Source organism: Leptonotus elevatus, chromosome 1, assembly GCF_054856555.1.
Source record: "Leptonotus elevatus isolate MCC_2025b chromosome 1, RoL_Lele_1.0, whole genome shotgun sequence".
NCBI classification, from domain to species: domain Eukaryota; kingdom Metazoa; phylum Chordata; class Actinopteri; order Syngnathiformes; family Syngnathidae; genus Leptonotus; species Leptonotus elevatus.
Genome location: NC_141239.1, coordinates 9,897,075 through 10,018,970, shown reverse-complemented (window position 1 = coordinate 10,018,970; position 121,896 = coordinate 9,897,075). Strand labels below are relative to the sequence as shown.

General features: G+C 40.1%; 5 protein-coding genes across 8 annotated transcripts; all 5 read left to right on the top strand.

Moving 5' to 3' along the window:
* The first annotated feature begins 3,904 nt into the window (after positions 1–3,904).
* kcnab1b (potassium voltage-gated channel subfamily A regulatory beta subunit 1b) lies at positions 3,905–64,192 on the top strand. Of its 2 annotated transcripts, none has more exons than XM_086084887.1 (15): positions 3,905–4,145; positions 10,788–11,290; positions 33,119–33,162; positions 35,336–35,373; positions 36,642–36,721; positions 36,986–37,030; positions 38,507–38,551; positions 41,510–41,553; positions 47,343–47,429; positions 57,082–57,167; positions 59,827–59,947; positions 60,022–60,116; positions 60,255–60,375; positions 60,567–60,655; positions 63,299–64,192. In XM_086084887.1, exons 2-15 carry the CDS (start codon positions 11,076–11,078, stop codon positions 63,386–63,388), a joined length of 1,200 nt encoding a protein of 399 aa, XP_085941013.1. In that variant the 5' UTR covers positions 3,905–4,145; positions 10,788–11,075; the 3' UTR covers positions 63,389–64,192. The 2 variants fall into 2 exon arrangements, with proteins under 2 accessions (XP_085941013.1, XP_085941004.1); XM_086084878.1 differs by having other exon boundaries at positions 3,905–4,193.
* Positions 64,193–65,089: 897 nt separating this feature from the next.
* pask (PAS domain containing serine/threonine kinase) lies at positions 65,090–82,131 on the top strand. 3 transcript variants are annotated; one of them, XM_086078164.1, is made up of 21 exons: positions 65,090–65,371; positions 65,470–65,706; positions 65,937–66,139; positions 66,435–66,605; positions 66,748–66,882; positions 68,479–68,613; positions 68,737–68,905; positions 69,262–69,443; positions 69,529–69,640; positions 71,772–71,949; positions 72,620–72,828; positions 72,899–73,019; positions 73,178–73,722; positions 75,770–75,912; positions 76,011–76,175; positions 76,372–76,497; positions 79,471–79,605; positions 79,691–79,890; positions 80,192–80,325; positions 81,486–81,635; positions 81,718–82,131. In XM_086078164.1, the coding sequence occupies exons 2-21, from the start codon at positions 65,502–65,504 to the stop codon at positions 81,894–81,896; spliced, it is 3,597 nt and encodes a 1,198-aa protein (XP_085934290.1). In that variant the 5' UTR covers positions 65,090–65,371; positions 65,470–65,501; the 3' UTR covers positions 81,897–82,131. The 3 variants fall into 3 exon arrangements, with proteins under 3 accessions (XP_085934290.1, XP_085934299.1, XP_085934280.1); XM_086078173.1 differs by having other exon boundaries at positions 76,008–76,175; positions 81,736–82,131; XM_086078154.1 differs by having other exon boundaries at positions 76,008–76,175.
* Positions 82,132–82,947: 816 nt separating this feature from the next.
* mterf4 (mitochondrial transcription termination factor 4) lies at positions 82,948–87,091 on the top strand. Its single transcript, XM_086096827.1, has 4 exons — positions 82,948–82,991; positions 83,208–83,631; positions 83,693–83,877; positions 86,678–87,091. The coding sequence occupies exons 1-4, from the start codon at positions 82,965–82,967 to the stop codon at positions 87,089–87,091; spliced, it is 1,050 nt and encodes a 349-aa protein (XP_085952953.1). The 5' UTR covers positions 82,948–82,964.
* Positions 87,092–90,389: 3,298 nt separating this feature from the next.
* Positions 90,390–91,801, top strand: LOC147180653 (putative G protein-coupled receptor 148). The gene has a single exon (XM_086096839.1). It carries the CDS (start codon positions 90,390–90,392, stop codon positions 91,353–91,355), a length of 966 nt encoding a protein of 321 aa, XP_085952965.1. The 3' UTR covers positions 91,356–91,801.
* Positions 91,802–104,368: 12,567 nt separating this feature from the next.
* On the top strand, positions 104,369–108,258 carry camk2n2a (calcium/calmodulin-dependent protein kinase II inhibitor 2a). The gene is made up of 2 exons (XM_086093055.1): positions 104,369–104,687; positions 105,378–108,258. The coding sequence occupies exons 1-2, from the start codon at positions 104,519–104,521 to the stop codon at positions 105,446–105,448; spliced, it is 240 nt and encodes a 79-aa protein (XP_085949181.1). The 5' UTR covers positions 104,369–104,518; the 3' UTR covers positions 105,449–108,258.
* Positions 108,259–121,896: the final 13,638 nt, after the last annotated feature.

Sequence of the window (121,896 nt, the reverse complement as noted above, 5' to 3'; positions counted from 1 at the left end):
TTGCATAAAACCTATTGGACGTTCCCCAAAAATTTGCCTTTTTTTTTCTTTGTTTTTTGCTTTGTTAGACAGTAAACTTCAACTCGGAATGCAAATAAACATTTGAGTTAAGTTAGCTTCCACCAAACAGCTCTTGTATCTCAAGTTTTTGCAAGTCCAAGCAAAACTATCTGCCAAACACTTTGTATCTTGAAAAATGTGTGCTCATAGTCATACATTTAAAAAAAACTTTTTTTTTTGTGCTTAAGCCAAAACAAGAAAAGTGTCTGATTCAAGTCATTTGAGTAGCTTCAGTACAGTACACCGATTTTTGCTAATTGAGGGGGTTCGAGCCGAGGAAAGTGATGTAACCAAAGTAGAATCGCAAGCAAAGCAGTAAAACTAAGATTAATTTAGTGTTCTATTATTTTTGCGTGCTAACCGTTTAACACTAGCATGACATAATATTTGACTGTCAATGAGTGTAACTTACGAACATCGTTTAAAATAAGCTTAAGCTCTCTGTAAAGTACTTCGGGTTAAACTTGTTATCTAATAATTGGAGACAAACATGGCAGCTCGATCTAAGCTTCACCAGCAGATGCTTCACGCGGCATGAGGCGGGAAGGTCGGGTCAAAGCCACTTTTAATCCGGCCCCGAACGTGCACTGCGGCATTTTATCAACAGAATACTCGGCGTGTTTGCGAGGATTGCGACGGAAAGTGACATAACTTCGATCAGAGGGTCTCACCGGAGCAATTAAAGCAGAGAACCTCGGATGTCTCTTTCCTCTCCGGACAAGAACGCAACGTCACGTTCTGCTTGACGATTCTGAGTGACGCACTTTGAAATGGGACCGACGTTGAGGAGCGCGTTTTGCCTCGGGGGCGCTGGTGACATTAACGATCAGTCGGGTGACTCAAAAGACTTCATCAGAATCAATCGGTTGGCGTGAAAATTAGGGATGGGCGAGTGCCGATATAATACCAGACCTATTTTTTTTGGGGGGGGGGGGGGGGGTATCGAGTACTCATGGAAGCTCCCGATACTAGCTACGATACTTTAAGCGACGCAAACGTAATAATGGCTCTCAAATCTAAACCAAAGGCAGAGGACTAAAATGTCTTGATGCACCTGCCGCAATTTGGCACCCTGAAGGCAATTTCAACATGAATTCCAACAAAGCCGTGATACTTAACTCATTCACTGCCATTGACGGCTATAGACGTCAAAAATTCATTTGAACTATTTCTATTAGTTTATTTCCCACTTTTGTTAACAAGAGTATGAAAACCTAGACATTTTGTTTTATTGTACATTTAGAACAGATATAAAATTTGTGATTAATCGTGAGTTAACTAGTGAAGCCATGCGATTAATTACGATTACAAATTTCAATAGCCCGACGCCCCTAATTTTAATAATCTTTTCTTTTCTTTTTTTTAAATAATAAAAATAACTAGTGAAGTCATGCAATTAATTACAATAAAAAATTGTAATTGGCTGACCCCCCTAATTTTTTATAATCTTTTCTCTTTTTCTTAAAAAAAAAAAAAGAGAAAATATTAAAATAGAAATCAACAAAAGTGGAAAACATTTTAAACTAATCGAAATAGTTGAAATATTTTTTTAAGAGTTAAAACAAAGAAAATCTGCTATCGTGATCTTCATTGATCATTCAAAACCTTTGAAATATTGACCTCTTTGACAATTCAAGTACCGAACTGACCAAATGAAAGCAGCAGTAGAACATACGTTGGTTTTGAAAAACAAACAAATAAATAAACAAACAAACAAACAAAAAAACATTAGTTTCTGACCCAAAAAGTGGATAAAGCAAACTATTTGGTTTTACCAAATAACCGGCCCGTCAGCGGGTCTAATCTGGCCCGTGAGGACAGAACATAAACGGCCTTTTTTTCACTAAAACTATTATGCACTGATGACCACAAAAATTTGGCTGTTACTCAAGATTTGACCAACATTTTCTGCTCACTTTTAAATTTCAGATTAATCTGCATTAAAATAATAAAAACATTGAATATTTTCTGAATGTACTTGTACCAAAAAAATATAAATAAAAAAACAGAAAATATTTTGACCTGATGTTCTTTACAGCTTATTAGGCCATGCACCGTCCGACCCACTTCAGATCAAATTTGGGTGAAAGTGGCCCCAGAATTAAAATGAGTTTGACAACCCTTGGTTAGACGAAAGCAACTGTACATGGATACGCCTTTTGATTAAAGTGCATTGTCCTAAAAAAACAACAACATGGTGGCAGCATGTACTAGTTAGCCCCAAGGACAAAACATGAGTAACGCACGGGTTTGATAGTCAACATTTTTTTGTTTGTCTCTTTATTTTAACTTACCGTGGTGCACATTTCTTTACTCAGTTGCTCCCAAAAACGTATAAATACGTTCTATTTTAAATATTATCAGTGTCCAAAAGACGTATTTAAATGTTTTTTTAATGTTTTCTTATGCTAGAGCATGCAGAAGGCTTTGATGCAGCCCCTCAACTGCAAAGAACGGTTGAAGAAATTGTAGTTATTACACAAACGGCCAGCAGGTGGCGGCAGAGCACAGGAAATGAACCAGGACCATGTTGAAAAAACCCTCAATTACTCAGAATTCGAAATAGATTTGTGAGTAATGATGAAACTTAGCTATATTCTAATTCTAGTTGCTGCAAAACGGAAACAGATGGAAATATACTTTTTTTTCCTGATGAAAGAAGAGACTTTAATCTTTCTTTTGGTAGGTTTCATGTTTTTATAGCAATAGAACACAGTATTCTGTGGACCTTGCAAAACCAGTCAAAATCCAGTAAAACAGCCAGAATTGAAATTTAATATCGGCCCATGCCTAACGGTTGAGCATATAAACTGAAATCTGATTGGACAAATAAATAAATAAATTAATAAATAAAAATTTGAGATATAAATAATTTAATAGAAAAGAGATATAATTTTTTTTTAGAAATAAATAAATGACATCTACATAAATGTGCTGTACATTTTCTTTTATACGACAGATTTGTGTTGTTGTTGCTTCTATTCGATTGTGCGGGTTTACCTAATAAAGTGACCAGGGAGTGACGGCCTCAAGCTTATACACTCCTGTCAACATATATAAATAATAACAGACTCCATTTGGCTGAAGCTCAATATAAAAAGTACCTGACTGCAATCGAGCTGTTTTTTTAAAAATGTTTATTTTTTTATTAGACACAAGTGTTTGCCCTCATCAAACACAACCATGAGGATATAAATATATAAACCCGCATTGGCCTGGAGGTGCACCAGTGTTGAATGAAGCATGAAATCCTGCATTGTCACATTACAGCTCAGTGGGGGGGGGGGGGGGGGGAGTCAAGACGCCTTCCTCAAATGCTCGGTTCATCACGCTTTATTTCCCCGTGCCTTCGCTGCACTCATGTGCTCCCCATCTGCCCGTGCTTAAGTTGGCCTCCTTTGATTGGCACGAGCAATCACCGTTTACGCGGTGGGGCTTGTGTGTCACAGATGGGACGAATCGTAAGGGCTAATGTGGAGAGGTCGTGCGCCTTGATGGCAGATATTGCCGCCAAGGCGTTTGGCTTTGGTTTGTTTAGTGAAGTGTAGCGTTCCTATGGGGTTCGCACTTGTAGGTTATTCCATACGGCACCATAGCATCATGCCAGTGGTGTTCGCCCATAAATAAACATCTATCAACGCTTGTACTTGGAGTACAACTCCTCCTCTTTCCTCTCTCTCTCTCTCTCTCTCTCTCTCTCTCTCTCTCTCTCTCTCTCTCTCTCTCTCTCTCTCTCTCTCTCTCTCTCTCTCTCTCTCTCTCGTGTGTGGCAGCACAGAAAAGACCGCAGTTCTTCCAGTCGGACTCTCTCTCTCTCTCTCTCTCTCTCTCTCTCTCTCTCTCTCTCTCTCTCTCTCTCTCTCTCTCTCTCTCTCTCTCTCTCTCTCGCCCTTTAGGCGAGCTGCTCTTAAGCTACCATGCGTTAGTTTCTCCTCCTCTCCCTCTCTGCTCGTCTCGCACCGTTCCAGGGTCCTTTCATCATCAAGCTCAGCGCTCTCGCTTCCACGCCGGGGTCGTTAAATCCCCTTGCGGAGGACTTCTGGGGCAGGACGCAGCTGGTTGTCCGGTCTGACCAGACCTCAAAGGTGGAAACGCAATTTCGTCCAAGAGCTTTTAATGACAACTCACTGCATGTAAGGACACTTTTATTTGAAGATTTTGGAATTGTGTTATGGGGCAAATGCAATGTTCGGGGTTCGTCTGTGGAAGAATATTTTGAGTTTTCCAGCAGCAGAGCTTTGTTGCTGGCTATGCTGTGTCACTATATTTGTGTTGTGGTTGACAGAAATAGGTGCAGGAGCCCACATTGATTCGAATCGAACTTTTTCGGAAATTAACAAAACAAACAAACAAACTGACAGGTTTGATCCCAAGCTGTGAAAGAAAACTTGCAAAACCTTTGAGGGTGACATCACAAAGTGAGAGCAATCGAGCTCTTCTGAGCTAAGTGAATGTCTACGCGGCATAAAATACTGACCTGGAGCTCTATCAGTGTACCCATCTGGTTATTATACAGGCTGTTTGTTTGTTTGTTTGTTTTTTAAACCAGGAGCAAATCAGGGCCCAAGAGAATGAAAATCCCGCCAGACTGGTGAAATGTTCATTATTTTACATCATTGTGTGAATGCTGAATTCCTTATTTTCATTGTCGCATTTTATTCCATTCACTTTTTTTCGTCCCGTATATACAACAACCAATTCACACCGTTAAAATTTCAACATGATTCAAAAAATAATTTTTCTTATTCCACATACTTTTAGTTTTCATCTAAAATTAATATTTGACATCAAATATTCATTTCAAATGGGAGAGACATTCACAGGTGTCTGATGCTGCCCATTGATGCATTTGGTAAAGTGCATTGGCAAGGAACCAGGAGGTCAAGGGTTCGAATCCCAACTACGACTGTACATTGCAAATGTGTCTTGTTTACACAAGACATTGCATGATATGCATATGTACTAAATTTTATATCATGAATTGTACTACTTAAACACATAAATGGGGATTGAACCCATAAAGTCTGCATTCATCTTCTACGGTATCTTTCAGTATTATTCCACTATAATTACGCAGTGTTTCATGACTTTCAGTTAGCTCAGTGGTTAAACAAATACATAGTACCGGGGGAGAGCATGGTTTAAATCCTTTTTGGAAAATATTTTTACAACACAACAGCTTTCAATATTTAAATATAATATCTTGTTTCTACATTTAGCATGTATTTTTCTTTGCCTTTTTGTTATCGATGTCAATTGGGATATGTTGCCTGAAATAAACACAAAAATGAAATTAAAATGTAATGAAAATATTATTCCACTTTATTCAATATAACTAAGCAGTGTCATGGATTTAAACAGTCTGGTTAGCTCAGTGGTTAATTAAGCACAAGCCTGTAGGACTGGGGAGAACGTGGTCCGTATCCTGGTCGGCGCAGATTTTAGTCCAACTTCAACTTTTTATTGAATAATTATTGACAAAATATTTAACATCCATTATATTCAATGTCATTTCACATTATTATTATAATAAAGCATTCCAGATGCATTCAAATATCAAATATTAGCATTTAGCTTTCAGCATTCACATGCAATTTTTCCAGAAATTGCACATTTCTAGTATTAATGTAATGTTTTCTTGTTAAAAGGGTTGAACAAAATGCGGCTAAAATTTTCCTCAAAACTTTGTGGAGGGATTGGACTAAAGTTTTGTTGTGGATCAATATGAATGTACACAAGCAGTGATTTTGTATTGCGTGTCCTGGGTCGTCCCTGGGGCCTCCCGCCGGTGGGACATGCCCGGAACACCTCTCCAGGAGGCATCCAAAACAGACGCCCGAGCCACCTCAACTGACTCCTCTCCATGCGGAGGAGCAGCAGCTCGACACTGAATGCCTCCCAGATGACCGAGCTTCTCACCCTATCTCTAAGGGAGAGCCCGGACACCCTACGGAGGAAACTCATTTCGGCCGCTTGTATCCTGGATCCTGTTCTTTCAGTCACGACCCTCAGCTCGTCACCATAGGTGAGGGTAGGAATGTACATTGACAGGTGAATCGAGAGCTTCGCCTTTTGGCTCAGCTCCTTCTTCACCCCCACAGACCTCCCGCTCCCTCCTGCCCTCACTCGTGAACAAGACCCCAAGATACTTGAACTCCTCCACTTGGGGCAGGATCTCCTCCCCGACCCGGAGAGAGCACGCCACCCTTTTCCGACTGAGGACCATGGTTTCGGATTTGGAGGTGCTGATCTTCATCCCAACCGCTTCACACTCGGCTGCGAACCGGTCCAGTGCGAGTTGGAGATCACGGCTTGATGAAGCCAACAGCACCACATCATCTGCACAAAGCAGATATCCTATACTATGGCCACCAAACCGGACCCCTCAATGCTTCGGCTGCGCCTACAAATTCTGTCCATAAAAGCTATGAACAGAATCGGTGACAAAGGGCAGCCTTGGCAGAGTCCAACCCTCAATGGGAACGAATCCGACTTACTGCCGGCAATGCGGACCAAATTCTGACATCAGTCATACAGGGACCGAACAGCCCGTATCAGGGGGCTCGGTACCCCGTACTTCCGAAGCACCCCCCCACAGGACTCCTCTAGGGCCCCTTTCCAAATCCACAAAACACATGTAGACTGGTTTTGCGAACTCCCATGCACCCTCAAGGACCCTGCCAAGGGTGTAGAGCTGGTCCACTGTTCCACGGCCCGGACAAAAACCACACTGCTCCTCCTGAATCCGAGATTTGACTTCCCGACGGACCCTCCTCTCCAGCACCCCTAAATAGACCTTACCAGGGAGGCTGAGGAGTGTGATCCCTCTACAGTTGGAGCACTCCCTCCGGTCCCTCTTCTTTAAAAGGGGGACCACCCACCCGGTCTGCCAATCTAGGGGCACTGTCCCCGTTGTCCACGCGATGTTGTAGAGGCGTGTCAACCACGACGGCCCTGCAACATCCAGAGCCTTTAGGAACTCTGGGCGGATCTCATCCACCCCCGGGCCTTGCCACCAAGGAGTTTTCCAACCACCTCAGTGACTTCGTCCCCAGAGATAGGAGAGCCCACCTTGGAGTCCCCAGACTCTGCTTCCTCAAAGGAAGACGTGTCGTTGGAATTGAGGAGGTTTTCGAAGTATTCTCCCCACCGATTCGCAACGTCCCGAGTCGAGGTCAACAGCACCCCATCTCCACTATACACAGTGTTAATGGTGCACTGCTTTCCTCTCCTGAGATGCCGGATGTGGACCATAATTTCCTCTAAGCCGTCCTGAAGTCGTTTTTCATGGCCTCACCAAACTCCTCCCATGTCCGACACACAAGCTGCATTCCGCTTGGCCAGCCGGTACCTGTCAGCTGCCTCCGGAGTCCCACAGGCCTAATAGGACTCTTTCTTCAGCTTGACGGCAGCGGGTTTGAGGATTGTTGCCATGACAAGCACTAACCACCTTACTGCCACAGCTCCGATCGGCCGCCTCAACAATGGAGGCGCGGAACATGGTCCACTCGGACTCAATGTCCCCCACTTCCCCGGGGACAAGAGAGAAGTTCTGCCGGAGGTGGGCGTTGAAACTCTTTCCGACAGGGGATTCTGCCAGACGTTCCCAGCAAACCCTCACAATACGTTTGGGTTTACCAGGTCTGACCAGCATGTTCCCCTGCCATTGGAGCCAACACACCACCAGGTGGTGATCAGTTGACAGCTCTGCCCCTGTCTTCACCCGAGTGTCCAAAACATGCAGCCGCAAATCCGATGACACAACTACAAAGTCGATCATCAAACTGCGGCCAAGGGTGTCCTGGTGCCAAGTGCACATGAACACCCTTATGTTTGAACATGGTGTTTGTTATGGACAATCTGTGACGAGGACAAAAGTCCAATAACAGAACACCACCACTGGGTTCTGATCGGTGGGACCGTTCCTCCCGATCACGCCCCTCCAGGTCTCACTGTCATTGCCCATGTGAGTGTTGAAGTCGCCCAATAGAACTAAGGAGTCCCCAGGGGGAGCGCTCTCCAGCACACCCTCCAAGGAATCCAAAAAGGGTGGGTACTCTAAACTGCTGTTTGGTGCATATGCACAAACAACAGTCAGGACCCGTCACCCCACCCGGAGGCTACCCTCCCGTCTACCGGTGTAAACCCCTACGTACAGGCGCCAAGCCGGGGGGCAATCAGTATGCCCACTCCTGCTGTGCGCCTCTCACTGTGGGCAACTCCAGAGTAGAAGAGAATCCAACCCCTCCCGAGAGGATTGGTACCAGAGCCCAAGCCGTGTGTGGAGGAGAGTCCGACTATATCTAGTCGGAATTTCTCTGCCTCACACACCAGCTCGGGCTCCTTCCCTGCCAGAGAGGTGACATTTCATGTCCCAAGAGCTTCTGTAGCCGGGGATCGGTCTCCGCCCTTGGCTGCCGCCCAGCGCACTATGCACCCGCACCCTTTGGCCCCTCCCACCGGTGGTGAGCCCATGGGAAGGGGGACCCACGTTGCCTCTTCGGGCTGTGCCCGGCCGAGCCCCATGGGTGCAGGCCCGGCCACCAGGCGCTCGCCAACGAGCCCCACCTTACTCCAGAGGGAGGCCCCGGTGACCCACGTCCGGGCAAGGGAAACGTCTGTCCATATATTGTGTTCATCATAAGGGGTCTTTGAGCCGTGCTTTGTCTGGCCCCTCACCTAGGACTTGTTTGACATAAAGCCCCTGACAACATAGCTCCTAGGATCATTGGGACACACAAACTCCTCCACCACGGTAAGGTGCCGGTTCACGGAGGAGGCATAAAGCATTCCAGATGCATTCAAATATCAAATATTAGCATTTAGCCTTCAGGATTCACACGCAATTTCTCCAGAAATCGTACATTTCAGTAAAATGTGCCTAAAATTTTCCTCAAAATTTTGTGGAAGAATTTGACTAAAGTTTTGGTGTCGATCAATATGAATGTACACAAAGAGTGATTTTGTATATATATCTTTTAAAACATTGAATAATAATAAATGACCTCAGCCACCCCTTCCAGTGCGGAGAACCCCCCCATGAGGAAACAGTACGATAAAAAGAGCTAAAAACGACAAGACAGCCGCAGTAAGATGAATAAATTTAAAGAGTAAAAGACATCACTTAAAAGCCAAATTAAAAAGGTGTGTCTTGAGCCTCCTCTTAAAAATATCAACATTTCTCTGACAGACCTCATGTCCTCTGGCAGGCTATTCCGTAATGCAGCCTCACCGTGTGTTTTGGCTCTTACCGTAGAAATAGTTAAAAGGTGAAAATGACACTAACCCTTCTCCAGAATATGTAAATTTGATGTTGTGAAGGGAAAGGATTCTGTGATCATCCGCTTCAGTTGAGTCTTGATGGTGTTGAGCAACACAAACCTATTATGTCATACACTGAAGGTTGTCTCGATGTTGGAGGCTAAATGTGGGCCCAAGCGTGGGGAAGCAATGAGGCAAGACCTGGAAGCAGGAGTGAAACTCAAAAACAAATTTGTATTCCCAAATATTCAGGGCACCACCGTATAAAGACTCGCTACGGACACGTGGAACTGCCAACTGCTGATGTGGAGTAAATATTTTTGCCTGACAAATACGTTTGAATACATTTGCCAAACAAGTTTATATAAATGTACTTGAAAGTACGTTTTAACATATTTGCAAGTATGTTGCAACATGCTTGCAATTACATTCAAACATGCTTGTTGAACAAGTTGAACATTGTTTATTTGTATTTTTTATAATTTATTATTATGTCTGCTGTGCTTTATTTCCGGAAGCCCCCCCCCCCCCCATTGCCAGAGTATTCACTTGCGCATGTGGGGAAAAAAATGCTAATTATGTAGCATTTAGACTACAATTCTGTTCGAACATACTTGCAAATACGTTCAAATGTTTTTAAATGTGTCAAAATTAGTGCGTTAATTTTGAGTTAATTTGAAGTTCTTTTAACTCCACAATTTTTTTTTTTTAATGACCGCCCCTTACTTGGAAAGCCTGTACTGAGGGAATTACAGTCGCTACACAGCAAACACGTCCGCGTCAAAATTTAGCAGTAATAAATTGAATGAAAATGCATATATTTGTGGAGACTGGGGTCAAGTTGTATTTTACAATTTTAAAAATGTGCAAAATTTCATAAATGACTGCATGTTATTAGATTAGATTAGATAGCTCTTAATATGGAGGGGAAAAAATGCACTGAGCTGTCACCATCGTCAACAAATGCAATTATGCCATCTAGTGGCAGAAAAATAACCTCAACACAAATCAATACCACATTCGCGATTTACATTACAGTGCATCTATTTCATTTTAACTGAGTTTTATGAATTATTATGAAATTACTATATCAATGACTAAAAGATGCAGCCATATTTCTATTAGTTTAATATTTCCCCCCACTTTTATGTAGAGTATGAAAACTTAGAAAAAAAATGTATTGTACATTTTAATGTACGTTTAGAACAGATATAAAACTTGCGATTAATCGTGAGTTAATTATTGAAGTCATGCAATTAATTAGGATTTTTTTTTTATTATCCTGACACCCCTAATTTAAATACGTTTACATGTATTTGCTAGTTAAAATGTTGACTACACATTGGCAGTTCCATGCTTCTGTATTTAGCAATCTGAATAAAAAAAATGTTTTTTTTATCCAAATAGACTAATAATAAGATTTTCTTCTTCATTCCTTTCCTCTCCTTCCTTTCTCACATTTTCAGGTGGAATCATTCTTTCGCAGGATCGCACTCTTAAGTCTTCACACGCCAATAAGGACCGCATGGCTGATACATCAGCTTGAGACCCCCCCCCCCCCCCCAAAAAAAAAAAAAAACAAAAACAAAACGACACTCTTGCTTCTTCATCCTTGCCTGTGACCTCCATATGAGATTCCACAACTGCGAGCAAAGCTGGCCCGGACCTTCATCTTCACGTCGCGATAAAAAGGAGCAGCTACCTCAGACTCAGAGCAGCTCCAGTGGCTGCGGCGTTTGTTGGTGCCCGCAGCCATGCAGGTGTCTTTCGCGTGCACGGACCACGGGCTGAAGGCCCCGCGTAACGGCGAGCACAGCAAGCAGAACACCACCAGCCCCAACACCACCAGCCAGGCCCGGGCCCGCTTTCGCACCGTGGCCCTGATCGCTCGCACCCTGGGTTCCTTCACCCATCGCTACCACCACAATCTCAAGGAGTCCACGGCCAAGCTCACCGGCATGAAGTACCGGTAAGTTTCTTTGTTCGCTTTCCTGTCAAATTCTTGCCAAAATATCAGAACTGTGGAGCGAGTTGAACGAGTGAGAGCGCTGTGGGAGAAAATGAGATGAACGCTCGAGGCCTGATTGTAAAAATGAAGATGAGCGGGTAACAGGCGTTCAGTGGGAGGATGATGTGGGTGAGTGCCTGCGTTGTCTGAGGAGCACGAAGAGGAAGATCTTTTTGGCAGATTTGTAGGATTCTTGAACAACTGAATGTGAAGTCGGTGGACTACTTTGTAGGACGGTGATTCCCCAACTACTGTGCGGCGAGAGGCGTGCCGTGGGAAATGATACAATTTGACTTAATTGGTTTGAAAATGCACTTTCTGGTGTTTATTTAATTTAATAACAAAATAAGAACACGAGCAAAGAGCTCCTAGATAACATATAACACTCGGTTCACAACATAAATCCGAATGTGTGAACCTTAAATTGTTAGCATTATGCCCACAAAGGTCCAATGCTAGCAATTAGGCTACGTTCACATTGCAGGCAAATGCGACCCAGATCGAATATTTGGCCCAAATGCGACCTGTATCGGACTTTTTTTATGTCAGACTGAACGGCTAAATTTCGATTTTTTTCATATCCCACCTGGGTCACTTTCATATGTGGTCCTAGATCAGATACGTATCCGAATTTTTGCAATGCGACCGCCGTCAGAACGGCTCGGTCGCATATAGCCGACCTCGACGTCATCAAAAGTCCAATATGGGGGGCTTTAAGCTTGATTTATGCTTGACACATCCGGGAGATGTACGTGAATCGGCAAAGTTGTTTCGAGTGACAGTTGTGACTTTAATTGAATCCCATTTAAAACATTTGTGGTGGCGATATTAGTAATTTAGCCACGCAGACGGGTCATTTATTACGTGCGCCAATGACGTGACGTCATCATTAGGGAGAACAAAAAGAGAGGTCTGCGTGAGTTGAAGCCTCATTTTCACAAAATATTATTATATCAAATGTGTGTGCGTGAATGTGCATGTTTCTTAAAGGGGCAGTAATACTTTTAATTGATTATGGTTAACTTCTACAATTCTTGACCGATTTCAATGGTTTAAATTTTAAACTGTTCAGCTCATTTAAATGTTAGTTAAAATCAAATGTGTGTTTGTGAATGTGCATGTTTCTTAAAGGGGCAGTAATACTTTTAGTTGATTATGGTTAACTTCCACATTTCTTGACCGATTTCAATGTTTTTAAATACTACTACTACTATTGCTCCAAGTGCGTGTTTCCACCTTGCAAGAGTCAGCAGGCCCATTCAAAATTTCCGCGGAAATTTTTCTAGTTTCTATCTCCTCTTGCATCACTCCTCTGTAGATATGAGATGGTAAAAATATGAGCCCCGACGACGGACTTATAAAAGTCCGTGGCCCTGACACGCCATACGTATTTACTTCCGCAAACACAGCGTTGTGAGTGACGTATCTTCTTCTGCGCATGCGGGTCACTTTGGGGACGCATTACGTCCACACAGCAGACCGACTGAAGTCGCAATTAATAGGTAATGTGAAGGCTTACTCAAAAAAACGGAATTGAGCGTTAAGACCTGCAGTGTGAACGTAGCCTTAGACTGTTCACGAATCGGTGGTGATTCGAAAATCAAAACAGATTAGCCGCTAAAAACAAACACTGAATCAGAAATTTCGGATTTGAGTCCAAACAGGCCACGCCAAAATAATGCTAACCCTTGTGTAGCTTACAGTGTCGTTTCTCACATTCCTCTCCCCCCACCTTCCAACGTCCTCTCTCTTGTTACCTTCACACAATTTGTTTACTCGCTGTTGGCCTCTCACAGCGTCCTAGCAAGGGAGACGAAATGCCCAAGTTAGCTTAGCGCTAGCTAGCAGCTGGTACGCCGCAAGTGGATGGCTTTACAATTGGTCCAAACCCTGGGGAAGGAATTCTAGAGGTTAAAGTAAGTTATTTTAATTTAAAAAGGGAAACCTTTCCGTAGGTTGATGCGTGCTGCTATAGTGTGTCGGACACATACAGTATTGCTACACTCGTATGTTTTTAAAAAAGTGAATAAGAGAGCAATGTGAATGAATGAACGACTTTGAGTTTATTTCGGGCTCCATACATAACACAGAATGTCAAAAAATGTGAACGAACTTGGCTGGAATGGTTTCGTTAAAGCCGATCGTTTCGGTTCGAGCGCTAACCCAACGTGGCGCTTACAAAGGGAAGTGAGGCTCAGTTCACTTTTCTGTAAGCAGAAGCCCTCGCTTAGCTTCACTTCAACGCCACACAATGGAGGCAAGTCATTATTGCAGCGAACTTGATAGCATCACTAATAACTAATAAAACAACTAGACCACTAACTAAAGAAATAACACAGGAGCGCCTTGGCGTCCATGGTTACGGCGCGCGTCATATCCTTCTAGCGACGGGACAGCCAATCATATTGCGGCAGGGCGGGTAAAGGCTTCTCGGGTTTCATAATGACTACTGGCGTTAGCTTCCTAAGGCAAAGTAAGCTTTCTGGTATTCCGGAATTACAACTGGATAGAAATCGCTATGTTCATGACTGCGGTGACCGTGTTTGTTTTGTTTCAAACACGAGCTTAGTTTAACCCGAGGATATTCGATGCTAGCATATAGCAAGCAGCTAGCCGACGCCCGCCCCGTCCCGGATGCGCATTCCGACGGACTTTGCGATTTCCGACGTGGGATTGGGGTATCGAGACTTGGGAGGCAAATGTTGACCGTACCGCAAATGTTTGAAATCCAGTGTGGTGGTGTTAAAGAATAAACTAAAATATTCCGTAGCTAGTTAGAGCATGAGACGAGTTCATTCACACATCATGTAGTCAGAGTAATAATACATGAGATAATCATTACTCTATCCATATTAGATATGAATTATGACACATCTTTGTCTTATGTCCATCAAATAAAACTTATTTTGCAATTTCATTTTATGATAGCATAATTGTAATTTGATCTGAAAGTAATTCTAAGATCAGGAGCCAGTGTTTTCCGACCTGTGAAGTCAAGGCACTTATTTTGCATAAGAAAAACCTCACGCTAAACCAGGAAAGAATGATAAATGATAGTACAAGAATAATAATAATAATTAGGTGTGAATAATATACACTTTCACTTTTAACTCCCAAGACATAATCGATTTTTCTAAAACTGCAAACCGAACTGAACTGAAAACCGTGAGCACAAAACCGAAAACCAAACCGTGGAATTTGTGAACCGTTCTACCCCTAGGAAGAAGTTATAATATGAGAATAGTTAGTCAAACACAAGAACCCCGTATCCCACTGGGGAGAACGCTTGCGTCGCTAGCAAATGTTGATTAGGGTTCGTTCAAGGCCCCAGCGTTTTCTAAACGTTTTCTAAACAGTCTTAATAGTTCTTACTAGTTCTCAGTTTTAATGGTCCTTGTGACAGCAAATAATTAATTAATTAAAACTGTTTAGAGAACTAATAATTATAATTAAGTGGCACCTCGGAGTTTGAACATAATTCGTTCCTGCAAAGTGTTCAAAGTCCTAATTGTTCAACCTCCGAAACATTTTTTTCCCATAGGAAATAATGTAAATGCAGTTAATCCGTTCCCAAGCTCCAAAAACAGAAAATTCCCATTTTAATTTCTATTTATAATTTTTAAATTTACACCCTGTACCGTATTTAAACAATAAAAAATACCTTACCTTACCTGTTGTGGTGTGATGGCATCAGTAGATGATAAATGCTATGTTAATGCTAGCTTTAGTTCAGTGCTGAGTTTGTGTATTTTACATTGGGCATATTGTTAGACTACTAAGCGGTCCTTGCGTGCGTTTTTTAACGTCAGGCACGTTGTTGAACAGCTAGGGGGGGGGGGGGGGGGGGGCTCGTGCCAGTATTTACAGAAGTAGTCACGGTAGTTACAACGGCGCGATAATCTCCTTCCTAATTCCACTGTGGTTCGTAGCACTGTATGTTTTTCTTTGCTGCCAATGGCACTGTTGTCTTTCTTTGGGCCCATGGCGAAGAAAATTGTCGTGGAAAAATCTAAATGCACTCGCGAGTATGGAGCCCTTCCGGGTGTATTCACGATCTGACTGGAAATGAGCAGTGCATCATCTCAACTACCGCAACGTGAGCATTCGGCATTGCTCGGCTTCGCTCGGCTACCTGTTTTCAAGGTATGTTTGGCTTAGCTTGCTTTTCTTGGGTGTTCGAACTCCGAAAATGAGTTCAAACTCCGAGGCATGTTTTACACTGTAATTAGTTCTCTAAACAGTTTTAAGACATATTTTGTCAGGATAAAAAACTCATAATTTTATTAGAATAAAGAACATTTGGATGAATAAAGTACATATCCAGCTAGCTAGCTTGATAGTGTTAGAGTACACTATATTTTTATACTCTTTTACGTGTTCCAATAAATCCAAGTTGAGATTCTGGTGAAGAGGTTCCTTGCAAGGTTTATTCAGAAATTTCTGATAACACAATTGAAGTCACCCAAGCAGTGATCCGTCCCAAATGTGTGCCCCAAACTCGAGCACAGGGCACATTTATTGAAAAACAGTGTTCACAGGAAATCGCCTCTCCCCTCCCTCATCAAGTTCCCGTAGGTGCAAAATCAGATTAGACTTCGACAGCAGTATACCAGCTTGTCCTTGGACTTTCTTTGACCGAACAGAAAGACCTACAAACTCTACTCCCTTAGATAATAGAAAATAAAGTTATTAATTTTCTCTTTCCCAGGCAAAAGAGAAAGATAAGAAAACAATCAAAAACATTATTCATCGAGCTATATTAAGTTAACATAATTATACCTACATCTACAGTTATAACTACATTCAAAACAGTTAAAATATAAAGTAAAACAGTAAAAATGTTAACAATGTTAACAATAGCTATCTGGATAGCTAGCTAGCTTCCAACTCGCTAGCTAGTTCGCTCACGAGCTACATGTATCTATCTTGCTATCTAATATTACACTTTGTTCAGGAATTGAAAAAGACACAAAATAAGGCTTTTGTTGTTTTTAGTCCAAAGCTAAGTTAGGAAGGATTAATTGAGTCTATTATGTTTGTTTTAGCTACACGCTGGTCCCCATTTGTAGGTACCCCGGAGTTCTGGGCTACCCCAGTTTGGAAATCATTGCTGTTAAAGCACATTAGAAAGCAGTAGCGTGTATCTTATCACCAGAAGGCAAACTTTGTGAACAGTGGTACTAATTTGCTTGGCATGACCTCAATTGAAGCAGATGATTTACGTAACAATATCGTGCTAAGTGTAATAGAGCCGTGCGGTGGAGCCCCCCACGTGTGCCCGAGTGGGAGTTGTAACGAGGCTGGGCCAAGTAAATAACATGAGTGGGCTCTCAACTTGGAACATGGCTTGGCTTCCAACTTTTAACGCGTTTTTTCGGGCTTTGGAACCTAATGAGAGTATGGACATTGTAGTTAAGACAGACACAATGGCACGAAATGACAAAAGGAGACAGCCAGAAAAAAAGAAACTTAAGTCAGCTGATGTAAACGAAGCAATTAGCAGAACATAACAGATGCACACGGCTGAATGTGTGATAAGCGTCTGCTTGTCACACCATCTCATCTTGTTTCCATAACGACATGGAAATTGCAGACCAGGACCACGCAAGCCTGATGACAAAGCATTGTATTAAGACCAGTGGCGGTTTTGGTCCAATTTTACCTGGGGTCAGACTGGGACCAGGGGTTTTGTCGGAGGGGCACGGTTTTAAACTGCTTTACTGCTAACTGATTATTTATGTATGATATTTATTAATTGTACAAATTAATTGTCTTAATCTAATACCCCTACGTCGTCACAATATATCAAGTGAGCAGGTGATACACTCATGGCAGTGATACAAAGTATATTGCTTAGTCTCTACAGGCGTAGATATATGGGGGAAAATATGAATCACAAATAATTTGGTAATAATTGAAATCACGATTGGTACAAGGATTTGTTTTTTGGTACAAAACAAGAAAATGTTTAAACATGTAAAAAATATTAAGACAAACCAATTTCTTTGAAACACTATAATTATGCAAGTTCCTTTTGGACCAAAACATTATTTATTAAATTTGTCATTTTAAAATAAAAAAGGTCCACATATATTAATTTAAACGACTCAAAGTAATTATTAATAATCTCTTATTTTTGTTTACGCTTAATCCGATTTTGTAATTGCGGTGTATAATAATTGAAATTGTAATTGAATTTTGATTAATTGCACAGCTCTATTATAAAGTGTTAACTAGTTATAAACTAACTCTATTGGAAGTGAACAAGCTGCCAGCCTTCTTGATGGTGTGGGACGAACGATCAGACTCAGGCGACGAGTAGGGCTGTATTGATAACGGCAATATTGTGATATCGCAATATTAAAACTGCCACAATATATCGTCGTCCTCATGTCACGATATTAAAAGTAGCACTTCTGTTAACAAATCAGGTTGATTTCCATTTGTGCAGTTCTGAAACATTCTGGTGGCTAGTTTTTTTAGTGCCGTTTAATTTTCATTAGGGATGTTTTGGCCCTTCTATGTTTAAAATCCACACTAATGGTCAGATGAAGGGGAACGTGATATGCTTGTGAACCGAGTCAATGTGTGGAAGAACTCAATGTGTGCGTGCATTAGCAAGTAAGTGCCTCAATATTAAGTGTTATTAGAGATTGTAGGTTGTTTATATGCATTGCTGTAATTTACAAAAACACAATATTGTTTTTTGTTTTTTTATATGTGCTCACTTTTTTTTACAATATTGTGACCTTTTTTTTGTATCGCTAACCTCCCCACAATATCGTGATAATTATCGTATCGTGACCTTCATATCGTGATAATATCGTATCGTGATGTTTGGATATCGTTACATCCTCGTCGCCGACAAGTGAACTCAATCTTGAGACACTGCGCAAATGGTAAACAACGTGAAGGCCTTGAAGAATTGTCTTGAAAAATTGATTGCCAATTTTCCGGTAGTGCCTAAAATCTCGAGGTCAACTGATATTATTGGCGGCCTATTCCCAAAACAACTATTATCTGGATTTTCTCCTGAGAGGCATGCTGCCGGATGCTTATCCTTCACCTCTCCCCTCCCTCCTGTGTCCGTAGACTGAAGGCTGTCTCCACGGCAACAAGAAGTTATGCTTATCAGCTGGGATACTTGTGACGCACACAAATCTACAGTAACATACTCATACACAACTTATCTTTTCACTGCCTCTGTTGGATTCCACATTCCTTCCTTGTGACGTCACCTGCCCTGCGGAGCGCTCACTGTCTCAGCTGCTAGTCCGTCGGGTTCCGTCCCATTCCACTCCCGCATTCGATCCTCGACGTCGCGCTTACTTGTACAAGTCTTGAGATTTGGTGTGATGTCTGTATGTGCTGCATGTGCGAGTCCCCCCCCCCCCCCAGGCTTATACTGTACTCCTATATTGTGGGTTTTCACCTATATCGGGTGAGTCTTGAACGTTTCCCCCACAACAACGCGAGGTTAACTGTAATACTGTTTCTGTAACACATGCAGCACATTTGCTAAAAAATCTCCCCCTCTCTGAAAAAAAAAACAAAAAAAAGGTTGACCACTTCCGAGAGTGTTTTCTCTGTCAGACGCGCTTGTGAGTGTTTTAAATAACTGCTGGCACTGACACGCTGCCTTCCATACATGAGCCAATAATATATTTGCTCTGGATGTGCGAGACACCGCGGGAGCATCCGAAGGCGAAGGAAGTCAAAGCAAAAAAAAAAAGATGCTGAGCATAAACTAATAATACAACCACCTGCAGCGTTTTTAGTTGGCATGGTGATCCGAAAATAGTGCCGCTCCAACTGCAGGGTCCCTCACGCGCAACCTTCCGTGGCAGTTTGACCTTTTCTTAGTCATGGGGGAGGATGCACGCAGCTAAAAAAAGTGGCCCAAACGTTTACGTAGCAGAGGAGCATGTTGTTAGATTGGAAATACTGTGGTTTATGTCTGTTTCCTGGTTGTGTGGATGAAGGTCCGTAAAAGTTAGGACGCATCACGTGGACAGACTATATATATATATATATATATATATATATATATATATATAGATGGGCACTAAAATCAACAGAGGAAAATAGCATCCTTGTTTGCTCTTCCTCCTCCTCCTTCACCCCTCCCCTCTCGACTCACTGAGAAGGAAAAAACTATGGGGTGTCAGTTAGTGGTGCAACGGATCACAAAAGTTACGGTTTGGATCGGATCACGGATTTAAGTCAAGGATCATTTTTCGGATCAGCAAAAAAAAATAGAACAAAAATAGATCAATAGTATTTTGTCTTCATTTATTTTGTAAAGCGCTTTTTCCATTAAATATTTTTTTTTTCAAAATGTCTAATATAGCCACGTAGGATTTAGTGTTTTCATTGATTTTGTAAAACGCCTTTTCCCATTACATTAAAAAAAGGGGAAAAAATCAATTCAAAATGTCTAATATAGCCTTTAAGTATTTAGGAATACAACTTTTAAGTGCAATATGAGGCAGACACATTCTTATTTTTACATGGTTCGGATGTAAAATAACAAGGTATTAATGGCTTAAAGTTGTGTTCCTGTAATCTGAACAGCTAAATTTGACTTTTTGATTTGAATGTTTTTCTTTTTTAATGGGCAAATAATCTTTTCATTGTCTTACCAGCCAGCAGCCAGACACTCGTTGGTCATGCTAACAGCTAGCCGCTAACCACTTACGTCTGAGACTTCTGCCCTATCATACAATTGCAGCGTAATTAATTAGCGGTTTCTTAGCTTCCTAAATTAGAGATTGAACGTGAGTTCGGGATAGCGTTGTGTTGATATTGGTTGCAACCCTAACCCTAACCCTATTTCAATCAACTATGATGATAGAAACGTCTAAAAGGGAAGTCAAGTTATAAAGTAGCCATGCTCCAGAATATTGAAAACACATAAGATCAAGGCCGCATTTGTCGAGGAAGGACGCATCTGTGCTTGCTCCTGCACTCGCTCGTGACTTCTAACTATTTTGTTAACTACATTGTTGCAATATGCCTGGTGGAAAAAGAGCTGCCGAAATTGAGGAGATAATATCTTCTCTTGCAAAACTCAAAGAGGAAGGAGATTTTCATGCATGCCAGATCCACCACACCAGCATCTATCAAAACTCAGACACAATCTGCTTCTTCCTCAGGTCATTGAATCGGTGGAGGCTGGTGTCTGTGGATCTCACTCGGCTTCGTCTGTCCTTCCTTCCTTTCCTCAGTCTCTCCTTCGGTCTCTTGAGGTCTCCCTGATTTTTTGGGGGATTTGTTGGAATTTAGATGTTTCTGGGGTTGGTGAAGAACTCTGGTTGGTGGCCCGGTGGGTGGTGTCTGGTCGGTGCTGGATTTCACTTTCCTTTGTTTTCTTTGGTCCCCTCGGGTCTCCTGACGGCGGTGTTCGGTTTAGGTGAACGGTATGGGATTTTTTCTAATAGGTTTTTGGTGAGCTAACAAATACATGCACGCACGCACATACACATACTCACCCACATACAAAAAAAAAAGAGAAAAAAAAGAAAGAACAATGATGATGACATTACCGAATGGACAATACTGAGCTCTTTCGAAAAAAAGAAAAAAAAAGAAAGAAAGAAAAACTCAAAGAAATGGTCACCGAAATACTTGAAATGAAAAAGAGCATTGGGCCACTTCTGCAGGAAATTCAGAAGTTGAAGAAAGAGATATGCTTTTTGCTTCCAACTGGGGGGACACGACCACCGGCATTTCTGGTCAGGTTTGTTGACAGGAAGAAAAAGATTGCTCTTTTGAGAGATAACTACAAGCTTGAAGGTAAACATGTTTACGTCAATGAAAATCTCACAAAACCAAATGCTGACATTGCCAGAAGGGCACGACAATTGAGAAAGAATGGATTTATCGAGAACACAGTCGGATCTTCATCCAAACAAAACAAGACTCATTTTCTCAGACGAAAATACGGATTGTGAAAAGAGTGGAAGAATTGGCGGAGTTTGAGAGACACTAACTGCTATCAATAACTCACATCATTAAATTGTGGATTATGTCTTACCCAAATGAAATTATTGTAATATATTACTTCTTCTTCTTTTCCTTTCGGCTTTTCTCTTCAGGGGTCGCCGCAACAAATCATTTACCTCCATCTAACACTGTCCTCTGCATCCTCTGCTCTCACACCAACTACCTTCATGTCCTATTTAGCTACATCCAAAAACCTCCTCTTTGGTCTTCCTCTAGACCCCCTGCCTGCATTTGAAAACTCAGCATCCTTCTGCCAATATACTCACTATCTCTCCTCTGGACATGTCCAAACCATTTCAGTCTGGCCTCTCTGACTTTATCTCCAAAGCCTCTAACATGTGCTGTCCCTCTGATGTACTCATTCCTGATTCTATCCATCCTGGTCACTCCCAAAGAGAACCTAAGCATTTTCATCTCTGCCACCTCAGTGGCACTGTCTCCAGACCAAACAACTTCGCAGGTCTCACTACAGTTTTATAAACCTTACCTTTCATTTTAGCTGAAACTATTCTACCACACGTCACACCTGACACTTTTCTCTACCCGTTCCAGCCTGCCTGCACACGCTTCTTCACTTCTTTTCCACACTCTCCATTGCTCTGGACTGTTGACCCTAAATACTTAAATTCCTCCACCTTCTTGGTCTCTTCTCCCTGTAACCTCAGTCTTTGACTTGGGTCCCTCCCATTCACACACAGATACTCCGTCTTGCTAACCTTTATTCCCCTCCTTTCCGGGGGCAAACCTCCACGCCTCTAGCTTCTCCTCTACCTGTTCCTGATCACAATGTCATCTGCAAACATCATAGTCCTTGGAGATTCCTGTCTAGCCTCATCTGTCATCCTGTCCCCATTACCATAGCAAACAAGAAGGGGCTCAGAGCTGATCCCTGATGTAGTCCCACCTCCACTTTGAACTCCTCCGTCACACCTACAGTACATCTCACCACTGTCTTACAGTCCTCATACATGTCCTGCTATTGTAACATATTACTAATTAACCCAAAACTGGAGCTGTTACGATTTGAATAATGTGAATATAGCATATGTTGACTTGCTGACACTGCCAAGGTTAACTTTTGTTGATACACCTGCACTGATAACATGTATTGCTGTTCCTGTAAGAATGTAAACATTGTCTGGCTTTATTTCTGTTTGGACATTTGATGTAACATGCAAGGCTGTCGTGATAAGGTTGCATTGTGGCTGCAATGTATCTGCTGTAAATAGTTACAATGGGGTTGGTGAACATGGTTCCGGGATGCGGCTAGCAGGGACTACTCCGCCGGGTGGACTGGCCTCGGTGAGCTCTCAGGAGTATATAGATCTAAGCATCATCGGATGCTGGCAACAGTGGTGGCTGAACTGACCAGAATGGAGTGAACATTGCTGTGGACGCAATGGGCAGAATGCAAGACAATCTACTCTTCTGGAAGTCACAACATGTGTGAAAGCTGATCCAAGGTCAGCGAAGACGCTACTGGTGAACGAGCACGCGCTCGCCTTGGCTGCTCGCCTGGTTGGGTGGGCCTGTTGGTGGCGTCCGGGAACCGATTAACCAATTTCAAATGATTGGTACTAGCTAAAACTTAAGATGAACTGAGCAAGGAGTGTGCAGACTTAAGTCTGGGATTGATAACGATATGAATCAATGACTATCATAATCAATGTATATGACTGATGCGTATAAGAATCAATGGGGACGGGTTACTAATAAGCCATGGCTTCTACCCGTTGGCCCGTCTTTCGGATGTCGTTGTTGCAAATGTTATTATGTGATCGATGGAACCTGTAATAATGTGTCCAAGATACAAGTTAGCCATCATGCCACGAGGTGGGCGAACTTCAAAGTAAAAGTGTACTAAGGCTATTTGCATTGCCGTCAATGTGTTACTGTATTTGGTTAACTTTATTTTGAAGTTAGGCTTAGCGTGTTACGTTGAGTATGTTTCAGCTTCCTTGACATGTCAGAATGGTATCAACTGTGAATGCTTTGTCACCCCCTTCCCCCACACACCAATCCGCGGATCGGGCGGGATTCGAACCGTGGGGCTTGATCCGATCCGACCACAGATCAATGATGATTCGTTGCATCACTAGTGTCAGTTGCTAAAATTTTAAAATCGTAATTAATCGCATGACTTCAACAGTTAACTCACGATTAATCGCAAATTTTATATGTGTTCTTAATGTACAATAAAATGTACAATAAAATATATTTTATCTAAGTTTCATGCTCTTACCATAAAAGTGGGAAAACAATAAACTAATAGAAAAATGGCCGCATTGTTGTCTCTGATACAGTACTTTCATAATAATTAATATAATTTAGTTAAAATGAAAAAGATTTACTGTACCGTAAAAAAATGAGTGTGATATTGACTTGTGTTGAGGTCATTCCCTGCCACTAGATGGCATAATTGCATTTGTAAGACGTTGGTGACAGCTCAGTGCATTTTTTTCTTTTCATACTAAAATCCCTAACATGAAGTAACTTGTGAAATTCTGCACATTTTAAAAATTGTAGAATACAATTTGACCCCTATCTTCACAAATATACTATTATTATTAGATTTATTACTGCAAAATTTTGACGTGGACGTGTCTGCTGTGTTGCGACTGGAATTCCCCCCAGTACAGGTTTTCAAATAAGGGGCGGTCATTAAAACTAAATTAGTGGTGTTAAGGGAAGTTTAAATAACTCAAAATTAACACGCTAAATTAGACACCCCTAGAAAAAGCAAAAAGTTTATTGGGGGCAATTCACTTCAAAGAGGCTGATTGTTTACTTAACGTTGCGAGCAGCCAATCATTAATTATTGCCAATCATGTTACTGCAAGCTTGCAGGAAAGTAAGTACATTTGTTTTCAAAGTTTGATATTAATGAGATTGGGGGGGATTTAATCTCATCTGTTTCCCTGGAACATAACTAAGTTTAAACTTTGTTTATTATTGAAATAACTTTACTGGTCGGCACAAATCCAAATAACTGATTTTAAGGTGAGTTGTTGATGTAATATTTTAACACTAAAATAAGCCTCTCTATTATTTTTTTAAAGACATGCATACATATTTTTGTTTTGAATATTAACCTCCTCCATCTTCAAATTACAGTGACAGTTGAAGGTTTATAATTATTTATAGATTTATATTACCATCGCTGCTATTTCACGTTAGCCTGTCTATGATGTTTCACATTATGTGTTAGCATTAAGCTAGCAGACTTTGGTTACAGGAAATGATATGGTTTGGTTGACATGTTGGTGTTTAAATGTATCATGTTTGGTTGTCTTTTGTTTTTTTTGTGTTAGTTTAATAGTAAATTTGAACCGTGAGCTCAAGTAAACAACTTGAATTAAGCACGCTGTGCCTTTTTATTTGGTGAATAGAGCCAAGAGGTGTTTTAATAAGATTAAGTTTGTTTATATGAGTTTAAATGCTTTTAAAGTTCACTTTTTTTGGGGGGGGGGGGGGTTAAATCTGAAACATATCCCCTGTATTGCGTATTGGCTCTCGTGTTTTTCACTCTTAAAGACGTCAACTAAATACGAGGCTGCCATGAAAACTGTGTGCCGTCACTCAATGTTTGTTATTGTTTTTGATCATGTTGACAATGGATGTGTGCACGCCTGCCTGCCGTCGCTTGGCTGTGCGTGCGTGCCTGCGTACCGGCAGAGCCCATCGTGTGGCTTTTCGCTCCCATGCACACTTTGACTTTAAATAGCTCTTTTTGTTTTTTGTTTGTCATAGTGGCAACACTGCAAAAAAAAAAAAAGGGCAAAGGGCAGTTCCCGCCAGATGAGGCTGTTTCTAGTTTTTCTAATTTTTATCATTATCTAATACAGAGCAATGTACTTCCTTGACACCAATTACTACTTTCCAGGTCTTTGATGCCATTTTGTGGCATTACAGAGAGAGCACAAAAAACACGAATTGGTGTGTTTTTCAGTGAATAACAGAAGCTCATACAGCAAAAGTACACATTGCCTCTATTTATAAACAAAATTAAAATTAACTGGTGTTTGAGCACAGAGCACTTGAGCTGTGATAATTTCAGCCTCGAGCAAAAATTCATTTTGCATTCCAATTGAAACACCGAATGTTTTATACAAGCAAAATGCTTTTAGATTAGAATCAACTGGTTCTCTCCTTTTTAGCAAACGGACAGTAATTACAAAAATAATTGGAAAGCACGAAGAAGATGGAACAAAACACAGCTGTTGATACAATGGCTTGCACCTTTACAAGCAGGCTTTGTTGGTGGAATTCATTTTCTTATCTGTCCATCCATCCATACAGTGAGTTCACTTTGTTTTGAAACTACACCTTAGGAGATCTTCTGACATACTTTCTGCGTGATGGCTTTCCAGTTCTGTTTTTTTATTTATTTATTTATTTATTTATTTATTTTAGCTCTGACTGAAATTCACAACACATTGAATCAAAGCACTTCAGATCTGCCCACATATTCTTCACCTAACGATCAACCCACAGGCCACCGGCTCTGAAATACAGCTGCTCAGTGCGGCGAGATCCGTAGCTTATTTCCCACACGCATCATTTGAATGTCTTTGGAAGAAAATGTTGAACGTTGAAGCCACAGCACGCAGACCTTTGCCACGGTTTAAAATGTTTGTAGCCTGCATTGAGTCGACTGCTATCATCTTGGATCTGAAAGATTTAAATTAGATTTGTATCTGTAGATTACTTTATAATGAAGTATCTAATATGTGGTCATTTGAGCAAATTTGAGAAGTGTGTATTAAACAAAAGTTAGTACACGTTTTTGAAAATAACAGTAGCAACACAAAATATTGTCTTTTTTTTCTTACATTTTCCCTAAGAGGTGTTCTCACTTTTGTTGCCAGCAGTTTACACATTAAGAATGGCTGAGTTATTTTGAGGGGACAGTAAACACTTAATAACATAGCAAAGTGTATTTTTTTTTTCACTTTTGTTCAAAAGATATATAAAAAATGCAAAAGATGCACTCACTTTTGTTGCGTTAATTTTTTAATAGAACAGTAGGTCTAAAAAGGATTATTCTTCCCAGAGCAGCGGCTCTTAACCTGGGTTCGATGAGTCAGTCTCGGGTTTGGCAGGGGGCTACATCGCTTGGCCTATCTGTGCTGCAGGGAATTTGGTGCCCTCAGTTGTCGACTTGTGGCTTCAGTGATGGAACGTTGTATGATTTCTTTATCATTGTAATCCCTTCATACTATGTCGAGCAAAAAAAAAAAAGAGAAAGTGGTCGGTCGAATATGTGCAATATGAATTTGCATATTCTCACCCTCGTAAAATAATTACCTACGTCATTTTTTTTGCATAAATTAATTTTTTGCCTCAATCATCTCATAATGCAAATGGTTCAATTTTTTGTGTTTCCTGACAAATCTGGAAAAATGCCTTAGGCGATTATTTTAAGAAGGTGTCGATATATAACGGAACATATGGTGTTCCACAGGGTTCAATTCTGAGACCTCTGCTGTTTTTATTGTACATTTAGAACAGAAATAAAATGTATGATTAATCATGACTTATTGAAGTCATGTGATTAATTACAATTTAAAATTAGCAGTGTTGGGCAATTCAAATCGTAATTAATTGCATGACTTCATGAGTTAACTCACGATTAATCACTAATTTTATATCTGTTCTAAATGTACAATAAAAAGAATTCTAGGTTTTCAAACTCTTGTTAACAAAAGTGGAAATAAAATGTTAAACTAATAAAAATAGTTCAAATGAATTTTTGACGTCTATAACCGTCAATGGCAGCGAATGATTTAATAGCATAAAAGTCATTTTAAACTTACTGTCACAATATAAATTAAAAACACATGTTACTGTCTTTTTTTTCTTATTCTTAATCAAGGCAACCAGACTCTTCTCTTTCGTTAATTTTGTTGTTTTTCCTTGTTTTCCAAAAACTAGGGCGGTTAGAAAAAATCGATTCGGCAATATATCGCGATATTACAGCGCGCAATTTGATTCGATTCGATATGCGGCTGAATCGATTTTTCAACATAATTTTTTTATGGAAATATTCAACAAAACGTCTTACTTAGGTTAGGATCTGCTGCCCCTGGGTTCCATCTTAATCATATTTTATTTTTCAATAAAGAAGGGTTCGGTGAACGCGAATAGGAAACTGGTGGGGTCCCGGTTCAGTACCTCCAACAAGTTTAAGAATCACTGCCCTAGAGTGTGTCAAGAAAATTGAATCAAATGCCTGACGTGAACATGAATTGTCAGGGGGATTAGATATTAAAGGACTTTCAATCGCATTCAAAGTTGGAGCAGTTTTGGAAGTGAATACAAAGACCGCTGTCACATTTATACGCACGCACGCTCGTTGCCAGCATGCGCGCTGCGCAGAAGCCTGTAGGGAGCAGCCTGTCATTCTCTGTTATGTCGTTCTTTGTCATATAGAATGCTTTATGCGTAGAGGGCGTGGGATGTGCTTCCACTTGAGGCTCGGATTTGCAGCCCTGTTAGTCTGTTGCTCGTGTCTGTCCTGTTCCTTTTTTCCCCCCCTCAACTCATTTGTCTCCCACTTGTCATGTTTATTATCTATTCATTTCAAATTGCTCAATTTCCCCGCGGCTTTTGATATGTTGCGATTAAAGAGATCTTTCTCCCCGTTTGTTTTCATGAGCACGTTGTGGCGGCCATTAGGGAAACCAGTGTGAACCGAAGGGGCGGGTGTTGGCTAATCCTTTTTCTGAACATCAGTGTTGTCTTGTGTGGGTTTGTTTTGTCTACAATAATCCCCCTTGGGGCAGGAGGAGTTTTATCTGTTTACTTGACAAAACAGTTCAATGACAAATGTTGATTGGAGCAATAGAGTAAGGAAAGTGATGGGAAAAAAATGATAAGAAATGCCTTTTTCTCTGAAGATTTAAGGACAATAACGCAGCCAGATGTTGATTTATTAGCGAGATGTCATGTTGGAATAGAATCATGGCGGAATGGACGCGCCATGCTGGATAGCGGCTGGCTGGCGGGATGCTCATAAGTGGTGACAGGTTTTGTGTGAGTGGGCGTCTTCAAGTGACTCATTTGTCATCTTTCTTCAAGGCTTCTTTGGGGCACCGTCCAACCACGAGGGGCCGAGGCGCAGTCATTGGCTTGCAACGTTGTTGATGTCTTAACTTTGCGCAGTCAACTTGTCCTTCAGATGTGGAGTCCTTGCTGTCTATGTTTAGATGATGTGCTTTATCATTCGGCACTGTGAAGCTCTGGAGGACTGGCGTCTTCTGCATTGTGTTACGTCTCGTTTGAATGCTTAAGAGCATTTAACACATTTCAAAAATTGACATCTATACCTCCTCCTTCTACATTTTTGACTGAACCAACAAAAAAATTCCAACTGAACTCATTCAAACCCAACAACATATAAATACGTTTTTTAATATTTTGTCCAGCACTCCCAAAAGTATATTTTTACGTTTTTTTCTAAATGTTTTTTTTTTATCTTAGAGCATACAGAAGGCTTTGATACAGCTTCTGACATGAAGAGGCCGCTTAAAGCAATGGTAATTATTCCAAAAAGCAGCAGGTGAGCAGGTGGCAGCAGAGTATAAGAGATCAGCCAGGGCCATGTTGCAACAAGCTCTTTTTGCCAGTGTTTTCAACAGGTTTGTGAATAATGATGAAACTTAGCCATATTCTAATGCTAACTGCTGCAAAACGGAAACAGATACAAATATACTACTGATGAAAGAAGAGACTCTAATCTTTCCTTTGGTAGGTTCCATGTTTGTATAGCAATAGAACAGAATATTCTGTGGGCTTGGCAAAATCAGTCAAAATCCAGTAAAACAGCCGGAAGCGAAGGGGGTTGCTTCAGTGAAAGTGGCTGCGAGTGAATGGGTTAAAAATATTTGGTTCATTCATGACATATTGGGAATTATTCTCATTCCATTCACTTCAAAAATAGCTAACTTATTCATGATATTTTGGGAACAATTTACATTATTCCCGATTCACAATAAAATTCCCAATTTAAGGCATAATGAACACTGGGTGGTGTTCTGCTCCAAACTGGTTTAAATGTGCTGTTAAATTGGTAACTGTGTCCAGACATGGCTACGAACTGTGGGGTTCCCCAAAGGTCAATCTTGTGACCCTTTTTATTCTTTAAATGCTTGCATTACCTAATAAAAAGCTATAAAGTTTCCCACCACAACTCAGATGTACGTGTCACTGACAGCAGCCGGTGAAAATGTGCCTGTAGTTTCACTCTGTCACTGCATCAAACAGATCAATGTTTGGTTGTAAAACAAATTTCTCCAGCTCAAGTCAGATACAATTTAATCATTGTATGTTGCCCACACAAAAAAAAAATGTTATCAGTCAACTTGACTCCTTCTCTCTCTCTCAAACTAAAAAAAATCTAGTTAGAAAATCATCTAAAAACATTGCCAGAATAAAAGGAATACGGTCTACAAATCACGCAGAGAGATTAACACATGTATTTGTCTTGACGAAGTTAGACTACTGTAACGGCCTCCTCGCTGGGCTCTATAAACAAGCTATAAGACAGCTGCAGTGCATCTAGAATGCTGTTGCTCAAGTCCTGACTAGGAAACCAGGAAATACGACCATATAAGACAGTGCTCAGGTCTCTGCACTGGCTCCGTGGCGCTCAGAGAATAGACTTCAAAACAGCTCTTATTGTGTCCCTATATGGCCTCGTCACCAAAGAACAACTACGACATGTTAGATCCACATGTACCTTTGAGAACCTCAGGGAGTGGTCTCCTGCTGGTGCCCCGGGTCATGACTAAATACGGTGAGGCCGAGTTTCAGTTTTATGCTGCTAAAATCTGGAACAGTCTTTCAGGAGGTGCTGAGGTATGAAAATAGTTCTCTTTAGCTGTGTATATGACAACTGAGTATTCTTTCTATCTATCTATCTATCTATCTATCTATCTATCTATCTATCTATCTATCTATCTATCTATCTATCTATCTATCTATCTATCTATCTATCTATCTATCTATCTATCTATCTATCTATCTATCTATCTATCTATCTATCTATCTATCTATCTATCTATCTATCTATCTATCTATCTATCTATCTATCTATCTATCTATCTAATATAGCTAATATAGCTAATACAGCTGATCTAGGCTCTAGCTAGTTAGTTAGCTAGCTGGCTAGATTCAAGCTAGTTAGCCATGCTATTCATCAAATAAAAACATTATCTAGACTGGTAATTTGGCCTGGGTAAGAATAATTTTGGTCTTAATATAGAGATAGAGTTTACAACTTTTGATATAGCACCTGTTGTGACGTTTTAGTGTATTGAACTCATGTCTAATTTCATACAAATTGATTGAGCGATTTAAATTGCATAAAATAAACTTTATTGGTTCACTTGTAGACAACACATTCAGATATACAGCATACACAGGGAACATGGTTTGTCCTCAGATAGCCTTTTAGAAGTCACCCCCCCCCCCCCCCCCCCACACACACACACATATGCACACTCACACCCAGATCAGAGGACCCCTTCTATTATAGATCACAAGAAAGGAGGCTTTCACATCCAACTATCCCATGCTATATCCCAAACTTGCATTTGGGTCTGTCTCCTAGTTTTATTTTTAATAAGTCAGATGCTCGTGATGTTTGATATTCATTCCCCTTAGTGAATTAGAATTGTATTTTTAGAGGATTTTTTTTGTTTTCCCCAAAAAGTATTATTTTTCTGACTACCATTGCCTTCATTATAGGGTAGTGCAAAGACCACACAGACATAGTAAATTTAAAGCCCTTGTTGAATAGCAAGTTAGCTAGCTTGACTAGCTGTCACTTTACCACAAAGTGCAGTCTCAAATTTGTTTAGTTTGTTTTTAAACGTGATGTTTTCTGGTGACTTTTAGATAAGATCCATAGACTCTTCTGTTATTTTGAGTACAAAAAAAAAAGAATACTTTTTTTGATTGTTTAATTTAAGGATGTGTTTGTTATTGTGGTTGTATTGTGGCGTAAAACTGGACTGCTTTGTTGACGCTAGCGTTTACCTCTCATATATTTTTCTACTATGATTGAATCGCCATTTAAGAGTAGAAGCTTGGATTGGACAGACTATTAGTTATCAATGGATGCTTCATACTGCATTGCCAAATGAGTTTGTCCCTTTGGATGCAACCTTGATGATTGTGCGGAAAACAAATCCATCTCAATGCTTCAATTGCCTCCTTGTGCTGTTTCTTTAAGAAATCCTTGCACATAGATCACTCTGTGGGAAAGACACGCGTGGCAGCTGGAAGGAGAGCAATCCGCTCTAACTGCCACTTTCTGCGCCGTTGTCATCACAATTGCGACGCATGTTGTCCCCTCGCGGTTGGCGCCCCGATGGCAAAGAGCACATCTGCGATGTTGGGGGCGAAGGGAGGCGACAAAAACTCTTAGCTCATCTTCTTTGGCATTAACGAGAAATGAGAGTGCAGCTCTGCGCCGCCGTGGAGCAGCTGGATGTAGATGATGTTTCGGTTAGGAAGTTAGGAGGAGCAGTCGGCGTCAACAGGGAAGCTGTTTCCTCAACGCGTCCTTGATAACAAGTTTGCACTTTATGAAAACAAATGAGAGATAAAAGTGTCATTTCTTCAGTGTTGTCCCCTCAAAAGATAGAAGTAAATATCTGCAGAAATGTACTCACTTTTGTGAGATAATAGTGTTTTGACTTCCAAGCATGGCCACGGAACCGCTGTATAGAGGACCAAAAAAAGCAAAAAGAAATTAAATATAAAAATAAAAAAAATACTTCTACGACTAATATAAATAAATAAATAAATGTGACAACATAACAGATATATAAAATCTAAATACCAAAAAATAACATAAATGGAAATAAAAACAACAACAAAATACTTATATAAATAAATAAATAAATACAATTTAAAATAAGATTCAAATTTTTTTAATGTACATAAAAATAAATGTGGAAATAAATCTAAAAATAAATATATAAATAGAATTAAATATCAATCAATCAATAATAACGCTCTGGTCTGGTATTTATTTTATGCTGCACACGGCGTAAGCATGAAACGCGTCATGAACTGTTATTCAAATGAAGGGGAGGTCCTAAGTGTGCCTTAGTTTGAACTATTCGCCTATTGGTTGACCGACATGTCAGTAGTTTACGTCAGACTCTGCCCGTTCCACAGCAAGTGAGAAGTTACAAACACAAAGCAATGGACCTTGTTGTTTACAGAACCTTGTATGAAGTTGTCGAGCAACTAGACATTCAAATCGCAAGTTCTGGTGAGAACGGACAAGTTGGTCGTCCATTGCTGGAGCCCTCCATGAGACCTGCTAGGTGTGAGTGAGAAAAAACTCCACCGTCGAAAGGCAGCCCGAGACACACTTAGGACCGCCCCCTCATTTGAATAATATTTCATTGTACATTTCATGGATGGAGTGTTGTTGTTCATTGATTGGTATTTAATTATATTTTTATATTTATTTTTATTTCTTGAATCTCATTTTTATTTGTGCGTATTTCTACTTTTATGTATTTATGTATGTATTTAATATATATATTTTTTGTATTTTATTAAATTATATTTTTATATCCCGTTTTATTTTCACTTTTATTCATTTATTTATTTTGGGGCATTTTGGCTCCTCCATACCGCTCGTAGTGCAGTTGTGATAAAGACATGAATGATTGTGCAAAACAGATGCTCGACACATGCAACAAATCACATCTGGATCCTTAAACGCAAGTGACTTGAGTCATATTCTGTTTCCCTCCACAGGAATCTTGGGAAATCCGGGTTGCGTGTCTCCTGTCTGGGCCTCGGTGAGTACATTTAATTAGCATTCGAGAGCACATCTAACGATTTCACAAGCAGTCAAGTGCAAACTTGACTTGAGGGAGAACGAGGCGCAGGCACAGAAGGATGTTTTTTTTATTTTTATTTTTTATTCTTGTTATATCTTGTCATGCATCATTCATACGTACTGAATGTGAGAACATGCAAATCTGTTTTCCAGGTGTTGATATTTCCTCGTTAATATTTCATCGACAGCGGTGCACAATTATCGCTCATCAAACATTTATTCATTTCAAACAGTGTTTTGCGTGTGGGCGCGCATAACGCTTTATATGAATGTGTGTGTATGCTCTGCACTGCAGCATGTCGCGTGCGCATGCCAAGTCGCCTGCAGGACATGGTGTCTGTGAAGGCACCGGAAAAAAAAACGCAGCAAAGCAGCAAAAACAAAGCAATGAAATGATAGTGGTTCCCAGAACCAGCGGACCCCGCGGCATATTTTTTTGACAGAAATTCTGTGAATGAGATGGGTAAGTCGTATATGTGCAGTGATATTTAAAGGAATGTGGCCACAGCATTAAAAAAAAAAAAAAACCAGTGGAACACTTTTATATGAATATCTTAGTAAGTCCATGTCCAAGGGGAGGCCGATGAAAATGAAACATGCTTCATGTTGAGAAATAAAAGATTTACGGCGATACCTTGACTTGCAAGTACCCCAACATATAAACGAGTTGTTTGTCAATGATCTGAATCTTATTATCTATTGTCAATTTTTGTATGCAGGTCTTTTGATTGGATCTCATTAAATTGTGCACATGTCCCTAATGCTGTGGCCATTATCCGTTAAATCCACTTGCGCATGGTCTCAAAGGGGACATGATCCTTTATACAGGTCATAGGTCTCTCTTCTCACTCAAGGGAAGGAATTTACTATTTGGACTGAGGTTAACATTTGGAGGTTCGAGATTAGATCTGCACAGTGGGAGCGTGAAACTACCTAGGGAAGCTTGATGGACAGAGGTTTTGGGCTGTAAGCAGATATTTTTGAATATTCATTAAGATGTAACATAGGGGTGTCAAAATTATCAAAATGTTAATTTTGAGTTAATTTAAAATTCCTTTAACACCACAATTTTTTTTTAAATGCGCGAAAATTACTTGGAAAGCCTGCAGACGCGTCAAAATTTTGCAGTAATTAAATTAATGATGATGCTTATATTTGTGGAAAATAGGTTCAAGTTGTATTTTATCATTTTAAAAATGTGCAGAATTTCACAAGGTACTTTATGTTAAAGATTAGCTCATAATATGAAAAGGAAAATGCACTGAGCTGCCACCAACGTCTTAGAAATGCAATTATGCCATCTAGTGGCAGAATTATTACCTCAACACAAATCAATATCACACTCGTTTTTCTACGGTACAGTATATATTTTTAATTTTAACTTAGTTTTATGAATTATTATGAAATTACTGTATCAATGACTAAAAGATGCAGACATATTTTTATTAGTTTAACATTTTTTCCCCACTTTTTATGTTAACAAGAGTATGAAAACAAAAAATATATTTTATTTTATTGTATTTTTCATTGTACATTTAGAACAGATCTAAAATTTGCGATTTATCGTGAGTTAACTACTGAAGTCATGCGATTAATTACGATTAAAAAATGTAATCGCCTGACACCCCTAAACATTAGCTTTTCATTCTCCAGCCCTATAAGAGAGGATGCAGAAAAGGTTTGGGAGCATGTGTCATTAAAAAAAAAAAAAAAAAAAAGGTCTTCGACATTTGCGCATGCATCTGTGGTCCGTGTGCAAGTCCAAAACTTGCGCAGTAGTTGGAACGTCATGAACCATGTTTTGGCACCATGACACCCACCAGTGGCTGTGTCTAGAATTATGCGATTATGCTAATCCTCTGCGTCATGTAATGTATGCATAAAGATTCTATTCAGCATTATCATTATACACAAAACATACATGCCGATGAATAATTTCCGTCTGAAGACAAAAATAAAAAAATGCCAGTATGTGGTTAATTTCATATGATGTTTTTTTTTTTTTTCCCCAGTGAAGTCTAAAAATAAAATTGACATTCTATAAGACACGCTGCAAAGCCCACAGGATTAAGCATTTGGCTGCGATAGTTTTAGCATTCCAAACGTTTTGACATTGATGTTTGGATCAACAGGCACGTGGGTGACATTCGGCGGTCAGATCTCAGATGAGGTAAGACGTCGCGTCAAGTTCCATCCCTCAGCAATTACAAGCCACGAACAGATGTTCCAACTCATTCATTAACGCCAGCAAACTGTAGCGACTGAGCGCTTGTGACATCCAATTAAATGTCTCCGATTTGACACATTTGTAAAATGGCTTCATTGAGAAAACACCAAAGGAAGAATTAACCAATAAAACTGTAGGATGCTTGTTGCTCTTATGGACCTCTCATTTGCTTCTTACTTGATGGATGGATAGAAAAGTAACTAAGTTACAGTAACTGTAACAGAGAAAAAAAACGTTTTCTTTCTATAGTCACAGATAAATTAAAAGTCAATTTAAAATCTAGTCAGTAGATTAGACCACCATAGACCAAATGGCTGTCCTATCAGAGCCAATTTACGTAGAAACGGTGGGAGAAAAAAACACGCTGACTGGGGAGTTTAAAATTCCAGCCTGGTAGTGACTACAAATTTATTTTGCATGAAATGTGTTTTTAGAGAAAACGTTCATTGAAGACTTCAAATCAGTGGCAAAACACACCCATAAAAAAAAAGAAAATAAATGTATATATATATATATATATATATATATACCAAGTACCGATATCACTAGCAAGATATTTAAAACAAAAAAAAGCATGACGAATAATTTTAACGAAGTACTATCTCAATATAGACATTTTCCTTAAAATTGCTTGAATTAATACAAATTTTCTTTTTTTCTTATTTCTAGTTCTTGATTGTAAAACGACCACAAGGCCGATACTGGTATTAGCCACCGTAGCGAGTACTGATACCTTAAAATAAGGCCAGGTATAGCTATATACACATTATATATGCATATTTATATATCCCAAGCATCGTGCTGACTTTGTAATATTTAAAAAGTAGAGAGCTGCTCTTCTTTTGGCAATTACCAAGAACGTAATATTCAAGGACTTGTACTTCTTTTCAAATTGGTTTTAAACCACCCATTTGACCTGGAGTCAACTCATCTGATCCCCACTGGAATAAACTGATGGGCCAAGACTTTCAAATATGAATTATGCACAAATAAAGATTGCCATCATATTGAATGTAGCTAATCCGCGTATGGCTGTGATTAGCTGAAGGCCAAAATAGACTGCAACGTCCAAAACTTTAATAATCAGCTAAGCAGCCTGCAGACTTGATGATTAGTTCAAGGCCCGTTTTGAGTGGGGTGGTTGCAAGATGTGATGTGTTATTAAAGTGCATTCAAGTTCACAAGGGGGAACCATTTCGTGTCTGTGTCAGGTGGCCGAGCAGCTGATGACAATTGCGTACGAGAGCGGGGTCAACCTGTTTGACACGGCAGAGGTGTATTCAGGCGGAAAGTGAGTGACCGTCTTTTTAAAAAAAAATTTTTTTTTAATAAGGTTTAGCCATAAACCTGTTTTTTTATCAAGTTAAAAATGCAGCAGTAAGTTGTGTAATCATGTATTCTTCACTCGGGGCTACACATTACGGTCATGTTTTTTTCTGACTTTGATAGCCTGTGCAAATAATGAGCAGGAAAAATATTGTAATTTTGCAGAAATGGCTACCATCTCATCATCATTTATATCTGTTGTGCCCCGTGGTGTTTTGTTTGTTTACAGAGCGGAGATAATCCTGGGAAACATCATCAGGAAAAAGTGCTGGAGGTACTGTATACGCTGCTTACACATTCCCAATACATTTTGTAAGTTAACATCTGCTCAGCATGAAATCAATCAAACAATGTAAAGGGTTGTTTTGTTTACGTGACTTGTTTCCCCATCGCAATTTGCCGCAGTAACAGCGGGGGTGTTTTTTTGCATGACAACACAAACTTTAGGAAACATCTTGAGATGTGAACGTTTTAGACAGCGCCGCCGTTGTTTGTGTAAATGCCAAAAATAGTCGTGTAAATGCTGCGGGGGGGGGGGGGGGTGTAATCGCAAATCAAGGTGAGGTATTATACCAAGGCTTTAATAGCAAGGCTTTAATAATACATTTGTATCTTGTAAAAAAAAAGAAAAGAAAATGGAATCACTGATTCATAGTGCATTCCGCTAAACCAGTTACAGAGTTAAATAGATTTAAAATCAAAGTAAAGAAATAATAATAAAAATAAAATTGCTTACTAAAATTACTAAAGAAGCATGAACAAGAGTTTCAAAAACATGATTTTAAAAATCTTTTGAAAACCTTATTCATAGGTATAGAAAAAGATCATTTTTAACCCGGAATAAAAGCATTTACACTTTATTGGTATGTTTTTTTCAGTCTCATTCATATGATTCACTCTGATACGGTATACCAGCAAATTGGGTGAATTTGTTTATGAACTTTTTTATTTTTACTTTATTATTAAATTTAATTTGTAATGTATTTATTCATTTAAATATCATTTTTATTATTTATCTAATTTAGTTTTTTTTCAGTCCGTACAAGGTGTGTCGCAAAAGATATATTTCAAATTTTTGCCTTCAACGTAATCCCTAAGGGTACTTTGTGCATTGTTGTATGTTTCTTGCCAAAAACTGCACCAGGGTTATGCATCTTGTGGCCATCTGAAAATTTAAAAGATGCAGTACTGTAGTTATGACCCAATACAAAACACTTTTTGTTGAGGTGAATCCAAGTGGTAGTGTTTTTTTTGCTGCCAAGTTACAGCGCAAAGACCATTCGTCATCTTCATTCCTCATTCCAATGCCATGCTAGAGCATATCAAGTTAATCTTAGAGGATGAATTACAATTTTGAAACAAGTTACATTCAGTTGCTGTGTCAATCACTTATCAATTGTACTCATACAATTGATACATTTCACGTAAATGGGCTTCATCTCTTTGCGTAACCTGGAATTAGTAATATTATGCTCTTTTTCTTTACTAACATTAACATGAGAAAAAGTCAAATTGGACTACAATAATGTTAAAGAATGCCATAAAAAAAAGAGTGACTAATTAGTTATTAACCATCAGTGCATTTGAAAAAATAATAATAATAAAAAAATATATATATATTATTATTATTATTATTATTATTATTATTATTATTTTAAATGTGTGTGCATACATGCAGCACCCACATTTAAGAGAGCAACTTCAAAATCGAATGGTCATGGTTTTCAAAAGTGTGTTTGTCTTCCCTTAGGCGATCCAGTCTGGTGATCACCACAAAACTCTACTGGGGAGGAAAGTAAGTGTGTGTAAGTGTGTCCGTGAATGTGCGTGTATTTATTCACCAGTCGCGAGATACGCGTTACAGAACATTCGCCTCAAGCAAAACAAGCATGACGGGGAATAGTTTTTTTTTTAAAACCCACAGGCAACATGAATTGTCCTTGCTCCTTTTTTCTCTCTCCGCCATTTGTTTGTTTTTGCTGGAGTCTGCGCTCAACCTGTATTAGTCACATTACTCGTGGAAATTCATGCACATTTTCCTTCTTTCTTCTATCACATTATCTGAGGTACATCACCATTATACAAGTGTTGATCAAATTAAAGATAACAGCACAAGTGGTGCCTTGAGATACAAATGACCCCGATGATGAGTTTTTAAGAGACTCACTTTTCACATCAAGCTGTTTGGCAGTTAGTGAACCATTCTACAAAAAGAGGCTTCAGGCAGTTTATTTACACTCTCATTGTACTTGTAAAAGTCTGCTAGCTTAATGCTAACACATCATTGGAAATGCCATAGATGGGCTAATGTATGGAGTGGTTTAGATCTTATTTGGCGGACAGACATTTTTGTGCTAGACTTGGTCCCACTGCCCTACTGTTGTATGGGGTTCCACAGGGTTCAATGTTGGGCCCCTGTTTTCATTGTATTTGTTGCCCCTGGGTTCCATCTTAAGAAAGCATTGTATTTCCTTTCACTGCTTTGTGGATAACAGTCACATCTATGTCCCACTCTTCCCCAATCCGTATGGTGTTCCACAGGGATCAATTTTGGGGACCCTGCTGTTTTCCCTGGGTTCCATCTCAATAAAGCATTGCATTTTCCTTTCACTACTATACAGATGACAGTCACATATGTCCCACTCTTCCCCAGTCTTGTATGGTGTTCCACAGGGATACGTTTTAGGGCCCCTGCTAGGGCTGAATGAATTGCATTTGCAATTATATATCGCGGAAGGAGGGAAAGAGGGGAGGAGCAGCTGTAACTAAAGCCCGGTGCCATAAGTGCACGTGAGTTTTTTTTGTCTCATTAGACCTTGAGACGAGTGTCTAACATGTTTAATCAGTTTGATCTTGGTTTTAAAACAACACTTCACCGTTGTGAGTTATAACTTTTCAGCTGCCGTAGTGTCGCGCGTATTGCAATTCGATTATTTTCCATAATCGTTCAACCCAAGGCCATGCTGTTTTATTTGTATTTGTTGCCCCTGGGTTTCATAAAAAATAAAAAATAAACATGGTATTTCAGTCTACTGCTATGCAGATGACAGTGGTATCGATGTCCCCCTGAGCAAAAAGGACGCTTTCTAGTCAAGGCTACTTTTTTACTGTCTGCAGTAAATCAAGGCCTTGTTGGTACTTAATTTCTTGGATTTCAGTGAAAAGAAAACAGAAGCCATGGTTTTGATCCCAGTGGCCCTTGTATAGCCCATCCTGCTGACTTGGGGCCCCTGGCGCCTTTTCTAAAGCCAACAGTCTCAAACTTGGATTTTATATTGGAGCATGATTTAAATTGGACCGGCAAATTGGTGCTGTTGTTAAATCCAGCTTCTTCTTTTTTTCTTCTTTTTTTCTTCGGCAGCTGGAGTTTGAATTGTTTTCAAATCTTTAAATGGTTTTGCGGTTTTATGTTATGAATTTATTGTTTAACTATCAAAGTTACTGAATGAGTTATTTTGACTCCAACAACAAGCACGACTAATATTACAGCAGCTTAGTGAGATGCCGAGCAGGACGAATTAACGAATTAAACTCGTACACTTTCTCAAGGCACTACTCATATTCCACTCATGCTGCCATCGATGTGGAATGTATTCCCCAATGAACCACTTAACAGCTATTGTACTCTATATATTTATTCTTTTGAATCCACTCTTGCACTCAAAAGTTAAATGAGCCACGGATGCATGCAATTATCATTACTACATAAGTTTGGAATACACATTTATTACCCCATCCGTATAAAAGTTTGAACTGAGGGAAAAATAACTGTTAAACGCTTATGGAAAATAAAAAGCTCTTAAACAGACCGCGAAGAAGGAAAATAGATGGCAACCATAAGATAGAGAAGCATTTAGATGCTCCCTCCAGTCCAGAGTAGGTGCATAAGGAAATTGAGCGTGCATATCGAATTTTAATAACAGCGAAAGCTGACTGGAATGCTAATGTTGTCCTCAGTGTTGACGTAAAATCAACACTGCGGCCTATGATGCTGCACTTCGTCTTGCAGTTTGTACAGAAATGAGATGGAACTTGCAAAAAATTATCGCTTTGTTTCCTGGAGGGAACTTGTGTAATTGCTATAATTTCTCCACCAATATCCTTGGCCACTAGCTAGATTCTAGACTTTGTTGTCCAAAACAGGCATCAGATAGAGTGGGTACAAAAAGTCAACTTTTCAAATGGCAGGTTTTTGTGACCTGCAGTATATAAATCATCAACTTGTTTCACCAATTAGTGTGAACTATAATCTAGACAATTTTCTTAATTTATTTTAAGAGGGAAAGTAAAAAATTGTCAAGAATGACATGTTTGCATAAGTGTACACACCCTCTTATAACTGGGATGTTGCTGTATTCAAAATTAACCAATCGTGTTCAAACCCATGTTAAATGTGACCTGTCACCACTGAAGTCCAAATAACCCTAAAGTTCAGTTGTTCTAGTAGACTTTTCCTGACATTTTCTTTCCTTACCAGCAAAAGCCTGAAGGTTCTGTGCTAACACTGACTCCTATTTCAAAGTCACCAACGGCACCAAACATACTTTTTGTAATTATGGCCAAAAAGTTCAACTTTGGTTTCAGTGGACCATAACTAAATCTTCCAAACGTGAACATGTTGAATTAATTAAAGTCTCCCCCCGAACCCCTCAGAAAAACCTGGCATTTAAATAGGGCTGTGTAGACTTCTTATATCTCCTGTATGTGTGCACATGTGTACGTGTTCACACGTATTTTCCCCTTCATTTTCCAGGGCTGAGACGGAGCGCGGCCTCAACAGAAAACACATCATTGAAGGTAACAGATGTTCTCTCCTCCTGCTTTGTCCTTCACGTCACCCCATTACTCCCATCCCCGCTGCCCTTCCCTAATCTTCGTCTTTTATCGGCCTGCCTCGCCTCGTCTTTCTTTCTATAAACTTGTACTCGTCTGACCTTATTGATGTCCTGTCTGTTCCAAGGCATTCATAAGAAACAATGACTGCATACAATTGTCTGAATACTGGGGTACCCATTTGAAAGGTCAAGAAATGGTTTATAAATTGGTTGTTAATTAGTTAGGGGAATTTAGTGGCATCTGTCATTCAATTTGTGAGGGAAGTGCAATTCTTCCTGAATATAAAAGATCATTTTATAATAAGGGTACTCATATGAGGTGTTTATAAATGTTTTCGAAAAATTATTGATAGTAATTAATTGACGTTGAAATGTCACAAAAAAAAATTATAGCAACCGTTTTGGAGCTTCTAAATGATCTAAGGGCTGAGAACCAATCACAAGAAGGAGTCATGCCTTTCAACTCTGCTTTTTGTTGCGTCTGGGTCATTTGATGTCTACGCATTGGGACAATTGGTGTTAGGGTTAGTGCTATCACAAGTTTTAAACACATTCTTCAGATGGAAAATTCAATTTCCATGCACTCAGGGCGAGTTAAATCAAACAAAGCACAGCTTTTATGCGGTAGTGTGTTTCCCCCAAAGTCTTGTCGCGATCGATGTATTTTCTGTTACCCAGTAATATTTTTGTTTGCCTCTTCCACTCACACTTCCAATGCCATCACTTCAAACTTCATTTGCCAAATTTTCCATGGGGAAAACCATTAGAAAAAGCGCAAACTCTTGAAATATGACAGGCTCCACCCCTGTTGTCAATGTAGGGGCTATCAGTTTGAGCTGGTGAACACGCAATTTAGTGTCCGTCTTTGTCCAAGGGTCCTTTGGTGTGAATGTGAGTGTGAATAGTTGTTCCACAGTGTCGATAGACAGCATTGTACCATCACAGGACACCTGTTGCATTTCTAATAATTTAGCTAGTAGCTAAACAATTTGAAACAGTCTTTGCTGCTAACAATAGCTACAGTAGTACAAATATTGTTAAATAAATCACTTAACTCATTCACTCCCAGCCATTTTCACTGAAGCAACCCCCTTTACTGGATTTTGACACATTTTTGCAAGGCCCAAAGAATATTGTGTTCTATTGTTATAAAAACATTGAACCTAACAAAACAAAAGATTAAAGTCTCTTCTTTCATCAGGAAAAAAAGTACATTTGTATCTGTTTCCGTTTTGCAGCAATTAGCATTAGAATATAGTATAGAATAAGTTTCGTCATTATTCAAAAACCTGTTGAAACAGTGGGGGAAAGAAATGTTTGCAACATGGCCCTGGTTGATCTTTTATACTCTGTTGCCACCTGCTGGCCGTTTTTGTAATAACTACTATTGTTTTAAGCAACCTCTTCAGGTCATAGGCTGCATCAAAGCCTTCTCTATGCCTTAGCATAAAAAAACAAATATGTTTTTGGGACCATGGCAATATTTAAAATATAATGTTTTTATACATTTATGAGAGCAAATGAGTTAATATTGTTAACTTTAAAGGCAAATCTGTTGATACATTTCTTTTATTGGCCCTCATTAGTTGTGTGCAGGTGTAAAATGAAGTGTCTGGCTAAGTTTGGACATTTTCTACTCAATACATCTTACACAACTTCAGATTGTGATTGACTACAGTAATTTCTGGACTACAAGGCGCACTTGACTATAAGCCGCGCTAGCTAAATTTGTGGAATACTCGAGTTTGTTACACCCGACTGTAAGCCGCAGTTATTTTAATGTTACCGCACCAGGTTCCTGCTACTTTCTTCTCCATAATGAGGGCGCAAATTGTCTCACTCTCGTTCTGTCTCTCCTACTGTATTTGGGCTCACTTGTTTTGTTTTGCTCTGCCTAACGTTCTTGCGCTTCCTTTATAGTGCGCCCCCTTGTGATCTGATGGATAAGCCGCACCTTTGTATTAGCCGCAAGGTCAAATGCAAGTGAAAAAAGTAGCGGCTTGTAGTGTAGAAATTACTGTATTTTGTTTCCCGGACACTCAAGGGGACACTCATACAATGTTTACAACGCTTTATTTCACTTTACTGGAAAACTTGTGGCCCCATTCACACACATTGGCAAGCCTCCTACATGAATGCTTTCGGCTCCACTGCGCATTGCACCTCTCGCAGTGACTCAGCTCTCACTCTCGTAATTAGCATTCACAGCAGCTACTCCAACTTTCTGCTTCAAACAAGTGAGTGTTTTCTGTGAGTATACGAAGCACAAGGATGGAGGACGTTAACGCGGCACGGAGTTGAGGATGATTGGTAGAAATGGCGAGGTGACGCACCAGTGGCATGAACTGCAGTATGTGTCTGATATTTACGTATCATTAAACAACATATCACTCATAAGTATGCCAGACACGTTGCCAGCTAGGAACTAATATACTTTAACTGTGACACTAGAATCATGGGTGTCTCCCAGCCAATCAGCAAAGATAAAGCATGACATTAAGAGCATAATTGGCTTATATAGTAATGGTATATAATCGTATTAGTGTGGAACCTCTAATTTTGAATGTTCCTACAATTCGGTTTTATGGGAAAAATACATCGATCGTGGTCGAGGGATGCGGTTGTGATCAGTGGTCTCTAAGTGCTCAATTTGGCTTCTTCTTTTTTTTATGTCATTATGTCCATCCACTTTTTATACACTTGAATAACATTTGAATAACATTAAATTTTAAAAACATTAAAATGTTACCTGAAAATAATTGATCTGTCCAGTTAAGGTTGAGTCCTGGAACGCTTTATTTCCATTTCCGTTTTCTATGGGCAAAAATTTTGTTTTAAATACCCTGTAAAGTGAAAATAAAATTATGTCTACAGTTTAACACACCACAGAAGAAGACTCAGTGTCGTTTACAACCCTGCCAATTTATTTATTTATTTATTTATTTATTTTTTGAAACGAACAGTTATGCTTGGAAGTTTAAACTTATAAGCACACTGTAAGGTGAACAAAAAGTTTAATGCCCATAAAATCCAAAATACTGCGGCAATTGTTTTAATATTTTCAGAGGTTGAATTTGACACAAGTAAAGATATGTATGTGAATTTTGGTGACAATTCATTGCATTTTTAAGTCATTAAGCGACCTTTAGCTTTTGTACAATTACAGTTGCGCTAGCTAGCTTAGCACAACTGTATATAAAATTAGGTATGAAAATCAAGCTGTTTTTCTCTCTCAGTTTGCTTTGGGTGTGTCCGCTGAATGCTCACCAGGGAAGTGTCAATCAAATACCACTGTTAGAAGCTGGAAAAAAATAGATGCTACTTTAGCTAGCATCTTCCATATGCCTACGCATACGTCTCTGTTTTGAGCCTCAAAAATATATCCACTTAAAACCTTCTGTAACTAGAATGTATCCGACGTTTGCCCACTCACGGCCATAATGACGTGCTTTAGACTATTTGCATGGGACTATGCAAAGGGAAGATGCATTTTCGTTATATAGGCATAGCTAGCTAGCTAGCTAGTGTCACTTATTACCATTTAGCCACATCCCAAAAAATTTGGAAAATGTGAAATATTGAAAAACTATAGCACTACTACTACTGGTTACTACAAGTTCTAGCGTTATTTTTTATTACTATTTAGAAACAAATATCTGAATCAACTTTACAGTGTATTTAAACTACAATCATAAAATGTTTGTTAGTTTTTTTAAATACAATGATAAGATACAATAATTGTCTCTGGTTGAAATGTCCATTTATATTGAATGGATGTGGGAAGCCCCAAGGACCGCTTATAGTAATTTGGCGAGATCGAGCATAAGAATTTAAAGAGGTCGTTTGCAAATCCCATGAAAAGTCTTCTCGGTCTGCTTTGTCTCATGAGAACAAGTAATGACATCGAGCTGCCTATTTTCTTTTCAGCACCTCATTCAGATGTAACTCACGAAGAAGCTCATTTCTGCTCCTGTTTTGTTTTTGTAAACACTATGAATCACTATTCCCAAAGGTCATGCATGGCCTTGGGTGATCTTTGGTTTATAAATTAAGCACCAAATTGTGTTTTGACCTCTGACTCGTCCCTAAAACACTTTTAAAGAGTACCGCATGAGTGTCTCGACGTCTTCCCTTTGAAATGTAGCCCACAGGACAGAGTGATTCCTTGGCTAGGTTATCTTTCGTGGAATGCAAACACTAGAAGAATATCTTTGTTGTTCAACATCTCTCATGGTCCAAAAATAGACTTCCCTTCAGAGCCACTTAAAATAATCTACAAGACAGGGGGGGATGCTGCTCGCCACGACGGTGCAGGCTCAGATTAGGATCCATGTTTTGGGTGTTTCAGGGATTTTGGGAATGTACAATGAAGAGCGACGGGGAAGGCTGAAATCTCCATTGGGATTAGCGGCTGCTGAGGAAGCCTCCGGCACTAATCGGCCTCGCACACACAAACAGTATGGTGTTCGCCTTGACTATCTATTAATTTGCTGCCCTCATTTGTGACAGCTTTTCATCTTCCCTCTGTACTTGTTCGCATGTGAAATGGGACACACAATAGTCTCCTGACGTCTTCTGTAGTTCACCATTTCCGCTGCACTTTCTGCAAAATTTGAAATGTTGAGCCAAAATGATTTCACGAAATCATTTCCTCATACTGCTGTTTTTTTTTTCATTTGGGGATAAGGAAGATAGGATTGGTGACCCCTTTTTTAAATGAACAAATACATTTTTATTAGTACGTTTCTTTTCTTTTGTTTTAAAGTTTAGTGTAACCCAGATTTTGTCATTTCCATAAGAACACACGGTTGCATCCAAATAGAATTTCGATACATTCGTAAAAGTAAAAATAAAATAAAAAATAAAAATCTCCCAAAAAAAACAACAACAACAAAACTAACATATAGCTCAACAGTAAAAGTAATTATTTCTCAGAAACTTAGTAGCTACTTCCCAGCTGTTTTTACTTTGTGAAAGGTTAGCCAAGGCTAGCAATGCTAACGATGCTCAATGTTAGCCATGCTAGTTAGCCATCTACCTCGGTAGCAAGTCTAGCCTATAGTATTTATTTCCCCAATTGCAGACATGCAAGTTCTCACAGCTGGTTGCAAACATCCATTTAAAGATAGTATTGTATTAATATACAAACATTATCTTGGATTTGTTGAAGAGTGATGTGTGGCAGCCATTTTGTTGCTCTTAGCCATTGTAGCCACAAAAACAAAAATGGAAAGAAAAAATAAGATTTTTTTATCTCCAGTATCTCAGACTTCCTTCCACATTTGAAAGAACATGAATTTTAGGTACACTGAAGACTCAATGAAAATTGTCTTATGTGTGACAGTGAATGCTTTTTCTTTTCTTTTTTTTTGGGTGGGGGGTCTATAAGCACCCAGCGACTGACATGTGTACCCTGTCGCTTATCTAAAGTCAGTTTCATTCGCTCCAGCTGTCCCGTGACCCTATGGAGGACATTACAAACTCCCGACTGATATCCCATTCACTAGAAATCATTCCAATATATATTTTGACTGAGCAAGATTGTATGATTAGTAGTAGAATGTACGACTTGCGTAAACTATGAAATGCTTGAAATTTCGACTTGCTTTAAAAATGTATATATTTTACACAATAACTTGAGACTTTCTTGAGGCAAAACTGTGCTCTAGCACATGGATATCAAGGATATTGATTGAATGCTCAAATGGCAATTTACAAAGTATCTTCATAATATCTGTACTCCCACTGCAGGTTTAAAAGGCTCTCTCCAGAGGATGCAGCTAGAGTACGTCGATGTGGTTTTCGCCAACCGACCGGACAACAACACCCCCATGGAGGGTAAGTAGTTGCTGGGCAGGGGTGTTTAGGTTTAGGCGGGTGCTTGAGGGTCAGGGACAATGCGCATTGTCCTGCAACCTGAGAAGGTGAGAAAATAGTGGAAGGTCCCCACCAGATCTGCGGCCTGAGAGGATTAGTGTTAGAGTGGTGCGTATCTATCTCTGTCACACATGCACGCATCTCCACTAATCGGACAATTTCGCCTTGACTCTCGTCCTCTATTTTTGCCTGCGGGTGTCACTCTCTTTCTGTCTCTGCGGGATCACCACTTTCCACAGGGTCTCTTTCTTCAGAAGCAGGATTATCTGGTGCCCTTGGGGGGGTGGTCCTGGTGTATTTTTGGGTCGGACTCTCTACATACGTAGTGCTCTTTTCCTCCTACACTCGGTGCTGCCTTCACCATTCAACCACATTGAATTCCTTCCTCATGTGTTATTCCTTTGTGACCCTGAGAGTTAAACTCATTGAATTAAACCTTCGCTGTCCAGATAAGATGATCTTTCAGGATAGTTATGGTGCAATGAAACTGTAACGTTGCTGATATTTCCATTTCTTATTTGTTTAATTTGTGCATATCTCAAGTGTTACAACACACGTAATGTACATTTCCCTGGAATATATCAATAACACAATTTAATGACACCAGTGAGATCTAACAGATTATCAGTTGGTATACGTATAAAAATCATTTAATGGATTGTTATGAATGTGGTCGATTATTGTATACTCACATCTTGAAGCAAATGAAGAGACAAAATGGAGGAGCAGAGGTGATTTTGACCTCAACTCGCCAAAGCCCTGTCTAATATAAAATTATTCTTTTGGCGCCATCGTTTTGCATCTTGGTGACGAGGCAATGTTGGAATGAAGGGAGGATCTTTGTTAGTAGAGGTCCTCGAACAGCTCTTAGAAACTGATCAATAAAGTTTTCTTTTATTTAAAGTAGGGGTGTCAGACGATTACATTTTTTTTCTTTTCGTAATTAATCGCATGACTTCAGTAGTTAATTCAGGATCGATTTCAAATTTTATATCTGGTCTAAATGTACAATAAAATATTTTTAACAATATCTTGTTAACATAAAAATGGGGAAAAAATGTTAAACTATAAAAATATGGCTGAATATTTTTGTCATTGATAAAGTAATTTCGAAATAATTCCTAAAATTGAGTTAAAATTAAAAAATTGGATTGTACTGTAAAACATGAGTATGATATTGATTTGTGTTGAGGTCATTTTTCTGCCACTAGATGGCATAAGTGCATTTGTAAAACTCTTTTTTATTTTATTTTTTTTTTATTATTTTTTTTATTTATTTTGTATGTGGGTGAGTATGTGCGTGCATGCGTGCGTGTGCGTGTGTGTGTGTGTATTCGTTAGTTCACCAAAAAACTATTTTAAAAAAACATACCGTTCACCTAAACCGAACACCGCCATCAGGAGACCCAAGGAAGGACCAAAGAAAAGAAAGGAAAGTGAAATCCAGCACCGACCAGACACCACCCACCACCCACCGGGCCACCAACCCCAGAAACATCTAAATTCCAACAAATCAGGGAGACCTCAAGAGACCAAAGGAGAGACTGAGGAAAGGAAGGAAGGACAGACGAAGCAGAGTGAGATCCACAGACACCAGCCTCCACCGATTCAACGACCAGAGGAAGAAGCAGATTGTGTCTGAGTTTCGATAGATGCTGGTGTGGTGGATCTGGCATGCATGAAAATCTCCACCAAAGAGGGGAGCCGTCGACCCCTGCCAGGACAGAGCAAGCGCAACACCTCAGGGCCCCCCAGGCCGCGGCAGCGCCAAAGGACGACCCCCAGGTCCCGCCAGGGCCACCGGCCGGAGAGAAAACCCAGGAGCAGGAGCGCCCCCCACCCCAACACGGCCCACGCCCCCATCCCAACGCAGCAGGACGGGGCACTGCAGGCCCGCCAGGCACCCCACCGGTCCACAGCCCCCGCTCCCCCCACGACCCCCCCCCCGCCCCCATCCACCCCAACCTAGCCCCAGCCAGGCGGGGGCAGGAGGCGCACCCGCCCAACAAACCCCCACCCACCCCACCGGGACCCCGGCGGGCATATGGGACCAGTCCGTCGGGGCGATAGGGCTCGCCCCCCGGATACTGGGGCCCGCCCGAGGTGCCAGGAGGTCCACCGGAGCGGGGCGGGCACAACACCAAACCCAACCAACCCCCCAGCCCCCGGAGCGCTGAGACCCGGGCCACGGATGGAGCCCCCGGCCCAGGGGAGGGGAAGGAAGGTGGAGGGGGGAAGGAGACGACAAGAAGGGCAAGGGGCAGTGGCAGGGCCGCAGAGAGAGGGGGAGAGGAGGAGGAAGGGTGACGAGGGAGAAGGGACAGGGATGCAGAGGACGGGCGGGGAGAGGCGAGGAGGGAGAGGCAGCAAGGGGGAGGAAGGGGGAGGGGAGAGGGAACCACGGGGCACCCCAGCGGCCCCGAACCGCGTCGCCGGGCCCAGAGCGACGGACCGCGCCGGAGCGGCGCCGCCCCGGACACCAGGGAGGGCCCCGCAACGCAGCACCCCCCAAGAGACCCAGGGAACAGCCAAGACGCAGCCCCCACCCAGCAGCCAACAGAGGGGCAGACCCGCCCACGCCCAGCCAGGGGGGGACAGCATCTATAGAATTAACCCACTGGCATGCAGTGAATCCGAATATTAACCATCAGTGCCCATTGGAGGTGAATCTGCTCGATCCTGTTGGCAGCAGCTGGGTTCCTGACTATAAAAACACAACCATTAGTTACAAATTGCCAAATACAGAAACATGAATGTAAGTTATCGCAAAATTTTAATCGTAATTAATCGCATGACTTTACTAGTTAACTCAGGATTAATCACAAATTTTATATCTGTTCTAAATGTACAATATTTTTTTTTCTAGGTTTTCATACTCTTGTTAACAAAAATGGAAGAAAAAAAAAGTTCAACTAATAGAAATAGTTAAAATGATTTTTTTTTAAACGTTTATAGCCGTCAATGGCAGTGAATGAGTTAAGTAGCCACAGCTGACCTGGGGCAAGCTGACGGAAGCGTTGCTGACGGAAGCGTGGCTGCCAGTGTGCGCCTACGGCCTCACCAGTGTGAGTAGCACTGGAGGCAATGTGTGTGAAGTGCCTTGCCCATGGACACGACACATTAGATGGGGAGAGCGGGATCGAACAGCCAACCTTTTGGTTACTGGACGACCGTCTCTACACCCTGAGCCATGTTTGTTTTTCTATTTAGTCTATTTTCATTTTTTTGCGCAAAAAAAAAAAACCTTGATGCATACCTACGCACCACTTATTTGCACCAGAGGTGGCAAAACCAGGTCCAGAATGTACAAAGCTTGCCACATTTTGGCTTTAGCCCTTCATGCTAGCTAGCGAGCTCCCTAGCTAGCTCCCCCTGGTAGCTAGCTAGCACAAAGGGCTAAAGCCAAAATGTGGCAGGCTAAGTACAAAGCCTGCCACATTTTGGCTTTAGCCCTTCATGCTAGCTAGCGAGCTCCCTAGCTAGCTCCCCTGGTAGCTAGCTAGCACAAAGGGCTAAAGCCAAAATGTAGCAGGCTTTGTACTTTCTGGACCTGGTTTTGCCACCTCTGGTGCAAATAAGTGGTGCGCAGTACAAACCCTGCCACATTTTGGCCTTAGCCGTCTGTGCTAGCTAGCGAGCTCCCTAGCTAGCTCCCCTGGTAGCTAGCTAGCACAAAGGGCTAAAGTCAAAATGTGGCAGGCTTTGTACTTACTGGACCTGGATTTGCCACCTCTGCTTTGCACCATGTGCGTATAAATTGTACAGTATTATGTTATGTAAATTTCGCCTCCATGACATGATTTCAAATAGGATGCGACCAAAAAATGCAAATCCATCTAACAGGTGCTGTTTGTGTTTGTGTTTGGTCCTGTGACTTTGAGTGTCCCTGACTCGTGTCCCTCATGGCACCAAAAAGTGATGTAATGGGGGGCGAAGTCTTCCTTTGTTTAAATCACTGCCGTTCTTTTTTCTCTCTGTGCCGTTCTTCTTCTTCTTCTTTTTTTCCCGTTCTTGACGGTTAATCGAGCTTTTAAGACAACAAAGACGATCACGGCTGTGATCCAACACGCTCGACAGGCTCAGCGCGACATATTCTTCTTTATGAAACAAAACGCATGCATCAATGTCAACTTCATTCTTCATTCATTCAGGTTTGCACAATACACTTTTATAGACATATAGGGCACATAACACACTTTGGGGGGTGGGGTAGGGTGGAAACACCGTCTTCACCCTACAACTCCCCTCCAATTTTAATACACCACACAACTTGTGTGTGTGTGTGTGGGGGGGGGGGCTTGTGGGGGTGCCATCGGTTGGGGGCCGCAGTATAGAGCAGTGCTGCGGTCCCCTGTCCGTGTCCCCGCCCTATCTATTTTTTTTAATGCACCACATACACTCAGTAACATGCTTGGGTGGCGGGTGGATCGGAGCGTGGGAATATCATTTCCATCGGCTCCGGTTCACCTGCTCCTAATTTTAATGCACCACACACACACACTTGTATATACACTGGGTGGGGTCACATTCACGGTTTAGGGGTAGAGTTCGCCAGTCGGCGAGCTGGCGGACTCAGTAACAGGGGTTAATTTTCACAAAGAACGCTGGGGTGACGACCGGGGCCTTCCCCCGCTGGGCCTGGGATTCGGGGGTGTCGGCCGCCCTCCGGTGCCCCCATCTCCCCCTTCTGCCCCCGGTGTTCCGTCCTTCCATACGGCGGGGGGTGGGGTGGGCGCGGCTGCCCTCTCCGCTCCGCTGTCCAGCCCCTCTTCGGCGCCGGTGCCTGGGTGCGGGTGGTCCCCGGGGGCTGGGGGTCGGGGGTTGGGGGGCTGCCGGTTGGTCGGGGTGGGGTCGGGGGGGGGCGGCTTTGTTGGGGGGGGCGGTGGTGGGGGTTGCGGGGTGGGGGGGTGCTGGGGGTGGGGGGTGTCTGGGGGATTGGGGACGTGGGGGCGGCTGGGGCTGGGTTGGGGTGGGTGGCGGGGGTGGATGGGGGCGGGGGGTCGTGGGGGGTGCGGGGGTTGGGGGCCGGTGGGGTGCCTGGTGGGCCTGCAGTGCCCCGTTCTGCTGCGTTGGGCCGGGGGCGCGGGCCGTGTTGGGGCGGGGGGCGCTCCTGCTCCTGGGTTTGCTCTCCGGCCGGTGGCCCTGGCGGGGCCCGGGGGTCGTCCTTTGGCGCTGCCGCGGCCTGGGGGGCCCTGAGGTGTTGCGCTTGCTCTGTTCCGGCGGGGGTCGACGGCTCCCCTCTTTGGTGGAGATTTTCATGCATGCCAGATCCACCACACCAGCATCTATCGAAACTCAGACACAATCTGTTTCCTCCTCAGGTTATTGAATCGGTGGAGGCTGGTGTCTGCGGATCTCACGCGGCTTCGTCTGTCCTTCCTTCCTTTTCTCGGTCTCTCCTTTGGTCTCTTGAGGCCTCCCTGATTTTATGTTTTTTGGATTTGTTGGGGTCTGGATGTTTCTTGGGCTGGGGAGGAGTTCTGGTGGGGGGTGTCTGGTCGGTGCTGGATTTCACCTTCCTTGGTTTTCTTTGGTCCCCTCGGGTCTCCTATTGTTCGGTTTAGGTGAACGGTATGAGATTTTTTCTAATAGGTTTTCTGGTGAGCTAACAAATACACACACGCACGCACGCACGCACGCACGCACGCACATACATACACAAAAAATAATAATAATAATAAAAATAATAAAAAAATAAATAAAATTAAAATAAAAGAGCAATGATGATGACATTTCCGAATGAACAATACTGAGCTCTTAAAAAAAAAAAAAAAAAAATGTCAACTTCATTCTATTGTTTCAATTGATAGACTTTGTGACCTGCAGTCCAGCTCACCCACTTCAGGTCATTTTCATTTGACAGATCCAAGTGCAGCACATTGAAATCACTACCGTTAACTTGTCAGAACGGGCCAGACAGAGGCAGACGAGGAGACGGGCTTGTGGCAAAGCAATGAATAAATCCATTATAAATTCTTTGCATTCCTAACTCAATCCGCGCTGCCCTGAGACGCTTCAAGATTTCGTCAGGGACTAGACTATTTTGCGTCATGACTAATCCCACATCTTTGGAACGGTCCAGGATTTTTACCTCCGTCAGCATGAATTGTTTCTCTTCAGTTACGACGTCACGTGGCAGTCTTTTTTTAATTAGGAATTATTATGAAGAACAATTCTTGGAAATAATCTTATATATACATAGAATATAATAAGAATATTAATCGCTTTTAAAGGTTGTGTATGTTTACTTTCACAGGCAATTCAATACATATCTTGATGGGGTACGATACAATTTAAGGACAAAGAAACAATTCAATTGGGTTTGATTCAGTAAGAATCTGATTCGATTTGATATGGAACGGCTCACATGTCATTTTATAATATGAAAAAAAAAAATCAGTAAGGAAAATGTGGCATTTCCTTCAAATGTTGAACTTTTAGTAACCAGAATGAGAGAAAGCATGAGAGATGTAATACCAAATTTAAATGGTTACTTGACTCATTGAGCCATTTTCAGCAGTAAAATGTTAATATTTTGGTTGTTGTTGTTTATTGTTTATTTTATTTGATAACCTCATTATTTTTCATGTACAATTAATTCCTTTAAAAACAATTTTTTTTCCACTTGCTGTCCACTAAAGATGACATCATCTGTGCTGATGAAATAGGTAACAACCAATCAAGGCTCACCTGTTTTCTGGATTTGGTCAGCAAACTGAGCCATGATTGGTCGTTACCTGTTTCATCTTCAGTCGACAGCAAGTGGCAAAATTTGTGATTTATAAAAGTATGAACACATTAATTATAGACAAAATATTATCTTCTTGCTTTTGAAAATGACTTAATGAGTCAAGTATCCATTTAACACACCTGCTCCATATTCGCACCTAAGACCTTGTATAACGAGTCACATGACCCGGAGAGGAAAAACGACCAATTGCGCTCATTTTGGACATTTTCACTTAGGGGTGTAATCCCATTTGTTGCCAGGGGTTTAGCTATTAATGGCTGTATTTTGATTTATTTTGAGGGAGCAATTCATAAACATTATAAGCTGTACACTGACTACTTTTCTTTGTGTCAGTGTAATTTATATATATATGTATGTACTGTATATACATTAGAGGTGTCAAAATTAGTGTGTTAATTTTCAGTGAATTTAAAGTCGGCACTTAATTTGTTAACGTGCGATTAATGACCGCCCCTTACTTGGAGAGCCTGTACTGGGGGAATTCAAGTCGCTACGCAGCAGACACGTCCACGTCAAAATTTAGCAGTGATACATTTAATAATAATGCATATATTTGTGGAAACTGGGGTCAAGTTTTATTTTACAATTTTAAAAATGTGCAGAATTTCACAAGTTACTTCATGTTAAAGATTAGATAGCTCTTAAAATGAAAAGAAAAATGCACTGAGCTGTCACCAACATCTCACAAATGCAATTATGCCATCTAGTGGCAGAAAAATAACGTCAACACAAATCAATGTCACTCTTGTTTTTTTACAGTACAGTACATATTTTTAATTTTAACTCAGTTTTATGAATAATAATGAACTTACAGTATCAATGACTAAAATATGCAGACATATTTCTATTAATTTAAAAAATTAACAAGAGTATGAAAACTTAAAAAAAAAAAATTGTGTACATTTTTATTAGGGATTCACAATAATATCGGTGGCCGATAATAATCAGCAATTATCGACCAATTTGACGTCATAAAGATAAACCAGATAATCCGCCGATAATAATAGACATGCCACGTTGGTCCATCTATTGTGGTTGTGGCTCAAGTTGTGCCTAACTCCTCAACCCCTCCCCTCTCCTATTGTGGTGCTGCATACTTGCGACGTCATAATGCGCACAACCTTGTGTTTACAGAAGATGCATCATGGCGACATGGCAGTCGCCAGTGTGGGCTTTCTTTTCTGTGTTGCATTTTTTAAAACATGACTGTTTTGTTTTGGCAAACTCAAAATGAGTTACCGGTTGTCTTTGAAGCAGAGATATCAATAAAATGCTGCTTCATGGTTCTTTACAATGTATTTGTACACGTTAGGATTTGAAAGTAGATTTGTATTCAAGTTAATTTTGCAAACAATTAGCGGCTTACTTATCGGTTATTGACATCGGCACTTCCTAAATTATTGGTTTATCGGTATCGGATGATAATAGCATTATCGTGCATCCCTACATTTTATCGTACATTTAGAACAGAGCTCAAATTTGCGATTAATCGTGAGTTAACAACTGAAGTCATGCGATTAATTACGATTAAAATGTAATCGCCTGACACCCCTAATATATATATATATATATATATATATATATATATATATATATATATATATATATATATATATATATATAAAGTAAACACACAAGGGATGTGCATCTTTCCAATTAGAGATGATTCGATACTTTTCTTGATTTATTTGAAAGTGGAAAAGCGATTTTCTGATCCAAATTGATTTGTTTGCTTGTTTTTCATTTCACGCCTATGATTTAAGTTAGTGAATTCCAAAAGTGCAGTGAAAGTAGGCCAATTTAGAGTCATGTAATTGTTTTGTCATTGTTATTGTCTTATTGAAGGCCATTAATATAGTAAAGTCAATTATACAGTAAACTCATTTGGCCCTTATTCCGCAAGCGCGGCCCTGAATTCATAGAACCTCATCATTCAGTTCATGTTGTCCTGACATTTTAATCGCTGCCGTGGTGAGCTTGAAAACGGTCCAAAATTAAAAAGAGAAATATCGATATCATTAAGCGTTGTAATGGCGATTTCTATCTCTGCTGCAGTATTGCTAATAATGTCAAATGTTTAATATTTCCCTGCAATTAAAGCCTGAATTAGTACGTATTATTTTTCCCCAAAAAATATTGAGCTACTCATTTCAAATGGTTTGTTCAGAATTGCAGGTAAGTATAATTTGTTTTTTTTGTTCAAAACGACACCCACAATGTCCTTTTTGACTGCGCTGGCATGAGCAAGGTGTTGATGGTGAATGCTGGAAATCTCACCTCAGCTACAAGGACATCTGTTGTTCCAGGCATCATCACCATCCAGCTGGGGGGGGGGGGGGGGGGGGGGGTTACCGATATTATTGTGAATCAAGTTACATTTTCTAGTTAGCGCCACTTATTATTCATAGAAAATATATTTGATTAACAGCTTTTACAATCTTCCTCATCTATCACTCCCCCTGTTTTTTGGAGCTGTGATTCCTCCTCCCACCTGATTCACCCACACAGACAGACTGGCGCGCACACACTCACTGATGATACACACGCTGTCTCTCGCTGAGGCACACGATGGCTCAGAGGGAGAACTTCTGATGAAAAGAAAAAGATCCCGTTTTTTTTTTTTTTTTTTTTTTATATCACACCCTGCTGTGTTCTCTTCTCATACCACTTTTCACTACTTGCATCTACAACTTAATAGCCAGTATGGCAGATTGTTTATTAGCGCGTTTAAAGGTCGATTAGAGACAAAAGCAATATCATGTATATTTAACTCCCCCCGGCTCACTAAATAGTTACTTTGTGCACACTATAAAGGGACTTTTTTATAATTAACATATGTGCCTTTTGTTTTCTTCTCCAAAGAGATCGTGCGAGCAATGACCCATGTGATCAACCAGGGAATGTCCATGTACTGGGGGACATCACGGTGGTCTGCCATGGAGATCATGGTGAGTGACTGCAGGAAATCGTTTTGAATCAGGGAGGAAAAATGGTTCTTAACGCACTCCGCAGAGATATCTGATCATCAAGCCTTTGCTGACTTTTATCGGAAAGGTGGGGAAATGCTCAAACAAATTTTCGGTATGTTCGGTATGTTCATCGGTCAGTATTCGCAAATTTGCTGAGGCAATCAATTATAGCACCATCTTGGTGCAAAAAAAATTAAAAATAGGGGTGTCAAAATTTGTGCGTTAACTTTGAGTTAATTTAAAGTTCCTTTAATGGCACTCATTTAATGACCACCCCGTATACTTGGAAAACCTGTACTGGGGGAATTCTAGTCGCTACGCGGCAGACGCGTCCACGTCAAAATTTAGCAGTAATAAATGTATTAATGATAATGCATATATTTGTGGAGACTGTGGTCAAGTTTTATTTTACAATTTTAAAAATGTGCAGAATTTCACAAGTTACTTCATGTTAAAGATTAGATAGCTCTTAAAATGAAAAGAAAAATGCACTGAGATGTCACCAATGTCTTACAAATGCACTTATGCCATCTAGTGGCAGAAAAACAGTTTTTTTTGTTTTGTTTTTTACAGTACAGTACATCTTTTTAATTTTAACTCAGTTTGATAAATTATTATGAAATTACTGCATCAATGACCAAGAGGTGCAGCCATATTTCTATTAGTTTAACATTATTTCCACTTTAATGTTAACAAGAGTATGAAAACTTAGGGAAACAGATATTTTATTGTACATTTAGAACAGACCTGAAATTTGCGATTAATCATGAGTTAACTACTTAAAGTAGCACTAAGGAACTTTTCAACCTTGATAAAATATTTTTATAACTCTAACATCGACTTAAAACTAGTTGAATGGTACCTTCGCCGTGGCCTGAAGAGGTCTGTATCATTTTTACTGGCACTAGGCAACTTTGAGGAGGACGGTAGGAACACTGTCACACAAAAAGAAACCACAAATGTGCTGACTGCTTTGTGGCATACGTCACTTCCCCCTTTCCCCATTCGTTACAAAGAGGGAAGTCAATTTGAACGTCGACGCACAATTACTGCTTTCCTGGCAGAAGCTGCAAAACTCCTCATGGGAAATGTGGTCTTCCTTCAGAGATAACCATACCGCTTTGGTCCATATGGCACCGCCATTATCAAAATAATTTGAAAGTTCTTTAGTGTTGCTTTAAGTCATGTGATTAATTACGATTAAAAATTTAATTTAACTGACTTTAACTAAGAATAATAATTGAAGTAGGTTGAGGAGCTTCATTTAGACAAAAGCCGCCACTACGTGGCATCTGTAGGCAATTACAAAACTTTTAGGGAGGCGTCAACTTCCTCACACGTGGGAAAGGAGAGCCACAGCCGCTGAGATGCTGTGCGGCTGTTTATTGAACGCCGGCAGAACATAAACAAAGTGAACAAACTCACTCAAGCTCATGTCAGCCACAGCTCTTAGCTCGAAAGAGACATGACCCTACCTGGCCCCGCCTCTTAAAGGCACATGCATGAAACGGTATTATGCAATGCACTTATTTAATAAGTACTTGGTAATTCAGTCCTGTTTTTGATTTGTGGTTGTTTTTAAACTGATTTCAAAATATTTTTGTTGATTTTTTACTACACAATACTTGCCATGATGTTATTTTTATCTTTTTATGTACCGTTAACATTACAAAAACAAATGCAAAAACAAATGCGACTCGCATGCGCCCGTAATGCAACTCGCGTGCGCAAAGAGCACACGTCGAGTGACGTACAACCAAAATAAACCGCATCACGTTGCGGTGTTCACGGAAGTAACCCGACTCGCAACGTTTCACCGCCAGCCAAGCCGCCGAGGCAAGCGACCTTTATCAGGGTCATATGCAAATTTAGCTGTGCCAACGCCCGCGCTCCTGGTTGGTGGACGGTTTTTCACGCTCACTCCTGGTTGGCTGCTATCCTCGGCTTCCTCGTGCATCAGGTTTGAATGTGCTGTTTACAAACAGCAACAGAAATCTGTCAGACTTATTTTTTCATCTCATGTCGCCAGAGTAGCGAGGTTGGAAGAAGTAATTTACTGGTACTCAAAATAGCTTTGTATATATTCACAGACGTGTCAGTAGGATGCGTGCGGATGAGCGTTCACAGTGCAGACGCATCGCATACATATCCGATTTATATCCACGTACCAAAGAGGCCCGGGGGTTTGGTGTGGGGAAAAAAAATCGGAATTGTGCCGTTCACACTGCATTAAAAAATCTGATACTTGTGAAAAAAATCGGAATTGAGTCAAATGTTTTACCCATAGTTGGGTTATTTTTTACCCAACTGTTTTTAGAGTGTACGAATGCAAAGGACGAAATAAACAGTAATCAGGGAAAGAAATGATTTCGTAATACACTTAAATGCAAAATAAAAATTAATTAGATTAATCGTTTGAGTAATCGATAGATTAATCGATTCTAAAAATATTCGATAGTGACAACACGACCCTGGTCCCAACATGTCACTAGACGGCACCAAAGCAATATAATATAGCACAAAATAAAAATAATTAAATATTAAAAAATCTAATAAAAATCCAGAAATAGGAAAATTTGCCAATGCCAAACCTCAAGTAATGGTGGGTTTACTTTTTGTGTTCTATTGGTTTATTTAGGAGGCCTACTCGGTGGCCAGGCAGTTCAATCTCATTCCACCAGTCTGTGAGCAGGCCGAGTATCATTTCTTCCAGAGGGACAAAGTGGAGACGCAGCTGCCAGAGCTCTACCACAAAATCGGTCGGTTTCATCATCCTCCCTCGCAGGCGGCCCTTGAAATCCTTCACATCCTTCACGTGATCTTTTCATCACAGGTGTGGGCGTAGTCTCCTGGTCTCCTTTGGCCTGCGGCATCATCACTGGCAAATACGACAACGGTGTACCCGAGTCCTCCAGAGCCTCCATGAAGGTACGAGTTCATTTTGACCACCAGCCTAGCGCACAACCCCCCCCCTCCCCAGTGGGCACAAGCGTCTAATGTAGTTTGGTTTGAGCTGTCCTAATTTACAGATCATTTCATCTATTTTTGTTTGTTTCACCTTGAAAGCCATACCAGTGGTTAAGAGAGAAAATAATGAGCGAGGATGGAAGGAAACAGCAAGACAAGTTGAAAGAGTTGGCTCATATAGCGGAGAAGCTCGGTTGTACGTTACCACAACTCGCTATAGGTGAGAGACTCCCTGCTCGGGGTTTTAATACTTTGGGGGGGCTCTAAACTGCAACTTGTTGTTTGTTTTCTAAAATTGCAATACCTGCAATATCCAATTGTGAAAATTGCAATTTCCTTTCTCCCGATGCTTTAATTTCCCTTGCAGGATTTAATCAAGTTTATCTGTTTATGTATTTTTTTTTCCCCCAGCGTGGTGCCTGAGGAATGAGGGTGTGAGCTCAGTACTGTTGGGATCCTCGAATCCAAGCCAGTTAACGGAGAATCTCGGAGCCATCCAGGTTGACTAAATAATTAGCATCAATTGTGTATTATTACTTACAGTGGAATCTCAAAATTTGAAAGCCGCAAAAGTCGTACAACTTCACTGTAAATAAAAAAAATAAATAAAAAATCAGGCCGTTAACAAATGAGTCCTTGTTGAAAATTCACCGTGATGCGCTATGTTCTTTGCATACAATGTCAATTTTAATCTTTAAATTTAATTTTTTAATTTAATAAATGTCTCCAATAGGGGTGTGAATTGCCGAGTACCTGGCGATTCGATTCGTATCACGATTCATAGGCCACGATTTGATTCGATACCGATTAATCCCGATGCGAATCTATAAATTATTGAGTTTTTTTTTTTTTACTCAAATTTAGAAACTACTCATCAGTAAACTACATGTACACTGTAAGATTTGTATGAAAATGTATTTATTGATCTGAAAATTCAGGCTTATACCTGAGCCACTGCATTTAGCAAACAGGTTGCAGTCTGTTTCATGTTTGAACAGCACTAAAATAAAAATATTAAGGCTTAATGTTCCATTAATATAACATTCTTCCATGCTTAATGTGTGAATCCTTTTTGTTGAATATTCCCATAAAAAAATGTATGTTTAAAAATCGATTCGGCCGCATATCGAATCGATTCGAGATTTGCGTGCTGTAATATCGCGATATATTGCCGAATAGATTTTTTCTAACACCCCTAGTCTCCAACAAAACAGTGTGAAATTTGGCCACACAGGTGACTGTCCCACCGGCAATTAGCGGCAGATAGATAGCAGACTGATGTGGCGTTCTTCCGCCAAGTCACCACCTTTGTTGTGGGAATGCCGAACATTTCACAACACTTCTTGTCATTCATTTATCATTCAACTTTAATTAACACTTTGTGATTTTTACATTATTTATCTTTCAATTTACTTCAAAAGCATTCCGCTTAGCTTTCAGCTATCAGCATTCCCACGCAATTGCTACAGAAATTGCACTTTGTCTCGTTCAGATTAAGGTTTCTCAATAGCCTTTTTTTTTTTACTTGTAGGTTGATAGTGTTTATAAAAGTATTGATTTTCTGTACTAAAGGCCACATAATATTCTAAAACAAATGTAACTTTCAGTCACTTTATGTGCGTCGCATTAATATGGCTTTGTGGCTACAAAATCCGGCTTCTACTCTTAAACTTTGCACATTAAGTCAAGTTCACATATTGAAATTTGACCTTTTTTTTTTTAACTCACCTCAAAGAGTTTTTTTCTTACCTCATTTGAAGTTATGTCTTCGTTTGTCAACCGTGGCTGTCGCTTTAAGAACGTGCACGTACTCGCACGCGCACCGTGAACCAGCCTGACACAGATGCTGCAGTTACGCTTTGGGCCAGAGGTGGCAGTCGCGAGTAGAAAAGTGACAAACTGCAGTCATGCAGGTCTTGGAGGTTTCCCTCTTCCAACACAAGCTGATTCCAATCAGCAGGATCGTTATCGGGCTTACGCAGAGCTTGCTGATGAGCTGATCATATATCAGCTGTGTTGGAGAACGGAAACATCCCAAACCTGCAGGACTGCGGCCCTCCCGGACCGGAGTTTGACACCTATGCTTTAAACATTTCTTGACAATAATATGTTTCATGTGACCTCACTAGTCTAAACATGACATTCTTATTAATATTACATTTGTGGAACATGAGTTATGAAGCAAAATTGTCATTTACTGAAGATGATGTCACAGTTACTCATTGCTTAGGCAACGACCAATCAGAGCTCACCTGTTTTTTTTAAGCTGCGCTGTGATTGGTTGTGGCAAAATGGCCACCCCCTGAAATGGATAAAAATGGTTGGATTTTGCTGCTAAACTCATATTCCACTAACTTTATTGTAAAAAAAAAAAAAATGCAGGGTTGACTTCACGTTTAAACTAATTATTCATACAGTAGTTAACTAATTTTGTATATATTTTAGTTAAAACATTGCCTGGACAGTTAACATTCACTGCTATAAATTCATTAAAAAAAAGATTATTAAAAATTAAAGGCAAAAGGCGATGACATTTTTTAATTGTAATTAATTGCATGACTTCACTAGTTAACTCATAATTAATCACAAATTTGACATCTGTTCTAAATGTGCAATAAAAAAATTCTAGGTTTTCATACTGTTGTTAGCAAAAGTGGAAAAATGTTAAACTAATATGAATAGTTAAAATGAATTTTTGACGTTTATAGCCGTCAATGGCAGTGAATGGATAAAAAGAGAAAAGAAGAGATTATTAAAAATTCAAGGCATCAGGCAATTAAAGTTTTTAATCGTAATTAATCGCATTACTTCACTAGTTAACTCGCGATTAATCCCAAATTTCATATCTGTTCTAAATGTACAATAAAAAAAAATTCAAAGTTTCATACTATTGTTAACAAAAGTGGAAAAAATGGTAAACTAATAGAAATTGTTAAAATAGATTTTTGACGTTTATAGCCGTCAATGGCAGTGAATGAGTTAATAAAGATTTTTCCGCTGTGACCATTTTAACCACATACGTATTCTTTCCCGCAATGGATTGTGTTTGACTTTCGAGGATTCTCTCGACCGCTACATATATTATTACTTATATTGTTGTCAGTGTTTGATCGGGTATTAAAGCAATGCTTTGTGAACTCTAGGTGATTCCAAAGATGACAGCGGACATCGCCTCAGAAGTGGATCACATTCTGGGGAATCGTCCACACAGCAAAAAAGACTACCACCATTAGAATGACCCAACAGTCTCGGAAAACTGTCCCTGGAAAAGTGTATCTAAGATCACACATACAGCCATGGCACAACCAGTGCCCAATTTGCTTGCGTGACCTTGTGCGTGACTGTGAATCATAATTATCATAAAATGAGATCCTTGGCAAAGAATGAGGTCATTTCTGAAATGGAATCATCCTTCTTTTCCCAAGTAATGTGCAGAATAGTGCAATGTATTCTGGATGAGGTGAGGAAAATCAAGCAACGTCATTGCCGTGCAGTGAGTAACTTCAAGTTAAGTTGCATCTATTTTTTTAAGATAGACAGAATTTTGCCTCACTGGATGTTCGTTGAGGTAAAGGCGACATAATGTCAACGGTGTAATTGGGCCTGGTCTCAGCAGACTTCTTATCGCAGCTCAAACTGAAGCGTCAATGTGATCAATTGTTCCCGTTATAGGATGAAATCAGCTCATATATTTTCCAAAACACCTGTGCTGTACTGATTGTAACGTGTTTTACTTGATGAGCAGTTTTAACCATCCTCCGTAAATGTTGTTTACCTTCATGGCTTTTGAGTTCAAATGCTGCCGTTAAACATTGTCAGGGTTGGGTGAGATAGTGAATCTGTAAGGGGGAGCTTTTAAAACAACAGAGCCATATAGGCCTAGCTAATGAAAACACACATTATCATGCTGGGCTTCTATACCACTTTCTTCCAGAAGCCATTTTATTAAATGGGCCTTTATTTTGCTCTCTCTGTTCATGTGTATTTTCAGCGTGGTTCATCAGAGTTGCACATAGAAATAAAGAGATTATAACTAACTTGTGCCATGTTATTTTATTATTATTTTTTTTTTTTTTAGAAAAACAAAAACAGTAGACTATAATGTTTTCTTTGTGTTATGAAAGCTTGTAAACTAAGCCTAGTAAACAATGAGCAAATGTGTCAATTGAAAGATGCGGATGTAGAAACTGTATCAGTTTTCTCAATAAATGACATGTTAAATATTTAGACTTGGCAACACAGTGAACACATCTGTTTTGCAGTTCATAGGTTTGTGGTTCAAATCTTTGAAAGGCCTTTCCTGTGTGGTGTTTCTGCAACACATATGATAGGTTAATTGAAGACTCTTATCATGTTTGAATTTGAGTGTCAATGATTGATTGTCAACTTTACATGTGCCCTGTAACTGGCTGGTGGCCAGTCCAGAGTGTACAACGGCTCTCCTGGATATACTCCATTACCCCAGTGAGGGTACAGGTAAGTGGTAGAGAAAATTGTGAGAATCAATGAGACAATGAGAATTGTCTCGTCTTCACATAAAAATGCAGACTGTGCAATAAGAATGAAAACTCCTGTATGACATTGCCAATATTTTGATGTCACCAACTAATTGTATGTTATTAAAGAGGTATATTTTTTATAAAGATAAATATGCTATTTATTTGCTTGTATTGTTAACTTGGTTATTATTTTTATTGTGTTTTTTTATTATTTATGTACAGCACGATTTTTTCCAGCAACTTTTTTTTTTAAATATATATATTTTTAAGCTAATTCAATAAAGTTGAATTGAGTTGATTGGGCAGTGGCGCTGTCACCGTGGATAAAAAGGCAGGTTTTCCTCTCAGTTTATCCAATAAGCGTTTCCGCTTTCGAACCGTGACATTTGATTGGCTCCAAGGCACTTCGTATATATCATCTCTTCAGTGGTTGCTTGAAGCCCGCGATTTACGAAAATTGTTAAAATGGTTCGTGAGCTAAACACGATGTATTGATTCCAAACTCTCTCGTGCTCATGGCGTCGGCGTCTTAAAAACGACGGAGGTTGCTGGTTCGACTCCGTATTGAGGTCGAGGAAACGTTTGTAGCGCGATTAGTAGACGGTATGCTAACGTGGCTAAGCTAATAACACAAGGGAGTTCGCGTTACCTTGTTGACTGTCGTCAACGAATCACGGCATTCATTGTATGCTTCAAAGGCACCTGATTTGATTTGAGGTGAGTCTTACTTCAAACATAAAAATTGTATTCAATATGTTTTACAGTGTTTCATCCTAACGCATTTTCAAGCCAGTAATTCAATTTTCGTGGGTTAGTGATTGCAGCGGAAGAACCTACAACAACACCAATGTCACTCGCCACCGAGTCTCGTTTTGAAGCCACACGGCACTTCGTTGAGAAAGGAGATTCTATTTGCGTGGTGCCTGATCTCTCCTCCGACCTGCTGGAGGACGAGTTCGACTTGAACAAGTCCTACCCCTGCGCCCAAAGATCACTACAGAAAAGGAATATGTTGGAATTGCAACGACGTTACTATTATGGGTCATCTCCAGGTGAGAGATGGCCACACAAGGGGTGTAACAAATGTCCTTAAAACTATATGGACTGTTTTGTTATTTATTGATCAATCGAACCCGGGGGCGGTCAGCAAATCCTTCTTTGCTGGCCTAAACACCATCAGAACAACTGACTTATATTCACAACCAAAATTCTAGTACTCATTCTATAAAAATTCCATAAATTCATTCCCAACATTTTCCATTTTATGATGTTTGTGCTTCAGTAGCAGCAACAAAGCCCCAATCATCCTCCGCACAGCCTGATTTGGACACATCTACTGACGCTCTACCACGCCCTCCCACAATGTCCGAGACGGAAGACGAGCTTTATAGTCGTCTGATTTCAACAGATTCTGGGCTGCCTGTTCCGCCATTGGCACTCAATCCAAACCAAGTGCTCCTGACAGTCGACCACCAAAGCAGAGAGGTACAGTTTTCTAGAGTTTAGGACAGTGATTCCCAAACTCTGTTGCAGCACTTTAGTGAGAAGAGGATGACTTTATTGATCCCACAGCAAGGGATTTTAGGAGAATCTAATCTAAAGAAAAGGAGAACAGGCATTATCCATTAAATCGAATGTAAAATATGTGCCATGGCTTAAAAGTTGTATCACCGTGTTTTATAATGTTTTCCATTAAGTAAAAATAAATAAATAAATAAATCTGCACCTGTCAGTTTTTAAGTTATTTATTTATTTATTTATTTATTTATTTATTTGAAAGATTTTATCAGCCAACGATCAGGCCTACAAACTGTTTGCGTGCACCCCGGATGAGTTGAAAGGAAGAAACTTGATGTGCATTTTGAAGAAAACCACTCAAGTCTTGGAAGAAGCGTTGCCTGAGGACTATCTGCTAATGGATGGCAGTGTGGCATCTGTATCTGGGAAAGTGGTATGTTGCCGACCCATTCAGGCACTTTGACCTTTACCTTTACTACTTGTCATCCATGTGGGCTGATGATCATTGGGATACCCGGAATCTGTTTTCCTGGTGAGATGTATATTCTCCATCCATTGTCTTCCTCTTCTTGTAGGTTGATGTTGTGACAGTGTCTGGTGAGATGCCAATGTTGGTGTGCACCCACAGAGTGTCACAAAATGGGGAACGTCTCCTTGTCAAGATGGAGAATGTTGAACGGATTTCCGCTTCTCTGACGTTTACTCAAGATGTAAGTGAACAACATTATTGTTTTTAAAATATGTCTGCTACTACAATATATCTACTGTTGTTATAATTTTGTTCAATGACACACACCAGCAAGCACCCATCGTAGTTGGGTTCATCTACAAAATTTGGTACTGGAATTTAATAGCAAAATTCTAATACAAATAAATAAATAATGACATATAATTATTAGCATTCTTTCAAGTTAATAGAAAATTATAAGTCAAGCGCTAGGATACATTTCTTCAGCAAGCCTCCTTCAACTGACTACTCATACCGGTGAGTGAGCAAAACTGGCTAGCACTAATGCAACTATGCGAGGAAAGGCACATAGCTTGTGCGACGAATTACGCTGAAATTGCAGACCCTCCGAGTAGGGGTGTGCCAAAAAATCGATTCTCATAAGAATCGCGATTCTCATTTAGTACGAATCAGAATCAATTTTAAATGTCCCAAAATCGATTTTATTTAAACTATTTTATACGGTCTTCCCTTTGTTTGTGTGTGCCTTTATTGGGAGCGCTGTACATTTGTACCCGATTTGGCCACTTAGGGGCAGTGTGGTTCCACGCGGTCTGATACACTGTTAAGTTGTAGCCACATTAGCGAGAAGAAGGAAAAAGTCACGATCAAGTTGTTTTTTTGCAGCGTGGAGCCGTTCTTTTGAGTGATAAAAGTGCCGCGAGTAGAGCACTAATTGGCATTAGCAAGTCAGACTGGAGTAGATCATTACGATTCCTTGAACATCTATAAATTTAAACGAAAATCATTGTCAATCAAATCATTTTGAATCAAAAATCTTTCTCAATCGAAAATCGATTCTGAATCGAATCGCACACCCATAAATCAGAATCGAATCAAATCGTGAGACATTCAAAGATTCCTACCCCTACCTCCGAGCTCATTTAGGTCCTCCGTATGGTAAATGGGACTTCATATGTAGCAAATTTTAGGGATCCACGATAATATCGGTGTCCGATAATTATCTGCAATTATCGACCAATTTGACGTCGTACAGATAATAAAGACATCCGCCAATTAATAATCTGTTGTGGTTGTGCTCAACCCCTCCCCTCCCCTATAGTAGTGTCGCATATTTGTGACGTCATAATGTGCGCAACCTCGTGTTCACAGAAGTGAACCTCGCAGTTTTTTTGTTGCATTTTTAAAACACGGCTGTTTTGTTTTGGTAAACTCAAAATGAGTTACTGGTTGTCTTTGAAGCAGAGATATCAATAAAATTCAGCTTCATGATGCTTTACACAATGTTTCAATGTATTTCTACATGTTAGACTCGAAAGTATATTTGCATTCAATGCAATTTTGCAAACAATTATCGTCTACAGAGATGTAAATCACATAATCGACAAGACCGAGACTTAAGTGCTTCAAAAAAGCTCCTCAAGTCGCATCAAACATGTTAATACACCTTCAAAGATGACATGGCTACTTTTTTTGCATATGTCCATGTATGTTTTAATTGCCGGTATGTAATGTCTATCATTCTTTCCATGGTGATAACGTTCTCCACTTTCTCTCCATTTACATGATGCTGTGACTCCACCGATTGAAAATTGCTTTTGGTTTTACCCTCCTTCAGGGCAGAATTCTTACCTGTGACTCTGCATTTGCTCATCTCCATGGATACCACCATCCCGAGGACTTAAAAAGACTTTCTGTTATGGAGCTAATCCCCTCCTTACAAATCCCCCTGCACTGTCAAGCATTGCCCAAAGTAAGCACACTTTACTTTTAACACTGTACCTCTCAGGAACGCAAAGCCGCGTCTCGCAGTATCTCTTCATGCTCCCGTTTTGGATATTATGTCAGATTTGTTTGCTTCCTTTCTCCCCTATAGATGCTGAGGGTTCAGAGAGTGTGTGGTCAAAGTAGAGATGGCGCATCAGTGCCACTGTGTGTTAAGCTTCAGGGGGCGGTGCAGTGCGCAAGACCTCAGCAGCGACACAGTGGCATGAGCCTCGCATGCTCTGTAGAGAGTCTTGGCAGAGAAGATGGTCAGCAGTCGGGTACGTTTGTCACATTCATGTTTTATAAACAGTACGGTGAAACAGCAAGACACAATTATTTAATATTATATCATAAACTGACTGTTTGCGTTTGGTTTGATTCCAACAACTTGGTCAGTCAGATTTCACCTATTAACCAACTTTCAATACTAATAACGCTCAATATTTGAATTGGTGTGGATAAAAAAAAAAAAAGTAGTTAAAGGCAATGAAATGATTTTAAAAAATATATAGATCTTGATTCATGCAATATTCAGAATAAATCGATATTGACCACTCCAAAAAGATTTGACTCGTCATGCCTGACCAAGATTTAATGGATTGTTCTTTTTTTATTTTTTATTTTTTTTACACAGGCATAAAGGGAGACAGCAGGGTCCTCTCCCCCAACCCCACACTGGAGTACAACGGAACCATCTGGGCGTTTGCCCCCATGAGCGGCCTCCTTCTTTTGCAAGCTGACGGCTCAATCTGCAGCATCCACAATCAACAGGCTTTCAGTCTGTTTGGCTACCGCAAGAACGAGCTGCTAGGAAAGGTTAGCCAATGAGAGTGGCTGTGAAAAGGCGAAGGGCGTCTTTTGTCAAGCCTTGTATGTCACCGCTGCTCTCTGTCGTCAACAGTGTGTCACTTTCCTCATGCCCGGTTTCTATGGCTGGATGTCCGATTCGGTCAGGAAGATCATTCCCTTCCCAGAGTCTCAAACAGAGGCTGTCCAAAGTACAGTGAAATCTGGTGAGCATTTAAAGCACGTGTTTTACCGTACCGGAAATTCACGTGTGTTTAAACGGCGCTGGGCAAAGTGGCCCATGTATTGCCCACCCTGCATTTACTTGTGCATCATCAAAAGTCCTTTCTTTTTTTTATCATTTTAACAAATTTTCCCTAAAATTGATTACAATGTATTTATTATTTTGGGTTTATTTTGTATTAATTTGATATTAAATACTTGGTTCATTAATTGATTGTAAATCATGAAATAGTGCAATAAAGAATTTTGTGCTACCTGTACACAAACCTTTTAAACTTATTTTTTTTTTTAAAGAATAGGTTAATTTAGAAAACATGTAATAGTAAAATATTACACACAGAATTTTCATACATAAAAATACAAATTAAAATTGACAAGGAAAATTATTTATGAAATTATTTTTGTAATTTACTAAGCTGTAAATTTTAATTTTACTATATAGGAAGGCTGGGCGATATGGCCCAAAAATAAAATCTCTATTTTCAGTCATTCAGGACGATTTCGATTTTCATCTAATAAACCCAACAAAAAATTATTTAAAGGTTTTATTTATTCAAAAATAATTCCTAGGCAAAATGTTCCGAAAACAATAATATATACTGATTCTAAAACAGTTTTAACAAAAACTTAACATTTAGACCAGAAAAGTCCTTTAGTCCGCTTGCTTGGTCCGGACCAAACGCGGACTTTATTTTTTCCGTTTGGTGCGGTTCATATTCACGCTGTGCTTTTTGCAAGTGGACTATATTGCGTAATCACGTCGACCGCGCGACAATCTGTGCTCCCATTGGACAAAAATGACGAGGGCTGAACGCATAACCAAACCCGGAAATAGAGGAAAACATGAAATTCCGACGTGCTGCATATGCCCTGCATATTTGTGGCGTTATTAGATGAAAGATATTTGCGAGCGTCACTGGCAGCTCATTCAACGGAGGTTCCGTGACGCTCTTTCTAATTTTGGAACGCGTCGTCGATTGCATGCAGTAACCGGAGGAGCAGTTGCGCTTCGCGTGCCCACCGCAACATGCTGACAACACCGTGGCTAAACAGAATACGCATGATTATGAATTAATCTAGCACAATATTCACTACCGGGCAATATTCCCCCCGTGATGCTTGGCTATGGTGGCTTGCTAAGGCCAAAAAGGCACATATGTAGTTAATTGCACCAGAATTCATTTATGTGTATTCAGACCTGCACAAAAGGTCCGGATCAGCGTGGGAAAAGAACTCTGGTCCGTTTAAAGCGGACCAAACAGTGCATGTCTGAATACACCCAAAGTTAGCAAAATTACAACTCACAATCACATCTGGATGTAATGGAACATAAGAACAACAGCTCTTAATAGTCCAGAAGACAAAATGCGATTTCATGATTTAGAAAATTTTCAACGATTGGTTTTACAAAATGACGGTTAAATAAAATTTATTTGATTTATTGCCCGGCCCTAATATATAGTAAAAATACCATATGTTTAACATTTTTAATAGTTAATTTTAATTCATTTGAAAAGTAAACGACAAATTGAGTTACTTTTTTTTAACTTAATATACAGTAAATTAAAAAAATTCTTGACCTGGCCCATCTGTCTTTTTGTAAAAACATAAAATAATAATCAAACATGGCTTCAACACAAGTTTATCCACTCCTGGATTATAGTATAGCAATCCGATGAAATTTATAATCACCGGGGATGGGCGAGGACCAGTATCGGTATCAGGCCGATGTATTCGCCCGATACCGGCCTTATTTCAAGGTATCGGGTTCTCGTGAAGGATGCCAATCATCCTTCACGACAACCAGCCTACGATACTTAAGGCTAAGTCTGACATTGAGTCTTCCTTGCCAGTAGCTGGTGCTACACTGCAGTCGTCAGTAGATCACGTGTGCCAAAAGGTCTTTGTTTAGAATTATATGCCATAGTTTAATTGACATTTTATGTATCATAAGTACTAGTGGTATTGTTGAGAATTCAAGAATGAATTACACAAACGCTGCTATCATCTGGACAAAAAGTGGTATCGAGTGTCTCCAAAAAAATCACAGTCCTGCATCTTCAACATGTCATTTATTTACTGGATGTGTTTTACTCGTACTTCCGTTGACCTCAGTCATGGACCCGTCCTCGCTGGTGGCTGGAGACATGGCCATGGTGCAGGAAGCCTGTCGGGAGAGATCCTCCACAGGGAGAGGCCGAATCTTCACCGGGAACTGCACCAGGCTTGACAAACAAGGAGGCCCTCTGTCCACGCTAACTTCTCCTGCTGTCTCTTCCACACGCGTGTTAAAGTAGGTCATTTGGACATCAGCGTTTTATATTTACAGTCCACAAGTGTTTTCATACCTGCTGTATGGCTTTAATTCTGACGTCACACTGACGTAACTACTGATTTAGCTTAGGTTAGTAATAGGCAATGGTGGGTTCTGCGGTTTCGTACGCATTTTGTTTAGGTCAGCAACTGTGTTGTAAAATGAAGATCGCCTGTAAATGAATGACACTGGAAGTTGAAGCATGAAATTTGAGTTCATTGTATCTATTGCGCCATCTGGTGGACATGTATGGTTAGTCGGGAAAAAGGGGGCATGAACTTAGATGTCAAATATTCTAAAGTTTCAGTGCATTACCAACAATTTATCCTACATCTCTAATTTTTATTAGAAATACATTTTATAGAAACATATTTAGTGTCGGGTCAAACTTATATAACTGATATGATTTTCTCAATTCCAGATTTAAACGGGAATAGCATCAGGTGTAAAAACTGTCAACCAATCATATGAGTGACTCAATATGGTGACCCTAAAAGACAACAACAGTGGCGGATGTCGCAATTTACTATTTCTGACCCCTTTCCACACCAAGTCATCCTAATGATATATAATACACTATAATTAGTCTCATACATTCTCCATTATTTTCTATCACTAGTTACTCTGATTTAAGACGTTCTTTCCGCAGTGCCAATGACACCGAAGAGCTGTTGGCACAGGCAGCCCAGGTAGCTGCTGCCAGTAGCCACTCCTCAGAGACGGGGGACACCACTGAGGCTCTCCTGAGGACTTTTGCCTGGGTGGACCAGCCAGAGGGAGGCACCACCGGCATTCCCTCCACTGAGCAACCAGGAGCCAAACATAAAGAACTGCTTCTGGAACATGACATCATTGCAGGTATGAGCTCAAATAAAAGATTAATTGCGGACAATTTTACTTTTCACATTGTTATTCCCACAATTTTTAGGGAGTCCCACTCCGAATGGACATGCTTTTGGAAGTGGGGGTGTCAAGTCTTCTGACAGACGCTCGTCATGTACAGCCGCCTTGCAAGACTCCAGCTTTGAGGTCATTTCAATGGGGAGCAGGTGAGCAGCTCACATTTACCACAAATAAAATATGTTTATATTTTTTCTAATTGACCTGCCTATAGAGTGTTTGCCTACTAAATGTCTTCCCTGTTGGACAAGTAACATCGCAACAGAATCCATGTTGAAGAAAAACCTTCAGTATTCCCGTTTTCCAGGTCTTCTTCCGGCTTTTGCGAGAACTTTGCTGGCCACGGCGGTTCCGATCCATGCCAGGCAGAGGTCAGTTGTTACCTGGACCTCAACAGCAACGGCGACCTGGTGACCCGAGCCCTGGCCGACCTGGATCTGAGCAGCGCCGTGCTGATCAGCCTCCAAGGCGGCAACGACGAAAACCAGCACTCCATGACGTCCTGCGACACGGCCGAGCTCCTGCGCGCACCCTCCCCGATTGACCTTGACCCGGAAGATCGGCCCGTCGACGCCAATACGGAGACAGGGAATGAGAGAGAGACTGAGGAGCAGTTGGAGAACCAGGCCGGGGAGGACCAGTGGCCTGCTCTCTCGTCCGTTCATAAAGAAAGCGGGCAGGAATTCCACTTGAATGGGTATAATGGTGAGGTTCAGGAAACATTGGACCTTCCTGCTACGTCTACGCCAAAGAAAAAGAGAATGGCAGAAGGTATGCTGAAGTCTGATGTGCCGCAGTTACTGGAGGGGCGATTTGAAGGCAGTGCCTACCACAGAGATGGCACAAGAGTTGGTATGTATTCAATTCACTTCACTTGTGCGAGTTCAAACTCGTGTCTCACGGGAGTAGTTCAAGTTAAGAAAAAAAAATAGAACATTTCTGTGTAAAGTACCACCTCAAACTATACAACAATGATTGTCTTATAAAGGAGTTTATAAATTAGCATGACGAAGAAAAACACATTCAAAAAACGTTTCCCGGCATATTTTACATTTGAAAAATCTCCATGCCACCAAATAAAAATATTTGATACATATTATAATTACTGCATGCACCGTTTGCTTTCTAGTGGAAGAGCATTTCATTGTTATACGTCACTGGTATGGATAGATGAGCAGATGTAGGTTGGGAAACAAAACCTTAAAGAAGTATAAATGCTTTTCTGTAAAATGTCACTAAGATAAAAAGTCATAAAATACTAACATCCCACTGGCACTACAGTTAGGCATGAGCTCATGTTTGATTCTGACCGTGATATGATAACTGAGTCAAAATATTGCTGTATTAAAATTACAGCTCTAAAGTGACCTTTTTTTTTAAAAAGTATTTGGGTGAATAAAAACGTTTTTCTACGACTGCGTATTAGGGCCACGTATAAATATACATTTTATAAAGAGCGGGGGGCAATAGTCAGAGAAAAAAAACCCTCTGAAACCTACGAGAAATACACGTAGCGTAGCTCTAGTCTAATCATGTGAGGATTCGTTGATGGTTAATGGGACACTGTTTATAAAATGAAAAGGCAGGATGAAGACAGATTTATTCTTAAATTAAAACTTTACTCGTCATTCACCGCAGCCAGAGCGACAACACTTCCTGATCCTCTATCAGATGACTAACACAATCCAATCAGATGCTAGCAAGTGAATGACGGAGAGCAAAAAACAACAAAATACCAAAATGTATGAATGTGTAAATAATAAATCTGGAAACATAAATATACATTTGAACAAATTAACTTAAAATGCTTGATCGTCCGGGTGTGGACCTTTGCAAAGCGAGGCGTCTTTGTCGCTGGCTAGTAGCCGTACACAACGATTCAAAGAGCGAATGCTTAACATGATATGATTAATCTATGCTAGCGCAATTAGGCTACTATCTCCTTATTTGGTAACCCGACCGAAAAGTATTGGCACAAACAGTCGAGTAGTACGCTACGTGTAAGTTTTTGAGGGTTTTTTCTCGCAAATCTGCCACTATATAAAGTCGCAAATTTGCGAGAAACCCCCCCACCGTAAATTTGCGAGTTTATTAAGTGGCAAATTTGCACGTTTTTTGCTCGGAATATTGCCCTGGCCCTCTAAAAAATATCTATTTATACGTGGCCCTAATATGCTGTTGTATTTTTCCCCATTGCACACAATCTATTTTATTTAATCTTTTCTAAGGTGCAATCAAGGACAAACATTTTAGATAGCCTGGACAATTCCTTTGTCATGAGAACAATTTGGTTTTCTTGTTGAAGTTTTTGAAAGTTATTTATATATATATATATATATATATAACTTTCAACAAGAAAACCAAATTGTAAACATATTGTTAGAAAAAAAATTAACATTCTTCTTCCGTTTAAATTCTTCTTGGTAAGTCACATTGTCCCATGACTGTTGAGGTTTTTTTTTATTTAATTTTTTTAGAACAGACCTGTAGACTACTCATGGTCCTTGTGGCTAACTAGTACATGCTGGCACTCTGTTTTTTCTTTTTCTTTAAAGGACAATGCACAGAATGCATCTGTGTAACTATAACTGTCTCTGTCCCCCTTTCTCCTTCTCCTTCTCCTCTCAAATAATGAGAAAGAGAATGAAAAAGTTAATTGAAGTTTTAATTAATTTCAAATAGGTTCACTCAACTCTGCAAGCAGCTAATCATATTGTGCATTGCTTAGAATCCCCCTAAAAAGAAAAGAGCAGCTCATTACTACCGTGACAGCCAGTAATAGCGCTTATTGAATCCTTGACTTTTTAAAACGATCGTCCCGTGCCTCACTACAATACCTCAGCAAATGAAATCCTTTTCTCTGCCTATCGTTAGGCTCACGGTTGAATAATCTCTCCAGATGTGCAGTGCGACGTGGTCCGAGCCGACCTTCCTGATGGAAGACGAATGTTCTGCGTGTGGTTGAGCAAGCCCGGCCAGCATTGGACAGTGTCGCAAAACGATCGATCCCTGCTCGACAAATCGGCAGCCAGTCTTGGAGAGGTCAGTTGGGAAAAAAATATAAAATAAAATTCAGGTGACGCATTCATAGACTTATTTAGATCTCAGTATGTTTTATTCCTGCACCCCTTCCTCAGAAGATCGGGGAGGCGTGCCTTGTTGAGGCTCTGCGCTCCACACTGGACCTCGAGCACTCTCGGGCATGTGATGGGCAGTTTGCGGAAGAGTACAAGCCTATTAAAGCTGTCGGCAAAGGAGCCTTCGGGTTTGTCTGGAAGGCAATAAGGCGCTGCGATGGACAAGAAGTAAGATTATTCTCATACAGGATCGGCACTGGCAAAAATATACTCCAGTAGAAGGACAGATACCCGTGTAGAAAAAGACTCATTTACAATAATTCACTCATTTAAGTAAAGATAAAAAATATATATTTTTTGTTTTTCTTTGTTACTGTTACTCATGTGAACTACAGATCATTTAATGTATGTATTTGCCTTACAGACAGTAGTGAAGTTCATCAGCAAGGCGAGGATCGTGAGCGACTGCTGGGTGGACGACCCCATGTTGGGTCGAGTCAGTCAGGAGATCGCCATCCTCACTCGAGTGCAACATCACAATATCGTCAAGGTAACCGTCGCCGCTTCCGAAACATCGCCATGAGGCCTTTGTCTCCATCTTGTTAGAATTGTTCTGGATTATAGTTAGTTGGTGCTTATTTCGTTTTGACTTATTCTTTTATTTTTTATTTTTTTAGGGCTGGTCAATAAATGGAATTAATTCGATACATCGTCATTTTTAAAATCGAAACGTTGAAAATTTGCTAAATCGTGAAATAGAATTTTGTCTTTTGGATTATTAAAAGCTGTTGTTCTTATGTTCTGTTATATTCAAATGTTTTTGTGAGTTGTAATTTTGCACAAGTGGCAGAATGCTGGAAGGGTGTTTTACAAGACATGTTTAGCTACATTTAGCTACCAACTACTTCATTGTGGCATTTAAGAACAAACTATGAATGTTAGATTTGTTCAAACTAATTTAGAATCAGTACACATTATTGTTGTCTGAACATTTTGCCACAGGAATTATTTTTTAATAAGTTAAACCTATAAATAAATGTTTGTTGGGTTTATTAGATTCAAATCGTAATCGTCCTAAATGAATGCAAAAATCGAGATTTAATTTTTTGGCCATATCGCCCAGCCCTATTTTTTTAATATATATATTTTTTATTCATTTAGTTTTTAGAGTGAGTTTATTCGTTTTTGAAAATGCTTTATTTTAGTTTAGTTTTTAATTAGTTTTGGTATGAGTTTGAGCTTCTTTTTTTTAATATATATATGGAGTGTTTGTGGAGTGCAAGCAGGGTTCCCCCGGAGCCTTAAATGTATTTTAAAAAAACCACACACACCCATGTTTTCATCCCAGGTCTAAAATTTAATTTACCCAAGTCTTAAATTCTATCCGCTCTGCCTGTAGTAAAAAAAAAAGTGCCTGTTGCATTGTTGTTTCTACTGTCTGCATGCTGAAAAACGTCTAAACGTTGATTTAAAATATATGTATTTATTTATTTATTTATGAGGAGTTTTGCCATAGTGGAAGTGGTTGCGATAAGTTGAAGCAAAGCAAAGCCCCTCTCTCCAGTGTGCGCAAATGAAGCGCCCGAGTACACACCGGCAGTGAAGCGCTCTTTTTGCGTTTGGTGTGAATGTAGCATTATAATTCGCCGGCTCAGTGTCCACTACCGCGTACCGTACCTTTCAAGTGTTCATTTCTGACGAGTTTATGCATTTAGTCAGAAATTAATAAAGATGAAAACAAAGGACAATTTTGCTATACTTCGTTTTTTTTTTTTTTCTTGTGTTTATTTCAGACAACGTATCGCAATTGACATCAATAACAAAGACATAAAGAAAAGTACATATTAAATGTTGAAACAAGATGCCTGAAAGGGAGTGGGAAGAAGATAATTTATTTAATCCCACCCCTTTTTACACATTTAATGTAAAACATAAAAGGATTCACCATTTCTGTCAAAAATGTACTTGCAATATTTTGTTTCAAAACTAAATAAACAATTATCTTTGACGCAATATAACAGAAATACAAAAATATTCACACACGAGTATTGCCGCAGCTAAAGAATTGTTAATGAGTACATGAGTACATTTTCTACCAACATTAGGAACAAAGGAAACAGTAAATGTATTGGTTAAGATAAACAAAGTTGTAATAGACAATACGTACCAACAATGGTAAGAATATAACAAACAAAAATATTATGCTACAAAGGTATGATTCTGAAAAGTATATAGACATTGCTTTATTAGAATATCTTAGCCTCCAGGCCCTGCCACCCGTCCCCATCATTATTACTGTTATAGTATAGCCATCCTCACAACTAGCAATATTGAGCAAATTGTCCATATTAACACAAATACAATCAAACTATACAGTAAATTAGAGTGTCCTAATCTGTGCATTAAAAGAAGCAAGGTCTTGTCAACTGTTTTAGTTTGTTTTGTGATATAGTTTGAAACCGCTTGTTTTCAGACCGATAAAAATACAAGTACTCAACTCTTGAGTAGTCACCACTAGGGGTGTTAGAAAAAATCGATTCGGCAATATATCGCGATATTACAGCCCGCAATTCTCAAATCGATTCGATATGCGGCCGAATCGATTTTTTTAAACATTAATTTTGTATGGGAATATTCAACAAAACGTCTTACTTAGGGTTAGGATTCACACATTAAGCATGGAAGAATGTTATATTAATGGGATATTAAGCCTTACTTTTTTTATTTCAGTGCTGTTCAAACATGAAACGGACTGCAACCTGTTTGTTAAATGCAGTGGCTCAGTTATAAGCCTGAATTTTCAGATAAATAAATACATTTTCATACAAATTTTACAGTGTACATGTACAAGTTTACTGATAAGTATTTTCTAAATTTGAGTTTAAAAAAAAAAATCGCAATAATCAATTTATTGATTCTTATCGGGAATAATCGGTTTCGAATCGTGACCTATGAATTGAATCGCCAGATACTAGGCAATTCATACCCCTAGTCACCAATATAAAGTACTGTACCACTAGTACTATTGATATATGAAATCCCTTTTTTTTATTAAACTAAACAATGACAGCCCATTTTAAAGAAAGAACACTAAATCCCAATAAAGCGTTTTCCTTAAAATTGCAAACATTTAATTGTAATTTTCTATTTTTCTAATTTCAAGTTCCTGATCGTAAAATGGCCACAAGAGGGCAACTGGTACTGGTGTCGGCCACCGTCCGGAGGACTGATACCTTGAAATAAGGCTGGGTATCAGTACTCACCCAACCCTAATAGTTTGTATATATTTTAGTACATTTTTTAAGCACTTGTTTTATTTTATTTAGTTAACAATTTTTTATTTTTTTTATTTTCTACTATAATAACCTTTGTTCCGTCACATCTTCGCTGTTACGTTATATTGTCCTTGCACTGTCTGTCTGTTCATTTTCATTACAAAACAACCCCAAATGCCCAAAACGATTCACAATGAGTTAACACGGCGCACAATGAATACTTTTTTTTTGCGTTTGCCTGCCGCCAGGTGCTGGAGGTGTTTGAGAACGGCAGTTACTTCCAAATGGTGATGGAGAAACACGGAGACGGTTTGGACCTCTTTGAATTCATCGACATGCAGCCGCGACTGGACGAGCCCCTGGCCAGCTACATCTTCCGACAGGTCCGCCGTACGGGGCAACGCACCGGCGGCGCCACTTCCTAAACGGCCTCGTTGAACGACACATTTAGCTTTTTTCTCTCGGCAGCTGGCCGCGGCCGTCTTCTACCTGAGGACAAAGAACATCCTGCACAGAGACATTAAAGACGAGAACATCGTCATTGACAAGTGTTTCCACATTCGCCTCATCGACTTTGGCTCGGCGGCAATGATGACTCCGGGGAAGCTCTTTTACACGTTTTGCGGCACGCTGGAGTACTGCTCACCTGAAGTGCTTCAAGGAAATCCGTACGTATTTATAGAAACACCATTTTTAAAAAAAGAAATTAATTTTGTTTTCACAACACTCATATCGGCCAAAGTTGACATTTACGGTGAGGATTATATTTGTCACGGGTGTCTCAAAGCACGGCGAGAGCACCGTTTCCACTCCTTTACAACCTTTTATGGGCCATAAACGTCATACAACAATCATAAAGTTATTTAAAACGTTTGCTAGCCTTGAATGAAGTGATGAGCACACGTTTGCTGTTTGCTTTCCTATGAAATCGATCTGGCGCTGTGGTTAATGTGTGTTTCCCTCGCGTAGCTACGAAGGTCCCGAGTTGGAGATGTGGTCCCTGGGGGTTTTGCTCTACACGCTCCTGTTCAGCGAGAACCCCTTCATTGGGGTGGCGGAGATCCTGGAGGCCAAACTCAAGCCTCCTTTTCCCCTCTCCTCAGGTACTGTGCTGACGTTTGGTTCCTTTTGGCTTTGTGCGTAGCTCACATCAATGTTTCCCATTGAAATCCATTCACCTACAATAAATTAATAAATAACCTAAAAAAAAAAGTCAGAAACATAAACATTTTCCACACAATTTTTTTTTTGTGACATTGTGATCTGTGAATCCTCAGGTTAGGGCTGTGCAATTAATCGAAATTAAATTATAATTTCAATTATTACACTCCACAATTACAAAATCAGCATAATCGTAAAAAAATGATTATTAATACTCATTTTTGAGTTGTTTAAATGTATATATGTGCGCCCTTTTTTTTTATTTCAAAATAACAAATTTAATATTTTTTTAATGTTTTTATTAAACATATAAACATAAAGAAACACATTACAAGTTTAAAATATAAGTTGAAGTAAAACAAGAATAGGAAGAAAGAAAGAAAAGTATGATCAAATGTTTATTTGTTGCATCCAAAAGGAATTTGCATAATTATAGTGTTTCAAAGAATTGTATTTGTTCTGAATATTTTTTGTTTTTTATGTTTAAACATATTCTTGTTTCGTACCAAAAAATAGATAATCGTCCTAATTGTGATTTAAATTATTACCAAAATAATCATGGTTCATATTTTCTTCATAATCGAGCAGCTGAAACCACAATGCGGGAGTCCTCACGGTAAAAACAATAAAAATAAAAAATAAATTTTTAATTCTCTCTTCACTTTGGCTGAATTTAAATTAATCTAATCCACGGTTTTTGCTTGACTTTGCAAAATACAGAAAATTCAAACAAAAAAGATTACTGGCTGCGAGGTAACATGTACTGGTGATGGCTGGATGATAACGCTCACTTGAAAGTCAGTTTTGCACACCAAAAAAAAAATCTGTTGAACTGAACCACGGCTCATAACAAATTAGAGAAATTGGGGCCTCATAAATCAATGTACCGCACTGTACTTAATGTTTACTGGAATAAATAAAATATTATTTTAGAGTGAAACACCACTATTTGAAATTTAAAATAACGCCACCCAAGAGTTGATAATCAGTTATTGATGCCAGGAGATGGCGGCAAACCACTTCAAACGGAGGAGAGCCCTTTACAAGTGTTTGGCTTGATAAGTACTTTTTTCCCCGTTACCAAGTCTGTTGTGTGTATCAGAACTGAACCGTGTGTTGTGTGGGCTGCTGCACCCCGAGCCCACTCGAAGGATGACCCTGGACCAGCTGCTTCTGCGGTCCTGGGTCAGCCAGCCCATTTCGCTGGCCGAGTACACCTGGACGGAGGTGTTCCCTGCAACTCAAAGCAATTGTGAGTGCTCCAGCATGAAAGCCTCCTCAAAAGTATCTCTCTCTTTTTTTTCACCCAAATTTGTTAGATTTCCGATTCTCAGCATTCCTCTTTTTCACAGGCTCCCCGCAGCGCCACGGGTCCAGTCCCCGAAGATATGCAGGACAAGGGTTGTTCCCAGATCAAGGCGATGACACTCTTCCGGAGGAGGACGATGAGGAAGACCGCTTGTCCATGGTGGCCCTGGAATCGGAGCTCCAGAAGTACCTCAATGAAAACTGAATAAAAGCACAGACGCCCATCCAATGTTTGTTTTGTCTTGAGCGGTTACTGCAACAAAGGTAATATACATTTTGTGTCCACCTCGTTTTTATTTATTCTTTTAGAGCTTTTTTTTTTTTTTGAAAGTATTTTAATATTAGCAGTACTGTCTTGAATAATTAAAGCCTTAAAAAGATGAGACCTCAAAGTGAAGGAAGTGTTTTTGATTTTAATACTAAATAAAATATAAACTATATTTATATCTATTTATTTTTAGACATGAATACATATTTTACCATGATTTTAAATGTTTGTTTTCCTCTGTAATCAATGAAATGGACTTGTTACAATTTGTGCAAGCGACATGGAACACTCTTTTACCTCAAGTGGGCGGGGTTTTGACACAAGTCTGCTGTTTGACTTTATACACATTAAAAACCTTGTGGGGGAAAAAAAACTCCAGTTTCCTTTTATTTGTGTCTGCTAAACAACTTGCCACACACACAGTATATATTGTACTTTGTTGGGGGGGGGGTGCATTACAGTGGACAGCAAGTCTCTTCTGAAAATATGTTCAATTGTAATGATTATAAAAGCTAGAATTCAGGCCAGAATTAAATATTCAACTATACTATTGATTAATATGTGGGCGGTGGCACTCGGAGCCTTGCATTTTATTTATTTAATTTTTTGTTTATTTTTTTGTACACCTTTTTAGTTAGCAGGTCACTTCCCAGTTAATGGAGGATGGAGAGCAGGCGGGAGGTGTAAATACATTTTGGGGTCTTTGTCAGTTCATATTTGCTTACATCGTAATAATTATGAAGGTCAGCACAAAAAAAAGATGTAATGAAATACTTTCTAATTGGTTGTCCTTCATGCAGCTTACCTCTTCTTTGTGTCGCCATTTGTACAATTTTTAATAGTTTACACATTTTAACGGTAGTTAAAAAATAAATGAGTAAATATGCTTGTTTTGTTTAACAAAAAGAAAAGCGAATTTGTCTTGGAGTACACAATGCGGAACCTTTCTTACCGCTACCGTTGATGCTGCACGAAATCATATAAGAGACGGACAAAGTCAAGAACATGAACGCTCGTTTTGCTGCACGTCAGGTGAGTAAATACAACCAAAACACTAGAAGTTTAACGTTTTTTTTGGTCCAATTGTTTAATTTGGAATATATTTTATTTGAAAACCCATATATGTTTAAGACATTGCCATCGTTTGAATATAATTCTGCTTGACAGCCCCTAGACCGCTTTAACCTTGCTACCACCCTTGTTAATAACTAAATGGTCCATTTTAACAGCTTTGCGAACTTTCCACAGCTCCTGTGGCTTGTGAGAAATGCCACCTCATCCGGATTCACGTCACTTCAGCCAAGTAGCTGCTTACAACGTCCCTGCACGCAGTTTAGATCCCTGTGCTCTCCCAGCAACGTTCAGCTGCCAAGTGCCAACAATGACCCAGCATCCCTGCCGAGGCACGCCGATCCAGAATTGTCTGTTCCCAGTCTGCTTGACATGGGCTTCACCCACTCACAGGCTGAGGACGTCTATGATTCAGTGTGCAAAGCCAAAGGTGGAAGTGCTGTCGAACGTTGCTTGTCAACTCTCACGCTTCTGTTCATGTTGGGCCTCAACCCCTCCAGCGTGCTGAAGATACTGACGAAATGTCCTGAACTTTACATCATCAAGGAATCACTTCTCCAGCAGAGGATAAACCATCTGCGTAAACTTGGTTTAGTCGAAGGTGAGCATTTTTTTTTTTAATGGTATTATTAATGATATTAAAACGGTGCGACTCCATCCAGGCAATCTGCAGCGGGTGGCGGTGCGCTACCCTGCCATCCTGACTGTGCCCGTGAAGACGGTCAAACATGTGACCCTGTTCCTCAGGGAGAAGTGTGTGTTTACTACGCAGCAGGTCGCCGACATCTTCAGAGATTGTCCGGCCATTGTGCACGAAGACCGGGATCAGCTGGAGTACAAATTTCAGGTCAGTATAACATTACAGTGGAGCGAGCACGGCGGTCAAGTCATTTCTGCGAGATCTGTAAAGGACAGTTTATTTTGCCAAGACGTTTATTTGATGTTGGAAAAAGGTCGTGACATAATACTTCACAAAAAGTTTAAATTATTAAAATAATAACCTTGTCTCAGTGTGAAATATGGGCTGTTATTAAACTTAATGACCAAGCTGATCAAAAAATGTTTTCAAGTATGACTCCACTTAAAGTAAAAAGTTGTCCTCCGATGACTTGACTTTTTGTTTTTTTGACCATCAAATGGTCAAAAACATAAAATCGTATTGTGCAAATTCAGACACTGCCCAACAAAATCATTTGAACTAAAACCTTAATACATTACATTTTTGTAAAATATCTTCAATGAAGGTAATTCAGCCACAAGAAATGTTCTATTACACTCAAGTTTACAAATTTAACCATGGGCAATATTTTATTTGGAAATGGACCATCAAAAAGCCCAAAACGGGTCACGATACCAAAATTTCAAACTCGATATCGATACCCAGGAAAATACTCGATACTCAATACCATTTTTGATACCGCGGAAATAAAAAAAGAAATACTTTAAAAATGTATAGAAAAATAGTTTCATTAACATAACTTCAAATAATCAATTAAATAAATTATTAATAGAAAATGAAAAAAAATAAGATAACTTTTTCACATGCAAATAAATGATAAATAACACAAATAAAAGAATACGTCATACAAAAATTGCCACAATGACAATATTTTTGGTTGTCTGTGGTAAAAACACAGAAAAAATTTGAGGTGGTTAACTATACAAGTAATCGGAAATATATTTTGAGGTAGTAAATATACAAAAAAAAAATCAATAAAAATTCAAATCAAATGCTGCATTTGCATTCAGCTACACCTTTTTAAAAAAAAGCTAACATTGAAAATATCTATTAAGGTATACAAGGGTTTAAAAAAGTGCACTTTATTCTATGATGACTGTCTAAGCTTGTCATGTCACTGGTCCGAATTGTCGTTGCTGACAAGCATGTCAATGTTCTCCTCTGTGAGTTTTCCCCTTATTGGGTTGCAAATGAGCACCGTTGTAGTAAACACGCTCTGACTGAGGCACAACTTGAAGCAGGGACGCATTCACTGAGCACGAAGCTAACCGTGAGCCCGCGGCTAATGGCTAATGGCTAATAACAAACCAACGTTCGCAACTGAGCATAACCGCGGTAGCCGGCTAATAGGAAAAACACAAGGCACCAAGACTGGCTGGTTTGGCCGTCCGGTCGCCACACTGGCCACACTTAAAGCAGTTGTAAGGTAGCTGAGCAAGCAAAGTCGCGGTGTGGGCTTGGAACTAGGGGTGTGCCAAAAAATCGATTCTCATTAAGAATCGTGATTCTTCAGAATCAATTTTAAATGTCCCAAAATCGATTTTATTTAAATTATTTTATACTGTCTTGCCTTTGTCTGTGTGTGCCTTTATTGGGAGCGCTGTTCATGTTGTACCCGGTTTGGCCACTGAGGGGCAGCGTGGTTCCACGCGGTCTAATACATTGTTAAGTTGTAGCCACATTAGAGAATAGAAGGAAAAAGTCACGGTCAAGTTATTCCAATAAAAGTTTGTTTTTTTCTCAGCGTGGAGCCGTTCTTTTGAGTGATAAGTGCCGCGAGTAGCGCGCTAATTAGCATTAGCGAGTCAGACTGGAGTAGATCATTACGATTCCTTGCACATCTATAAATTGGAGCAAAAATCATTGTCAATCAAATCATTTTGAATCGAAAATCGCTCTTAATCGAAAATCGATTCTGAATCGAATCGCAGACCCCAATATTGTGTTATCGTATCTGGATACGACGTGTGGGTATCGATTAGGGCTGGGTATAAATTCAGATTTCCAAAATTGATTCGATTCACATCCATTTTTGATTTTGTTAAGGATTTCATGCAGTATCAATTTTACTTTTATATGGATGACATTCTCAGAAGTATCAATGCTGCAAATAGAAACTTCTTCCTCTTACTTGGTGCATTAGAATGAAAAAATACTCCTCGGGTCTCCTGACGGCGGTGTTCGGTTTAGGTGAACGGTATGGGATTTTTTCTAATAGGTTTTTGGTGAGCTAACAAATACACACACGCACGCACATACACATACTCACCCACATACAAAAAAAAAAAAGCAATGATGATGACATTACCGAATGAACAATACTGAGCTCTTTAGAAAAAAAAAAAAGAATGAACAAATATATATGAATCCTTACATTTAAAATTGAATCCAATACAATTACATTAATAATGTATGTTTTATTGAACATAACCTGACCAAAACAATGAATAATAATTGAAATTGGTTACAAACACAGCAGTATGTAAATAAAGTGGCAAAAAATTTTTTAGGGCACATTTGCATTTGGTAGCCATATTTAAAAGTATCGATTCATGGTTGTATGAATAGATATCGAGCTATTAAAAAGGAATATCGATTTGATATCGATATATATCGAGAAATATATATATATATTTTTTTTACCACAGCCCTAGTATCGATACTTTTGACAACCCTACCGCCTACGGGTTCAAGTGGGGTTCTTGCAGGCTGAAATGTGGACATTTTTAGGCGCACACTTTATCCATAAAGTTGCCTATACATTTATGAGAAATTGTCTACGTTGTTGGACTCGAGGGATGCTTGGTAGAAACCTGTCCCAAAATGCCCGCTCCACATTCTAATTACTTATGCTAGAACTCTAAATTTGATCGATCATGAAGTTGTAAAGTCCTGCACCCCCCCCCAGTATGTCTACTTCCGAATGGGCATCAAACAAGCGGACATGGTGAAGCACAAGTTATTCCGTTCCACGCTGGAAGAGCTGCGCACGCGACACTGCTTCTTGGAGCGCCGGGGCTTGTACCAAACCCCCGACAAGAAAGGCCAGACGCTCGTCGTCAACCCCAAACTGGACCGCGTCCTCCGCGTGGGCCTGGGCGCGTTCCTGGCGCAGGCGGCCAACGCCTCAGCCGAGGAGTACGACGTCTTTCGGAGACTGCTGGCCAGAGAGTGGAAGGGAGAGGCGCGTCACTACGGCAACAGCCAAGCAGCGAGTGAGGACAGTGACGAGGACGAGGACGAGGACGACGACGACGACGACGACGAGGAAGACCAGGCGGAAGCCAAAGAAAGCTACAGGAAGAGAAAAAGAAAGCAGTAAGACGTGAACGAGAGCACGATGAAGAATAATCGCATCAAAATATTTGCACTGGTGATGATGTTGAGGTGGGTAAACATTTCGAGGGCGCTGGATTGTTTTTCTTGTAAACTTGCTGTAAAATGAGTGAAGTTACAAGAATAAAACTTCTTTTAACGCACGTGAGGGGGAAATATTACGAGGATAAAATCATGGAAGCATAAAGTTGTATCATTGTGAGAATTTTTTTTTGCCGATATTTGTTGTCATAAAACAATTGAATTTACAAGAAAACGAATATGAGAATATTTCTCAGAAAATTTTGCAACTTTTTAACAGGCGGTTTTCCCCCTGCTATTATTTCAACTTGAAATTCAAATTAATTTTATGAAGAAAAAAAACCTTACTGGGTTTGGGAAAAATTCAAGGATTGAGTAAGAATTATGAACATGAGGTTGAACTATTACAATATTTCTCGGAAAATGGTCATGATTATGAAATATTTGTTTTCTTGTAATACAATGAAATGAAATGAAAATAATATAATTTAAGAATATTCTTATGAAAGGGCTTTATTTTCCTAACTCACTGGGGTGCGGAAAAAAGGATCATACAATTATAAGCATGAAGCTGGATTGTTACAAGATTTGTAATTTTTTTGATGTTTTTTTTTTAAGATACTTAACTCATTCACTGCCAATGACGGCTATAGACGTCAAAAATTAATTTGAACTATTTCTATTAGTTTAACATTTTTCCCACTTTTGTTAACAAGAGTATGAAAACCTAGATTTTTTTTTTATTGTATTAGAACAGATATAAAATTTGTGATTAATCGTGAGTTAACTAGTGAAGTCATGCAATTAATTACGATTAAAAATGGTGATCGCCTGACGCCTCTAATTTTTGATAATCTTTTTTTTTTTTAAAGAAAAGATTATTAAAAATTAGGGGTGTCAGGTGATTAAAATTTTTTATCGTAATTAATCGCATAACTTAAACGATTAAAAATGGTGATTGCCTGACGCCCCTAATTTTTGAAAATCTTTTTTTTTTTTAAGAAAAGATTATTAAAAATTAGGGGTGTCAGGTGATTCAAATTTTTTACCGTAATTAATCGCATAACTTAAACGATTAAAAATGGTGATTGCCTGACGCCCCAAATTTTTAATAATCTTTTTTTTTTTAAGAAAAGAAAAGATTATTAAAAATGAGGGGCGTCAGGTGATATAAATTTTTTATCGTAATTAATCTCATAACTTCACTAGTTAACTCACGATTAATCACAAATTTTATATCTGTTCTAAATGTACCCCAAAACATTTTTTCTAGGTTTTCATACTCTTGTTAACAAAAGTGGAAAAAAATGTATTTAATAGAAATACTTCAAATGAATTTATGACGTCTATAGCCGTCAATGGCAGTGAATGAGTTAAAATGTACAAAAACAAAGGTTGTCATTTTCCACACATACAAAACTCAATGACACTTAACACTCTCTCTCTTAAACGTACAACTAATTTTGTAATTCCGCCCCCCCCCCCCCCCCTAGTGTTCGCTTTGATTACCTCCACCAAGGCCCAACAATCCTAATTTACATTAAGTCAGAGAAAAAAATATATGTATTACTTTTATTAGATAGCCAGCCTTTATTGCCATTATACAAACAGAGCACCTTTTTGTTCTCGCATAATTTTGTACCGGTGTACACAATTGCAACGTATTGAATTTAAAGTAAATGTCTACATGAAAGCTTAGTCAGCCTTTAACTGTTTTGAACTCTTAATGCATACCAAGAGTTCCATTTCCAGCGAATAGCCTCAACAAATATGTTGGAAAAGTGAAAAGTATGCTGTAACTAACGTTGGAAAAGCTCCACCCCGTCACTACGCGACGGCTAAGTGGCGGTGGCGTTGGCGCATCTCTATAATCATCTGTGCGAGTCAACACGGAACACATCAGATAAGCGCAGGCGGCAGAAAAACACCCTGTGATTTACACAAGATTTCAGCTCTAATGGAAGTGCGGCGCACGCCGCCTTCGCGTGGACCCCAGGTAAGAAAACACAACTTTGTCCAAGTCTCCATCCAAACGTTTGATTTTTCATCATTGAAGTGTTTTATGGCTTTGTCGTTGAGATCAAGGATTTATCATGAAAGTATTTTCAGATGCAATGTGGGTGTTTTGTCTCGATATTGTTTACATTAGATGTGCTTTTAAACTCCCATCAGTCTCATGATTATTCATAATTAAGCATTTTTCTTAGTTTACGTGACCAGAGGGTATGTACACTCACAAAGCACAACTGTGCATATATAGTGGATATAAAAAGTCTGCACACCCCTGTTCAACTGACACATTTTTGTGATTACAAAATGAGACTATTAAAAAAAAAGAAAATCCCCCATTTGAGCATAATTTGTGAGTTGCTTTCCCCCCCCCGCATTATGCGGCAATGTATTTTTATGTTTCTTAGACGGATTAAAACTGAATTTTGTTGCTCTGTGATACGTAATAATAATAAAAAATTTCAAGAAGAAAAGATAAAACAAAATCTTTCAAATGTGTTTTGGTTGAAAAAGGAAAAGCCTACTAGAACATCTGAAATTAATTTGGGATCAATCGCTTAGACACTTTAATGGGATGCTTGACTCATTGGGCCATTTTCCGCAGTAAAAAGTTAATATTTTGTCTTGAATTAATTTGTTAACTTCATTACTTTTCACGTACCTATAAAAACACCTTTTTCCACTTGCTGTCGACTAAAGATGACATCACCTGTGCTGAGGATTAATTGTTCATGAAAAATAATGAAGTTATCACAATTATAGAGAAAATATTATTCCTGCTGGCTAAATGAGTCAAATGGTGGCAGGCGTGTACTGACTCCTATTTACATCGTTTGAACGTGATTGGTTAGCCGCATCCCTGTTATGAGGGTGTGCACACTTGTGCAACCACATTAATTCAGTTATTTCACTTACACACTCAAAAAGATTTTTGAGTTGCAGAGGTGATTTTTTTCTTTTATTTTTTGCATCACAAAAACTTGGCATTTGAACAGGGGTGTGTAGACTTTTTAGAGTACTGCATCTGAGGCATGTTTTTTTGTTTTAGTTTTTGCCATTTGTCACCATGTGTAATCATAAATGTAAATAAGCCGACGATCCCCTTCATGAACTCATTCACTGCCAACCCAGTAAAAAACGGATCTTTGACGTCGAAAGCCGTCAATGGCACTGAATGAGCTAACGCTGCTGCCATCTACCAACAGGAAGCCACTGAAAGAAACACCTGACAACCTCAAGAAAAGCGTTACAAAATGTCCGCCGAGCCCATCCTGATTACCAACCTGACGCAGGAGTGGGTGGCGAGCCTTCGCCGTTGGCACCTGGAGCTCTTCTTCATCCCCACCACCGTGGTCACGTTGGCCACCATGCTGGTGAACCCCGTCCTGCTGGCGTGCATCTTGGCGTCTCGCGCCTTGCGCCGAGAGACGCGCTACCTGCTGGTGGCCAACACCCTGACGGCGGACATGTTGTTCCTCACCCTCAACCTGGCCACCGCCGTCCTCAACGCGGTCCAGGCGCAGGTCCCGTGGCGGGTTTGCGAGCTGGTCACGGCCGTCACCGTCACCGCCTACTGCTGCGCCATCCTCACCGTCACCCTCATGGTGGCGGACACCTACGCGGCCGTCCGCTGGCCGCTGCATTACCACCACCTCCTCCCGCCCGCTCGAACCCACAGAATCCTGCTGGGGGCTTGGGTGCTGGCGGCGAGCTACCCGTTCACGCTGGTCGTCCTGATGGAGACGGAGCGGGAGAACCTGCGCGGCGGCAACGCGGCCGTCTGCCTCGTCCTCATCTCGCTGGGGTTCGTCCAGGCCCGGAACACGACGGGGATCAACGTCTACTTCTTCGTGGCCGCCCTCGTCTGCGCCGCGCTCATCTTCTACTGCTACATCCGCCTCTACATGGAAACCCGAACCCAAGGCATCTGGCAGAGCCGCTTCTCCAGAGCCCGGGTCACCGTGTTGGCCCACGGCGTGCTGCTCCTCCTCTACTTCGCCCCCGGCTTCGTCTTCACCCTGGAGCTGCTCCTGTTCCAGAGCGAGACCGTCAGCCAGGATGCCCGAGTGTGGGTCAGCACGGTCAACATGTGCGTGTTCATGCTGCTCCCCAGGGCTTTTGCCCCTTACCTGTACGGCCTCCGCTACCGCGAGATCTCCGACACGCTGCTGCAGCTGCTGCATCGGCACCGAAGGCTCAGCCAGGTCACCGCGGCGTGATGGCGGTTGATTTCTTTGTCATGTTTGTCGGCTGACAGCGGCCATTCGCGGTTCTCTAAGTCAGAAGAACGTGATTGAGTTGATTTACTGCTGCAACGTTTGGACCACTATATGTGAATTATTAACGTAACAATTATAAACAATAGAACCACAAGGTATGGCAAAAGTTGAAAAGTCTTAGACGTCAACTGGAAGTCAACCGTACACATTTCTTGACCTCACTCGTCTAAACATGACATTTTGATTAATATTACATCTGTGGAACATGAGTTATGCAGCAAAATCCAGCCGTTTGTATCCATCTCAGGGGGCGGCCATTTTGCCGCTTGCTGTCGGCGGAAGATGACATCACAGTTGCTCAGGCAACGGCCAATCACAGCTCACTGGTGAAGCTGAAGCGGAACTGCGATTGGTTGTTACCTGAGACCCGAGCAACTGCGATGTCATCTTCAGTCGACATCAAGTGGCAAAATGGCCGCCCCCTGAGAGGGATAAAAATGTTGCTGCTTAACTCATATTCCACAAATGTAATATTAATCAGAATGTCATGTTTAAAGCGAGGTCACATATAAATAACATATTATTGTCAAGAATTTTTGTTTTTTTGACTTCCCTTTAAGATCGTCTTTTTACGTTCCACTTTTTTCCCGCCTCCTTCGCCTCCGCATGTATGATCATCGTCAAATGTCTTGCTGCCTGAACATCAGAAGACTTTCATAACATCTGGAAAAGAGCCTTAGAAAACGATCACCTCACACTTCTTCACATGAAGACAAATTATCGCGTTTTGTCAAAGTATCGGAAAATATCCCAAGATGAATTTCGTGCCGCTATCGCGGAAATACGTCCGAGTCGGGAGGGGAAGTTGACAAGTACGCAGTCCTTCCAATTTACAAAGAGAATCGCGTTCCTAGAAGGAACGTTCTTGAGTACGTTCTCTGGAAGACAACCGTACATGATGAGTTCACAAGATTGCGCTCTTATTTATTTAGGCATGTTTTCCCCCCCCATCATGCTCATGGTCAAAACCTACAAAATGTAGTTGTCTCTTGTCACCCTGAAAGACCGTCGTCACATCGGCCCGTCGTTAACGGATGCCCACCTTTCGGCAAAGTGCTTCATGACACGAACCCTCGAAAAAAAATACATGGACTGAGCACCGACTGAAGCAGGTTCACGTCCATCGATCCGGGTCGGTACAGATTGGTCCTCCTCAGTCTGTGTATCATGACGAGGCTCCGGGTCATGAAGTACTTGCCGAAAAGTGGGCCAATGTAACGACAGTTTTTGCCCGACTCCGCTTGTTTGATATTGTTGTAAGAAAAAACGGATCAAAAATAGCTGAGATGACCACATCTGATTTTTCGACCCCCGTTGTATCTGAGCTGCTTCGGTTTTGGAGCAAAGATCTCAATCCGGATGTCCGAGGGTTGGTGAACCCGATGAACACGTGCGTTTTTGGTGATCCTGCTGGTCCCTCTCGGCCTCCTCCAGTGCCGACGAAGGGCCATGCTTGGCAGGATCGTCCACCTGTCTGTGTTGGGCCTAGACCTGACCACATTCCAAGTCGGCCATCAGCCAGATGGACATTTCGTCCATTATCCCATAATATCACCTGGCGGGGGGTACAGCGAAATCCCCCCCCCGGTGTTAACCTTGCAGATTGTTTTTGTTCCCCAAGGCTTGTGGGACCGCTTCATCTGGAGCCAGGAGCTTGCTTTCTGCTTCCTTTGATCTTTCTCTGGTCGCCCTGTGGCGTCCGGCTCCCCGCAGTCCCACGTCTTTGAGGAGATGGCATGTTGACAACGCCACAACAGCCTTTTGCTCCCACTTCCGAGAGGTAGCGCTTTCTATGGACTTTGCTCGCGTCTTCTAATGAACGCCTCTTCTCAGGGCGCCATTGTTTTCTGGTCCAGAGACTACGACACAATACGTGGTCCAACGTGATGTACGTATTTGCTTAACTCAATCTTCTCAATAGTCAAGTCTCCAATTTGGCACAAAGAAAAAAATCCCATTGGAAATATATCGATCAAACATCGATTCAGTATTTACAGGCATGCAAATTTGACGCTACTATTTTGGTCTACCACATGAGGTACGCGTTTGTATTTGGACCTCATTATATAATGGATTCGCCAATGTTCATGCCTCCATCTTTTTAAACTTGAGTGTTTACTAGTTTAGCCTTCTACATTTATTTTTTCATGTGCAATTGTAATTTACTTGGATTACCCCTCTAATCTTCGATCGCAATAATGATCACAATGTTTAAATAATAATTTTGTTCGATGTCTCTGAATGTAATTTGTATGACACAAAAAAATCAGTAAAGATAGTTATTCACGACACTTGTTTTGGAGCCTATTGTCCCTGGAAGGTTTATTGTGGCGTCATATGTCCAACGAATTTAATAATGTGCAGGATTTTGCATATCTACAAGTCAAAGTGTGTATTTTGCGCTTAAAGGGAAAATCAACCACCCCCCAATGTTTTGTTGTTGTTGAAAATATTATGCTCTATGCAGCCCCATAATCTGGTTAATATTGCGTTAGTGGAATATGAGTTAAGCAACAAAATCCAGTCGTTTTTAAATCTATCTCAGGCGGCGGCCATTTTGCCACTTGCTGTCGACTGAAGATGACATTAATGTTGCTCACGTCTCAGGTAACGACCAATCACAGCTCAGCTTCAGAAAACAACATGAGATGGGTTGCCATCCACCTATTTTTATTGGAATTTTCAAGAATTGCGAAAAAGAAACTGAATGCTCCAGAAATTCGAGGGAAAAAAAGGCCCAAAATTCGCAAAAAGGTTTTTGCGCTTGGAGGGGGGTGGTTTTTGAAACGTATCGAAAAAAGGAAAATGCGCACTTTGGTGATGGAAACAGGTAAGCGATAACAAGACCGGATATACGTCGCACGTTTTGACCGATTCTACGTCACAATGAATGACGGATGACAAAGTAAAATATGTTTGGGGAGACGATGGCTTTATTAACATCAGCTCTCAACGACACGCTTCACTTAAATGCGGGAGGAAAACCAACAAGACAACAACAACATTCCCACCTGGAACTCCCCATTGTCCCAAAATTCCATCACTACAACGTCATCTCGCGGCGCATTTTCACAAAATTCGCACATTTCAAAACATTTGAATGGAAACCTGACTAATGATGTCATCTTCAGTCGACAGCAAAAGGCAAAATGGCCGCCCCCTGAGATGGATAAAAATGACTGGATTTTGCTTCATAACTCATATTCCACAAATGTAATTTTCATCAGATTGTCACGGTGAGATATAACATATTCTTCTCAAGAAATGTTGACTTCCACTTTAAAACTAAATCGATATTTCAGTCTAGTCCGAGTGAAAGAAAACGACCATGTTGGATTGTGGCGTCCATCGCAACCTTCCAAGTTAGCAACGACAGCAAGACCTCAACGTGCTTCTTAGCTGAATGACGCGATTGATCTAATAGCTGTCGTCGGCCTTTGCACACTGCATGAGGTCATCGGATAAATTCCGTCCGTTGTCCCCTAATAACGCGTCGAGGCGTGTAATGTAGCTACACATCGACAGGGCGTCGTGCTATTTGGAGTAGGGGGGCGGGGATGTCGGAGGAGCAGGTGGCGGAGCAGGACCTTATGAATCCTCCTCAGTGGTCATCGGAGTTCACTTAAACTAAATTAGAAGAGCAGCTGCGACTTCGAGGAAGCAAACGATTACTGGAGCATTTAGGAAGAACTCGCAGGAGCGGCCTCGTGTGATTTGGTCATGCGTGGCGATTAGCAATGTTCTCATGATAAGGAGCAGCGCACCAGTGGTTGGCACATCTGTCTCACAGGCAGGAAATTCTGGTTTGAAGCTTTGTGTTGGATTCTCCCCTGTACTGTCACACACGCATCAAAAAAAAAAACGTTCTAGCTCAACAAAAACATATCAGATTCACTAAAAAACAAAAACACACACACCTCGCAACAAAAACTCTCACACACAAAAACAAAAGCTCTAACACATAAGCTCTCACACAACAAATAATTTTAACATGCAACAAAAAACATCACACACAAAAAAATCTCACACCCACCAACGTACCTCTCACAAAAACCCCTTACATAAAAAAGAAACCTCACAGGCAAACTTCTCATACACACCAAAACACCTCTTACATTTAGCAAAACATTCATACATAAAAACTCACGTTCTACAATAAAACTAATATACCATCTCTGACGCAGTGACGCCTAAAAAATTCTCACTTACCAAAAATCTCACTCTAACAAAAAAACTCACAACAAAAATCTCACACACATCAAAACACCTCTCACATGCAATAAAAAAAAAAAAGCTATCTCACATAAAAACCTTCACAGTCCACAAGAAAGTCATGGCAAACAAAAAATCGGACCCCGAAAAACACACGCACAACAAAAAACTTTTTGCAAACAACAAAAAAAAAACTCCCACAGACCCAAACTTTATCACAAACCTAAAAATCTCACAACTAAAAACCTCCTTCTCTCACTCACACGCAAACACACCAAAATACCTATCAAATCTTTCAATGCTTAACAAAAACCTCTCTCACACAAAAACTTACACTGTGTACCAAACACATCATCTGACACACAACTATCATTCAACAAAAAATCTCACACACCACACAAAAAAACTCGGGTAACCAAAATCTTGATCTCTCCACAAACCACTCACACATAACCCCAAACCTCTCAAACTAAATATAAAATCTCCTCACAGACCTTAACCCTGACACCTTTTATTTATTTATTGTAACCACTTCATTCGATATCGCGTAGCCATATTTAAGTAAGCAAAGTCAACAAAAAGCACTCAGTATGGCGTGGTATAAACGAACCACACTTACAATAATAAACATTCTGTTAAATGTTAGTCTTCATTTAAAAGTGAGCATGATTCTTCTATGGCGCCTTCACCTCTCCTACCACTAGATGGCAGCTTTTCGTTCAACAACCTTGCCAGGAGAAGCCAATGGAAACTTGCCAGGCAAGTCGAATCGCATTTTATTTATGTACACTCCGAAATGCTCTTTAATTCCGTCTGATGGCTGAGAAACAGTTTGGACGACGTGATTATTCTCTAATGGCCAAAAGCTTCACGGCTGTACACCCCAAATTTGTATTGATGGAGGCGGTGCGGGCGGTGGCAATTAATAAGTGCGCTCGTTAGGGCCGTTTATCTTGCGGGGAGAGATTAATATCCGTTGGAATCAGTTCTGGATTCGCATTTGTGCCACATAATAAAGTCTGGACTTAAGGCCATAAAAATAGCATTTCATTTCAGATGTGAGCGATGATGATTTTAACTCTTTTACTGCCAAAAACGTTAAATAACGTTTAGTACATTTCTACGGAGGGGCGCCAAAGACGTTAAAAGATGTTCACTATGTTTTTTTTTTTGTTGTTTTTTGGAAACGGGTGGATGAAAGCCTTGGCCAGCTGTGCTGAAAGTATCAAGCAGATCTAGTTAGTATAATGACTAGTTTTGGCCCCTAGATGGCAGCGATGACTCTCTTTGGACAAGATTGGGTGGGCGTCAGTAGAAGACGTGAGGCGGAGCTAGAGTGTTGAGGGGACAATGGCTGATGAAGCAACAATGGCGACCGGTTGCAAGCAGCTCGCGCTTGAGCATTTTTCATTCATCGACTAATGCTAAACAGCGCATTGATGACGACGATGATGATGATGGTGACTCCGAGCTTGACGCCGAAGTTGGAAGCGTTGACGCGGCGGCTATGATCACGTCATAAAGCCTCACCGGCTAGCGATGCTAACGGCGGAAAACGCGGAGCACAACCGAGCACAGGCGGACGTTCAATCGGACGATGAAGAGTAGTCGAAAAGCATCGACCAATGCACATTGATGATGACGATGATGATGGTGATGGTGACTCCCGAGGTTGACGCGGCGGCTTCGATCGCGTCGTAAAGCCTCACCGGCTAGCGCTGCTAACGGAGGAAAACGCGGACAGGCGGACGTTCAATCGGACGATGAAGAGTACCCCGAGTCCAATGCATATTCATCGGAGGAGCGGGTACAGTCTGATCACGGAGAAGACACTGTTTCTGGACTACGATGCCACCATGAATGGAGTGGATAAAATGGATCAGAACATCTCCTACCACCCGGTATAGCAACTGAAGGACATGAGGAAGCCAGACGTAACACCACCGTAACGTAACCGTAGCATGATCCTGATATTAGACTTGATGACACACTGCAGTATATACTTGCTATTCCCCGGAAAAAAACGGCCTGCAAGAAAGTGGCGCACGCGAAGAGGCAATCTGTTGTGCAAATGCTGTTGCGTCTCCTTGCACGCAGGAGAGTGTTACAAAAAGAAAAACTGTCGTTGAAACATCCACATATTTGTAAATAGCACCACAGTTGCACACATTTGTAAATAGTTTGCCAAATTGTTGTCAAATTGTTACACTGTTGAATGTAAATAAACGTATTTTGCTATCAAAAAACACTTTTTCCATTGTTGGTGGTAGTGTTTTACATAAGTAAAGCACCGTTTAGATGTTTGTGGCATCATTCATTCTTTGAGAAGCAAGATTCTCAATTTGCCATCTATTTCAATTCAATTTATTTCATTCGTTTGTAAAAGAAAAAAGTCAATATAAAGCAATATTGACATTCAAAGTAAAGTAAAAGAAATGATATATTTGAACATTAACATGATAAATCCTTACAGCAACAGATTTGGGGGGGGGGGGGGTCATGGATTGTCAACTGGACTAAACTCACTATCACTTGACGTACTTGTGTGTGTGTGCGTGTGTGACAGCGCAGAGGCGGATGTTTGACAGCATCTGCAGACGCTTTGAGAGAGAGAGAGAGAGAAACGGGGGGAAGAAAGGAGAAGAGAAAGAGAGGATGAGAGAGGGGAGAGAGAGAGAGAAAGGGAGAGTGAGTGAAAGAGAAACGGGGGAAGGAGAAGACAAAGGGAGAGAAAGAGAGGGGGGAGAAGTGAGGAGAGAAAGAGAAAGGAAGAGAGGATGAGAGAGGAGAAAAAGAGAGAGAGAGTGAAAGAAAGGCAGAGAATGAGTGAAAGAGAAACGGGGGGAAGAAATGAAAAGAGAAAGGTAGAGAGGATGGGAGAGAGAGAGAGAGAGAGAGCATACCTGCCAGTCTGATGCCAATCGCCATTGTCAGCCATGTGCTTGTGGCGTGACGTGAGATGAGGTGACCTACTTTAAACACATGACGCATGTCAACAAGCCGAGACGCCGTCGGCCTGTTTCTCCACATAAGAACGTCACATACTGTCTTGTCATTAACGCGCCTTCTGAATTCAAACATTCACTTTTATATGGTGGAGATAAAAGTGCTATTTAAGTGCACTTTCTGAAAAGGAAAACGTGGGCGCTACTAGAATCGCATCGACAGATTTTCTTGCTTTTTTTTTTTTTTTTTTACAAAGCAGTGCTTTGGTGCCACATTATAGGATCTTGGTGCTAAAGATCTACAAACCAGTTTAAACGTTCGACCTGTCATCTATGTTCTATTCTGAACAAAATATTGAAATTTGCCACTTCCACACGTTTGCATTCAGTTTTTATTCACAATTTGGAATGTCCCAACTTTTGGGGAATTGGTTTTGTATGTTGAAGTGGGTTGAGGAGCTTCATTTGTACAAATATTACGATTTACCGCCATCGTGTAACATCTTGCTGCTATACGTAACTATGTTGAAGTGAGTTGAGCTGCATTTTAAAATTAAAAAGTAGTGCTATGCCGCCATCTGGGTGGCATCTTGAATCCAGGAATTTAAAGTACCGGTAGTGCTTTGCCACCATTTTCGCTGATTCTTCTTCTACGCGTTCCGTTAACTCCCCGTGGCCTGCGCAACAGCGCCACCCCAGACTTGGCATCTACATTACAGCAGTTAAACGTCCTCAGCGTCTTCTTTTGGACACGCGCAAGTCTTGCAATGTAAGCAATTATGAACTTTTTAGAAGTGGGGGGCGTCAACAAATGGCAGATTTTTTTGGGGTGCTTTTTGCAGCAGGTACAGCATCGTTCAGCCGAGCAAAGATTCGTAGCCTTCTCGTGAGCGTCTTTTTCGCTTTTATGAAGGGCGATGACTCGAGTGGTCGTTTCCCGAGAAGATTGATGCTTCCATAACGGCTTCTTTCCTCCTGATGCTGCAGTATTATCACAGTGTCACAAAGACCATTGATCATTGTGTGCCATTGGGCTGAATGAGGCAACTTTGTAAACGAGAATCTTCAAGGTAGCAAACTATTTAAAATGGGTTACAAATGGTACTTTAATTGACTTACTTAAGCAATTATTTGCGCTTTATCGACACCGTGTTTTGTGCAAAGCGCTTGACCAAGCCTCTTATTCACTTTTTTGGAAACCTATCAGTGTACCAAGACTGCATGCTTCCGACACGCTAACGCTACAGTCCGACCGAACGCTAGCTGAGCGTTTTCAGCCACGTCAACCTACGGAAAGGTTTCCCTTTTTGGTTTAAAATAACGGACTTCAACCATACACTGGGTGTTTTTTTTCCGCTTTTGATACATTTTTAAATCCGTCTGTGTTCTGTCGTACCAGCTAGCTAACATATGATGATGAGATTGTCAAAATTAAAAACTGAGGCGCTACAATTTTGCTGAAAATGAAATAAACAATAAATATCACCGTGTTTAATTGCTAGTCAATCTTCATCAATGGGTTGGGATCAATCGCTAATACTAAACGCTATTTTGGTTGACAGTTCAACAGCACCCAACAAGCCAATACACTCGTAATTACCCAACCTTTTTTTTTTTACTCTTTCCCGACAGCTATTAACTCATTCACTGCCATTGACGGCTTTAGACGTCAAAAATTAATTTTAACTATTTCTATTATTTTGAATTTTTTTCCACTTTTGTTAACAAGAGTATGAAAACCTATAAAAAAGTTTTTATTGTACATTTAGAACAGATATAAAATTTGTGATTAATCGTGAGTTAACAATTTTTTTTTTTTTTTTTTAAGAGCTCAGTATTGTTCATTCGGAAATGTCATCATCATTGCTCTTTTTTTTTTTTTTTTTTTTTTTTTGTGTGTGTGTGTGTGGGTGAGTATGTGTATGTGCGTGCGTGCGTGTATTTGTTAGCTCACCAGAAAACCTATTAGAAAAAATCTCATACCGTTCACCTAAACCGAACACCAGGAGACCCGAGGGGACCGAAGAAAACCAAGGAAGGTGAAATCCAGCACCGACCAGACACCCCCCACCAGAACTCCTCCCCAGCCCAAGAAACATCCAGACCCCAACAAATCCAAAAAACATAAAATCAGGGAGGCCTCAAGAGACCAAAGGAGAGACCGAGAAAAGGAAGGAAGGACAGACGAAGCCGCGTGAGATCCGCAGACACCAGCCTCCACCGATTCAATAACCTGAGGAGGAAACAGATTGTGTCTGAGTTTCGGTAGATGCTGGTGTGGTGGATCTGGCATGCATGAAAATCTCCACCAAAGAGGGGAGCCGTTGACCCCGCCGGAACAGAGCAAGCGCAACACCTCAGGGCCCCCCAGGCCGCGGCAGCGCCAAAGGACGACCCCCGGGCCCCGCCAGGGCCACCGGCCGGAGAGCAAACCCAGGAGCAGGAGCGCCCCCCGCCCCAACACGGCCCGCGCCCCCGGCCCAACGCAGCAGGACGGGGCACTGCAGGCCCACCAGGCACCCCACCGGCCCCCAACCCCCGCCCCCCCATCCACCCCCGCCACCCACCCCAACACGGACAGGGGACCGCAGCACTGCTCTATACTGCGGCCCCCAACCGATGGCACCCCCACAAGCCCCCCCCCCCCACCCACGGGCATATGGGACCCGTCCGGCGGGGCGATAGGGCTCGCCCCCTGGATACTGGGTCCCGCCTCGTGAGTTAACTATTGAAGTAATGTAATTACAATTTAATCGCCTGACGACCTAATCTTTAATAATCTTTTCTTTTTTTAAATAATCTTTTTTCAAAAAAGAAAAGATTATTAAAAATTAAGGCGTCTGGCGATAAAAAATTATAATTGTAATAATTTTATTTTATTTTTTTAAATCTTTTTCAAAAAAGAAAATATAATTTTTTAATTAGGGTGTCAGGTGCTAATTTTTTAATTAATTTTCTTTTCTTTTTTAATTAATCTTTTTTTAAAGAAAAGATTATTACAATTAAAGTGGCAGGCGATTAATTTTCTTTTCTTTTTTAAAATAATATTTTTTCAAAAAAAGAAAAGATTATTAAAAATTAGGGCATCAGGGGATTAAAATTTGTAATTGTAATTAATCGCATGACTTCAATAGTTAACTGATGATTAATCACAAATTTTATATCTGGTCTAAATGTACAATAATTTTCCCTAGGTTTTCATACTCTTGTTAACAAAAGTGGAATAAAAATGTAAAACTAACAGAAATATATTCAAATGAATTTTTGACGGCTATAGCCGTGAATGGCAGTGAATGAGTTAAGATGGCGGTGTTGTTTACGTTGCATAGGTCACGCATTGTAACACTGGAAATAAACCGTTTGAAAGCTCATAGCTCAGCTTGCGTTGTCTGGCCGGCGACTAATGACCCCCGTGGGTAGGACTACATTTCCCATGATTCTTAGAGGTAGATCTAATTCCGATTAGATTACGCAAACATGAATTAGGGAGTAAATAGGAAAGAATCACAGTTAAATTCCCTTTTAATGTGTTTATCGTATGAATCGCTATGACAACTATGTGATTGGCATAGATAACAAAAAATGAAATAAAATGAGACTAACCCATCAAATTCCCGACATCTGATTACCATAAACTAGCGCTAAGCTAACCCGGCAGGCTTTGCCCCTCCAGTCCAACATCCAAGTTAGCAAACTCCCTTCCCACTTTCATTTTCAAGAAAGTATCACCGTTTATCTTTCATATCACACTTAATGTGATAAGTCTACGCTCTCTTCTTACTCCTCCCTTGCAATATTAGCCTCCATAATGGCAGAGACTCTCACAATCGATCCTGGCGCTCCCTCTTGGCTTGTTATTGCTGGGGTTTTTTTTTTGGGGGGGGGGGGGGGTGTTCCTGGGGGTGTTCTCGGCTTTTAGACCAGAAACGTTTGTGAATGTATGTGCGTACTTCCACCTCAATAGCATCAATCGGAGCTTTTTGGAAGGAAGGGGGAGAGCAGGGTAGTGACTCAGCACGTCAGTGATTCATTTGTAATTGGAGGCAATGATTCGAGAGCACGCGCGCGCACGCACACACACACATTCTTGTTCCTTGTCAGAGAGGTGCGCTGCTGATTGAGTGAGGTGGATCATTACGTGTGCTGCTTGCCAAAGTGGAAGGAAAGTAACTCAACGAGACTCCGTCTCAGTCCAATAAAGACAGAACTGAAGGGGGCTTGGCTATAAAAGTAGAAGCAGAGTCTCTGCTTTTTGTTGTTGTTTGTTTTGTTTTTGTATAGACGCCTGTGGCACTGAGCGCAGGTCAACATCTCCCCTTTTCTTCTGTCTCATGCTGATGACATCACACCTGTCCCTTGTGTGACCCTAGCATGAATCAAGTGCTCTGCTGGTTGGCGGCTCGAAGCTGGAGCTCGTTTTCCAATTGTGTGTCCTTTATCAAGAATCCAAATGCCATGAATGAAAAAAAAAACACACACACACAAAAAAGACACATTGATCGCTGTGATGTTGGTTAATGCGCCTCTTGAGTATTTGAGCACGCTCAAGATGTTATGCTAACATGCCTCCAGGGGGCGCTGTGAGCAGCATGAGCATGACGTTGTCAGAGCTAGCAAATTATCTTCGAGCAACATCATTTCAGAGCCTGAAAGTGTTTGGATCGGCAAACTGACACTTTAATTCAAAAATGTTAAATGCTGTTGGTCTGATTCTGTGATTTTCGACATCAGTAGTGTCAGAATGACAGATACATTTTGTAAATATTCTTCAAAAACAAAGCTTCAAGATGTTTATTGCCTCTCGGCTGAAACAGAGAATTACCTTTTTTCTTTTTCTATTTCGTTTTTTAATTGTTCATTTGATCCCGCATACTCACAGTTTGGCATTCACGGATCAGGGACGGCTCCTGGATTTCTCTCTCTCTCTCCCGGGGTTAAAGTGGGGCTTGATCAATAGGTACAAAGAGACTATATAAATGCTATAGCCCCATCTAGCCCCGGTGTAGCGTCATCCCTGCTGCGGATTCATTTTATTATATATATATATTATTATTATTTTATTTATTTTTGCCTATATTTGATTAATTTAGTTAGTTTTTTTTGTTAGGGCTAACCCCTATTTTTCATGGAAAAGCATCATTATTATTATCATCAGTGTATTTAATGGGGATATTGTCAATACTGTACGTTTTTAAGTGTGTGTGTATATATATATATATAAAGTGTTTATTTCCTCATTAAAAACATTTTTTGAGAGGCTGGAAAGGATCAATGACATTTCCATTTGTTTCCAAGATGAAATATGATTTGAGAAGTGTTTTGGGGTTGTGTGGTCAAAGAACAAATTACATTTGTCTCTCAACGCACCCCTGTAATTCTCTAATTACTGCAACATTATCCAGGATATGTGCAACCCTAAAGAGGACAAGCAGTATAGAAACTGGCTGGATGGTTAAAATCATGAACATAAATTGGTTTGGACACAGCAAAGTCTCAATCAAGAGAGCTGCTTCAAATCCCCTCTTTACTTCTGCATTTGCTTTTTCTCGCCTGTTGGAGGCGCTGTTGCGCCGCCACACACACATAACCGCGCGCACCCTCGCTTCCTCCAACCCGGATGGATGACTTCAACGTTCCGCCTGGGTTTCCTTTATGATCCCGGGATCTTCCTCCTCTCTCACCAGACATCAGCCAGCAACGGAGGAGAGCGCACGCACTCGCACCCGCACCCGCACCACGTCCACGCATCTTCCAACTGCAGTTGCAAACTGGGGACCACCCAACCCACAGCTGGCATCGAACCTCGGGACTTCCACTAGGACTTCTATCAAAAATTAAAAGAGAAACAAACAAACAAACAAACAAAAGAAGCTCGTCCCTGCAACGACCGGATCTAAGACTGCCAAGAGGACGACCCGAATCGACTTTTAGCCGCCGCCAGCCAACATGTCCGAAGTGTTGCCATACAACGAGGGGAAAATGAGCGGCTACGGGGCGGACAGCGAGGTCAGCCAGATGTCCTTTAGCTGCGGACTGCAGGACACAAGCGCCTTTTTCGCTGGCTCGCAGGCCAAGCGACCCCCGAAGCTCGGCCAGATCGGCAGAGCCAAGCGAGGTAAAACGGACATCGAGTTGCTTTTCCTTGTTATTTATTGCCATTTTAATGCATGGTGCAATCTCGTGATGAGTTCAAGGACCAGCTGTGTATTTGTTTGTCGTGCGGTTACATGCGATCTTGTGATGCATTCAGGGACCTGGAACTATATTTATATTGGTTACTTTATTGTTTTTCTGACATGATCTCGTAATGCATTAAGGACAGAATTTTATTTTATTTTTTATTTTATTGTCATACTGTTTCCATGCGAACTCGTGACGCATTCAAGAACCAGGGACATGTTTTTTCTAATTCTTACGGTGGCCACTTATTTATCACATACATGCGACCTCGTGATGCATTCAGGAACATGATAGATGGGTTTTTTTATGTTGTCACGTGATTGTTTATCATAGCGTTTCAATGCGATCTCGTGACGCAAAATTGGTCGTAAATGTTACTTGTAATGTTTGTCAGACTGATTACACGTGATCTCGTGTTGCATTCAGGGGGGGGGGGGGATCTAGTATGTTTGCAGCATGGCTGATTTTACATGCGCGTTATTCGCGCCTTTGACTGCAGTAAACATTCAACCTTAACTGGTGGAGCCATTGCAGTTGTTTTTAGATTCCGTCCCCCCCCCCCAACGTCTAGAAAATAAATATAGAGAATAAAATGTCTTCTTTATTTTTTTGTCCTCCTCTTCAGTGGTGATCGAGGACGACCGAATAGACGAGGTCCTCAAGGGGATGACAGACAAGTCGTCGCCCGGCGTTTAAAGCCCCCACCCCCTCCCCGACTGAACGATGCCTTGCAGACTCTTTTCATTTTGATCACCGATTTGAAGCACTTGTCGGCTGTGCATGTTGGAGGATTGCAGAAGAAGAAGAAGAAGAAGAAGAAGACGGCGACAGGCAGCGGGGGTGACGGCGCGATGAGACGCGCTGGAGGATAAGCAAGGGCTGGAAGAAGAAGAGTGGAAAGATTCGTCGTGGGATATTGCTGGCAATCCTCCAAAAACGAGTCCCGCTTTTTTTTTTTTTTTCTTTTTGGAGAAGAAAAATCGCCCCTCTACCGCCCCCCCTCCCCGCCTGCCAGATAGCGAGACGGCGGCGGTGGCGTCTCGACGCGCGCTGACTTTATTGTGAAAGGTGATGGAGGAACTTGTCATTAAAAACAAACACCACCACCACCCGCCGCTCTGCACCCCCCCCCCCCCCCCCCACGCCCCAAGGAAAAACAAGCGTCAGGATGAAGCTCGACGTTGTACAGTAGGCTCAGCTTGCAACCCCCCACGCCCCCCACCCCCACCCTCTTGTAGATGGTGCATTCAGGGGAGCTGTCCTTTCAGCACCGCTCCAATGCATTCCTGTTGCTGCTCGACTGCTTTGGTATCCCGATCCCAAGCCCCTCCCCCTTCTCCCCCCCCTCCCAACAGACCAAGCAAAACTCTCAAGTCTACTTCTTACTAAAGGAGACCAGATTGTATGTACAAACATATATCCGAGGATGGTGCAATGTTAATATTTTCTGTAGTGGAACGCCACTTGTTTTTGGCCGCGGGTTTTCTTTCGGGCTTTAGCCGCCAGTGGTTCAAGTGGCGGGTTCGTGTAGATGCACCTGCACATATCTTTAAACGCTGAAGGGGAAATATGAACGCGGCGTTTGTTGTTTTCGCTGCCATTTTTCATGAGCTAAACTCGAAACGAGACATAAAAAAAAACCGAGTATTCTCAAATATGGTGAAAGTTAGGAGCAGCTTTTTTTTGCCGAGATGATAATCCTGGCACAATAATCACAGGTGTGGCATATCGAGATGCTTATTAGACAGCATCAGGGTAACAGGCGATTGGATTGGATTATTTCGGCAAAGGAGAAGTGCTCATGAACAGCTTTTTTTTGTGCATAGAGAAAAAACAAACTCAGATCTTTCAGTTAAGCTCATGAAGGACGGACTCAAAAACAAAAGTGTTGCGCTGATATTTGTGTTGATTATATTTACGATTCTAATTATTTGCATTTATTTAACAAAACACTGGCTAAATTGTGGAGATTGAAGGAAATATCGAAATGCGCATTGGTTGTATAAAGTGGTACTTTAACTTTAACAAGCACCCTGATTTACTTTTCTCTATTTTTTGCACTCGCAAGTTAAGGCAATTAATGAATTGAATAAAGCTGAATTAAATAAAAAGGTAGACATTTTCAATACCACTCTTGTAGTCACTAATACCAATAATAATAAATAAATAAGTATGATAACAATAAGTAAATACTTACACAACTTGTACTTTTGAGACATAAAAATCACCCTAAAAACAAAGACAGTTATAAATAAAGAGCTATATATCCCTTTTTAAAAAAACATTTCTAGTTCGGTACTGGTATCGGCTGTTGTCACGAGTATCGATACCTTGAAATAAGGCTGGCATCTGTACTCATCCATCCCTAATAATTATCATAGACTTAATTTTCTACGTGCAAAGGCGTGTATTTTTCTAACAGGCACTCTGATGCCCTTGCACATGGGCAAGGAGAGCCAGCTTATTCAACGGGACAGTCAAACCCAAAAAAATGCAAAATGAGAACAATCGCACGGAGCCGTTGTAGATCACAACCCGTACCCAGATGCTCAAGCTGAAGTTCAGCTCGCCAGGCCACGCCCCTCACAGACACGCATCCATCGCACGAATGCTACACGCACAGTAACGACACTTTACATGCTCTTGTGTTATGTTTTATAACATACGGTGCAATTTTGACATGAAGGGCAATTCAGTTGATTTCAATTGATTTGCTAAATTGAGTTCCAAACTTGCGAGTCAATGTACCACTGCACTTTGGATCTTTTTGCAATTAACGGTGTTTTACGTCATGCATGGATTTTCACTCCGGTGCCAACGCGGGTGTCACCACGCTTAAACACCCCCCCCCCCCCCCACGACCCCGGCACGCTTGTTTTTAAACAGAAAGCTCATATTTGTATTTTTATATCTAAATATTTGTTATTTAAACGATATGCTCGTTATATGGTCTTACAGTTCATCAACAACAACAAGAAAAGAAAAAAAAGTTTCTACTTGGGAGAGGACGCGCGGGACGAGACGACGTTGATTTTCGCTCGCCTGCTCTCGTTCGATTATCAGAGATCGGAGTTTTTGAAAAAAAAAAAAAAAGACTAACTGAATGTGTCTGGTTTTTGCACACATCGATGTTCAACTATTAGTAAGAAATCGTATACTGTGACTTGAGCTTCGTTGATGAATTTGTTAGAAAATGGCAGTTTTAGAGTATATTGCACTGTTTACGAGTATAATCAAATAACACGTCGTTATTTGACCCATTTTGAACATTTTTATTTTTTTGTGTTTTTTGTTTTTTTTAAGTTTTATTTTGTACCATCATTTTAAAGAAACTGGATATGGTTTGTTGTGCATGAAATATTTTCAATAACGGAACATCATTTTATGAAGCAAAAAAAAAAAAACCTGCTACAAAAATTGTCATGACATTCTAAGAATGAGTCATTGTATATTATGATGCCATTTTCACTGTATTTGGTGAACTAATAAATGGTGAAAGATGGAAATGTGATTGGGCCTGCTTTTTTTCCCTACCACAATATAAAAGACATTTCCGTCATGTGATCACCACACGCATTTTGGATGGAGCACGAGAAGGCCTCCATGTTAGTTGTGTCAAAATGAGTGCGTTCATTTTGAGTTAATTCAAAGTTCCTTTAACGCCACCATTTTTTTTTTACGCGCAATTAATGACCGCCCCCTTACTTGGAAAGCCTGTAATGGGGAAATTCCAGTTGCAACGCAGCAGACATGTCCACGTCTAATTTTAGCAGTAATAAATGTAAATAATAATGCATATATTTGTGGAGACTGGAGTCAAGTTGCATTTTACAATTTTAAAAATGTGCAGAATTTTACAAGTTATTTCGTGTTAAGGATTAGATGGCTCTTAAAAAAAATGCACTGAGCTGTCACCAACGTCTTACAAATGCAATTATGCCATCTAGTGGCAGAAAAATGACCTCAACACATATCACACTCGTTTTTTTACAGTACAGTACATCTTTTTAATTTCAACTCAATTTTATGAATTATTACGAAATGACTGTATCAGTGACTAAAATATGCAGCCATATTTCTATTAATTTAATCTTTTTCCACTTTTATGTTAACAAGAGAATGAAAAGTGAGATTTTTTTGTATTTTATTGTACATTTAGAAAATATATAAAATTTGCGATTAATCATGAGTTAACTGTTGAAGTCATGTGATTAATTACGATTCAAATTTTTAATAGCCTGACACCCACATTATTGAAACAAGTCATCACACCCCTGTTCATTCATGAATCTTTTCAAGAGAGGAAGTAAAATAATAAAGTCGGTTAATGCGTTCAGAATTAACCAATCACATTGAAATTCATATTAAAGGAATGGATTCTTGACTCAGCAGTAAAAAAAAAAAAAAATTCTACTTGCCGTCGACTGAAGATGACATCACCTGTGCTGAGGAAATAGGACCAATCACGGCTCACATGGTTTCCGGGTTTGGTTCGGCAAACTGAGCCATGATTGGTGAGATGGATAAAAATGGCTGGATTAGCCTGCTAACGCAATATCAAACAGAATAACATGTTTAGACTAATGGGGCTGCATAGAACATATTATTATTAAAAAAAAAATGAAAAAATGGGGTTGACTTCTCCTTTAAGGTTACTAACCGTACCCCCATCAGCCACTTTATTGATCGTCCTAGATAGATAGATAGATAGATAGATAGATAGATAGATAGATAGATAGATAGATAGATAGATAGATAGATAGATAGATAGATAGATAGATAGATAGATAGATAGATAGATAGATAGATAGATAGATAGATGGATAGATAATAGCTAGCTTGCTAGCTAGCTATCAACTACATAGATACAAAGCTAGCTATTGGATGGATGGATGAATAGATAGATAGATAGATAGATAGATAGTGTTGAATTATTAACATTGTTTTTCAGTTTCAATTTATATTTTAGCCGTTTTGGATTTAGTTATAGCTGTGTAGCTCAATGAATAGTATTGTCTATTGTATTCTTATCTACAATGGGAATTTTATTAATATGATAAGATACGATATACTTTTATTTTTCCCGTGAGGAACTTTTTCCTGGACTTCGTCCAGCTGCAGCTACAATATAGAAAAATAATAGAATAAAATGAGTAGTAATAAGTAAAAGACTAACTAAGAAGTTTTCACAGTGGTATATATTATTAATATATATATTATCTAAGTATATGTTTTATATACATAATATTGAACCATGCATCTTATCGTACTGAGTTGATGCTATTTAATAAATAATAGCGAGTTTGATGGTTAATTTTAGATTTTTCTTTTTTTTTCACAGCACTGTGATTTATGAATCCCAGAAATATTTTGTGTGCTGTGTTTTTTATGAGCCCCACTAATATGTAAAAGAGGTGAAGTTGATTAGCAGTTTGAAGATAATTTTTAGTTTGATTAAATCTAGGAAATGGTAGATATTTGTAAGTTTTGTGTAATTTGTATCCTGAATTAGATCAATATGGTTACCTCTATTTTTTTATGGCCCCAAAGTCATCATATATTAGTGTCTTAAATTGTATCTGCTTGTGCTCATTTTTATTGTAGTGTTTTGTAGCTCTTTTGTTTACCTCATAGCCTGATTTAGAGGGTTGTGTTATTTACGACGTCTTTTGAGTTATGAGGTCTCTATTTTATCCTCCCTTTATCTTGACGTGTTTGAAAAAATCAGTGGATCTTTGTCAAAATGAGGGAGTTTATGTTTAAGAAATTAACCAATGTAGACGAATTAATAGATTAAAAAATGAAAAGGTTTTGAAGTGATAATTCACAGTTTGAATATGAAGAAATCTACCAGAGGAAATCGAGCGGAGCAAAGTAAGTCTGAAGCAAGCAAGGACAATAATGCATATTCGCCGGATGAAGGTAATTATATTATATTATATCTTTTATCTCAGAAACAATTGAAAAATGTAATGTTTGGAGCCCAGTGTTTGCAAAAGAGTACAGATAATATGAATATATGTGAGTTTTTTCCAGCATGTCACGATTCGGCCGGTCGTGGGATTCTGGGAAGAGAATATATGCTAGTAAAATGATTCCTTTCAGGATGGTGAAAGGCACAGTTATGCAAATTTAGAACAAATTTAGTCATGGCAAAAAATTTTTTACCTATTATTGAACAAAACCTATTTGAAAAATAAATATTTACAAGCTCTGTCTTATATTAATGAATGAGCGAATGTCATTCAACTCAATCAAAGGCTGGGCTCTATTTCAATGTCACAAGAATAGATCTTTTCCTGTTCCAACAGCACAGGACCTATGGATCTTAACCAAATAACATTTACTAATGCCAACTAACAAAAACTATCAGGGTTTTTCCTCCAAATAAAATTTACCTGGGTTTATGAGAAGACTAAACATATTCCGCTCTCAGGTTGATGACGGAAAGGAGAGACGAAATTCCACAACTGGTCTACAAGGCTGCCGGCTATCTCATCAACTGATGATCATCAATCTTATCACCTCCGACCTGGGAGCCACGTCAGCTGACCCAGTGTTCGGTTCTGGAGCGGCCGTTTGGACATCGTTTTGACATCATTCAACGGATCAAGTCAAGTGCCTTTTCCTGGGCAATCATCACGAGAATCACATTTGCAGGCAATCTATTCTGGGGTTCTGCAAAAAGATGACAACGTCATCTTCTCATTCAACAAAGAACTTCATCACGAGATGGCTTCAAAGAACACATATTCGTCTGCCGATATATTGCGACACTTTTTAATGAACAACATTTTATGTTAAGCCTCACATATGTTATGCTTATTCCACTAAAAATCTTTTAAATGTATCAAATTGTTTTTTAATGTCATATGATTGCTAAACTACCTCCTCTCCTGCTAAAGGGCTAAACTATCTCCTCTCCTGCTAAAGGGATGTTTTAATGATAATAATTTCCACCACACAACCATTGAGAAAAAAAAAATGTTTTAATGTGTTGAGCTCTCATGAGCTCAAATGAGGGAATGTTGAATTATTAACATTGTTTTTCAGTTTCAATTTATATTTTAGCCGTTTTGGATTTAGTTATAGCTGTGTAGCTCAATGAATAGTATTGTCTATTGTATTCTTATCTGTCTCTCTCGCCTGAGAAGAAAAGGGCAACAAGTTTCTTTTACTTATTATCTAAAAGGGAGTATAGCCTAGTACCGGTCTCAGTCGGTCGAAGAGACAGGCTGATTTATTATTGTTCAAGTCTAATCTGATTTGTATTCCTGGGAACTTTTGCCTTTCTGTGCTGAATGGGAGGGGAGGAGACTTTTCGTATTCACCCACTTTTCAATAAATAATGATGTGCAGGAGAAGGAGGGACACACAATCTGAACGGAACACGGTTTGAGTGTCTTCATTTTGTGTGATCAGAAGCTTCTGATAATTATAATACCTTTGCAAAGGGACTTCTTCACCAGAATCTCACCATTCAGTTAATTGAACACGCAAAGAGTAGAATACAAATATTTTCTACTCTAACAATAGATAGATAGATAGATAGCTAAGAAGCGATAGATAGATAGATAGATAGATAGATAGATAGATAGATAGATAGATAGATAGATAGATAGATAGATAGATAGACAGATAGATAGATAGACAGATATAGATAGATAGATAGATAGATAGATAGATAGATCGATAGATAGATCGATAGATCGATAGATAGATAGCTAAGGATAGATAGATAGATAGATAGATAGATAGATAGATAGATAGATAGATAGATAGATAGATAGATAGATAGATAGATAGATAGATAGATAGATAGATAGATAGATAGATAGATAGATAGATAGATAGATAGATAGATAGATAGATAGATAGATAGATAGATAGATAGATAGATAGATAGAATTACTGTGTCATCAATGCTAATTTCCGTTAGCCTGTCGATGTGGATGATATGTTAGCACTAAGCTAACCTAGTGTTTGGATGGTTGCAAATGTTAATTGTCATTTAGTCTGTGTGGTCATGCCTCGAATACGCACAAAGCTTTTTTCTCAGTTCTTGGCTGGAAGTGAGCGCTAGCGCTAGCTTTGATCTGGCTCCACTTTAACCCCCGCCGGCCGAGCGGGCTCCCATTAATGTTCCTCCCCCGGTTACATAAGCATGCCATACAGTATTTTATGCCATTATGCTGCCCCCGGGAGAGACGGGCAGATATGCAGCGATGTTTGCGCCGGTCCCCACTGCATTTAATGGCTTCCCATAATAGTGATCCGCTCCATGTTATCTACGCTCCTCGAGCAACCCACGACAAGGCCTATGAGGACATTTGTAAACCTCCAAGGTTTATTCTTGTGCAGTTGTGGGCACATTTCATACGATTGAAGTTCACATTGTTTAGGTCATTCTTGACGGCAAATGTGTGACAAAAAGTCCACTATTAGATTTGTTGTTTAAGCAAACCATAGGAACACCAAAAACATAATAAAAAAGGGTCATGATTTTATTTTTTTTGAGGGGGGGGGGGGCTTACATTTAAGCAAAAGCAAGAATTAGGCATCAGAAATATGTGTACAAATTAATTTATAACTATGATGCATAGGCAGTTCCTTATCTATTTTATTGGACCAGAATTGTTTTTTTTTACATTTAATTACCAATATTTCTTCTTCATTTTGCACACGACTCTAAAAGGATAAAAACATCCATTCATGGATTTTCGACAGTGCTTGTCCTCATTACGGTTGCGCATGAACTGCAGCCGATCTCAGCTGGGTTTTGCACTCCTCGCCAGAAAGGAAAACTAATGAAATAACTCAAACAAACTAAAATGGGAAAACCTTTTTGTTAACGTAATAAAAAAATATATATACGAAAACTACATTTGATATTTAGCAAAAATGGTGCTTGTTTTCATCTCCAGGAATTTTCAGGGTTTATTTGAAATGTAAACACTTTGGGGCCTAGCATGCGACGGTTTCGTTTGACTTGCGCGAATGTGCTAACAACACACACACACAGGCACAAACGCACACACTGGAGGCACTCAGGCCAATCAATAGAGGGGAACGCGGGGTGGGGACGCGGGGTTGGGGGGTGCAGCTAGTGAGACGAAGAGCGATGGAGTGAGCAAGGCATCGAGCTTGCGGTAGATTAGTGCTGTTGCTGCCCTTGGCCCACGGAGCATGAAGGACAATTGGTAAGGGAGGCGGGGGGGGTTGTTTGTTGTCCAAAAATGTGAAAGCACACATAATGGGAAATGCAAATGATATTTGAACACAAACGGTGTAGCAACAAATGTAGACATTAAGAATATTAATTAACGCCAACTACACCCTAAAAACAGATTGGTCAAATTAACACACAAATTAAAGGTTAAATTTGACCAATCTAGCTGGTAGTTATATGTCCGACAGATCCTTTGGTTAAAACAGCCACTCTAAAATGGTACTTGTTTTCAACTAATATATATATTTTGACCAAGTGTGTTAGAGGCTGAATTTTTTTCCAGAAATCCCGCAGGTCACAGGAAGTCCCTTGAAAAAAAAAGTACCACTGATAGTCACACCCACCTAAGTGGGTCGAAATTCGTTCTCCGCATTTGACCCTATCTCCCGAGGGATCGGTGAGCAGCAGCAGGAGCCGCACTCGAAAATCATTTGGTGATCTAACCCCCAATTCCAACCCTTAATGCTGGGTGTCAAGCAGGCAGGGAGGCAAATGGGCCCCATTTTTATAGCTTTTGGTATAAACCTACCAGGGATTGAACCCACAACCTCACAGTCTTAGGGCAGACATTCTACCACTATGCCACTGAGATGGTCACGGCTGGTGATCTATCGAGACACACATTTTTATATTTTTTATTTTTATTATGTGGTGCATTAAAAAAATTAGATGGGGGGGGGGGACACGGACAGGGGACCGCAGCACTGCTCTATACCGCGGTCCCCAACCGATGGCACCCCCACAAGCCCCCCCCCCCCCCCCAGTTGTGTGGTGCATTAAAATTGGAGGGGAGTTGTAGGGTGAAGACGGTGTTTCCACCCCCCCCCCCCCCCCCCCCCAAAGTGTGTTATGTGCCCTATATGTCTATAAAAGTGTATTGTGCAAACCTAGTGTAGTGAGTTAAGAGGAGCGACCAGCGGGGCCACATAATTTTCATGTTCTAAATTTTTTATATTTGATTAATTTGTATCAATATCAATCTTTGTATCAATTGTCAAAATGTGTATCATCCTCACGAAAAACAAACAAACAAGTATTCAGTGGCAGAGGTGGCAAATCCAGGCCTAGAAAGTAAATCCCTGCCACAGTTTGGCTTTAGCCCCTAGTGCTAGCTAGCTAGCAGGTAAACGAGCATCATGGGTGCTAGCTAGCTAGCTAGCTCACTCTCCAGCAGGTAAACGAGCACCATGGGAGCTAGCTAGCTCACTCCCTAGCAGGTAAATGAGCACCATGGGTGCTAGCTAGCTCACTCCCTAGCAGGTAAACGAGCACCATGGGAGCTAGCTAGGAAGCTAGCTAACTAGCAGCTGAGGCTAAAGCCAAACTGTGGCAGGATTTTTACTTTCTGGACCTGGATTTGGCACCTCTGTTCAGTGGTTAATAAATACAACAGCTTCAACACATCAGCCCTTCTTTCGAATGTTGTTGATGTTGTAAATGACGTGATCTGTAAAATGTGTCCAAAAGTAAAAAAAAAAATATATATATATATAAAAGAGATGATTTGAGATACAAACACTGTTTGCTATCTTGAACTGCTCAAAATTATTTTAATAAAATAAAAAATAAAAAATATATATATTTTTTTAAATAGCACAAAATCCCGTATCCACTGTCTCTCTGTGCAGCCCGGTACTGTTCCACAATCCGGTGGTTGGAGACCCCTTTCTAAAGAAATCAAGTTCCCGTGCATGAGGCCCATTCTGCGCTTACATAACCAAAGTCCAGTCAAGTTAAATGTCTGTTACGGGCCCTCCGTCATTGTGCATTAGTCGGCCCATCAGAGGCACCAAAGCCACGTTTCAATACTGAACAGTGGAGGGAAAGGCAAAATCTCCATGAGGGATATAAAAGAGCAACTGCAGTGCAATGTGAGAGAATAAATACAAATTGCATTGTTGGTCACTCGGTGGCCTGCATCAAATCCCCCCCAGGACCAATGACTTACATAAGCCCCCTCCTGCTGCACTGGACGTCCTGCCTGGCTTAATAGAAGTCAAGCTGATTTTCAACCTTCCAGGGCTTTGCACACATTTGTAGCCATGGAAACCAGACAGCAGCCAAACTCTCCAATGAGAGAGAGAAAAAAAATAAATTTTCAACTTTTTTTCAAAATGAGACAAGTTTGAGTATGACCTCACCGATACCAAGTACTGATACCTCCGGTACTGTTAATATATAGCATTTCATTTAAACACAATAACAAATTTTTTTTGGAGTGTTTTCTACGCTTCTGAAGCAGATGATTCGCCGATGTGTTAAACTGGAGGACTTATTTCACTCAGATTTTTCCCCCCTAAGTATCGCTGGCTTGTATCGGCACTCTCCATGAGTATCTGATATCTTAAAATAATAACCGCTTACCGATACATGGTATCGGTACTCACCCATGCCCGCATATAATAATATACCCGTTTCAGTAATGAATGTATCATCATGTGAGTGCATTTTAGTTGAATGTATGAAAGCATTTTTGAATGTGAGAGTATTTGTGTTGTGAGAGTAGTGTATGAGGGAAAAAATCAGTTGAATGTGTAAGTGGGGGGAAAAAAATCAGTACTAGTGAATGCTGCAACATAAGCACTAAAATGCTCTCACACATTGTCTAGTACTGAATATTTTTTCTCACAGTCACAACTGAAATCCTCTCACACATCGGAAATCCTCTCACACATCATACAGTAATGCGCTCATATTTTCTCATTTTCTCTCATTCATTAGAGACAAGACAACCAAACGGATATATTGTTCATTGAAATGTCTCAACTCTCTCATATCCTCAGTACGGCGCTAATATTAGTTGTTCTTTGCAGAGGATCAAGAATATATGACCATGTGTACTGTTATATTGACAATTAGTGTTTGAGTCTTTTTTTTTTTTAATCACCGCACCATAGATGATATTCGCATTAAGCTAACAGACTTAAAAGCTTAAGCTGTGTGGTTGTTTCTTTTCTTTTAAGTTTAGTGTGACGTAAACGTCAACTGGGAGTGACAATAAAGATCTGGAAGAATTGTTCAGTATCTGCGAAACTGCTGCTTGTTGTGAAGTGAGTTGAGTCCATTACTCACAAACAGGCCCTCCCAGTATCATGTCAGCCCCAGGAAATGAAACAATACTTCTTTTTTTTTTAAATATATATATCATGTGACAAAACTGCCGTGTGCAGTTAAATACATAATGAAGGTGATGCTCGTCCACAAACTTCAACGACTGTTCGTATCGTCTTGAAAGGAAAGAAGAGCCGCGTGAAAAATCACAGCCGAGTCTTAAAAATAGCATGTAATTACATCTCGGCGGGGAATTAAAAATAAATGATTTTGCCTTTATTAATGTGCGCCCCGGTCGCCACACTTCCTGCCTGCCTGTCTGCACTCCGTCTAAATACCGAAGCGGCCCTCGAGACTTATCTCCCGGGCCGTAGGGTGGATGACAGGTGTGTCAACCGCCACATTCCTCCAAATGCAGTGCTCGTCTGAAAGGCTGACAGAACAACACGGAAGCTCTGACGTATTAATATGCTTTTAACAGGGCCTTTACATGCAGGGCGACTCTGCATTCATGTACAGTGACTGCGCGCTTCTGGTCTGTCCCGTAAATGGTGTAACAGTCATTGTCGTGCTTGTGCTACACGACCACAACAGCCAATTTTACAACCAGAGACACGTTGGCGCACTCGTTTGAAGAGGCGAATTTGTAAGTTGTGTACCGCAGAGATTAACAGTAAACGTTTGCTAGCCATGGTCAGATTTAATCGACTAAAAATAGGGGTCTTCAACCTGTGGCTCTGGAGCCATATGTGGCTCTTTAGTCCCTCTCCTGTCAAGGACCTGGGATCACAAAAAAATAGTAGAAATTATTATTATTAGTTATTTATTTTATTTATTATTATTTTTTTCCATTTTTTTTAAGATAAAATATTTTTTAATTAATTCATGATTTAGATACAAAATAATTAAATGTTCAAAATAATTAAATATTCCCCAAAAATATCAGGGTCCAAATTTTTAAGTTGAGACGAAAGGTAAATGAAAAGGTTTTAAAAACTACCATAAAATGTGCATGAAATTGCAACCCCCCCAAAAAGTCAGAAAATTGAATAAAAAAAAAGGCAGAAACGAAAAGATAGTAGCAATAAAATGTCCAAAAACAAAAGAATAAATCCCCAAAATTGCCGCAAAAATGTCCATAGAATTGACAAAAATGTGAGAACTTGATAGCAAATGTCAGAGTCCAAATTTTTAAGTTGTCAGAAAAGGAGAGACGAAAGGTAAATAAAAAGGTTTTAAAAACTACCTTAAAATGTCCAAAAAGGAAGCAGAATAGCAGAAAACGACCATAAAATGTCCATGAAATTGCAAAAAAAGTCAGAAAATTTAATTAAAAAAGGCAGAAAAAAAACATTTGAAAAGCAGCTATAAAAAGTACAAAAACAAAAGAATAAATCCCCAAAATTGACATAAAATGTCCATAGAATTGACAAAAAAAAAATAGAAATGGCAGAGTCCAAATTTTTAAGTTGTCAGAAAAAGAGAGACAAAAGGTAGATGAAAAGGTTTTAAAAAAAGAAAACAAAAAACGACCTTAAAATTTCTAAAAAATGATCATAAAATATCCATGAAATTGCAAAAAAAAAGGTCTGAAAATTGAATTAAAAAAGGCAGAAACGAAAATAAAATTTATAAAAATGTTAGAAATTTATAGCAAATGTCAAAGTCTAAATATTTTAAGTTGTCAGAAAAAAAGAGATGAAAGGTAGATGAAGAGATTTTAAAAACTACCTTAAAATGTCCAAAAAGGAAACAGAAAAGCAGAAAATGACCATAAAATGTCCATGAAATTGCAAAAAAAAAGAAAAGGTCAGAAAATTGAATAAAAAAAAGGCAAAGTAGCTATAAAATGTCCAAAAACAAAAGAACAAAACTCCAAAATGGCCATAAAATGGCCATAGAATTTACAAAAATATCAGAACTTCATAGCAAAAAAAGGCAGAAAAAATGTCAAGAATAATGCTAGCACAGAAGCTAATGCTTGTTCAGCGAATTTCCAATCACAAAATAAAGCTTTTTTAATTGAAAATAATTACCATGTGTGGTAATACCAAGCCTGTGATATTCTTTACTTTTTTTTAAAATAACGTAAGGACTATATTTTTGTAGATAGCATGCATAAAAATTGCCGCATCTTTGTTTTCATGTCGGGGCAAGTCTAGTTTACCGCTAGTTTACTTGCTGGGCGTTACATATCTGGGCACACCTGGCAATTTGGTGAAAGAAAGTAGACAGGGCTTAAGACCAGGTGAAACCAGGTCTAAATTGTGGCGCAGGTGGTGTAACACAATTTTGATGGATTTAATCCCAGGTCACACACAGACGCATAATTGGTTGTGGAATTTACAGCAAATTTAACATCATTACCAAGTGCAGAGTTTCTTGCAGTTCGTTATAAACGTACTTTACTCGCGCCGAGCTCCAGCATGGACTCGTTGTCTATTATGCTTCCGCCATGTGGACTGAATTTAAAGGGAATGAGTGCACTTTGCGCTAGACACGCACTGGCCATGAACATTTTTTAAAAAAGGGGGAAAAAAATCACTGACCACGCTTACATTTAATCTTAACGATATGCTTTTTTTTCGATTGTAACCAAAAATCAAAAGAACGAGAGAAACACGGATTCGTGCGTGGTCTCGGAGCACGCTGGCTCCGCCTCTTACTCCGTCCGGGACGGCGCCAAGGGAAGACGAGCACGTGCGTCCTTTCGGCTCACGTGATTTATGTGCGCCGAGAAGCAGCCTGAACATGAATTATTTACTCGTCACTGTCACAGGGAGAAAAAAAAGTGAGCGGGGGGGGGGGATGTCAAATGAATGATGTCATGCGCAGAAAAGGCACAGGAGCAGTTGGAGGGCGGCCATTATATAGACTAGAATTGACTGTACATATTTATTAGGTACCTTCCCGTCTAAAAGTATAAGAACATACCCAACCAAGATAGTGTTATTTGTATTAAAAAATACTTAAAATAAATACATAAAAAAAAAAAAAACATAACACACATACTGACTGCCACATTGTGAACTCGTATCCTTTTTTTTTGTTTTTTTTACTTGTTTTATTGAGTATAAACATTCCGTGCTCTTTATTTCTTGTAAAATACAGCGGGATCTTGTTTGTTTGTGACTGAAGAGTTTGAAAATGTCTGATCATACGGAAACTGAAGCAATATTTCCAATCGGAAACAAAATAAATCGTATGAATCCGTTCCAGATCATCGTTTAATACTTTTTCATTTTGACTTTAGTTTTTCAAAATTCAGTTAGCTTAAATCAGTTTTCAGAGCAAGTGTACTGGTTTTTATTAGTTTTTATTTTAGTTTAGTTTTTGTTAGTTTTATTGTATAATTTTTTTTAAAACAAAGAACATTTTCCCTACAATTAAAGCATGGATTTTGTGAAACATAATAACTTTGCTCCAGACACATGAGAAAAATAATATTAGTCCACATTTTGCTGTTTACAGTAATAATGCAAATCAATATGTATCTGATTTCTCAATGGGATAATCAGTAGAATAATTAATTCTGAGACTATTAAAGAGCTGCAGCCATAATTTTTTAAAATTAAAAGTGCCACAATATTGTCGTCGTCATATCACGATATTAAAAAGCAGCACATCTGTTAACTTATTCACTGCCATTGACGGCTATAAACGTCAAAAATTCATTTAAAGTATTTCTATTAGTTTAACATTGTTTCCACTTTTGTTAACAAAAGTAAGAACACCGAGATTTTTTTTTTATTGTACATTTAGAACAGATATAAAATTTGTGATTAATCGTGAGTTAACTAGTGGAGTCATGTAATTAAAAGTAATTGCCTGACGCCCCGAATTTTTAACAATCTTCTTTTTTCTTTTCTTTTTATTCATTCACTGCCATTGACGGCTATAAACGTCAAACATTCATTTGAACTATTTCTATTAGTTCAACATTTTTCTCTACTTTAACAAGAGTGTGAAAACCTAGAAAATTAATTATTGTAAATTTAGAACAGACATAAAATGTGTGATTAATCGTGAGTTAACTAGTGAAGTCATACGATTAATTACGATTACAAATTTAAATCGCCTGACGCCCCCAAATTTTAAATAATCTTTTCTTTCTTTTTTTATTCATTGGCTGCCATTGACGGCTATAAACGTCAAAAAATCATTTGAACTATTTATATTAGTTTAACTTTTTTCCCCACTTTTAACAAGAGTATGAAAACCTAGATTTTTTTTTATTGTACATTTAGAACAGATATAAAATTTGTGATTAATCGTGAGTTAAGTTGAATTTTTTTCTTCTTTTTTTTATGACAGTGAGTGAGTTAAAAATGTAGTTAATTTCCAGTTGTGCAGTTTTTTTTGTGCAGTTTAATTTTCACAAGGCATGTTTTGGCCTTGCTATGTTTAAAATTCACGCTAATCGTCAGATGAAGGGGAACGTAATATGCTTGTGAAATGTTATTGTGATTGTAGGTTGTTTATATGCATTGCTGTTATGTACAAAAGCATGACATTGTGCTTTATTATTATTTTTTTTTAGTATAAGCTCTTTTTTTTTCTTTTCTTTTTTTCTTTGCAGCTGACACAAAGTGGAAGGACGTTCAGGCCTCCCGCTGACTTCACCCAGTCAGCCATTAATCATGACATCATCGGCGTAGCACTACAGGCGACGGTAAACATGTCGACACCGAAGTACAACAAACAAGCTTCGTGACTCGAGCGTTTTTTTTTTTTTAAGATTGTAAATTGACACACTGACCCATTATCACATCCTGCTATGTTCTCGCACTCAGCGAGCAAAAACACTGAAAATGTGTCGGGTGGTGAGTATAGTGAGTCATTTTTTTTTTTCACACAACTTTGT

Excerpts from the sequence above, each read along its gene's own strand:
- LOC147180653 (XM_086096839.1), top strand. The coding sequence starts at position 90,390 with ATGTCCGCCGAGCCCATCCTGATTACCAACCTGACGCAGGAGTGGGTG.
- kcnab1b (XM_086084887.1), top strand. The coding sequence starts at position 11,076 with ATGCAGGTGTCTTTCGCGTGCACGGACCACGGGCTGAAGGCCCCGCGT. Across the intron at positions 37,031-38,506 it reads ATCAGGAAAAAGTGCTGGAG|GCGATCCAGTCTGGTGATCA; the intron begins GTACTGTATACG and ends GTCTTCCCTTAG. Across the intron at positions 60,376-60,566 it reads GTTACCACAACTCGCTATAG|CGTGGTGCCTGAGGAATGAG; the intron begins GTGAGAGACTCC and ends TTTTTCCCCCAG.
- mterf4 (XM_086096827.1), top strand. The coding sequence starts at position 82,965 with ATGAACGCTCGTTTTGCTGCACGTCAG. Across the intron at positions 82,992-83,207 it reads CTCGTTTTGCTGCACGTCAG|CTCCTGTGGCTTGTGAGAAA; the intron begins GTGAGTAAATAC and ends AACTTTCCACAG. Across the intron at positions 83,632-83,692 it reads TAAACTTGGTTTAGTCGAAG|GCAATCTGCAGCGGGTGGCG; the intron begins GTGAGCATTTTT and ends GACTCCATCCAG.
- camk2n2a (XM_086093055.1), top strand. The coding sequence starts at position 104,519 with ATGTCCGAAGTGTTGCCATACAACGAGGGGAAAATGAGCGGCTACGGG. Across the intron at positions 104,688-105,377 it reads GATCGGCAGAGCCAAGCGAG|TGGTGATCGAGGACGACCGA; the intron begins GTAAAACGGACA and ends CCTCCTCTTCAG.
- pask (XM_086078154.1), top strand. The coding sequence starts at position 65,502 with ATGTCACTCGCCACCGAGTCTCGTTTTGAAGCCACACGGCACTTCGTT. Across the intron at positions 69,641-71,771 it reads CCAAAGTACAGTGAAATCTG|TCATGGACCCGTCCTCGCTG; the intron begins GTGAGCATTTAA and ends CGTTGACCTCAG. Across the intron at positions 79,891-80,191 it reads GAAGTGCTTCAAGGAAATCC|CTACGAAGGTCCCGAGTTGG; the intron begins GTACGTATTTAT and ends TCCCTCGCGTAG.